Below are 144,179 nucleotides of genomic sequence, written 5' to 3' on the forward strand. Positions count from 1 at the left end.
CCAATCCGACCATTCCGTCAGAGCCAAGATGTTCGGCACACAGTTCAGCAGCCGACACAACTCGATAAATTCCAAAGCGTTGTCATGGACACGCCGCCGCCAATCCTCGAGTTCGCGCTTGCAAATTTTCGATAAAATTTTGTCCGTGGTTGAGGTTGACAACTTCAGAATATCCTTGTCACCTGTATCGGCTACTGCTGAAGGGTCGGTGACTAGAAGAATACCACTTTCTTCAAAAGTTTCACGTATTGCACATATACGGAATGCAACCTCATTCGGAATTTCTGAAGCCCCCGTCGTCTTCGAGAAAATCGGCGGTCTGGGCCCTCTGATGTTCGTGAATCTGGTCAGTGTCCTGTTACTTTTCGCAAAAAGTTCAGCCCACTGGCTGGCAAAGTCCGCTTCAGTCTCGATAACACCGCCGGGGAAGACGTAGTTGTCCGGCATGAACTTGCTTCGCTGGTGTCGTTGGAGCATGAGAAGCTGGTAGTCACAGGATCCTAGCTGAGGTTTGCGCATTCTTGCAGCCAGTACCAGGGTTGCCGCTTCGCGCCAGTGTTTCAAAAGAGTCGCCATTGACTCGACAAAATCATTAAATGCTGGAGGTTATGAACAGGAATATCATTCTGTCATGTTGTTTCGATGTGAAAGCGACGTGCTGACAAGGGCTTACATCAGCAGCATGGTTCACTGAATTGCATATTCAACACGGCACCGTGAAACCGTTCCATATCAACCTTTCACAGCCACTGCCTCTATCAGGTGACATTGGTGACCTTACGTAAGGAAGAGATTACGATGCGAAAGTTAGACTCAGTTTCAGATTCGGTTTCGGATTTGGTTTCGGCTTCGAGTGACTGAAGAAAGTTTTATATTTTCAGCTGATTTCTCAGAAAGTAGATTAGTGAAATCATTTAAGAAGTTCTACGGTAGATACGGAGATGTTGTATCAAAATATGACCTGTCTGTTTCTCAAATGATGAGTGACAGCATACCAAATTTTGACTCACAAAAGTAATTTGGTGAATTCACCAAATAACAATGAATTTGTCACTTTGGGTCAATCTTGACGGGTGCGGCTAGCTGGCAGGGTACGCTTACCCATTCCGGACACCTGGTACCACCACTATTTCGTGGTTCAAGATGGCCCCATTGCCTTTGTCATCATCTATATGTTCCTTGGACCTGGTAAATTTCACAGTTTACCTTGAATGATAACGATTATTGGACCTGATTTGATGTTTATTTTTACATACTGATGAATGCGAAGATAAATTCTTGTCTTCATTGTTTTTACTGGATTGCCTGTCTGCATATGTACTATGTTTTTACGATACGATAACTTTATTGCCATTATGTACATGGTGCATTAGGATATTGACTTGCCGTTGTCACATAATTTAAACAATACCGTTGAATATCAAATATAACTCAAAACACTTAAAAAAATATACGGACAAAATATCTCATGGTTACAAGTGGTCCAAAATAAAATACAGTGCAATAAAATAAAAAATATGTCTCAGCATACATTGTGTGCTTTATATTCACCATTAAAATGGTTAAAAAATAGCTTTTTCAAACCAATTAGAGGGCAGTATACAAATCGCAAGAGGACATAAGTTTTGTAAGTTTGTAAAACTTTTAGGTTTTTTTCTGTTGGAGAAACAGGTTTTTAGAAATACAATTTGACATAAGCTGCAAAATATGCAGGCACTCCTGATTTCAGGGTTTATGGTATCAGAGAAACTCTGAGGTAACAGTGTGTCAAGCTCTGAGAACTTTTCAAGTTGCTGCAGGTTTGTAACATTTTGACCCGCCAAATTGCATCTGTGACGAAGTTCATTTACGTGCACTTGAAGTCGAATGTGTAATGTATAGAAATAATAGAAAACTTCAAAGCACTTTAATTTGAAATTGAAAAGAAGCCTTGAGCAAGAATTCTGACATTTACAAAAATATTTATACCTTGATTTTGTTTATATGTCACGATGCTTGTCACGTGGTGTAATGCTAATATGTTGCATTATTATACACCTGCGTCTGTAACTTAAGGAGTTTCGTCGTACAGTAAGTTTCATTATACACCTACTGCCGTAACCTATGGGAGTTTGACCTTCCAATAACTTTCCGTATTTTGTATAGTACGCGGAGTCCCGAATATACGGGAGGCGCGCGACGCGCTGGGACGTTCTATTTTTAGGTGTAATATGCAAATTTCCAGGGGTTTGTAGCAATTTTCAAAGTTTATTTCAACAATCGCGCGCCTTCCACTCATATCGTGCGTGCCGCATCCCTCAAAATTTACCATAGAATTAGTTTATGCGGACGATTAATGGAGGGAGGTGTATAACAATAGGTTATTCACAAAATACGGCCCTGTATGGACGAGGGCTCAGTGAGTGACGTATTGCGAGTCCAATACGTCACTCACTAAGCCCTCGTCCATACAGGGCCGTATTTTGTGAATAACCCTATAGTATCAGATGACGCGGAGTCCAACAAATTTGACGCGGAGTACAATAACTTATAGGCCTAGTAGGTGTTATTGGACGGCGAGTCCCAAAACCCGGACCGAGACGAGTCGAGACGAGACCATAATGACCCCTCAGGCCAGGCGTTGTAAATACATCATAATACAATACTACAGAAAGCTTGCAGTTTGTTGAGAGTGTCAAAGATCGATGCACAAAGCAAGAGATAGCACAATCAACGATTGGAACAACTGAAAAAAAATTGTGGTGGTTTTTCAACTTGAGTTCAAGGCGAGCTCGAAACATGCGAACTGCGATGCGACGTCGGCATTTTGGCCTAAGCGATAAGCGCCAGATTCAGATTCTACTATAATATCTACTGTGAATTCAAAATAGGTAACCTTGTATTAGAAACATACATACAGGAGATTTAAGTAATCATTTTTTAGAAATTAGATTCACCATTTATAAACACATTATAGGAAAGTAAACTGAGAGCTCATATGTTTAATTTTATTACAGTGGCTCTGCACCATTTTTAGCTCACGTGTGTAAACACGTGGGCTATTGTCATAGCGATGTCTGTCTGTCTGTGTGTGTGTGTGTGTGTGTGTGTGTTAGTGTGTGTGTGTGTGTCTGTCTGTCTGTCTGTTTACACGATAACTCAAAAACACCTGAACGGATTCAAGTCAGATTTCGTAGACAGGTACCATATGCTACTTGCAAGAACTGATTAGATTTTGGTTAGTGTGGCTTGCATATTAATGAAGTTATGCAATATCGTTTTTTTCCGTACAATGGTTTCCCTATGGAGACGGTAATGACAGTGTAGACATATATCAAGAAATACTGCACAAAATTTCATGAAACTTTTCACAGATGACAATCTCAGAACAATATGATGATGCTGTGAGTGTCATGTCAATTATCTTCTCATTTGCATATTTAATGAACTTTTGTTATTAATGAGATAACTCTGAAATTCCTGCACCAAACTTGATGATACTTGCAACAAATATTGAACTGATATATATCTAATTATACTTAGAAGCATTAGGCAGCGTAAAGTTAGTAAATAGCTCATTTGCATATTTTATGAAGGTTTGTAATTAGTCATATAACTCCGATATAACTTCACCAAATGTGATGAAATCTGCTGCAGATACTGATCCGACTGATATCTAACTGTAGTGTAAAGCATTTAGTAGTGTGATTTTAATTAATGGTTGATTTGCATATTTAATGAACCTTGTAATTAGGTATATAACTCTGAAATTACAGCACCCAAGTCAGTGAAATTGGGTACAGATATTGTTTTGATAAATATCTAATTGTACTGAGAAGCATTTGGCAGTGTCAAGTTGACAAATAGGTCATTTGCATATTTTATGAAGTTTTGTAATTAGTGATATAACTCCAAAATAACTTCACCAAATGTGATGAAATCTGCTGCAGATACTGATCTGACAGATATCTAATTGTGTTGTAAAGCATTTAGTTGTGTGAAGTTAATTAAGGGTTCATTTGCATATTTATTTAATGAACTTTGTAATTAGTGATATTACTCCAAATTACAGGTTAAATTTGATGAAATTTGCTAGAGATGTTGATCTGATAAATATCCAATTGTACTGAGAAGCATTGAGCAGTGTCAAGTTAATAATTAGCTCATTTGCATATTTCATGAAGTCTTATAATTAGTCATATAACTCCGAAATAACTGCATCAAATGTGATGAAAACTGCTGCACATACTGATACGACAGATATCTAACAGTATTGTAAAGCATTTAGTAGTGTAAAGTTAATTAAGGGTTTATTTGCATATTTAATAAACTTTGTAATCAGGTATCGGCACCAAAATTTTGTGAAACGTGCTACAGATATTGATTTGATAAACATTTAATTGTGCTATGAATCATTGAACAGTGTCAAGTTAATTTAGGGTTTATTTGCATATTTAATGAACTTTGTAATTAGTGACATTACTCTAAAATTACAGCATTAAATTAAATAAAACGTGCTACAAATGTTGATCTGATGGATATCTAATTGTCCCATAAAGCATTGAGTAGTGTCAAGTTAATGAACAGCTCATTTGCATATTAAATAAAGTTTAGTAATTAGTGATTTAACTCTGAGAGTACTGTGCGAAGTTGAAAAAACCTGCTACATATAGTGATAACATATATCTCATTGTTCTGTGAAGCGCACTACTATTAACGAACCTGTTGTAAAACACGTGAGCATATTCAGTTCATATCTGGTTCTACATTACCTATACTACAGTACGTGTATGTTATGTGTGTGGAATCTGAGGCAGCCTCAGATTAAGATTCAGATTCGGAGAGCTATGTAACCACTGACTAGAATGTACGAAAATGAACAAGCATAAGTCGATGGTAGGAGTGGGATATCACTTCTTTGACTAACTAAGACAGAAGTGGAACAAAGTCCTTTTTTCCCCGTGGCATTGATACAGATGCTGCCTATGTGCAAAAAAACGTAACTTTTCTATCAGTAAGATAGGAGGTCTTTTGGTCTCGTCTCGACTCGTCTCGGTCCGGGTTTTGGGACTCGCCGTTATGGGCGGCTATTTGACTTTTGACCTCAAACACCTTCACATCAACACGGAATAAAGAAGAGAAAATTTCACATTTTTTACAAAATATACACTTCTTAGCATTCACTACTTCCCAAATCAAATTGTGGTCTGTCCAAAACCTGTGAATTTGAGTGAAATTATGCTGCTGACGTACAATTTCTACCGTGTGCACTGCGCAGCGCGGGTTGAAATTTCGTTCCCAACCACAGTCGCTCGAGAGCTATTCAGCGCTGGGACTATTCGCCCCATAGACGAGTGTAGAAAAGCTACACTAGTCTATGGGGCGTATAGTCCCAGCGCTGAATAGCTCTCGAGCGACTGTGTTCCCAACCCAGTCTGCTCGCGATCGCTCAGTACAGTGCGCGACGAGCATCCATAAGACGCCTTAATTTCGACTTTTTTCTTGTAAAGTTGGACTAAAAAGGTGTACAATAATAAGGTTATTCCCAAAATACCGGGATTTATGTCCTCGTACATCATACGCTTCGGGATTGTCGCGTCTCGGACAATATCTCCGCTGCACGATGTACTCGGACATAAATCCCGGTATTTTAGGAATAACCTTATATTACTTTGTGGTCTTGATTGATCTTGTTCTACATCATAAATTTCAGTTTGAATGTACCATACTAAAGTATTGGTAAATATGTTGTGTAATAAAGATTGAATTGAATGCATTTCTATGTATTCTTTGTAATACTGTACGTTGTGCGAAAACATTATGTCATGAAATACATGCTACATGTGCAGTCAGGTAATCTAATTAAAATATTTTCTCGTGTATCAGTAGTAATCATATCCTCAGAAAAAATTGTAAGATAAGCTGGAAATATTAAACTATTCTCAGTGAGTCGAATCCGAAACCTTATCAAACTTCAGCATCTTAAAGAGATTTACTTCTCCCCTCGAAAGAGGGCGCCTTCTGGACTGGCACTGGGCATTGGTAACCCACCCACCTCACAGGGCTACACGACGTTATTATTCATATCAACAGTGAGAACATTAATAAATTTATGATAATCTATGGAAGACCGGTCACGACATGCGACATGCGAGTTTTTAAAACTGCGATCTGCGGCTAGGGTTAGGGTTAGGGTTAGGGTAGGGGTTAGGGTTAGGGTTAGGGTTAGGTTTTCTCTGGTAAAAAGCCTTACTTCGCTCTCAACCCTGGAGGTTAGGCCAAGGGAGGGAAAAATTGTAACGGCATAACTTAGGGTTAGTTAGCGTTAGGGGTTAGGGTTAGGGTAGGGTTTGGGTTAGGTCGCAGATCACAGTTTAGGCCTAAAGATGAAGGTCGTATGTCGCAGGTCGTGACAGGTCTTCCCTACATGTCGGAGTCCTAACGTGGCCGCTATTTCTCCCAGGGTGTATCCATTGTAGAAGTATGCAGAAATAAGCTCGTCTCTACCTCTGTAATTCATCGTTAGGAGGAGAACGAAATGACATGTATGCAATCGCCAAATTAGTTTTGCAACTCGCATGTCGCAGTTTAAGAACTCCCAGGTCGCAGTTAAAAAAAACCCGCATGTCGCATGTCGTGACCGGTCTTTCATAATAATCAATACTTTTGAAAACATTTAATATATCTGTCATTATTGTATACTTTAAAATAGTGTCAATGGCACTTTCCTCACATTTGGTTACATGTTGCAAGCCAGAATAAGTGTATGCACGATATCTATGAGCTTCTATGAGCCTAAGCTTGTGATATTCATGGTCAATTTGAACAAATTTTGATGCATCGCCCATTGAATTATGAAATGATTGGCAACTGTTGCAACCATTATCACACACTTACGCAATACCGTGTGACCCAGTACATCATAATTAGTGATACAATCTGCCATACCAAAGTAAAGGTGTCCTCTTATATTATTGTTTTGTTTTTTTTTTTATTAGTTTTTTTATTGAGTTACAGTAATGCTTTTACAAAGTTATGTTTGATTAAGTCTGGAAATATCTGGAAAGTTATACAATCAAAACAATTAAATAAATACCATACATTGTTAATTGTTTGCATTGAATGTTTGGTCCTAAGTAACAAGTTTTAGGTATCCAGCCCATTTCTTTATGTGAAAGTCAAATTTGTTCTTTCTGTTTGCAATATTATACTCGATTTTTTGTATTGACTGTACATATTGTTTATAAGCTATAAATTCTATCTTAACCTTTTTACAACGACTAATGTATATAAACCTTTTACCAAGAAGAATAAGAAAGTTTACAAGACATGAGAGACTTGGATCTCCAAGAACAATTTGCCAACCTTTTAGTTTACTCTGCAACCCTAGTTTACAACCCCAAAGGAGAAAAAATTTATCCCAAAATAACATAACATATTCACATTCACATAACAAATGCAATAAAGTTTCCTCTTCCTGCTTGCAACATGTGCACAAAGCGTTTCCACTCTTGGGGGTTTCATTTTATACAGTTTAACATTTGTCATTAAAATATTGTGAAGAATCTTAAATTGAAACTCACGAAGTTTTGTATCAGTAGTAATTTTCTGTGGCAACTGATAAAATTCACCCCAGGAGTTAAAATGCAAATCAAATATGTGAGAAAAATAATGTTCTGCTCGAGGTCTAATAAAAATATTCTCAATGATTTTTTCAGTGATCATTTTTGTCGTACATTTACTTAAAGCTACCGAATCATTCCCCAACTGTACTCTGGCTTCCCCTTCGGGTTCATGGAAATCTACATTTTGGCCCATTCTATTAGGTATGGCCTTCATTAACCCAAACCACCTCAGAATTGAAGACTGTGGAGCTCCCTTATTTCGAATATTTTCCCAACTGATTTTATGGCCATTCTCTGTGTAGAGTTGATCAAGATAATAAATGCCAATATTTGCAAAATCCCGATAAAACACTGATTTACCCGCAATTAAAATATCTTTGTTATTCCAAATAATTTTTCTCTGTGGAGAGACTTGGTCTAAAGAGGGCTGTTCTGTTTGCAACTCTGACCAAGTCTTTAACATGCTATGGAAAAAACCAGTTACCTCTATGTTAAGTAAATCAATATTAAAATTACATTTCAACAATAAATCTATACCTCCTATTGGATATAAAATTCTCTTCAAAAACAATTTCCATGGATGCTTTAAAGAATCATCACAATATCTCTTTATCCAATTGACTCTCGCTGCTTTATATTTTGCATAAATATCTGGCATTTCCAGTCCCCCATTTGCCTTTTTACCTATAACAGTGTGTCTCGCTATTTTGTCTGGGCCACGCCACAGAAATTTGTACAACATACCATTAATTTCCTTAAGTTTTACATTGGGAATATCTGTTATTGACATTACATACTGAACTTTAGACAGTCCCATTGATTTAATTATTTGTATCTTTCCCAGCAGTGTAAGATCCCTACTCTTTCCAAAAATTGAGCGAAGTTTTTAATTTCTCGATTGGTCCTGCAATATTCATATTGGAAGCAGCTTCTTTGTCATATGAGATATAAATACCCACAATCTTGATTGGTTCTCTAGGCCATTTGACTTTAAGTGGCTTTTTCTTACACTTTTTCATTTTTCCAAGCCACAGTGCTTCTGACTTATCATAATTAATTTTCAAACCCGAAAAACTTTGAAATGCATTTAAGAGTGTAAACAGATTTTTCGCTGATCTCACATCCTTTAAAAAACATGTCAGGTCATCAGCAAAGGAGGCATTCTTAATTTCCTTACCACAAATTTGAATACCTTTAATACCTTCTTGACTACGTAACTCTATCAAAAAAATTTCTAAACTAAGTATAAATAGTGCTGGGGATATGCTATCACCTTGTCTCACACCCCTACTCAATGGAAAGTATCCTGTAGTCGTACCTTTGTTCATAACACAACTTTCAATGTTAGTATATAAAGACTTCACCCAATGAATGAATGAATGTCCAAAATTAAATGCCTGAAGTGCTTTTAATAGGAAATCCCACTCCAAACTATCAAAAGCCTTCTCAAAATCGATTGTCAAAAGTATACCTGGTAAATTCATTTCATGTGTATAAGACATAATATTCTCAATTAAACGTATAACATCCCCTATATATCTATTGCTAACAAATGCTGATTGAGTTTCATGAATAATTTTTGGAAGAACTTTTTCTAAACGCTTCGACAAACACTTTGTACAAATCTTGTAGTCCGTATTTAACAATGACACAGGTCTCCAGTTTTTGATATATCTACGATCCTTCCCCTTTTTTTCTAAAAGAGTAATTACACCCTGTCTTTGTGAGGGTGACATCTGCCCCTTTTCAAACCGTTATTTAGAGCTGCGACCAATTTTGTACCCAGAATATGCCAAAACTGTTTGTAAAACTCTGCTGTTATCCCATCATTACCAGGTGTTTTGTTATTGGTAAATCTCTCATTGCAACTGTGGCTTCCTCTAAGGTAATTAACCCCTCACAGAAATCTGAATCCTCCTGGGACAGCTTTGGAATATTACAGTTATTATAAAATAAATTCTGATCAGTACCGTTATTCACATTGACAGACGGTATTTTTGAAGAGTACAGGTCCTGATAGAACTCTTTAATTTCTTGGTTTATCTCCATAGGATTAACAAGAATTAAATTGTCCTTCATGGAAAGTAATTTATTAATCTGCAGCTTTTTGTAGTTTGCCTTTTCCAAACCTAAGAAATACTTGTTGTTCTTTTCCCCAAGTTCATACCAATTACACCTAGATCTAACAATACAACCCTCTGTAATATAGTCCATTTCAGTCTGTAAATCCTCTTTGACTAAGTTGTATTCCCGGGAAATTAGTTCATTCTCGGGGTCCGCTTCTAACCAATTTTCAATTTCTCTAATTCTTTGCTCAAGTTTTAAGATCTTAAGTCTTCTCTCTTTGGCCTTTCTTTTGCTATAGTTCATTGTACACTTCTTAATTTTAAACTTTACCCAGTCCCACTCTACAGCAGGATCAGTAATTTCAGGGTTACCTGTCCACTGAATAAGATTCTCTTCCATCAACTCTACATAGTTAGGATCCCTCAAAAACTGTTATTAAATTTCCAGTATGATGGTCCCCTTTTAGTCTGCTCCCACCTCATGGATAACACAATGGCAGAGTGGTCAGAGCAAACACATGGCACAATTGTTGCGTCTGTGATATCAGACTGTAAATTATCAGTTGTCAGAAAATAATCAATTCTACTCATAACTACATTTGGGTTGAATCGTTTCCATGTGAAGGATTTCTTGTTTGGGTTCAAAACTCTCCATACATCAATTAAGTCAAAAGTCTCCATTATTTCATTAAAACTCTTAATTGAATACTTCCAGGGGTCTGGGTTTCCACCATATCGGTCTAACACCGTGTTTAAAGCAACGTTGTGGTCGCCTCCCCAAATAATATAAGCAAATGGGTCTGAGACAATATTCTTTAGTTTAGAAAGCAAGTCATTTAAAAAACTGACATGACTGCCCTGATTATTAGGTGCATATGAATTGACTAAAATAAAATGTTTTTCTGCTAAGTAAGTATCTATAATGACAAATCTTCCTTGTGGGTCAGTGATGGTATTTCTGATCTCAAAATCGATATTTCTAAAAATAGTCACCACACCTCTACTGAGGTTTGTACCATGGGAAAATTCCATATGACCATTAAGTTGACTTGTCCAATATTTTACGGAATCAATTGTACTGTGAGTTTCTTGCAACATAATGATATTGGCTTTACTATCTTTCAGCCATTTGAACACCTGTTTACGTTTCTTGAAACTACTAAGACCTCTTACATTCAATGACAGAACTTTGATTTCAGACATAATTAGCAATCAATGCATAATTGTAAATAAAATGCTTTCCAGATTCTATAGTAACTCTATTTTTTGCAAGACGAACAAAGTGACACAAAACGAAAAAGAAATAAACAAACCCCCAGACAAAAACATTAACACTCAACGAAAAAAGAACCCCCAAAAAAGAACAAAAAAACGGAGAGACTCAAACCGCGCAACAGAAACGGAAAACAAAAAAGGCTCAAACCTCAAAAACGCTCCTACCCGAAAAATTCAGAAAATTGAAAAAACTGTATATATAAACAGTAACTTAAATGTGGTTTCAAAATTTAAATAAATTTTAAAAATATATATAAATACTCTAATAAACTTCCGCATATAAAGACTTCGAAAAAAAAAAACATACTAGAAATGTCAAATTTAAATGTCCATGCGGTTATATCATGATCAGATTTATAGCTTTTTCGTGGTGTTGCCAATATCTAATGTTCACAGTCATCATTACATTGGTGCAGTCTTCCATCAACATAAAGTCTTCCGTTGACAAACCTTGCCTTTTTCCTTCTTCATACGCCTTCTTCATGACACTGCTAAATTGACGTTTCTTTTTGTAGTCCGATGGACACAAGTCTTCGGTCACAAAAATACCAGAACCCTGTAAGGCTTGCTTTGCTTTCCTCATTACTTGCAATCTGTCGGGTCTTCTCATAAATTTCACAATAATATGACTCGGTGGCCCAGACTTCGAGTTTGGTTTGGCAGCTCTACTGACACGATGGGCATTTTCCAACATGGCCGCTCCGTTCTGATCTCCAGCTTGTTTTCGAAAAGTTCTGTAAGAATTTCCATACAGTTTTCACCTGGCTGTTCTCTAATCCCACCAACTCTGAGATTAAAGCTTCTTGAATAACGCTGAAGACGAAGGTTTTCTTCCCTCGTATCTTTGAGCTGAGTACCAAGACTACGAACTGTATTTTCGAGCTCGAAATTCGCTTTTCTGAAGCCACGTGCGTACTTTGCAGATTCATTATGTCCTCTGCTGAATGTTCTAAAGACCGTTCAAAGTCTACCTGCTTTTCCTCCACTAGCTTTACTCGCCTTTTCACTTCCTTCTGCTCTTCGGCCACTCGGTCCAACTTCTTTTCCATTCTTTCCAAGGTAGTCTTCATATAATGCTCGAAATCTCCTTTCTTGTGCATCGTTGTTGGAGGACTGTCACACTCGATACCACTCGCACTTTCTCCATCGGAATCTGACACCTGTTGCTCGCAATCACGTGTCGTACCAGTATGGCTGCTAAAGGTTAGCTGTCTCTGCGTCTGTTTTCGCTGAGATTTTGTTCCAGACTTTGCTCCCTTGTTTTTTGGTGCCATGATTCCAAACTTCTCCAGTCTGGAGAAACTATGTTTACACAACTGTAGAGTTAATGTTTACGGAGAATATCGCTACCGTTACTGTTGTCCAAGTGGGTAATTTGGAGCCGACTTGTCAGGGATCACGCTCATAGGACTGACCTCTGACCTCTTATATTATTCTTTTAATGTAGACAATATTGGTTGATGGTTGCGCAATCAAAGACTAACTTAACTAGTAATAATGGACATTCTTTAGAGCTTCCACTGTTAGCGATGGTGCCACACCTACATGATAATGGTATGTCTCATAATGCCACCCGGTTGTACAAGCATTGCAGTATCATAGATAAATGGGGGAACTTCCAAACACTAACCTGTCAAAATCACCGTATTTTCTACCCTGGGTTGAAAGCTCTGCTGGTGGAAGGAATTGTCCCCGGGGCTGTCTTTCGCCCAGTTTAAGCTATGTAGTCATTGCTTCGCTTCGATAAAGTTTGTGTGCGATGTGTGATAGTGAGCGTACGAGCTTGAGTGTTCCCACAGTCACTTGTGATCGGTCTATTCCGCTCGGCGTCTATGCCCCCATAGACGTTTGTACATATCAGTGTCTAAGAAAAAAAAAATTTTCTCAGGCATATGTACACACGTCTTTGGGAGCATTGACGCCGAGCGGAATAGACCGATCACAAGTGACTGTGGTGTCTCACGAACTCTACAGCGTGTGGAGGGGTCGCAGTCAGAAAAATTTCAACAACTTAGCTCGGTTATTGAACCAATCTTTTTTGAGATTGGGGATTTGGCTGAGCGGTTTTGTCTGTGGCTTAGTAGGTGACAGCACGGGCCTTGGTGACAGGTATCGTACGTTGTGAGTTCGAACCCGATGGAAACCACCGTATGTATACTAAGGAGCCTATGGCATCATATAAGTATCTGGGGCAACTTCCAAACACTAACCTATATTTAAATCACCGTATTTTCTACCCTGGGTTTTAAAACCCTTCTAATCACATTTTAAAGCATCAAACCGGGGATTTGTATTGAATTCTAGAAGCCATTACTTGATTTACACAGAAAACAATTCCATAAATATACAATCTGACAATGGAAAGAAATAAAAACCTTTCAAATCAAATTTCCACGCATGATTTTCATGCAAAATTGTCATACATACATAGATCCACATATTTAAGAGTTGGTGATTAATAACCTGACCTTGCTAGATTAAGAAACAAGTTTACTGTCTATGCAGACGACACTTTTTGTGAATATACCTATGTTATCCTGCATCTTGCAAATAAAAGGCTGGTTGTTCACAGGCTCTCTATAGCCTACTACTTCTTTTTAGATTCTCTCATGATGACCTCAATGCAACACTTTTTGTACAGTATGGTACGTTGACTGCCTTGCCGCCATAATCTGACCAATTGTTTACATTTGAGCATGTATCTACCACAAATACACAGGTAAAGTATGCAGCTATTGTGAATTTTTTGCAATTGGACCATGGACTTCAAGAATATCACATTTGGCATTTCTTTTAAATAAAACAGGCAAAACTTGGCCAAATTACTAGATCTGTGTCCCAAACCTTTTTATCACAACATACAGATATTTCCATGCTAATTTTTTGTAAAACAGTGTGTCAGCTGAACTGATTAAAATTAACAATAACAAACTTCTGTCTTCCAATTTGCTCATATTTACTTATCCAGATTTCATCAATATTTTGACATATAGTAGACAGATGATCCTTCAGAACTTAAATCAAAATTCGATACTCGGTATCTGACATGTATCTCTTTAACACAAATCATAATATCATAAAAGAAACTCAAAATTACACATCTAACAATTTTATGCTTTTTAATAACATCGCCTACATTTCCCTTCGAACATATATACCAAATGACAGCGCGTTATCGGTGCGTCCGTCGTTCAAATTACAATTCGAAAATGGTGTTGACCTTTTGTCACTCTTACAGTCTTACAATAGATAAAGAAAGCATCAAGAGATCTATATTACATGTAAGCGCAATGGTCTCAGTTGTTTTAACCTCATGATAGTCGAGAACATAACAGTATATATGGTTTAAGTTGAGCAATCTGTTTATTGTTCACGTCGATGCGGAATCCAAGGGCTAATTGTCTAAAGAAACTGTTCTTGATACAGAAAGATGGACATTACTCCCAAAAAATATAGCCAATATATGACATTACTGCTCAAAGACCTGCTCCCTATATAGTGTAAATACACTAACAATACGTCGTTCATCAAATGTGTGTATGGAAAAATGTTTACTGTCAGAGGAACCACACACACTGTACTGCAAATGTCGCATGTCAACTTGACGGCGTTTCACTCGAGTGCTTATAATATATTGGCTTGGTACACTTTGAGAGATTGTTGTAATGTTTGTGTTCGACACGTATATTTGCCGTCCAATACGATATCTCCTCTTGTGGTACTTATCCACGGTGATAAAACTGGTTGTAGTGGTGTTGTTGATAAGGGTAATATAGGCCAATATATGTATTTTCTTTACTTGCCTTCTTTGTCTTCATGTCATCATAAACGCAAAATACTGACATAACCCCCAATTTAGACAGTTCGTCTGGTTCCCCGCATCGCCACCTTTTTCAGCACAATTCACTGTAATGTAATCTTCATCACTGCAAAACAAAGACTGCACTTTCAGATACAGAATGCTGCCACCAGTAGAATAAAGCGTGCTTCTCTTTTACTGTCATAGACGACATTCAATAAAAATACATCTAGATTTATGTACAAATTCGCAAAGAAAACGAAGGCTTTGTTTTGTCTAAGTATGTCTGGCATACTTACATCCATTCGAAATTATCACCATAGTATTATTTGATAAGTATGATATTATGTCAAATATTGTAGATATTGCCAAAGGTTTGACAGAAATCACTGTATTTTGGGGCGGGTTTTTTGTGAATAATTTGTATGGCGTCATCTACGGCATGGAAAAGTTACACATTGTTCATAAAGATAGGTCCGCGAAGTGTTCATTTGGCTGGTGCATCAGTAAACGACATTGTGTACATTTACTTGCATTTCAAAGCCCCCTGTTCATATGAAAAGAGGGTTACAATATTATGAGATGAATTGCCTTGACGGTATACAAAATAACATTTGAAGTGTCAAATTCGAATCTGTTGAACGCAAAAGACTTGTAAACTTGCAAAAGTTGGGTTCATTATCTTATTACGCCCTTCGGTAAATCTTGTTTTCTTAGTCATAAAATGGACAAATTGACAGAAAGTGCTTCTCATCTTCTACGTCATCTTTATTATTAAATCTACATCAAGCACAACGATTAATGTAGACGATTTTGGCATGAGTGAAGGTTCAGTCCCGGGTTCAGTGCCAAGTAATGCGTTTCGCACCCGGTGGTGGCAGTCCCCGGGTTGGTGGGTACCCATGCGCGTTACCAAATTCACGGAAGAGGGGGTGTTTTTCTTCAGTCATCTCGGAGATTCTAGGTCCGTGAAATCGAGAAAAAGGGGTACTTTTTCAGAGTAACCTCCGAGATCAGGGGTAGTCCTTTCATAATCTCCCTAGGACACTAAATCTGGTCTAGTCTCACTCACAAAGAAAATGAAAATCAGGTGAGGACAAACATTTGTGATGTATGTACATGTATACAAAGTCAACCTCCAGGGTCAACCCTGGAAGTCAACATACTAACCTCCTAGATTTCGAAAATAAGGGTATGTTTTTTACAGCTAATTTCTCCCAGATTTGCCACAAATAGGGGTGTTTTTCTCAGAAATATTCTAGGAAAGGGGGTACTTTTCAAACTTGGGTAACAAGCATGGGTACCCACCAACCCGGGGACTGCCACCGCCGGGGTTTCGCATCATTTACTACGATAACCAAGTGCAAGAGGGACGTATGAAAACTCAAATTGTTCACATTTTAAGGACGTAACAGGGACGTAAAAGAAGTTATAGTTACTAATAGCCAGTAGATATTCCTTTTAAGGCACAGGTTATCGTGTAACTTTGACACTTACTATGTCCATTTGTTGCTTTTACAAGTTTTTGTCGAATCTTGCTTTTCAATCCTATTTCATTGTCTTTGGCTTGCACCAATCAAAATTTCAGACCAGCCTATCGTCTTCATCTGAGGTGTACTATACCAAACACACGTACTGTATATTTTTTCCCACGAAAATATTACCACCTCTGTGTAACCTCTGGTCGTTTGGACACACGTTGTCGCTCAGACCAGGCTTTATCTAATTGTACACGAATTGCAGTTATTAATCATCCTGAACTATGTAAATGTATAATTTATGAGGAGAAATCTCCTGGATCATGTCTCTTCGTTGTGAAAAATGTCATAAAAATGTCACACTGCAATGCGTAGTGGGCCGTTTCCGCACCTGCGCACATCTAAGCTTACACAATTGGGCTGCAGTCCGATTTGTGTCGACCGATTCTAGGTTGAAATTATTGACCTCGTTTTGGTCTTCGAGCTTTAGTTAAAAACGATTATATTTGCATCAGTTTAAAGTGAAGCAATCACTGCAATTTATCCATCCACTCATTTCGAGCGCCACGCTCCCCTTCCAAGAAAACAATCTGGACTACAGCAGTTGTCAACTCCTAGATCTTGAACCATAGATACCTACTTGAAGCAGCCTTGCCTTACTGTCTCCTATTTATCATGATGTGTTACTCGTACCATTCTAGTGACTTTGCGTAAATCGGAGGTCAACCGAGGTCACCGTTATCGTGGACTTATCATCTTAATTGTATGATCCGTGCTGCTTCACCAGTTAACCTATTCGATCTTGCTAAGATGAATCATTCATGGGGAACTGACGGCCACTAAACACAGCGTTCAATGTGTTTTATCGGTGATCTGAATGCATTTTCAACATGAGATATATACGTCGTGCCATATCATTTCGGGACTTTGAGTGACGCGCTATCTGGCAGCAAAATAACCCCGCCTCTTTGGACAGTCAATACTACAGATAGGTCGATGGTACACGCCAAAACAATTCAATTGTGTCGTCGTTTGTGCATGGCTGTTGGATTGCTTACTGGCAATTCTGGCGCAATTTTATGCACTGTGAATTGTTTGCGTCTACACCCGAGCCGTAAATAATGGAGCTAGATGACGTCCTGTTTGAAATCGGTGATTTTGGCTTGTACCAAAATCTCATCTTTTGGCTGGTCAGCATACCGGGAAATTTCTTCGTATCCTGGCATATCATGGCTACAGTGTTCACCGCAGCCTGGCCGAGCTCTTACCACTGCAGCCTGGCTGAGGGACAACACAAAAACCAGAGTATTCCGGTGGAGGAATATGACGAGAACGGTGAGCCAGTTTACGGCAGCTGTCACATGTACGTGAACTCATCGGTTGACAACACAACCACGCAGTGTACCGATGGCTGGGACTACCAAGCCGAGTTTCAGGAGTCCATCGTCACACAGGTAATGCTCATCATCTAAGATTGAAGTATATTTTTCGAGGGGCAGCAAAAGTATACAGGAGATTCATATACAGCGGCTGCACCACATCGGAGCTTACACAGGTCAAAAAAAGTCCTGTGAAACTTTTGTTCACCGGTCATAATGACCACAAACTGGCGTATAAAGTGGCAAAAGTCACCATGGATATCCATCGAAAGCGTCGACAAATATCGGCGTTATTAAAAACTCTCGCCTTTCTGTGAAAAACGCGGCCAAACTATCAGTTTAAAAGTCTGTTTTCTTGATAACTTTTGAGAATTTTGAAACGTTGTCAATGTCCAGCCTTACAACTGGATGCGCAGAGAAGGGAGGGGGGGGGGGGTGATTTCCAATTGTCTTGCGATAGTTGGGAACAGTTTAAGGAGTATGCTACCGAGCTCCTCTTTGAGAAAAGTAGACTTTTAATGTGTTGTTTTTGTGTTTCTGCTAATTGTCTGTCTTGGTATGGAGTGGAGTAGTGTAATGTAGTGTGGTATACCTGACGGTGGTTCAGTCAACTTGTATACTACTGGGATATGGATGTTCAAGTGAAGTAACAGTGGAGAGGGCGTGTCGTACAAAATGTCACCCCTCGCCTGATAGGGTTTGTCACCCCGACGCACTCATCAATACACACGCAGTGAGATATATCTCTAATTAATGTATATCCATCCCATATTTCTTGACCATCTTTCGTTCTGCTTGCCGTTTGCGAACAAACAGGAATGCATGTTCACACGTGCTCTGTTTATAGCCAACGCTAAAATCGTACACAACTTCGGAGATAACAAAGCCGAGGTGCACGTCTGACAAATTTTAGCATTTTATCTGTCAGATAGGATAGCGACGACGCCCCTTGAGTTGTTGGATTTGTATGTTCAGTTCCAAATATAGCAGAAATGAAGGTGGCAAGAGCTATTTCGGACAAGTTTAGAGGAACGGCGTTTCATTGGAACAAACTCTTCAGCTATGTAGGAATTCTTAGCGAATTGGATAAGGGGTGACTTATACTTCGTTGTCTTGATTTATGAGCATCGAAGTGAAAAAGCTGTTTCTATGATCGTGTGCCAAAGCAACCCATGCCTAGGCAGTGTCATATTAAAAGTTACGACCGGCTTAGTTGGGGTAGGTTAACCAACGAAACAAGCGTATTTGGTCAAAATACCGTTCTTACAAAATGATGATTTTCATCGAATTTGAGTTATCTGTGTTTCATCTTTTTTTCACGCCGTCTTTTTTTCTGTCACAGCGCTGCATGAAATAATATCATCCTGTTATCGTTTTTATCGATAAGTTGTAACAGGAGTTATCGCCCAATTGCCTCGTAATGGTTTCCATATAAGCAGACACCGGTGTATTTGTTTGGTGTTGTAGTATTACGTTGTGCTACGCGAGGCTGCGTGGGCTATTCTGATCCAGTGCACTTACCTCCTCTAAATTCACGAAGAAGGCACTTACCAAAGCCATATCGCATCCCTGGACCAGAGTGATGGGTGTCACTGAGAAATGTCTGGTTTAGAAAATGTCAGGGGCTAAGCACCGGGGGTACTTTCATAGAAAGGAGTACGGTTATACGCCGCCCGAATGTGGTAACTTTTTCACGAAAAAAATAGCTTGAGAAACAAAATACGTGGTCAGTTAAAAGGGAAATGTCCCCATACTTCAGGAAAACCTTCATATGCAGTAGAATAACTGTAAGAATTACCCCCAATGTGACAAGAAAATCCCCAACAATAGGTGATATTTTTGTAATATTCTTGGTAGATATTTTCAGCTTGGGCGGCACATCCCAGTATAAAAATACTGGGAGTAATCCCCGGGGGTAGGGGGTTCAGTGTACTCATATCACCTGTTTAAATTCCGCCGATGACAACGTATGAAATTCTAGATCCACTTTGACAAACCACCGAACCACACTGACCACAGTGCTTTGTGAGTCTAGATGTCGTTTACCAGTCCTGCTTTAAATGAGCAAAAAGTATTTGTACAGTTGAAGTTATCAAGTCCATCGATGGAGAGGCTTATACTAACATAGCGCCATAACGAAATGTGCCCAATACATTTTGTCTCTGTTACAACGGTTGGCCACAAGGTTAATTAGAGTACTGGAGGGACAATGGCTGTAACTTTTGACATTTTCATCGAGTGTTTGTTCTCGAAAATAAACACATTTCACATTCTTCTTTCTGAAGTACCTTAAACTTTAAACATTCATTAACCTCGCTAAAACAACGTATCGTGTACCACATGCAATATAATTCTTGACACAATGAATTCTATTCAGCACTAGGCCAAAATAGTGTTTAAATTTGCAGAAACAACATCGAAGCAGCGCTGACGAGTCGAACGGTGGACATTTCTTGATTTAAGTAGTAGAAGGAGAGAGACAGACAGAACACAGATACTAGAAAATATAAATCAAGAGTTACAGGTAACGGGACTTTTCCAGTTTCCGGACAGGCGTTTGGCATGTGGCTGCTTGACTTGCCATGGACGCTGGATTTGAGCGTGTGACGTCAAATGATGTGTGAGGGACGACTGGTTTCAGTATACTGGCAGAAAGCCAGAGAAAATTTAAGCGTGAAGTGAATGGTCCTCTCATCATTCTTCCAGTGTTGGACCATCACTGGCCTATGTTCCTGGAAAATTAACCTTGTGGTAAACATTTTTGATCAAAGAAGAGTTTTTAGTGTTATTCCAACCATAGACCCTTGAGTATCTTCCAACAGAGACCCAAAAGACAATGGCTTGTTTGTGTGTACAGCGGTGGGCAAATTGAGTTTTGTACTAAAGGTGTTGTTTAAACAAAGAGATAACCGGTCTTCAAAGTCCACACACATACGATTATGGACCATATATGAGAAACAAAACTCGTGGTTGTACAAACAAGAGGAACGAATGTCGAATTTGTCAAAAAGCACAACCAAGTAAATATCCGGCGGCTTATCATATCAACGAGCGATCATCATCACTGGGCAGTCATAATCACCAGTACTATCGACAGAGTCGAGGAAGAAGGGATATGTACTTTTCATCATGAAATGTGTTTTGATAAAATCATATTTCAGTACTAGTCTTTACCAGGTACATTCAATGGATCATTGAATATGATCATTCTGTCGATTGTCCATTTCATTGAAAGAGACAATATCTTTACCCGGCGATAATATTTTCGTTATTTTTGTCGCAACGTACATGTACATTTCTTCTTCTCCATGAAGTGTAAGCCTGGAAAACAAAATTGAATTTTTTACAATATGTAATAATTTTGCCCCTGGCCCAAAACTTTAATCTGGTCCTGGACTTAAATTCAATTTTCAACGATATCATCGAGGATTGCACAAATACCGGCTGTGTTTACAAGTTGAACATGGTCACTTTGGCATGGCTTCAGGAGTATAAAAGGAACTACAGTATGTTTTACTGGCAGAACATACTGGCAGAACATATTTAATGGAAATATATCAAAAGGTACAGCTATGGTCCAGGGGGCATATAAGCCGAATACGTATGGGTACGTGGCAATTTTATCTCGGTGATCAGTTACATAGTGCATAATCCGGGATACATGAATATGCACCATCGGTAATGAGTCGTTATTCATAGATTCTATATACTCATTTATACATTTGTTTTGGAAAAAACGAATACTATTGCAGCGTTCTTCACAGTCTTCAATTATAGGTGGGATCTCTGATTAATGCCGTCTGAAATGGTGGCTGATCGAAACATCCTTCAGCCCTTATTCAGCCCTGCTTGATCGAGAGTATATTGGGACTGACAACCCTTCTTTGATGGGCTCTTACTCGACGCGTCTCGGCAGCGTACGCAGTCATTTCGTGAAAAGTCGGAAAAAAAACCGTAGAATTGTATAAAAAATGAATTCTTCTTAAAGGGACATTAGCTGTAACTTTTGACAAATTTTTTACTACTCTGTTTCAATGTATCAACTACAGAATTTTACTATAATCCGATCATCATGACCAATGCCCGGGTCCTGCTTGCCAACACAGCCTGTATATGTGAAATGACCATTGTTATTGTTGATAAATGTATTCTAGTCCGGACCTGAGTACAAAATTTATACAATAACAATGCAGATTATACTCATATAGAGTATATTTATGAGCTAAATATTAGGAATTTCTCCATGGTTCAGGGATTCAAACCAGAAACTGCAGATGATACACAGAACAAACAAAATTAAAAAAATGACCAAAGTTACAGCTAATGGATCTTAATGAAATTGAAAATGTTCATAACCTTTATAACATACTCGTCGATTGAACATGTAGTTCCGTGCAAAAATACTCGACTTGTAAAATGCTTGCACTGCAAAACTGTTTACCATTCGCTTCTGCAACCTTGTTTTCCTTTAAAAATGTTTGTTCCACTGGTCAAACTTGCTGTTCTTTTGCACTCTGAAAGATACACCGATGCCTGGATCAAAGGTATATCCCAAACTCACCATATCTAAAATGGTCAGGCACCGTGGCGATAGATAGTAGAGTTCATGACCCGTGTACAGTTCATCAACTAAACCTGATCAAATCAGCGCCATGTCCCATCAGCCCACCGCATCTTCAAATCAACTTACACGCTTTCTTCAGTCAACCTTCCTAGCACTTTAAGCGAATTGTTTTTCAACAGAAATACACAGCCATAGGCCCTGTATAGACCCTGACACAACCCTGTGGTACAGGTCTGTGTCAGAAAAGACGTCCCCTTGCTGTGACAGGGGCTGATGTGCAGGTCTGTATCCAGGGCTGTGGGGACAGGATTGTGTACAGTGTTGTGGACACGGACCTGTGACAGGGTCTGAAATTTCTGCCTGTCTCAGTACATGTTTACAGGACTGTACATAGCAATGTGAATACATACCTGTAACAGGGTCAATAATTTTTTTAATATGCACACAATTAAGCCCGTGTATTCATTTTTGTCATCAAAATTAGCCCATTCTGAAAATATGCACCCCTGAATCTGACAAATTTTCAGACCCTGTAACAGGCCCTGCAAGTTTAACACTAACACACCACTGTTTGTACACCAGTATTTCAGTCATGTGGTCACTGCATGGATACACTCAGAAACTACATCACTGTATACGTTCCTCAAGGCCTGATACAGACCTGTTCATACACCCCTGATATCTGACCAATTTTAAAAGTCCTGTAACAGAGGTTATTTCTATAGGGACTGTTACAGGTACTGATCAGACCCTGTTACAGGCATGTACTGAAATCTGCCTGTAGTTTTCTTGATGTGTAAAATCTTATTTCATCATTCGTCAATAGGGCAGTATTAACTGTTGTGCGATTATTATTCCATTTGTGAATGCTGTGCTGACCAAAATGGACCAGTTTGAGCCACTGTCCTCTTAGGAAACCGCATGTGCTCCCCCTTCACTGTAAATTTTATAATGTTTATCCTGGGTACTGAAAAATCTTTGTTCTTGGTTTCACTTTTTAATACATGTCGTGTACACACTTAGATGCATTTCGAACTTGGTTTCGTCCGAGATAATCTTTTCTCTCATATTTGTCAAATTCTTGCACGCGACCTTGTGTTCTAGCGACGATTTCATCTGAATTGACCTCCACAGTGAAAAATGGCAAAGGGCCAACATATCAAGATACGTCTCTATGACCTTTCACTACAATCCATATCTTATGAATCGGTGACTGTGCATACCCGGGTGTTCATGGTTACAACCGACAAACTACACTGTCCGTTCAGTTGTTTTGTGCGAATTTATTGAGTGAAAGGTCAATGGTTTCCTCAAGGCCAAACGTATACCCTGGACCTGCAAACTGTAAATTATCAACCACCGGGGTCGAGATCGTAGTTCCTACTACAGCGATGGTTATGGTCATGACAGGTCACTGACTCTTCGGAGCATACCAACTAGTGTAATACATGGCTATGTCATACAAAGATACCAGTAGCCGTACCAAACTCATGTCAACCCTGTATATAGTAAAATGTAATCAGATAAACTTTAATCTTGTTGGTATATCGTTCTATAATTCAAAGGTGAATGTTTGTATTAAAACTGGGCATTCTCGGATTTCCTTCCTTTGTTTACATCGATGTTTTAGACTGAAGAGGTATTCCGTTTTCTGAATAATCTTAGCGGACGTTGGAACCGACATCTGAGACACTATGACATCCTGAAACGCTTTAATATTCTTCTTAGAAAAGTATTTCTCAAATGAAATGCTCTATTTTGCTTGAACTGTGGGAAATGTACGAATAAATGCCCATTGCAGTTCAAAACTTCATAATCATGTCAAGCTTAGATTCACGCAAATAATCAGATACGTTTTTCTATCATGACCTACAATCAGTAACTGTACTCGTTTATACATCAGAGACTTTTTTCCTGTGGCGAAATCTCTAAATTGGCAGTATATATTACCCTATAAATATCATAAATATAACTACAAAAATATCATTACCAAGTATAACTCAACGTCCTTGCCCGTTCCTTTCGCCACATTTTCTAAACACTTTGTATACTGTGTACTAATACATCTGCAATGTTTATGGCTGTCTATATTCTATGATTGTATCTGTCTACCTCTATCATCTTCTTCCATCTTTGCCCTTGTTCTGACTGCTCTGTCTGTCTGTCTGTCTGTCTGTCTGTGTCTGTCTGTCTGTCTGTCCGTCTGTCTGTCTGTCTGTCTGTCTGTCTGTCTTTGTCTCTATCTCTGTCTGTCTGTGTCTGTGTCTGTGTCTGTCTCTATCTCTGTCTGTCTGTCTGTCTGTTTGTCTCTCTCTGTCTCTCTGTCTCTGTCTGTCTGTCTCTCTCTCTCTCTCTCTCTCTCTCTCTCTCTCTCTCTCTCTCTCTCTCTCTCTCTCTCTCTCTCTCTCTCTCTCTCTCTCTCTCTCTCTCTCTCTCTCTCTCCCCCCATACAGTGGGATCTCGTATGTGATCAAACAGCGCTATCTCAGATTTCCCAGTCTATCTACATGGTTGGTGTCATGATCGGATCGCTTGTTGCTGGCTACCTCTCTGACAGGTTTGGTCGAAAAACTGTTTTCCTAGTTTGCCTCTGGTCATTGGGAATCTTCGGAACACTGACAGCCGTTACACAGACTTTCGTCGGGTATTGTATCTTAAAGTTCCTCGCTGGTCTTGTGCAACCGGTAAGAATCAATAGCAGGTATTTTTGTGTAAATTTCAATAAATTTACTCACAAATTATTATATTTTCAACTAAATTCTTGACTAATTAGACAGTGAAGACTTTGCTTAGTTAAAAAACTTGGCTGTTTCAACGGTCCATTCCCTTAATTTTAGCCAGACATTTGAAGATGTAAGCCTGTAGCCATATGGGCGACTAATTTCAGATGTAACGTACAGTCCAGGTTAGAAGTCATTATTTCATCAAAGCATGTAACTTTAGTGTACGATGCTGATTTCAACAACTAAATTCTAGTCCGGGCAACGATTGTCAGTCGTCAACAATCACAGCACTATGTAAACAAAAGCAGGTTTACAAGGCTTATATTTTCTATTTCAAAATATCGCAATGAAAAAAATAAGTAATTGTATTTGTCTTTATAGAACAAAAATGCATTAAAATGACTTCTGTCCCTTTAGGCTCTATACATAACCAAACGTATAGCTGACACTCACTCAACACATGTCCACGTCTGACGCAAATTTTCCTTTTCGATCGAACTATGATTTACAAGGGAGCTCTGGTAACCCAGTTTATTCTGTCAACTGAGCTGTACACTCCAAACAAACGCGTCTATGCAGGTTTTATCAGTTGTATCATTTGGGCGTTCGGCATGATGCTATTGGCTGTCATAGGATACCTATTTCAACACTGGAGGGCGTTCCAAATTATTATCTCTGCGCCTGCTCTGCTGACCTTCTATTATTATTGGTAAGACTTTATAATTATCAGAGAAATATTGCAAGCGTTTACAGGGTGAGTCTAAAGTATAGGCTAAATGTAAGGGGTGACGTATATATGTGGATAGATATGTATTTATGTTTGCATTTAGAGTGTTAATGCTTTGAAATGAAGAATTTATCGCTTATGGGGACAAAGTCGGCCATTTTTCATGAATTTCGTTTGATACGAGATACCACCTATATTGTTTGACATGTTGAAAGATACTGAATGAATGGGTGACCATGCATATATTCGACCCCGGTTTTAGATACGATACATGAAATCATCGCGAAAATAAATTCATGATCATGACCATTAATTTATTTTGGGGATGGTTTCATTTAATTTGTCTAAAACCGGGGTCGAATATATGCATGGTCACCCATTTATTCAGTATCGTTCAACATGTCAAACAATATGAGAAGTATCTTGCATCAAACAAACTTCATGAAAAATGGCAAACTTCGTCCCTTTATGTACTTCATATGATTTCACCCAGATTATAACAAGATCGACGTCAATATTCATTGTGTAAGAAGTTTTCCAAAAATTACCTGTCTGATCCTACAGTGAATTCCACCGCATTTCATTTTTTGCTTCCATAAATAAACTCAGAGGCGATCAAAAGTTATATTGAATTTTTAATAAACGTTTTATATTTCATAGATCTCAATGTATTATATAAATCGAAGCATACAGTGTCTTTTGCAAGGATCGCAGCAAATGCAGTTTCTAAATACGACTACGGCTGCTGTTGTAGATCTTACCTTTCCGACACGTGGCGCCAAATTTGCTTTCACAGGACGATACCCGAATCCATGCGATGGTTGCTATCAAAAGGACGCACTGCCGAAGTACGTAAGATTCTCCGTTTGGCAGCCAAAGTAAATCGAGTAAAACTCCCTGAGAAAGTACTCAGTCAAGAAATTTCAGTTGACGGACAGGGTAATATATTTATCATTTGCCTTTACTGATTAAGTAACTGAAACACAATTCACTATATTTAATTTCAGAGTTGACTGTGTATTACTTTAGTAGTACACTAAACCGAAAGTTTTTGGGAGTTCTCTTTTATTTTTGCTATTATTAGATGTTCGCCATACATTAAATATTTATATGGGATTTCAATAAAGGCATACTTTACTTTACTTTACTTAATTTAAATTTATATGAATCAAGTACAAGTATAGGTGAGAAGTCGTTGCGAATGCTCAGACGAGACATAAAGGTGTGAGAATACCATTGACGACAGGGCGGGATTGATTTGTTTTTACATCCCTGGTATATAGGCTTGGAGTGTGAGAGCACCATTGCAGTGTAGAATCGATTTGTTCTCATCGTTAGACGAATGCTCATTGGTCCTCTGCCGTCCCCGAGCCCAAACCGCGCGCATTCACTTGAGTGAAATATATTTTCGTTTGACGAATGCACATTGGTCACTATCTGTCATTGGGCCTAAGGCATGCGTATTATTTGACGAAATGGATGTCACGTAGTGCAAATACGGGATTATAGCGCGGACAGACGACGTGGTTCAAAGTGAACAGATTTTGCGTACTCTCAGCTCCCGTCGCTGACAAATACGTATTTGAAGATATACCATAGCACGATCTGATGTGGTTATTTTTAATTAATGCATTGCAAAAAGATATGATAAAATATAATAAAATAATAAATCATATGATAATTATTACATGATGCCAGTAGCACGTAGAGGTACAGTGGTGAGAAGAAAATTTCACCAGAATAAAAATGTTACGCAAAGCATTTTTATTTAGATGAATGTTGACTACATTTTTTGGAGGGGAATGATATGAAACAAATTAAGTCATTGGAGAGACATGGATTCTGTATTGTACTCAAAAATAATCCAAATGACTTGCGAAGGTGCCTTTTTACGAGTGCTAATATCAATATGTTGGCCATTTTGAAAAAAATCCTTACCACTGAGTTTTATATTCTGGAGAACTTTGCAACACTTTACGGTCTGATCCCTGTGTGTAACAATGTCAATCAGACTGCATTGAATATTTGACTTATTTTTGGGCAAGCTCAGCGAATTTTGCAAAAATTGTTGACTTTGACAACTTTGATATTCAGTCTGCTTATCCCTGTAAATTATTGCTTTTGTCGAAGTAGAATCGACTTCAAGGAAAGATGACTCAGAGACAACCGAGAATCATCTTGGAACATCTAACGGAGCCATTGAGATGAACAGTAAGAGTTCAGACGAAAGTAAAGTAACTGGCGTGACTCTCGTAAACGGAACGAAAGAAATAAATGTTCTGGAAAAGTCGGGAAAGACGGAGGATGAGGAAAAAGACCCGGAATACAACTGTCTACACTTGGTGCGTACACCGAAGATGGCACTGCATACAACAGTGATAGCATTTGCTTGGTAGGTCACATGTGAAATACAGCAATCTATAAGCTCAGGCTGTCGAAGTCGTCGTGGTCGTCGATATTATTGTTATCATCATCATCATCGTCATCATCATCATCATCATCATCATCACCGCCGCCGCCGTCATTATCGTCATCGTCGTCGTAATTGTCATTATTTCCATCATCACTAATATCATCATCATTGTCTTCGCTGTTGCCTTCTTCAGTTAAAATCACCCCCTCGTCATAGTTGACACAATTTCTTCAACATATACTGACAACATCGCCATATTGCTCAAAAGGTATTGTTATAAATAATGTAAGTACATATTTCATCTGAAATGGATAAATAAACTTTTGATAAACGCATTTGAGTTCCATATGTTCCCATAGCGTACAGCTGTCTTTCGAACCTGTCTCTGTATAGCTTTATACCCACTAAGGCGACTGAAGACTGGTGTACGCTATGAGTGTTTGCCAAAAAACAGCTGCAAACAAGATATTTCTAATTAACTTTGTTTAAGTTTAACTTATTGACCGATCTAGTACAGTAAAAAACAATGACATTCAAGCTAAATGAACAATGAAATTTATTGAACTTGTCTGTGAGTGTCGTCTCGATGTTTTAAAGACTTAGGCTTTGGCTCAAATTCTCCGCACAGAAACTTTAAACCATCCCCTTTCAAAATCAAGAATACAAGTAACGATAAGGGGGTCACCGTGCAAAGTTTGGTAATTGAGAGACAAATTATCAAGTGTTTACCAACACTTGAAATTAAAAATGGCAGCGATCCCTCGGAAAATTAAACTTTCGATTTTCACTGGTATAAGATAGTGAAAATTTAATTGCTCCGTGAGTTTCAAAATGAGACCCCGTACGTGGTAGACTGAAAAGATATTGCAAAAGTTTGACAGTCAGAATATCCGTCACCGAGGTGCATTCTACCTTAACTGTCATGTCGACTCCGTATCGTAACTGCTTTCCCTTGTTTTATGCTACCAGGTTTGTGAGCAGTTTAGTCTATTACGGACTATCTTATCATGCCATGTTTTTCGATGAAAATGTGTACGCCGTGTTTTTCCTGGCTGGCGCTGTGGAAATCCCGGCCTATGCGTTATTGATGCCACTGGTTGCTCGGTAAGTCGAGGCTTTTAAATTCCCTATCAAATGTTATTGGTTAGTGTTCCTTTGAGATTTAAGCTTACAGACGGGAATTAATAGTCACAAGGATACAAAAATCCAATGTTTTTTATTAACTTTATCTGGGAAAATTCGCGGAACACACATGCTCTAATAACTGTATTGCCTGATGTGCCACGGTACATTGAGTGCTGAATAAGTTAAAGAAGTATCACCTGACAGGTTGTGTTCGTCCTACCACTTTTGATTATAGTGTACGATTTAGGTCGATAGACAGTTCAGTTGAAAAATGAGAATTCGATTGACTTGCATACTTAAAAATCCCCATTACATGCATTAATTTTGCGTAAATAAATACATTTATCTGGGGAAATGAACATTGAGCAATGTGTTAGTTTCCCTTCAACATTATTCAAATTTGGTGATATATTCATTAATTGACCGTCCTTACATTTCCATCGAGTGACTTTGTGTGGACGGAAACAAACCAGGTTTTCTGTAGACCTTAACAGCTTAGTAATGAATTTCACGCTGCGTTTCCTATCGACATCGAGGGACGCTGCCATTCGCTGTTGATACAGTGCTATAACTTCAAAGGTTTTGCTTCCATGTAAATCGACAGCATAGTAACATATTCCACTTAATTCAGCCAGTCAGTCTGAATACAGTGCCGTTTTTAATCTTTGTTGTCTCTTGCGTTCAGCTAGTGACCATTGTTCAACTAACTTTCTCGCTGCAATCATACACCCAGGTGGGGGCGACGTTGGCCGTCTTGCATCTTTTTCATACTGAGTGGACTGACCTGTGGTGGCGTCGTCTTCATCCCAGAGGGAACAGGTGAGTACAATAGATGTGCAGTAAGTAAGAGTTTCCCACAGGTGCGTCTCCTTGACAAAACGTATATGGAGACACTTGTTCAATAAACTTATAATATGCATCACAGGTATGGAGACATCCGTGTGTCTCCATATTAAACTCACGAACTTACCATTTAGACTTAGTTTTGCTTTGCTCTCCGGCATACTACAAATGCTTTCTTCTCAAACAAGAAGATAAAAGCATCTATAGGGGCTAGTTTTTCGTAGGCTAAACTTTAAACCATTCTCTCTTAAAGAATAAAAACCACTAACCGTGGGTTACCGTGCAAATTTTAGCATTAGAGTAACAAATCCCCTCAAATTCAATTGAAATTCAAATTGGACGCTATTTATTTGCTACAGTCACATATCCATCACTTTTTATCTGTTCTGTCAGCGGATGGATCAAGCTTGTTCTGGATTAAGATGGTCCTTTTGCTGCTGGGTAAATTTGGCATAACTGCTGCCTATGGGATCATTTATGTGTGGGCGCCAGAACTGTATCCGACTTTGCTGAGGTGAGAGTGTGACAGCAGTCTTGAGATTCTTATGAACTGCGAGCAACGGTTTGACTCCTCGTGTGGATTCGATGTCTTTAAAGCTTTCACATCGCAACGTTTCTCTATATTGTTTGGTGAAAATTGTACTTTCCTAAATTTTGTATTTATTGTCAACTTCAGTTTAGTCTGTAAACGTGCAGGCTGCTCTGTTATTGTTGACAAATGAATTCTGGTCCGTACTAGAATTCAAATGCAAACAATAACAGTTGTATATTTCGTGTTTCAATATGCTTTGGGGAGTAGAGTAAGACCTTAAAATTGACATACATAGCAAAATTATCAGGGAAAAAAATGGCCAAAAGCTTACAGCCACTGGCACTTTAAATACACCCCCCTCCCCCGGAATGTGAATAGGTTACCATAAACAATGGGCAAACGTAGACGATATTGCCAGTCACCCGATTCACTTGGATGTGCAGTGTCGAGTATTCAATTCAGATTTTTAAAACTTCCTCGGGAGCCTTCGGACAGCGACCAAGAATTCTGGCTTCGAAGATGACGAAGGCAATGCTCGAATCTGCTATTTAAAGGGATACAGTCGTCGGAACTGCGCTGAGGTCATGTGGGATCCATACGACCAATGTAAACACTGTATCCAAGGTAGAATGGTGATTGTTGAATGTTAAAACACGTCTGTCATAATCTACATGTATGTTGCGGCTATTATGTATTATGAGGTGCGTCTAGATATCGTGCATGAAATACATTGTAAGTAAACAAGAAACTCGCACAGGCGCAATGCCGACCACTGTTTCCCTTTAATTGTACTATCAGCAGTCCGGGTCAGCTCCAAATTGGAGACTCATTATGATAATGTATTCCGGCATTCAGCCAATCATCGACCAGATTACATCATTAATAAAGTACAGGTCACGCTGGGTCACAAATTACCCACCAAGTGTGATCGGCAGTTTTGGGCCGCTTATTAAGCCCCTGTCTTGTGAATTTCGACGAATTTCGACAGTCAACATAATCCACGTGTTCTGCAGAAGGTCATGTCCAACAAGGAGTCCGATTAGTGAACAAATATTCGAAATATTGACGATTCATTTCTACCCCCAGTTTATCGATTTCGCTGAAGTACCGAGAATCATTTTGTGGATGTTCGTCATCTCTATTAGAAATACTGTTATAAAGGTTATTTGTGTAGGTACGCGTATAACATTTTGCAAGAAAGAAGAGCAATGTCAGAGCTTTAAAACGATACCTGTTTTGTAGTTGTCAAACGCAGACTAAAAATGGTACGCGATTTTGAAAATGTGTTGACAGAGTGGCCACACAACTGTTCCCCATACGGTAGAATTTGTATCGCTGCCATCTCCGATACAAATGGGGTATTCTGAACGATCTGTGTAGGTACACGATTTATATTTCGCAGGACTTCAAGCCAGAGTCTAGGAATCACAGCGATATATGGGGTTTGGTTGTCTTAGCCAGAATAAAACTGGTACGCGATTTTGAAATAGTGTTTTGACAGAGTGGCCACACAACTGTTCGACATTATACGGCGCGGGAGTTCGACACAGTATGGCGTACGTAACGAAGGACGCATGTGGAGGTTGCCAGGAAATACAATTTTTACTGATGGCGCGCTGGCCGCTGATTGGCTAATGAGAGGGGAAAATATTATGGTATAGCGTCTCCAATTTTGGAGCTGACCCGGACTGATCAGAGGAATGAAAACTGGGTATAAAATACGTTGTACTTTGACGAATGCTGTGTCATTGTTTACCTACGAATTCTCTCCTGCAATTTTCACAGAAACTTTGGATTCAGCGTGTGTGAATTCTCGGCCAGCTTAGCGGGCATTGTGGCGCCCTTGACCGTTATAGCGGTAAGTTCATTACTCTCTGATCTCCTGGTCTGGGCAGTGTTTGTTTTTCGAGTGCCCAAAGAAATTGCAGGGAGCTCTCATACGACTAATAGTACTTTTGGCTATGAAAACCGGATTTTAATAATGTGTACTATTAACAAAAATCCTGTGCATAAAATGACTCGCCATTCAATTTTTTTTTCAAACTATATACAATGATTTCATTAAAACTCTCGCTGTCATTCCGAGAACTTAGAAGAACCACCTTGCCAAATTATTCCGTCAACACATTAACTAATACCTGATTCACTTCGATGCGAGTTGTCACATTTATATCCTAATCCGACTTCAAAAGTCCACGTAACTTTGTTCAAGCACTTGTTTTCCGTGATGTTATAGTGTTTACAGAATGGGCGCTATGTCAGCAGAGCGGGCATCAAAATCGTTCATCTACTTTGCAGTTCATATGCATTTATATGATGATCTTTGTAGTTTAACTGACTGTTTTTTTGTTTTTTGGTGTTTTTTTGACAATTTGCATTGTAATTTTAACGCATTCACAGTTATGTAGATTTGTTTTATTTGCGATTTGTTTAAATAAATTTATCTTTTAAAACAAGCGACCTAACGGCCGATATAGCTCCGCTGTGTTTATGTAGAGAATAATTATTTTTAACACATGTTGATGAAGGTGGAAATCTTTGATAGCTCATTTCAGGGGCAGAAAAAAAGTGGCTAAAATAGCTGCAAAAATATACAATTGAAGATTTCATCATAATTTGAATATATCACATTGGATCATCCCTAAGAACATGTCAACCAAAGCTATCTGACGAGTAGTTTTTTGAGAATGAAATTTTCTGACCAAAAATGGCAAAAATTGCCCCCAAAAATAAAATTGCAGATTCACCATAATTTCAATATATCATATATTTAAATAATCCCTTGGAACCTTTATACCAAATATCAAAGCTATCAGACTTGTAGTTTTTGAGAAACAAATTTTTCGACCAAACATGGCAAAAATTGCCCCAAAAATAAAAATTGCAGATTCACCATAATTTCAATATATCATATATTAAAATAATCCCTTGGAACCTGTATACCAAATATCAAAGCTATCGACTTGCAGTTTTTGAGAAACAAATTTTTTGACCAAAAATGGCAAAAATTGCCCTAAAAATACAAAATTACAGATTTCATCATAATTTCAAAATATCACATTTAGTTCATCTATAGGAACCTGCATATCGAATTTCAAAGCTATCAGACCAGTACATTTTAAGAAACACATTTTTTGACCAAAAATGGAAAAAAATTGCCCAAAAAATACAAAATTGCAGATTTCATCATTGTGTCAATAAATATCATTAAGATCATCTGTAATAACCTGTATACCAAATTCCAAAGCTATATCAGATGAGTAGTTTTGGAAATACACATTTTTTGACCAAAAATGGCAAAAATTGCCCCCAAAATACAAAATTACAGATATCATCAGAAACTCAATATATCACTAAGTTCATCTGTAGAAACCTGTTTACCAAATTTCAAACCTATCAGACCATTACTTTTTGAGAAACACATTTTTTGACCAAAAATGGCAAAAATTGCCTTAAAAATGCAAATTTGCATATTTCTGCACAATTTGAAGAAATCGGAAATAGATCATCCCTAGGGACCTATGTACCAAATATCAAAGCTATCTGACTGGTAGCTTTGAAGAAGAAGATTTTTAAGATTTTTTTACCAAAAACGACTAAAATTGCCATAAAAATACAAATATGCAAATTTTATCACGATTTGAACAAATCTAACTGAAGCCACCCTAAATAAATTGCATGTCAAATTTCAAAGAAATCGGACAAGCGGTTTCAGAGAAGAATATTTTTTACCACAAACAGCAAAAAATGCCTCCAAAATAGAAATATGCAAATTTCACCACGATTTGAACAAACTTAAGTGAGGTCACCCGAAGTGAACTGCATATAAAATTTCAAAGCAATCAGACTTGCGGTTTCAGAGGAGAAGGCAATTGTTGACGGACGACGGACGACGACGGAAAATCAACCTGTTTGATAAGCTCCGCGTCGCTGACAGCGGAGCTAAAAAAATCGTTCATCTGCATAAGCTTGTCACCCATGTTTTCCCTACTCTTTTCAGGCGCACAATAATATCGTAATCCCGTTCACTATTTTCGGATCGCTGTCTCTGCTGGCGGGGCTGCTCACATTGCTTTTGCCCGAAACGAAGGACAAAGCTCTGCCGCGTACGATCAAGGAGGCTGAAAACTTGGCAAAGGCACCACGCATCACCAAATCGACGGGGAGTACAAGAAAGGACGTCGTCGACGAACCGGTCAGCTACGACAGCGTCTGTACTCAGACAGAATGAGAGGGTGATATCGATGGTATTCACGCATTTCAAAAAAAAAAAAAAAAAAAAAAAAACGAAAGAAAAGTTTGATATTATTAGAAAGTGGTGCTGTAAACTGAAATAGTGCAACGCTTAACGCAACCCTCGGGATTATTTGCAAGTTTACTTGATGTCCAGTATATTACAATCGAAAACTGTTACAGTATTGTTTCTAAGACATTACCGAAATGTTAACGTTCCTGTATATTGATGTTTATTACCGAAATGCCAATAAAGCATTTATAGGGCCTTTGTAATTATGAAATGGAACATCTACAACAATGCAAAGATTGCAAGTTAGTCAGAACATGACCTATAGGTATGGGAACTGTTTCATGATTGAACAGTATATGAAGACAATTTAACATTGTAATGTACTGCTGAATTGATTCTGCTTGAAAGACAATTAAAGTGCGTCTGTTTCTTGATTTTTTGCTGAGGTATGGCCATGACCCCTCTCCCTTAAATGTGATATCGATGAGGCAGTAAGGCCCATCGTGAGGAGGACGCGGTTCGAGTCAGAGCGCCCTCAACAGGGAAAAGAAAAAACAATGGCTAATTTGAACATACCAGTGTTGCAGGAAGACGCAGGAAATATAACTTTGGGTGATAAGCACTGTTTAAGTATACCCGGAACTATAAAAATAGACGTGGATATCATATCGTGGACTCATAGTGAAAAATACTCACAAATCAATGGGGAACATACCAACAAGGCTGTCAGTGTTCATTATTTTTTTTATTTTCAGGACTGTGTTTAGATAGGATGACCAGTGGGTTTGAATTCAATACACTTCGCCAGTGGCATTTTCTTTAACAGAACGTCTTACATATTTCTTGCTGTCATATATTGATACAGGGTTCGAATTATGTATGCTCAGGGCAATGAAATTGCAATTTTCTGTCAATAATTAATATTGCATTTAACATAATGAATTTCCTTTTCTACTTGCAAAAAATGTATTAAGATTAACATTCTGTAGAGCTTAATGGCTGATTTTCCAAATAACATCGTGTTAAGGTAAAATGCGCCTCGGGGACCAATATTTTGACAATACCTTGCTAACACGCTGCTTGTGTGGACTTATTTTGCAGCTCATAAAGTAAATCACCATTTTGTTTTTGTGAAAATCGAAAATTTAAATTTTCCCCATATAGATAACTCGAGACAACGGCTTTTTTTTAACTTAAACATCAGTAAATGTCAGGTAATTGTTTTCTTTCCTCGATAACTGTTTTGGCAAAGTTTAATTCTTCCAGTTTAGAGGCGCGTGCTACCTTACTGATGTATTATACTTATAGATGCTTAAAGGTATACAGTCACCTGTAATCTAAATATGCCCATATATGGTCAAAGTGGCGTTCCTTGGTATTCAAAATGCCCATGTGATGGCGCTGTTTTTAATAAGCGACCACCCGCTTAAAATCTGTGATTGGGTTAGATTTTCTCTTTCTATGGTATCTGTGGCAAAATTGGAACAGGTGACTGTATACCTTTAACCGTGCCTCATATATATGGCTGTTTTTTTAAAGAACTTTATTTTATCATTGACCACTATATTAAATACCGACTATCTTTTGTACCCACAGTTTACATAAATAAGAATAAACATACGCTTTAATAACAGCAATGGTTTGTATTTCATTATTGCCCAACAGAATCCCTGCTCTTAAAATTAATCTTCACATTCGGACAGTCATCAAAACCTACGTACCTGGCTCTGTCGTTCAATTCAGCCTGTTTGCTATCCTCAAAATAAAGTGGATTGGCGCGCATTGGCACTTGATGCTTGCGACACTTTCTCTGTTACGTTGATTCATCTGAACACCAAGTTTAAAGAGTATCGCCAAAAGCGACGTTAGCGCTTCATTTTAACAGGTGTTTCCAAACCACCTATCATGCTAAGCCCTTATATGTTACGGACAATTGTCTAATTTTGACTCCGTTCGTCTTGAGATCAAAAACAACGTTTGTCGCTTTCGATACCTCCACATATTTATATAACCAAACTATCAGTAGCAACTTCTTCTAATTTGACGCATACTTTCAGGTTTATTGGACGGGCTCCACCCATGACATGGTCTACGTACCTGCACCACTGGCAAGGCTGGACGAGGTAAAGGACGCCCCATGTGAGGAACTCCAAATTTGAAGACACCCTCGGCATTGCATAAACGCAATGTTTCTCCACCTGTTGATTTCACGCACAGATAGTCTACCATGGCGGGGAGAGATGTGCAATCAAAATACTCTATTTGACTCTATATCTGTACTGTACCAGGGTTTCTATTATAGCTATATATACACTTTACATTAGCCATTGGATGAAATATTTCATAGCTATTATTTTATACTAGCCCTTGGATGAAATATTTCAGCCGTGTACAGCACAATGAAATTTCAGGCTTTGTTTGACTGTGATAGTGTCCCCCCCCCCCCCCCAAAAAAAAAATAATAAATAAATAAATAAATAAATAAACAATAGATATATAAATAAATAAATAAATAAATCAAATACATCAAAGTAAAAATATTTGGTACTGTGATTTAAAATAGAATTAATGCATGTCTGGCACTGGCTGCAGATAGACGCCTCATTCACAGTGACTACTCTGTCAGGCTTTGTTTCTGTCGAAAACAAAATAACTCACTTGGCAATCCACACACCACAGTCCAAGTCCCTCCATCACGTGGGAATGCGACACACACAACCACCTGTCACTTTAATTAAATATTACTCACATTGTGACAGAATTCAGTTACACACCCAGCCATCTGTCACTTTAATTGAACATTACACTCTTGTGACATAATTCAGTTACATGTACCACACGCAATTGGCAAAAATGCACATTCCCTGGGGCTTCAGCCATGTTTAAAGGCTCAGCAATGTAGCATTGGCTTCACACTAGTATTTGTCCATGAAACAGGTAACATACTTTAGGTATGGTCCAGATGGTCTCAATCATTCAGCAGTGTACATAACACCCTTGCTCAAGGGAGCTCAAATGATTATTCCTGCACTTTCAATATGCAACATTGCAGCTAGCATAATGCGCGTGCCATCTTTTCTTTGGATTAAATTTGATAGTTTGAATAAAATGTATGTAATTATTAAACCCTAATGTTGGAAATTAAATGCTTACATTCGAAAAGTTAGAAATGGGCTGTTTGCATTTATTAATCCTATACTCAAGAGCATACTGCTGTTTTCTATCCCATTCTGTAAACACTCTTTACCAACAAAGGCAATTAATGTCAGGTAGAATGCACTTTGGGGCAAAATATTCAGATTCTCAAATTTTACATTACTTTTCTTGTCTACCACCTGTTTGGGCTCATTTTGAAATTTTCGGAGTGAAAAAAATTTCCCACCATCATGAAAATTCAATTTTTTTCCCCATAGAGTTGTCCCTGGGATGGCAGCCATTTTGAATTTCAAATATTGGTAAAGGGAAGACAGTTTGTTTCTATGGTACCAGTATTTGCATGGGTACCACTGATTTTTATTGAAATTCAATAATAATGTTTGAAAGTTTTCCCAACGAAAGTTGGAGCAAAAGTTTAAGTCTTTCACTCTCAAGGTGCTTACTACCCTATTTAACCCTTATCCTTGAAAGTTCACATTCCATTACAAGGTCAAGTTTATTAAAACTAGTGAAATATAACAAGTCCAATACGTTGCTTTTTTCACAAAGAATTTAACAGTTGAAGTCCCCTGAAAACATGGATATAATACTGTAACATGATTTTTAGTCTAAATCTGCTATAACATACCAAGCAGAGTGGATTAAAATACATATGTTTTTGGCTCAATACAGCTTTTTACTGATTGGCAGATAGGGAAGTGATACTGTCTTGTAGGAAAAGGGCTAAGACTGATGTACGCTAAGAGGGTATACATGTAGCAATAGGCAGTTGCAAACAGGATATTTTCACCAAACTCCTAACACTTTGACAAATCAGTTCCAGGTAAAGCCGATGACATTCAAACCGATGGCCAAAGTAATGTGATAAACATCATTCTGTCTTTGTGAGTCATAACTTTGTTCTGATAGTCATTTTCTCAGGAAAAGAGGGCAATAATGTATTTGGTCAGAGGATATTTTATATATATATATATAATATATATATATATATATATATATATATATATATATATTATATATATATATATATATATATATATATATATACATATATATATATATATATATATATATATATATATATATATATATATATATATATATATATATATATATATATATATATATATATATATATATATATATATATGATCTGATAAGTTCTGTGACAAGTTCTGCACGCATAAAAATATATTTTGAAATACTACACTATCCTGAGCATGTAAGTTGATTGTTTGCAAATGAACTGTTGGGCCTATTTCCTTTCAGCCAATCAAAACGTGACATCAGTGAAGACATTTGGATACAATGGTGTTAGGGTGTACTATTTATGAGCACTTTCATTCGAGGACATATACATGCATTGTGTGCAGGAATGTACAGCTGTCCAAAGTGACACTTGAACAAGGACATATTACATATATTGAGTGTGGGAGTGACAGCCGTCCCAAGTGACACTGCAACAATGTGATCTGCAGGAAAGGCTACGTGAGAAATGCAAATTTTTCTTTTGATATCTCATTACAAAACGGGCATGATTAAAGCCAATCAGATAACTCTTTGCAAAGTAAAAGTTGTGAGAAAGCCAATCAGGTAGCACCTTACAAATATATTAGGGGGAAAGGCACTTACAATTGCGTGTTGTAAAATGTACAAGAGTCAACTGCCTATCAAGAGTACAATGATTGTGCTCTTTATATGGACGTTTACACTTCATATATTTTTATGAACAGTAAAACTTGAACAATACAACAAAACACGATCTAAAAATTACAACTGCAACATGTAAGGAATGTTTCCTAACCTTGGAAATGATCCTGCTTTAAAACTTCCTGCACAAGTTTGTGGAAATATTGCTGTTCAGTTACACTATGGAAAAAAAACTGACAACAATTTCTTTGGTCTAGTAAAAATCAAGAATTGAGTTGGAAAGCGACATTATATTTTCAATATATTTCAAATCAGACTCTTGAAATTGGAAAGGGCATAAAATTGTGAAAAGCAACAATGTTTAATTGGACAATAAATAATATATAATATGTCACTTTCTTAATTGCATCAACTAAATGCATTGCATTCAAAAAATGTATTATCAGTACAAAATGCACTACGTTTTGAACAGACAATTATATAAATCTCCCGAAAGCAAATTAAGTTGAAATCAAAAAGTTTTAAGATGACTTACTTGTGAATGGAATGATATTATGAATATTTCCTATTGAAGAACTTCTTGCCTCTAGTCTGAGGATTCAAATTCAAACTTTAATAATCTCTTAATCTTTTTTATTTACTTTTAATGCGTTTATAAATTCCATACCAGTAATCTGAAATTGTTGTAAGTAATACTGGATGTAGGAAAATAATAGTACTGGTACGAAATCAGATTACAATTTAAAATGAAAAAAGAGAATATAGCCACAGTGACACTAACACAATTAGCTACTTGAGAGGTACGATTCTATCATGTCTCATTCTTTTACACTTTTCTCATATTCAACTGAAGAAGCTTGTTTTTGCACTGCTTGATGGGCACTGAGTAAACTATCACCTATTTCTGAATCTGATCAATTTGGTTACAAGGTTGATATGTCTCGGAGACTTGACTATACATTGACTTAAAAATTTGGCCTGCAAAAGTAATCAGCACAGTGGATGACATCTAGGAACAGTTCAACTTTGACGACAGATGATCATGTTCTAAATTTGTCTGACAATGATATCATAGTTGTTTTGTCCTGTTTACACTCCAGCAGCTGCTAACTTTTTAAGTTCAAGGGAGATCGAGGAATCTTCACGACATGACAATGCCACGGTAAAAACCATAACTGGGTAGGCAGAAGGGCATTTCACTGCCAAGCCGTCCATTTGAATTGCAAAGACATAAATTCGGAAGCTGTGGATGACACTTAACATGGGCAGAGAGCCATTCTAAATGCTGTGGACACACTGAATTGAATATGGCAGTGTGGCAGTGAACAAAGACTGGGCGTTATTACAACAATGTCAGAAAGCATATTTTGAATTTACAAATTCCACACCCAGAAAACACGGGTTGATTGGATTAAATTGTGACCTGGGCTATGAAGTCTCCTTCAACACACTGTTACCTGTAACACCCTGACCTCTCAGAAAGTTTCCTCCCCTTGAACGTCCTGCTCATGGGGGTCATGACCTTACTCCAAGTCTCAGTTAAACGAAAGTACAGTACTTTATACAGGCTTATCAATGCAGAGCAACGACAACTTTTCAAGGAAGACACAAAAGCACCGGGAAGCACATGGAAAGTGCAGATAGCAGTTACCATCGTCCACCTTCTTACTCTAAATTCCACTGGATCCAATCGTCATCGATGAAGGTTTTCGAATCCATGATATCGATGTAGAGTTGACCCTTCAAGTGATCCATTTCATGCTGTACAATCCTGGCAGGGAATCCCTTGGCTTGCCACTGTTCAACCTGTCCTTTACGGTTGAAACCTTGAACAACAAAGAGTCAACCAAATATCAGTTAAAAGAATTGATTTTAAGGTAGAATACGCCTCGGAGACAGATATTCGGTCTCAAATTTCTACAATTCTTTTCTGATCTACCTCTTGTGGGGGGCTCATTTTAAAGTTCTTGGAGAAAGAAAAACTTTCACCATCTTAGTTTTCTTCGGAAATCTAAAATTTTATTTTTACCCCATGGAGTTAACACAGGTATGGTGGCCATTTTGAATTTCTAATATTGCAAAATGTTGAGTAATTTGTATCGCTAGTTCCAAACTTTGCACAGTGACCCCTGATTTTTATTGTTGATTTTGGTAAGAGAATGATTGAAAGTTTCATGTAGGAAAGTTTGAGGAAAAGTTTAAGTCTTTCACTTTCGAGGCACATACTACCTTACAGGATTTGAAGACTACTTACTCTCAAGAAGGTGAAGTCAGCTACTGTATTCATCTTTTGGAGCCAGATGCTGTTTATATGTTAAGTGGAGGTGCTTTACTGAAAATAGTCAAGTGGTGAGAAAGTTTTGTCCTTGCCTACGAATAGTAAAAGTGTCTACTTGTCCTTGCCTACGAATAGTAAAAGTGTCTACATTTTTTATAGCCATGTTGGACATATGACACAATTTAAGGGACGGACCGTTTCAACTTGGGGGCTTGGAAGATTGACTAATATGAAAATGTAATGGTCAAAAGCCTGTTCAAATAAACGATAAAACATCAACAGCAAAATCTGTGGATAGACGGTATCGTGTGGAAACTTGCGTATTGCAGAAAAGGTCAATTCAGGACAATTCAGTTTTAAGATTCTCACCTGTGATTTCAACAGCGTGATACCTCGGAACAAAGGCAGAGAATCCTTTTATGCTCTGACAGCCTTCCGAGAAAGTCACTTTGTCATAGTCCACAACCTTCATGCGAGGATTGATAAATATTTTCAGGGGAAACTCCTCTATTTCCCTTTGCGTGATGATTTCGTGAGGGTACCAACTCATGTGTGCTTTGGTGTACTCCATGGCAATGACTTGAAAGCCAACTCCGATTTGCGGGGCGCTCAAGCCCACTGCCCCTTCTCGCCTCATGATAGAAACCAGGGTGTCCAGAAGTTTTTGAAACTCTCGTGTTCCGATGTTCGCGGGATCGACAGGGGCCGCTCTTCCCCGCAGAACCGGATCTCCTACTTGGCAGACGTGACTGTAGGGTGGGTTTTGCATCTTGGGTTTCCACAGTTTGCTTCGAAGCTTGAGCGACCGCACAACTCGTCGCTTCAGCGGTTGTTGGACTATCTCGCGACTGGTCAAGTATTTCACTTGTTTGTTCGCTGTGGCCGACAGAGAGAAGGGAAGGTTACAGAACTTTGACAATTCATAAGTGGATGACAGAAGTCTCCTGGCCAGCCGAAAATTGATTAATCGTGAAATTGCTGACATGGTAGTGCCGAACGTTTGACACTTTCGAAGAAGCTGTGTCTGTCACAAGATCGAACGACGACACCGTAAAACACTGAAACAGCTGATTGCACCCGACCGAGAATGAGATACGAATGCACCTCTCAACTCAAAACTGGATCCGAACGAGGTCCTGATAACTGGCAATAAAGAACGCACCGTGAAGGCAGGAATTATCTCGCCAATCGCAGGTGATTCTGTAACCAACTTCTCTGTCGAAAATGCCTTTTCCACGGCACGACTTGCAGAAGCGACGGAGACGTTTCCGCAGCACAGCGTACTGCCGTATTCCACAGGCGTACGGAATGTTTCCTAGATCGTCGTCGGATGGGAAATGACTGACACTGTACTGTGAGGCCGAAGGCCGAACCTCGGGTACTGTATTCTATACAGTACCGAGGTTCGGCCTTCGGCCTCACAGTACAGTGTCAGTCATTTCCCATCCGATGACGATCTAGGAAACATTCCGTACGCCTAGTGCCGTATTTCATCCAGCGGAAAAGTACAAATCCACCAAGCATGCGTCCTGGCTTCTAGTAGATCAGCTGTTGTTGATAGGGTATCCCCTGCTGGGGTCAAAGGTCACCATAACAAGAAACCTGCGCAGCAGCAGCATCCGAACCGAAGTTCATCGAATGAATGTACGCTCCCTGTTTACGTAGTATGTTCGAACCGTACTTTCTTGAGTGAACATGCAACTAATCGTGGACCCAATCGTAGCTTTGGCGATTTTCGTCGCATTTATACTCGTTATTTATGTCTTTTCCCCGCTCATAACGCCAAGGACGCTGAAAATCGACCGAGGACACGTGATAGTGAGTAAACCTGCATGATATTACATGACATTGATGGGGATTAATTAATCCTCTCGAAGTTGTTTCTTGCCTCGCAGTCGTACCGAGTGATTGCATGGACGGCATGTCTTGTAACGGGAGTGATTGCGGATAATACTACTCTCAATCCTGTACACCAAGCGATCTTTCTTGCCATAACACATAATTTCCTCACATAGCTTTCTCAATTACACTACAGGTCACAATCTGACAAAGTCGGGGGCAAGTGCAGGTGGTCGGTCGTCAAGTTCGCGTCTATGCCCTAGATAGCCGCGATCGCATAAATGGTTTGCCTGCATGGCTTTGCATTACTCTATGCTCTCTGGTATTTATTGGGGGGGGGGGGGGGGGGTCAAACGGGGGCCATGGGTCGACAAACTTTCCAATGCGGCCGTGGCCTATTTATGCTGAGATGGGTCATCAACTTTACATCTGGCATGCTTTTTAGTCGTCCGCGGGGACTTATAGATTGGGTCCCGTCTGTGCGTCCGTCCGTCCGTCCGTCATCAACAGTTTCTCAGACACTGCAGAACAAATTTCGTTCAAACTTGGCACAAAGGCATAGCATAGCTGCAAAATTGTAGCTCTACGGTGAGGCGGTCGGTGAGTTTTGGTTTTTGCGACCTCGCTCACCAGTAGAGCTACAATGCCGAAGGCCCTGAAGCATACAAAATAAGGACGCTGCACATGGCATGGCATTTTATGTAAAATCCCATATATTTACTGCATTTGGTCATACTGATTTATCACTACTGAAGATTAAACACTATACTACACTAACCTTGTCGTGTATGGGTTTGGTATTTGTTCAAATACGTTGATCGCGTTCAAAAACATTTCTTGGAGCCGCCATTTACCAACTTCCGGTAATGGCGGCTCCCAGAAACACGCTCAATGTTATCGAAGTGTCTGTGCTGATACCAAACCCCATAAACGACAAGGTTAGTGTAGTATAGTGTATAGTCTTCAGTGGTGACAAATCGGTACGACCAAATGCAGTAAATATGTGGGATTTGACATGAAAATGCCGCACCATGTCAGGCGCGCTTATTTTGTATGCTACAGGGCCTTCGGCATTGTAGCTCTACTGGTGAGCGAGGTCGCAAAAACCAAAACTCACCGACCGCCTCACCGCAGAGCTACAATTTGCAGCTAAGGCATAGCACTATGACCTACAGATAGACGTCGATTTATTTTGTGATACGATCGAATTTGGCCGCGAGGCGGCCATTTTGTTGCGATTTTTCATGTCTTTGGACCATAACTCAGACATCGTTGTGCAGATTCTGTTCAAACTTGGCACAAAGGCATAACACTATCGCTTTCATATCAATGTCAAATAATTTTGCGATACGATCCAATATGGGCGCGAGGCGGCCATTTTGTTGCAATTTTTCATGTCTTTGGACCATAACTCAGACATCCTTGAACAGATTCTGTTCAAACTTGGCACAAAGGCATAACACTATGGCCTACATGTGCATGTCAAATTATATTGCGATACGATCCAATATGGCCGCAAGGCGGCCATTTTGTTTGCAATTTTTCTTGTCTTTGGACCATAACTCAGACATCCTTGAACAGATTCTGTTCAAATTTGGCACAAAGGCATAACACTATGGCCTACATGTGCATGTCAAATTATTTTGCGATATGATCCAATTTGGCCGCAAGGCGGCCATTTTGTTTGCAGTTTTTCGTGTCTTTGAACCGTAACTCAAACATCCTTGAACCGATTTTGTTCAAACTTGGCACAAAGGCAAAGCACGTACTATGGCATGCATATGCATGTATCAATTAACCTTGCGATAGGATCCAATATGGCTGCAGAACTGCCATTTTGTTGGAATTTTGCATGTCTTTGAAGCGTAATTCAAAGGTCATTACACCCATTTTGTCCAAACTTGGCACAAAGATCAAGCACTATGGCATACATGTCAATGTACTTCGTGACATGTTCCAATATGGCTGCCAGATTGTCATTTTTTTCCAATATTGCTGCCCGATGGTCATTTTTGGATTTTTTCATGTCTTTGAGGCTTAATCATATGCAAATATTCCTTAACCAATGTTGTTGAGACTTGGTACAAAGATAAAGTACTATGGCATACATATGCATGTCTACTAATTTTCTGCTATGATTCATATGGTCAATATAGACAGCCATTTGATTTCAATTTTGGTGTGATTTTTTTATGTCCTTGAAACATAAACATAGGTCACTGTCCCTCGATGGACAGATTTTGTTCAAAAGTGATACGAAGATAAAATACTATGGCCGCATTCTTGTGCACATTAATTTGTTTCATTATATGATCCGAAATGGCTGATGGCTGATTACAACAACATACCCGATCCCATAGCATTTCGAAAATTCCACCAAACCATGTGTATAGTATGTGCCGTCATGACACTAGAGGCAGTGAGGGCATCGTTATGTGTGATGTAATCAAAAGTTCCTTTAGTGGTCATTACCGGCAGAGATGAGTCATTTATTGAACGTTCCTCAGATTACTTTATTATGCAAGTCACAGGCCTGATGCACCCGTTGCATCAATGTCATTCCACAGCGACCTAGACCACAGCTACCGAGACACAAAAGATTATAACAAAATGGATAAGCAGGGACTGTGTCATCAACGATGACTTGTTCGATGTGTATATTCAACAACTGCAATTGAAAGATAAACACAAAACGCTCAAAACAAGGATTTTACGTGTAAAAACTCCTCAAATTTACGATAAGAAATGTTGGATAATCCGATAGTATAGTATTTTTACTGGAATGACTGAAGCAGAAACAAATGCCTTGCGCCAAACGACACATTTGGAAAACCTATTCTGATAGTTGGTGGTGGTATTTCAGTTCTTGGTTGTACCATGGAGGTATGGTTGTACCATGGAGAGGCAGAACGACATATTTACATGTAACACAACACTGCAACATACTAAGATGATCATAAACTGTACATGTAAATTTGTAGTGAAGAAGTATAAGGCTTGACCCTAATTAACAAAGATCTGACGTTCACATGGCACTCTAAAAATCATATGCCTTGAAAGTTGAATGGTGATTCAGGTGATTGGTTAAATTATATTTCAAGCTGTATTCTGTCGCACTCTTCTCCAGGCAACAAATAGGTGGATATCTGTACACACTCAAATTTTGAAATCGAAGTATTGTTTTGGAGGTTTTGTTTATCAGTGGGTTGGCTGTGAAGCATGACTGTATTCCCTCATACATCCATGCATTACACAAATCAGAGTATCTACCCAATTCACCCTCCCTCCCCATGCAACACTGGTTCCCAGACACTTCGCACCAAAACCACTTCGCATCATACCATCTCGTCCCATACCATTTCGCACAAACAACCTCGTACCAAAACCACTTCGCCCAAAAGTCATGTCCCCCAAACCACTTTGCCCGAAGCTTACCGCTAACTGGTAAAGCTGAAAATAACCACCTTCCTGTCATCCTGGGACTGAAATCTTGAAAGTGTACGCATTTCGCGAAATTGACATTGTGCAATTCCGCGCACGGCACCTGAGTTGTAGCATTTACGTGTTTCTTTTCTTATTCTATCGTTTATGGTTTCATGCAACAATAAATGGTTCGTGGTTGCCAAAATGTCCCATACATTAATGCTTCCAAGTTGTAGGTAAAAACAACCTTATGATACGTCGTAACATCGTTGTTTCAGGACGAGTTGACGGTACTATACTTTGGGCGAAGTGGTTTTAGTATGATGTGGTACTTGGGGCGAAGTGGGGTTGGGCGAAGTAGTACTTGGGACGAGGTGGTTTTGGTACGAAATGGTTTTGGGACGAAGTTGTGTGGGCGAAGGTTTTGGTGCGAAGTGTCTGGACCCCCACATAGCACCCAGGGTGTTGAACCCTCAGTTAAATTGCACAAATATGGCATGGATATTAAATGTTCACTAATGCATTTTGTTCTCAATCTTCTTAGTTCTACAGCTTATTTCAACTGGCAGGATGACCAAAATAAAAGCTGTTTGGAGCTCAAAGATGCTTAATTGACCTTTGAGGACGAGGAAATGTTTTATGGGACATCAATCATAATGGCTGGTCAAATTAGTGAATAGCAGGTCAATGTGTGCAGCTAAATATGAATGCAATCACCGTGACTGACCGACAGGCAAATTTAGTTAGGCTATTTTAGTTATGCCATAGACCCTTGAGAAAATTCTCGAGGGTCTATGGTTATGCTATATTTTATATCCAAAAGAGGCGTTCAGATAATTTGATATATCATGCAGTCAGTGGACTATGTATTGAAAAAAATTTACATTTTTTTTTCTGCTTTTGTCGCATGTATTTGGTTTTGACTGTAGATAACTGGTGGATCAAGTGGTATTGGGAAGGCATTTGCTATTGAGGCTGTGAAAAGAGGTGCTAATGTCACAGTGCTAGCAAGGAACAAAGTAAGTACAAATAATGGAAGACAGCTGTTATGGTGTTGTATAAAATGAGTATATTGCACACATAATGCATCTTGTACAATGTGAAGTGACATATGGACCCTAGTACACATGTCAAATCAGTTATCAACAATAACTTTGAACATTATAGAGGCCACATGGACTAGTTGAGCAGCATTTATTTGTTTGTTTCTTATTTATTAATTTTGTTTGTCTGTTTGTTTGCTTATGTATTTCAGGAACGACTAAAACAATGCAAAGTGGAGATTGAAAAACATTTGAAGTATCCTGACACTCAGGTCAGTTGTATAGCTGCAAATCTGGCTGTCTTTGATTGACTTCTTGTACTCACATTAGTTCATAAAGAGCTAGACTGTCAGCAGATAACAGACTCTGTAACTGAAACTGTTATTGCCACCATATAAAGTGGTTTGTGTTCAAACAGCGACAATGGCGGAAACCAGACATTATAATTGAGGAGTTGCCAACACCGTCAGGTGTAACCCTCAGGTAAACGGTATTATCAACCCTGCAAAAGTTGAAATATTATCTGGAAGGAGATCACAGATGTAAGCAAAATAACAACACCAGATCCGCACAAACAACGCTTGTAAATGATGCATTCTCGACAGCTAGCAGGATGTGTGTGGATGTGTAGTGTTGTTTTAACTATAATGCGCATGGCCTCCTCCTAGATAATGTTTCAACTTTTGAAGAGGTGATTTCTTTGTGATCGACTGATATAACGTTCTTGTATCGCCAACTTTTCAACCCAAACCATTGTAAAGCTGATTTAAGTATTTACCAGCACCAAATTAAATAGTTCAACCCCCAAATCCCTATAAACAGGTGCACACTTACCATTGATAACAACAGTTTGGGGGACAGAACCATTGTGGCAAAAGGGTAAAATATTATCATAATGTTGCATTGATTGAGCGCTCTGTAGGATTTGAGGATTTCATGCAAAGCTGAAGTCAGGTCATAAAGTTGTGAACTTTTTGTTTTCCACAAATCAAAATGAACACAATTAGTGATAGATTTTATAAATTATAATATTAACTTAAAAGAAAATAGTGAAACTAAAACTTTTAAAGAACACATATTATATTTACTGATATTGCTTAAAAACATCTTCTTTCAGAAAGTTCTGACATTCTCAGTAGACGTGGCGAAGGATTATGACACACTGGCTCAAGCTGTGAAAGAGGTCAGTGATAATACTGTCTCATAGGTTTGTATTGTATCGAAATGAAAAGTTTTACAACAGTTTTTTGACCATGTGTGCTATAGCTGTCTCCCTTGATGATGACATGCACTTGTTAGTTCAGAAACAGAGAGTGAAAAAAGATGAGAAATGCAGCAAATACAATTTGAATAGGTCAAAGGTCAAGAAATGTACAGCTTCAACTTTGACTCTGTCACCCCATTTTGCTGTGTAGAGATCCAATTAATAATAACAGGGTTGAACCACATAGAATTTGCTAGTGGGCTAGTGCTGTTCAGTGAAGGTCATTGTTTTTTTTATAGTTATTCTTTATAACTGCTTTCAAAATTTTGTTTAAGTTCCACTAGATGTAACTTATGATGTGTTTTCTGGTATTTTTGTTCTGTCAGCAAGAAAGTCTCCGTGTTCTTATTGTCTCATTTCTATGTTGACATTGAACTGAATACTGGTCCAGACCTAGAAATCACTTGTAAACAATTACATTACATGCTATAAGCAAGGCATTGTGTTGGCAAGGCTTATATTTTGTATTTCAATGTACATACCGAAAATGAATAAATGCATAGACTTGTTTGTAAGAAGTTACAGCTGTTGTGCCATGAACATGACATTGAACAGTAACTTGTGACCTAACATGCAAATTATGAATGAAACGGTTTGTAGAAATCACTGTTTGTAAATCACAAAATGTGTTGATTTATGCGAAAAGAAATGTCAACATAATCATTAAATTCAAAACAAGGCTTTTAGAGTCGGCCTTGGGACCACCTAGGTGTGTTCCAATTATACCTGATGGCAAATATAGCTATGCTATTTTTGTGTCTCGATCAAAAATATCACTATATTGTTTGTACCAGCAATGAAATTAAATGTTATGATACTGGTATATTTCCATATGGGGTCAGATGATATCAATCACGATGTTTTACTTGCAAAACTTGAATTCTATGGTATAAGGGGTTTACCTCTTAGCTGGATTCAAAGTTATTTATCGTCAAGAAGTCAGTTCGTTGGTGTACACGGTGTGAATTCTCACGCAAAAACAATCACATGTGGAGTCCCCCAAGGATCAATTTTAGGCCCTACCCTTTTCCTAATCTATATAAATGATATTCCTATGTCATCAGACGCGTTTAACTTTCGACTTTATGCTGATGACTCGAATTTATTCCACACATTTTGTAACAGTTCAAATTGTATTAATCTGCATACTATTAATGACGATTTTAGGCATGTGAGTAACTGGTGTGACGCCAACAAACTGACAATCAATTCCACAAAACAAATTACATGATCATGAAAAGTTGTAGAAAAATATTGAGTGTCGCGGTTCACTTCAATTGAAGAACAATGACATTCGTAAAGTGAAATGTGCTTCTTTTGTTGGAGTAATTATCGACAGTAACCTCTCTTGGAAACAACACATTGATGAGGTATGTGTGAAAATTAGCAAATTAACTGGTGTTTTTACAAATTACGTCACATAATGCCACGATCGATCTTAGTCCTGTTGTATAACGCCTTTGTTCTTCCCCATCTACTTATTGTCTTGAAGGGAGCCACATATCCAACATACCTTAATGAAATATTTGTACTTCAAAAAAAGATGATTCGCACAATGACCTGTAGTAATTGGACAGAACACACAGCACCACTTTTTAAAAAACTAGATATACTTGATATTTACAAACAGCATAAATTACAGCTTGCAGTCTTTGTTCATGATGCCTTCATGCTAGACTTCCATGTACTTTTCATGACTTTTTTACTCCAATTTCACATTCATATTGTACAAGACAAAGGAACGAAATGATCTGGAAATACCCAAAGCTAAACACAGAGTAGGTCAGTTACAGTAAAATATACAGCAACAAAAACTTGGAACAGCATACCTGATATCATACGGAACATAACAAATAGAAATAATTTAAAACGTGAATATAGAAAACATCTCCAATCTCTTGTCTAAAGAAATGTATCACTGTAATATATTTCTGATTTCTTTATATTTTTTTCTTTTCTGAGTAGTTTTCTGTAATGTAATTACGTGTGTTTCAGAGGAACAGCTTGCCCACATTCTTTTGCCAAAATATGTTAATGAGGCTGAAGGCGGACTCGATTAGTTGCTGGACAACTATTTCCGTACTCCTTTTCCCTCCTTCTGTGTAATCGATTTATTGTAAATTTACATTTTGATCTTCACTTTTTTTTTTTTTGGGAATAAACATTATTATTATATATAAAATATTGTTCATTAAATTTTCTTTATAAAACATCGGAGTTGAATAGAAATCCATCTTTTTTCTCGATAAACCAGTTTCTGCTCGTTGCATGTAACAGATACGGAATTTCTTTAATTCAAAATATGCGACTGGTTTGTAATGAGAGAACATAATCACGATCTCTGATTAAGTACAGGAAAACAGTTTCAAAAGTATTTGAGGCTGATTTTATAGCATTTTTCAAAACAAGAGTATAAAAGGTACTACATCATCACTTCATGATGTTAATGTGGATTAAATGAGATTTGAGTTCAACCACACTGTTTATAGCAGCATTTAACTGGGCTAATGTGCAGCATTTCCGCAGCTTTAAACCATTTGGTTGGCTGAAACATTGATCTTATTATTTCAAACTAGCCAATGAGTTAGTTGCTGTTACTAATGGCAATCTACAATCTTCTGAGCTGCTGCACATTGCCTTTTTGTGCACAAGTTGACGTAAGATAAAATGTTTCGAAAGGTACACTTCACAGATATACTTTAGTGTATTACAAAATATGCGGTATTTCAACAGCCTACACAAGTTCTTGAAGAAATAAATAGTTGATGCATTGAATAAAATGCTCAAAAGATTTTCAAAAGTTACAGTTACTGGTCTTTTTGTCAGTGTGATGTTAATGTGTCCAGAAAACATCTTACAAAGTCATGTCTTAGTATGCATAGCATGTTTTCATCAGAAGAACTGTAATCAACACAATGGTGATAATTCTTAGAGATAAAAACAGCCAGCTTGCAAAGGTTACAGTTTTTTCCCAGCATAGCTTCACGCACAACCAGTAATTGGCCATTTACGATGATGTCACTGACCACGAACATTTCATGAACGTATCACGAATGTGTTTTCACTGCCCTGCAGAGCAAACACTGCCTCTGTGACCGACCATAGTAGTTTCTGGGAATATTGACAATTAATACTATCTGATTAGCAAGCTATAAACTTAGGCAGTAATTTTACATTTCAAGTGCCCAGAACCAGTGTACCGTACAAGCTAAATTGATGCACAACAGACTCAAAGTTCCTCTGATTCAGTTAAAATCTTCCCCAGTAACACACACTGGTGTAGGGCTGAGTTGAAGAAATTTCACAAAATTCCAAAAGTGACTCAACGAGTTCATGAATCAATGGATTGCTGTTCAGAAATTTGCATAGTCGTACCCACTATATTGTAAAATATGATAAATGTAAATATAGACTTGTTGAATGTAAATATAGACTAGGTTGAGCAGAGTTTGATGGACAGATTTATGTGTTTATTTTCATGGTAAACGCTACAGTAAACATAATGCTATCAGTTCATCATGTCTACGTGTCCATAGTGTGCCTGTGTCTGTCAGAGAGAGGACTGTAAAGAGTGATATGTGGCTGGATGAAAATTTTGAATACTCCATGGAACCAACGACCTTTTGAATACTCAGTGGAACCAACGACCGTGTCAAATGTTTTTAATTACTGTTGCATGAAAGAGTCTCCAAGTTTGTGGTATGACTCAGTATCTATCATAAGAACACTGTGAAAATCTACAGCCAGATACCTGAATTAATATTAACACTTGTATAAAGGTCAATTTTGTGGTGACTCTTATTAATTTCTGCAGCCTACTGACAGGTCTGAGACCAGTTTTCCCTGGCATTCACAAAACTAAAAGGCAATTTGGGAAAACCTTGAAATTCCTACACATCAGTTCTACACAGGTACATGTAATAGAAACATTTTCCTGCATCCAAGATAACTTCCCTCACTCAGCAGCACATTAATTTAGCTCAGAGGGCACGTAGCCTTTAATACTGCATATAATAGAGATAAGTGAACAAAAAGCACACTGCAGGGAGACCAGGGAGTTGACGTTTTTATTCCACAAGACGTTTAACGTTTGCTTATAATATTTCAAGTGACAGTGTTCATATTCTCATCCCATCACAGCAGTGCGACAGATTAAATTAGACATCTGTTGGCTGGATCCGTGCTTACAATTTTTAAGATAGGATATCTAAATTGATAACAGCCGTAGCGTTTGATAAATTTTCATCTTGTTTGAGTCATAATGTAAGAACACGTTCTTGTTCTTTGACGTAAAGTATGTTGAAATACCATAGCATTTGCCTCACCAAACACGATATTTTGTACAATACTCGTTGTTGTTGTCAATAAATGAATGATAACCTGGATTGATATCAGCTCTCAAGGTCAAATGCACCTCGGGGACAGATATTTGGACTCCCAAACTGTTACAGTTGTTTCTGATTCACCATTTGTGGGGGCTCATGGGGCACGTAGAGCTGTAATGGATTAAGTCTATATTCCATTTTAGTCAGTTTTGTTTTATCGGAGAAGTCAGTCATGAAACATGCTGGATGAGTGGTTGACAAAACATGTTATACCCTCTATCCTGCTCACGGACAAAAATAATTTTTTACACACAAATTTTTGTGAATTTTTTGGTGTCTACAAGAAATATATGCCAATTTCCAGACCAGTCAATGCAAACCAGGTACAATACAATGATTGCACAAGACAATGGATAATCTCTCACCATTCGTTCATTTATTTGAGTTGATCACGGTTGATCTTCAGAAGTTGTTGTATTCTCTTGACATGGAACATTAGAAGAGAGCAACTTCATTCTTGTTGAAACCAGCTTTATCCTACTTCCCAGTTTCTTAAGCCATTTTTTTCCTCACCTGCAGGCTATAGAAGAGGCAGGTCCCTGTGACCTGCTACTCAACTCTGCAGGGTTTGCCATCGCCAAGGCATTCGAAGATACGGATCTTGAAGAATTCAAGGTAAGAAAACTACCATTTTGTTGTTTCAGGAAATTATATATTGTCAGATTGCAAGTTCAAATCAAATGGTTGAATGAGACATATTACTGTTGAGAATATACAGAAAGAAAATTGTTTAGTCTGATTTGAAATTGAATGGAAAACAAAGGTTTGTGAGGTGTGAGTTAGATAGGTACACACATAGAACAGGTGTACAAAGTCAAAAAAATCTGTACCTTTAAGGAACTCTACAACATACTTGTACATGTACTGTACTTGCTCAGTATCTTGTATGTACGTTACAGTAATATAGTTTATGATTTTATAATTTTCATAAAGACAGTTAATCTTTTTTCTGTATTGAATGGTACTAGGGCAAATTCTCTTCCAATTTCACTTTCTGTCTCTTGACAATATACCTGGAGAATATAAATGATGTGTTAATTGTGTAATAAGAACTAGTGATCTTCACCACAAAGAAACCAGTATTGCATAATTCTCTTACCCTGACAAGACTGTTTTATCTTTACTGCAGAGATTGTTAGATATAAACTACCTCGGCGCCGTCGCTACGACCAAAGCGGTGTTGCCGTACATGAAGGAGAGAAAGCAAGGAAGGCTGGTGTTTGTGTCGTCCCAGGCTGGACAGCTGGGTGTCTATGGTTACACGGGGTACTGTGCCTCCAAATTTGCACTCAGGGGATTCGCAGAGGCCTTGCAGATGGAGGTATGTCCAAAGAGTCAATGCAAGCTTCCAGAGATTTCCCCAGGCTCTCTCCATATCTGTTAAGACCAAAAGGTTGTATTTGTGTGTGAACAGTTGTGAAATTTGTGATTTTCAAATTGCTGATTGTTGTCATATTTATGATGTATTTCCAGGTGAAACCATACAATGTTTACATCACTCTAAGCTTTCCTCCGGACACTGACACTCCAGGATTTCAAACAGAAAATATTTCAAAGGTGAGTCCTTGATATGGAAAGGACAGTACTATCAAAGTTTTTTGTAATCCACATTTCAATATAAAATCTATCCTTCAGGCTAATGCAATAAAAACAAACAAATGTTTTAAAGTGCAAAACATTACAAACAAGCTACAGTGTAATTTGTAGATATTTGTACTGATCCTGTTAGAGGTAGTTGACTGTTTTGTTTAAACACTGACTCAGCTGTCATGCTGTCTCCATACAATTTTTGTGGAGTGTAAAACAGCACTGTATAAATATACGCTCTGTGTTTTGATCAGCCATACTGTAAGTTCTGTACTATCAGCAGTATACATGTGCCATTGCAATCCTGCCACCAGAGGGCAGTCATGCATGTAACCCGTGTCTTGAAATATCATTTTCATTTTCAGCCTAGAGAGACGCATTTGATATCGGAGTCATCGGGATTATTCCAGCCTGAATATGTTGCAAATGCTATCTTCAATGATGCATTGGTCAGTATTAGCCATACATACCTCATGTGGATTTCTTCTTGAAAATTTCCTCCTGTATTCTTGTATTTGTAGTTTTGTATAATCCCAATGTAGATATATCATACTTTGTTTCTCTGTTGTGTTAAAGCCCTGTTTGGCTGTGTCTTTTTGCATTTACATAACACAAATTACCACCAAACCTTCCAAGAGATGCTTTAGAATCCCACTATTCGCTACAATATTGTCTTTGAAAATGTCAACATTTCAATTTTGGTGATGGACTAGGTCAATTGAATTCAGACGCTTATGAGTATATTTGCAGCTGCCATTTTGAGTTTCAACTCGAAAATTATTTAGTTGTTAAAATTTTAAGTTGTGTGTTCCTAGCCAATGTGTGAAAAACGTTTGTTGTGACACTTCAGTAAGTATTTTTAAATAATTTTGTATTTAAGGTAGTATGCGCCTCAAAAGTGAAGGACAAAAATTTTTGCTCAAATTTTCCTGAATGAAGCTGTCAACCATTCTCTTACCAAATCAACAAAAATCAGGAGTCGCCATTCAAAGTTTGGAACTAGCGAAACTACCCAACATTTTGCGATGTTTGAAATTCAAAATGGCCACCATCCCAGTGTTAACTCTATTGATGGAAAATAGAATTTTCGATTTTCAAAAAACTACGACTGTGAAAGTGTTTCTTTCTCCAAGTGCTTTAAAATGAGCCCCCACATGTGGTAAATCAGAAAAAATTTTAGAAATTTCAGAGTCTGACTGTCCATCCCAGAGGCACGTTCTACCTTAATTTCAAACAATCTGTTTGGAACAAAAACAAAAATAAGATTTTATTGTTCTCACTCTAGGCCACCGGCCCTTTGTGTTACAGAAAAATAAATACATAGTATATGTTTGGTCATAGGTACATGTTCACTGATATACAAATCAAACTGTGTTTATACAAATCTGCCTTCTTCGTTCCTTTCTTGAAGCATAAAATAAAAATTACAGATATTACGAATGATTTCTACGTTTTCACTTCGTATAAGACAAACAAATTTCTCAATATTTGGGTAAGACGGTAATATTCTGGTATATATTCATTCTTAGATCAGTATAATGTGGGCAGACTAGTAGAAAATGAAATTCGTTTTCAATAGAAATGTTGTTGCATGTACAGACTCTTTGGTCTTCATTCACACTGTCATATCTGCCCCTTTCAATATTCAGAGAATGTGAAGAAATACGAAATGAAGTTAGATACATTTTGAAAATAAACAAAAACAAAAAAGATACAGCTAATTGGGCTGTAAATGAACTAATAACCATTGTTGACCGAGACAGTGTCAGATACACTTTTCAGTTTTCCCTTGTTTTTCCCACATGCATGAGCCAATTCATCTAATGTCATCAGATAAACCAACCATTTGTGCATGGTGATTCTGTCACCTATGATATGGGTCGAATGGAAGCTATCTTCAAGTTGGCAGAAAATTGTCAACAAAATGATAATAAAAATGTCAATTATAAAACAGTTAGATATTTTGCTAAAGATGCAATCACATGACTTGTATGGAATCAAAGAAAGAAGGAATTACAATGTCACATGAGAAGTTGATAATTGCATTGGTGATATTTTAAATATAGAATCATCATTTGCCACAATTCATTGCCTTGCTCACTGTACGTATCTTTCTCCTTCCTGGGCATTTTAGCTTGGTCGTTTTCTCAGCTACATTGGTGTTGATGGCATGATGTTGGCCAACCTGACGTGTGGATTCTCACCTGTCACGTCAATGATGGAAGGCGTCAAGCAGGTAAGATTACTATACTGAACAGTGCCTTAATGTAGTGCCAACAATCAACCAGAACTGCTCCTCATGGTTGATGTGGAGAGAACTGCTCCCTCATTGGTTGATGTGGAGAATGGTTAATTATACATATCACAGGGCAACTGTTTCGATATTTCTTGTTCCAAACTTATTCCCCAGATGTTGTAGATACTGGTATATTCTTTTATACGTTAGCTGGACATATTGACATTGTGCTTGTCTGTTAAATGTCATTCAAGTACATCATGATTTTCATTCACTTCTCATCACAAAACCAAACATGTGCTCATCTTAGTAAGCAGATCTCAAGCAAAAATTAAGCAGCATGCATACCAGAATGCTCACCCTTTGACTGCCATGGTTTGGGCCAAACCCATTTTTAGCTCCATAGCCATATGTATATATGGCAATGGAAGCTATTCTTATAGGCTAGGAAAATGTCTGTATGTATGTATGTCTGTATGTCTGTATGTCTGTATGTCTGTGTGTCTGTATGTCTGTATGTCTGTCCGTCAACATCAAAAACTCCAAAACCGCTGTACATTTCATCTTGATATTTGGTGTGTACATGGATGATGGGTGTAGATGAGATTTTGTTCAAATGAAGTTGTCATTGCCAAAAATATGCAAATTAAGTGAAAAATGTAAAAACAGTCAAAATTGAAAAAACTCAATAACCACTGAGCAGATTACATGAAAAATTAGCATGTAAGTACTTTGGGCTGACATGAAATGATTGTGCGCATCTTGGGTCAGTATCTTGGACTTGCTATTTTTCATGAATTTTTTGTAATTTTCTCCCATTTTTGGTCAAAAAATCTCCTGCTCTGAAACCACCAGTCCGATTGATTTGAAACTTGGTATGGAAGTGCATAGGAGTGACCTTTCCCAATTTGGGCAAATTGTGGTGAAATTTGTATATTTTTAGTTTACACGTCCATAGACTCCCATGTATAAGGCAGATCTCCATAGACTCCCGTGTATAAGGCCACAAAAAATAAAAATTTAGTTTCTCACGTATTCATATTGCAAAAAGGATGCAGTGACACAATTTTTAGTCCCCAAGGATGAAGTCCAGTGAGCTTATAGATTGGGTCATGTCCGTCTGTTCGTCCATCTGTGAGTCCATCTGTTCACGCAGATATCTTGGATATTTTGACAAAATGTCATGTGACCTTGATGACCTTTGATCTCAAATATACATGTTTGTCCATAACTCAGTAACCACAAGTGCTACAGCCTTCATGTATGGTATGATGGGACACCTTATGACGCCACATATTGTACCTCATTAATTATGCGCATATCTAATTTTGAGCGAGCCAATAGAGCTAGAGGTCTGATTTTTGGTATATAGGGATAACTTAGCAAAACAATTTTTTTGACAAAATGTCACGTGACCTCGGTGACCTTTGACCTCAAAATACATATTTGTCCATAACTCAGTACCCACAAGTGCTACAGCCTCATGTATGGTATGATGGGACAGCTTATGACGCCACATATTGTACCTCATTACTTATGCGCATATCTAATTTTGAGCGAGCCAATAGAGCTAGAGGTCTGATTTTTGGTATATAGGGATAACTTAGCAATACAATTTTTTTGACAAAATGTCACGTGACCTCTGTGACCTTTGACCTCAAATATACATATTTGTCCATAACTCAGTAACCACAAGTGCTACAGCCTTCATGTATGGTATGATGGGACAGCTTATGACGCCACATATTGTACCTCATTAATTATGCACATATCTAATTTTGAGCGAGCCAATAGAGCTAGAGGTCTGATTTTTGGTATATAGGATAACTTAGCAAAACAATTTTTTGACAAAATGTCACGTGACCTCGGTGACCTTTGACCTCAAATATACATACTTTTCCATAACTCGGTAACCACAAGTGCTACACCCTTCATGTTTGGTATGATTGGACACCTTATGACGCCACATACTGTACCTCAATAATTATGCGCATATCTCATTCTGAGCGAGCCAATAGAGCTGGATGTCTGATTTTTGGTATATAGGGATAACTATAGGAGAGAAATTTTTGACCAAATGTCATGTGACCTCGATGACCTTTTACCTAAAATATATGTTTATGTCAATAAATAAGTAACCACAAGTGCTATGTCCTTTGTATTTAGTAGGATGGGAGACCTTATGACAACACACGCTTACCTCATTAATTATGTACACATCTAATTCTGGGCAAGCGAATAGAGCTAGAGATCTGATTTTTTGGCATATAGGGATTAATTAGCAATATAATTTTTTTTTTCAAAATGTCATGTGACCTCGATGACCTTTGACCTTGATTATACATATATATGCATATTTCAGTAACCACAAGTTCTATACCCCCAATTTTGATAGGATATTAGACCTTAAGATGTCACATCTTGTACCTCATTTATAATGCGCATATGTATTCTTGGCTGGCCAATACTGCTAGAGGTCTGATCTTTTTTCCCGATTTAGAACCATAACTTAGACATGCCTCATGTGTTTCAAATTGGGAACAACGACATACGGTAGACCTATGTGCCCATAGATCTCAACATATACACTCCAGTGATACTTCTTAATGACCACATTTTCCTGCCCCATCAAGACTAATACTCCTATTACAAGTGGGGACTATGTCATTGTAAATGACTTGTTGATTTAATGGTTGTATCACAGTATTCGATATATCTAATTGTGTATTTTTTCCATTTTATATTCTGAATAATTACATTAAACATATTTCACTGTCTCCAGTACATTTCATTAAGTATTTTCACTTCATGCACTTTATCCCTTTCACACATGTTCAAATATCTGACCAGAGAACAAACACTAAATAGTCCAGTATGGCGCGTAATGCATGCCAAAATTAACATCCGTTTTCTTACACCATGACCGAATTTTCCACTAGTCATCCACATTCGGCTTGCCAATTTCTGAACCCACTCACTGAATTATTCAAGTGGTTAGCGATTCTGAACCCACTTACTGCATCCTTCACGTGGTCAGCGATTTCTGAACCCACTCACTTACATTCAAGTGGTTAGCGATTTCTGAACCCACTCACTGAATTCTTCATGTGGTCAGCGTTTTCTGAACCCACTCACTTACATTCAAGTGGTTAGCGATTTCTGAACCCACTCGCTGAATTCTTCATGTGGTCAGCGATTTCTGAACCCACTCACTGAATTCTTCATGTGGTCAGCGATTCTGAACCCACTCACTGAATCCTTCAAGTGGTTAGCGATTTCTGAACCAAGTCACTGAATTCTTCAAGTACTGAACTCCCTAAGCTCAACTTCATTAGTTTCTACTTATGACACGAAACAGACCCCTACGTCACACAGCGTCATGCCTACGTCAAATGTCGTCACAAAAATTGTGGTGTCAATTTTTATTAGAATGCTAAGGGGTCGAAATTTACTTTGACCTCTGAGTTTTACGTCGACAACAAGTGCGTTTACGTCAATAACACACTCTGTCAGTGGAATTTTTTAGGCCAGAGAAAAAAAAATCTTGTTCATCGGATTTTTGGACCAAGTTCCAGGAGCGGCGAGCGAAAATTTTTTATTTTATTTTTTTTAGGCCGAAGGTAAACGCGGTTCTCTGGCATTTTTGCACAGATGCTGACAAGGCAAGATAATTGTTTCCCTTTTTACCAGAAATATCTCAGACAAGAAACACTGATATACTGGTAACTGAATTCAAGACTATATTCCCATCAATAACATAGGCCATTACATTCACAGTTAGTGTTTGCACAACATATTCTGAGTATTTCAACATTCTCTCAGAATAAAACTGAAATGTACAGCAAATCACTGAAATCCAACAATTCAGTATTGTCCTTTAATATTGTCCTGGTGGGACCTAGCATCTGAGTTTTTTCATTTTATTTGGCCCCATGTTTTGGCCTCTTTACCACTGTCTCTACACATTTTAATGGTCTAACAACACTGTACTGTGATGGGAGTGAAGTTATATAGTCATCATTCAGATCGTACTTTAACATCGACGCAACCATGTGTTTTGTCATTGCCGTAATTTTTTATACTTTCGATGCAATTTTCATTCAATCGGATGCACCGTCCATCTGCTGTCACGATCTTGTTGAACAAATCGCCGAACGTAATATCAGGACAAACACTGAATGCTATAGTCTCGTTCTGGAACTAACTGTTGGCCATCACGTCGAATGTGGCGATCAAATTAATACTCATGTGACATGTACTAACCTTTCACAAAACGAGACATGTACTAACCTAACCAAATCGACCCACTTTGCGTCGTGATTCGCCAAATTCAGACGTCACAACAACGTGTTGGCGGTCAACTAAAGTCCATACAAACACGTAGGAAGTCTCATTCAAAAATCCCATGCCCGCGAAAACCCGACAAAGTGTAGGGCGCCACCAGCGGCAGTACTAAACATATTTGTAATGTGAAAGTAAGAATTTGCCGCGATCAAAAAAAAAAAAAAATTCCAAATATGCCAAAGTAGAAGCGGCGATTCCGATGAACAATTATTTTTTCTCCTGGCCTTATTTTATTTTTCTTCCAGGCCTTAAAGCCCCATTATTTTTTAACTTTTAACCTTTTTGTTCGAAATTACATGTTATTCCCTTTCATCCATCTTGAAATGTTGTTCAGTGAAGAAATAAGCCAAATTTGTGCTTCTGTATATAGTGACATACAAACGCTAAATACTGCCCGATCGAGTTAGATTGCCGCGCGGGTTTGTTGACAACGCACATGTATACGTCTTGCAGCATGCCTTGCACGAGTGATCGCTCGCATGGAAGTACAGCTCTCGTCATCGTACGGTTCAGAAAAACGACAATATGGTAATTGAATATCGTAATTTAACTGCCTGTAGCTAGATTTAACTTTACCAAAGGCGATTGAAACCTCTACATTCAGTGTTGATAACTGACTTTGAAATCTTAAATTTCAGCTTCGAATGATCGTGATGACAATAACCTTAACACAGAAGTGATATTTGCAATCAATACCGTTATTTCACGGTGACCTGTAATTGATTTTGAGACGTACAGTCGTGCAAAATTAATTCAGTCCGGTGATTCTTTTAAAGTGTCTTTACTCTTTACTTGATGGTGAAATAAATTTCTTCTGGTATAATGTCTCGCATTTGTTTTTTTTAACTCGTCGCCACGTGACTTTCTTTTGTTGAAAAAGTGTCCATTTCACAAGTTCTTTTGTTTAAAAGTGTCCGATTTACTAGTAAACCGGACAGTTTTTAACAAAAGAACTGTCCGATTTACTAGTAAATCGGACACTTTTAAACAAAAGAACTTGTAAATCGGACACTTTTTAAACAAAAGAAAGCCAGGTGGTATACAGTAAAATATTCGGTTATGGAAATAAGAGAGCATGGTTAGAACAATGGGCACGAGGCGGAGAGTGGTATAACTAAGTTAAAACAAGGAACATTCCTAGGAAACGATAAAAGGAAATGTTCTTAACGTATTTTAAGACCTTAGAATAGTTAAGTGTCGTATAATAAGAGGCTCTCATCAGCCAACAGTCCCAAAAAATTCCTGGGCCATGCCGCACCCTGCCCGGGCAAATGTCCACGGTCGCTGGCTGAATGACCTGCGAATGATTTTATTTTGTTCTCCTCTGTTTAAAAACGTACTGTTACTGTGTTTCAGAGGATACAGAACTTTGGGCAAGTAAATTTACTTTAATGTGTATCCGCGCACTTGTCTTCCTTATAGCTAAAGGCATGATACTTTGTAAATTTAAAGTTCTGAATCTCCATCAAAGATCAGCGGACATTGTCAATATGCAATGATTGTAACGAGAAAAGAGAACAAATCGGAAAAAAGAGGGTGAGAGAAGAGAAAAATTACAAAATAACGGAAAGAATGAAAGAGAAAAAAGAAAAAAATTGTTCATCCTGAGTGGGATTCGAACACACTTGCTGGGGGGGGGGGGGGGAAGCATTAATCCACACACCTCATGTTGTTGTATGTTTGAAGCTGCAATTTTGTTTGTATATGTTCTCGAATTCATTTTAGGGGGGCAGTTTGAGTCTCGAAAACGTGAAAATTGAGATCGCGAACACGATTTCATGGTTGTTTATTATGAAACAGCGATAGGATTTAGCAAGCGATGTCAGCAATTCAATTGTCAATTGAACACGTGGGTCTAAGGCTAATTATTGAGAACACACTTTTTGTCACACGAGGAAACTCTTTCAACACGAAAGCCATACATTTGAGACCATCTGATACAGCAAAATGGTGACATAAGTGTACAATTTGCATTTAATGGCAAGTTATCATGATTGTGTCGATAAGGTGCTTTTTCTTGCTTACCAACACGATCATCGTGTCGATAGCCAGAACGTTATTTGGGGCCTGCCTTACGCATGGACCGAATATTAGGCTACGTCCATGCTTAGCGGTACGCCATAGCTCACTCCGAACGTCTCTAGACTACAGCCTAAGCAAATTGTGCAGATATATGTGTCATGAATTCTTTAAAAAATAAGTAAACAACAGAATCAAACCAAGAGGTTAGTTTGTGTTGGGCCGGGTGTGCACGGGGACGACTTTGCAGTGAGGCCGGCCGGGATCTCTCTTGTGTTCGAACTTCTAACATGCCTGGGGCGCCATTAATGTTGTGCTCGCATCTAGCCGGTTATTGTACTACGGTAGTCCTTATGAGGATTAAGATACCCGTTACGTTTGATATTATTTGGAAATACTTTTAAATTTACTAAGTAAGACTTTTATACTGTATTCAAGATATAATTTGTTCCTTTCTATGCATTTTCAATTACGGCAACGATATGCGAAGTTGATGGGCTGTACATGTATTGCCTATCCTGTACATACGGCGTAGCCCGCCGCCGTACACCAAACTTCGTTTGAGTAGACAGAGCAGAAGCAGTCCCGTCATTTATTTTCAACGACATTTTCATAATACTGCATAATGGAAGAAACGACTAGTTCAATGATTACGATGGTGAAATATTGAATTTTTATTTATATATGTTTTTTCTCTCTCAATTCATTCAGCAAACTTGATCTCCGTACCGTCGGTCACAACGTGCAATGCCTTGCATGAAGCTTTAACATCGACTGCCTCCATCCATCGTTACTTTAGCTGTTCAAGACGTTTGTTTGCACGGCTCATTATAGTCGGAAAATCTGTAAACACCTACATATTTATATCTTTCCAGTATTTCGCCGAACTTTTGCGCGTCTTTGGCTGAGTCTCCAGTTTCGATTGACCAGACCTTTTCGAAGAGCATAGGTTTCTATGGACGCCACAGTAAAACAAAACTTGCGTCACAGTCCCTCTATCTATAGAGGGACTGTGCTTGGGTAGATTGACGGTGGTGTCATTACGTTTCGTCTTGTGTGTCAAGAAAGCCTGACTTCTGGTCCGGACAAGAAGTCATTTTTCACTCCTTTTACTGTTCATTGTACACGTTTTGTGAGGCGGGCTGGGCATGCGAACCATGCGATTCAGTATCTATTAGATTCATTTCCGGGTCACATCTTACAAGCTTTGATAAAGACCCCCTAGCGTAATGGTCAGCCACCTTAAGAATCCGTGAGTGAATTTGACGGGTCTCTTTTTGAGTGACCGGATTATGATAGAAAAAAATATCAAGTCTGCTGAGGTGCCTAGCGGAATGTAGGCAAGTAGTCAAAGGATTCGGTGAGTTGGTTCAGCAATCGCTGACCACTTGAAGGATTCGGTCAGTGGGTTCAGAAATCGCTAACCACTTGAATGTAAGTGAGTGGGTTCAGAAAACGCTGACCACATGAAGAATTCAGTGAGTGGGTTCAGAAATCGCTGACCACATGAAGAATTCAGTGAGTGGGTTCAGAAAACGCTGACCACATGAAGAATTCAGTGAGTGGGTTCAGAAATCGCTGACCACATGAAGAATTCAGCGAGTGGGTTCAGAAATCGCTAACCACTTGAATGTCAGTGAGTGGGTTCAGAAAACGCTGACCACATGAAGAATTCAGTGAGTGGGTTCAGAAATCGCTGACCACATGAAGAATTCAGCGAGTGGGTTCAGAAATCGCTAACCACTTGAATGTAAGTGAGTGGGTTCAGAAATCGCTGACCACGTGAAGGATGCAGTAAGTGGGTTCAGAAATCGCTAACCACTTGAATAATTCAGTGAGTGGGTTCGAAATCGGCAAGCCGAATGTGGATGACTAGTGGAAAAATTCGGTCAGTGGTGTAAGAAAACGGATGTTAATTTTGGCATGCATTACGCGCCATAAGTCCAGGATGGGAGCTACAGTGTCATTGACGCTATTTTTATCAGTGGTTGTTGGGGACCTGTTTACAGGGAATTAGGTATGGACAGGTTAAGCTGGAACAACAAGCATTAATTGTTAACCTTTATTCATCATGATGGAGCACGGTACACCAATAGCATATTCCTTCTTTTTCGGCCATGCCTTGTGATATGCAAGATGGAGACTGAGATCACATATTTGTGCATGTGCGTGTCATCTATTTCAAACCTTCTCTCAAGGCTGATAACTTCTTTCAAAGCTGACACAAAAACAAGACAATTAGCCGTAATTTTACATGTCAATTTAGGGTGTAATCCCAGTATACTTCAACATGGCAGCTGGTCTGTTGTGATCAAGACTTGCTTCGACCAATAATTCCCTTCACTCGAGTGTTTCTCCCACGTCAGGCTCAGCATGATGATGTTCTTGGAAACTGTCAATACTGATTCCACATCGTGCCAAATCCCAAATGTTTGTTAGGGTTGATTATTACACCACAGTAGAGATTCAAAACCATATGTCACTAAAACACTCATACTGAGTAGCGTTTTCTTTTCATCCGATGTTAACTTCCCAGTGGGGAAAGACAAAATCAGAGAAATGCTTTGACAAGGCACAACTTTGACACAGAATCTAAAAGTTCTTTTTCGTCATTTTGTTTTAAATTGATCATTTGTATTGGCAGAAGGAGTTACCATTTCATTGGTAACGCTAGTGTAATATTATCATTCAAACCAAAAAATGAGATTTAAAAATGTTCATGTCAACAGAAGGTAAGACAGAAACTTGATGAGATGATCATTGTTGGAACCGAGCATGCATTGAACAAAGCTCTTAATCCTGAACTTTCTATATTTTTCATTCCAGGTTGCGTCGATGGGACTGTTCCGTGTAATCTCTTTCTTTTACCTCGGAAGCTTTGACAGAATTATTAAAAAGTGTATGGAGGAAAAGAACTCCACTGGCACTGAGAGACAGTGAGCAGAACTGGCACACTGCACAGTCATGTTTACCTTTATGCAATAATGACATATTACATGTATCTTACAGACAGAGACTGAGGGTTTGAAAATGAGTGTTTATTGCTCAGCTAGGTACATATTAGCATATTCAGTGGATATCACAATTTCCAACTTTCTTCCCAAAGAGGACATTATTTCACTCTGACAAATGTTCAGAAACTCAGAAGTGGGTGTATCCACTGTCTCAAATCAGGACCAAGCTGTATGTTTCTTAGACTTTGTCATGCTATAGTGTTCGTCAAAGCCATGGTGAACGCAAGTTTGCCAATACTAGTATCCTGAGAATCACGATGGGTGGCAAGTCTGGGAACCAACAGATTTTAGAACAGATATGCACACCCCTCTTAGACTTGAACCCTTGCTATGAACCTACGCACAACTATACTACCTTTTATAGTGTGATTAAACTTTTTGATGATAGAGTGTGGCAGAAAAGTAAAGTACCGTAAATAACAATGTTCCCATACCAATTTTCTGTTACTTTTATTTCAAAATAAATGAAGGCTGACTTACATATTGCCAATACAGAGAGTTAGTGCGCGCCTTGAAATTGAAAGACTTATGTTAGCTTAAAGTTTCCATAAGGAAAGTTTCAATCCTTGCCATTCAAAATCAAGAATCAAAATTAGGGGCCCACATGCAAAATCTGGTACTGGAGAAACAAATTATCTTATGTATACTGAAACTTGAAATTCAAAATGGTCGATATCAATGTGTTAGCTCTTCAGTGAGAAATGAAACTTTTGATTTTGAAAAAAAGAGCTGGTTAAAACTGTTTTTACTCCTTGAGCTTCAAAATGAACCTCCACAAATGGTAGAATAAACAAATGTGGTAAAAGTTTGAGAGTCTAAATATCTTTCCTCAAGGCGCGTTCTACCTTACCACTTTTGAGTGCTTCATGTCAGAACTTCTTTTGAGATTTTGATATGTATTTGTATTCGCTCGGACAAGTTCATAAGCATTTGATGGAAACTGAAACAAAATGTTCGAAAGTTTTATCCAGAAAAATTGACTTAAACTTTGATTGTTTCGTGGCTGTGATATTTACTCTCATGCATAGTGTAAGATTATTTAGCCTTTACAGGATAAAATGGAAGTCGCTATTGAAAAATGAATTCCTTTGTAGATAGGAAGACATAGTTTGTTTATGCTTGTATATTTTAATATCTCTGTGTATTTTAGTGTTAAGATGTTGGCTGTCTTTAAAGTGAGATGTGATATTTTTTTAATACACTTTGTCTTTCATCAGTTTCTTCTGAATCAGAAGGGGTCAATAATATAACTTTTTTTGTGTGGATCTGTACACTGTCATGTGTTATTCACAGAGCTTCTTTCAAGAGAATGATAGAGCTAGATGATTTTTGATGTCAGTGTTCTTTGTTATCTTTTCAAAGTCATTGTCAAGTTAGGGTGTAATGCTCACTACCACTGGTAAGGTCAGATCTCGTGTAAGTTATTTACGTTAAAATTTTCTTTAGAAAATGCATTTTACTCATCGGTAGTGCCATATTGCAGTAATGTGCAAAAGCATTTTCTCAGAAATCTTTGTATGATTACAAAAGTGGTGTTGAAGTTTTTGTTTCAGTAGGACAGGAGGCCAGCTCATCCGTTCAGACAGCCTTTGCTAGATACCGAGTAGTTGACTTTAAAATGTTCAGCACTTGTAAGAAATTCCATGGTAACAACTTGTTCAGCACAAAACAGTTTTGATGTTTCTATTTTAATCAATGAGTATTCTGTTGTTCAGTTGGTGCAGTACGTTTATTTCCAGTTGCCTCACACATCTTCCTTGGTGCAAATGATGAATATGAGCGTTAGGAGGAACAGCAGATGTAATATTTCATGTAGACTTTTACGCTGAAATTTTATTTGACAGTAAAAACATTTTGATGTTGTCAAATTTCTTAACGGATATGGATAGTCCATAGTTTGTGTTGCTTGTTAGCATCAAATAGAGTTACTGTTATCAAAACATCAAATAAAGAATATGTATTTCGATAGTAATAAATTACACTGTGTAATATTTCTACATTGCTCTGCACAAAGTGATTTTATGTGCTTTAGGTTACCGGTAATAGATAATCAATATTTACTCGCTTGGACTTTTGCAATCCAAGCAATCCAATCGGAGTACGTGGTCATAGGTAGGCTTTGGTAAATTTTTAATTCAGGTATTACTCTACAATCTCTAGCAGAATTCCACACAAGTGAATCGGAACTGAAAGTTTGTGTCCCAAAGTAAAGATGTTCGAGATGATCTCCAAAGGGTCAATTAAAGCCATTGGATATGACCTCAGGCTTGGGTAAAGTCTACAATATGACAGAAAATGAATATTGTTTGTTAATATTTGTGTTCGTGCGCCGCCCTTCATACTCAGCGATCAGACTGCTTTGTATAAACGGGCGCATATTATCTGTACGTCGTTGAGTGCGCTGCATATTTCAGCAGAATTTTTTACTGGACACGCGAAGTCAGGCGACCCCACTCTTTACTACGGTAAATAGAACCGCGTTCCAACTTACTGATTCGCCGACATAAACATGGTAAATTGTAATGCGTGAAACATCGTGACAAAAACTAAAGTAGAAATCTAGAATTGATTAGGTGCATGGTACAGAGATGCAGCTAAGGAACAGCGAATGGGCAGTTTATTACAATTTACCATAGACCCTGAAAAAGAGTCCCTCTTTTTTGATGAAGGTACGTACAGACCATGATCTAAGCATGGAGCTGAAAGAAAGACTACCTCCATGATCTAAGAAAATTTGATACTGAATCAATTTATAATTATCGATACAAGAAGAGTTCATGATCTTGTAAGATGTTGTATGGAACACACAGAAAGAGATACACGCCATCAAAATCGTTAAGATTTGATATTGCTGAAGAAAAATAAACTAAAAATTTCTGTTCGAATCGAATTATCACTAATATTATGTTAAAATATGCATCCAATATACATCACACTATTCTGTGTAAAAACGTCTCATTCTCAACAAAGCGAAAGTTCGCATTACCATAACCCTCGAGAAATTCTCGAGGGTCTATGGTATTGCCGACTGTATATGAACACGTAGAAATACGTTATTTGGTTCTAACGTTCATATAAACTTGACCAGTCAAACTATAAAAATAAAGTACAAACATGCCAAAGAAAAAGAGATACGGCCAATTACTAGAACAGAGGTAAACCTATCTTTAAAATTTAAAATGTTGTTAATAGCAGAAGCATAAAGCGAAGTCTGACGCTCATAATGCGGCAGTGAAAAGAGTTGAAATCACACTCCTATGATCACTACGACGGACAGATTGGCGCGGCGCAAAAGTGTCATGCCGCGCCGGTGAGGTGTTCCATTCACGGATAAAGGCGCGCCCGAATAACGCGATACGAAAGAGAACTTTTCTATCCCTGTGTCCATTGCGGTTGCTCAAAGTAGGTCGAAGTTCACGCACCATTGATGACGTCACTCCTTTGGCACAATGCTTGTATTGGCCATATATATGCTTTCAACTACACTACCACAGATCTATGACGAAGTACTTTCCAGCCAGACTCTGTTTCTTTATACAAATGTATCATGCTTTCCGACGCAGACGCCGAAGTTTTAGTCGAGTTTGGCGTAACGTTGGACGATGACGACGTGATCGGTGAAGGGGCCTACGCTAAAGTGAAAGGCGGAGTTTATCGGGAATCGGGAAAACCTGTTGCTGTGAAGATAGTCACAAAAAAGAAATCAGGTCGGGCTTTTCAGAAACAGAAGAAATTTCTACCAAGGGAACTGGAAATAATTACCAACGTGGACCACAAAAATATAGTTCGCACCTATGATGTCATAGAAACAAAACAAAAAGTTTATATAATTATGGAGAGGGCAGCGAATGGTGACTTACTAAGTTTCGTTCAGAAAAGCGGCACATTGATACCGGAAAAGATTTCTAAGAAAATTTTCCGCGAGTTAGCCGAGGCAGTAAAATACTGCCACGAAAACAGCATCGTTCATCGTGACCTGAAGTGCGAAAACATACTCCTGGATGAGAAACTTCACGTGAAATTAAGCGACTTCGGTTTCTCCCGTCGGTGCCCGGTCAACATTCTCAGTGACACGTTTTGCGGTTCGACGGCGTACTGCTCGCCGGAGATCATTCAAGGCAAGCCCTACTTGCCTCGGACTGCCGACGTCTGGAGCCTTGGAGTGGTCTTGTATATTTTACTCACCGGCATGATGCCGTACGACGACGCAAATCCAAGATCGCAATTGAAGGAACAACAGAGCGGACAACTTCCTTTCTGCGAAAATTTGGGAAAACTATCGCAATCGGCGAGAAATCTTCTCGAGGCGATGCTGAACCCGAACGAAGACAAGCGAGCTACTATTGATGACGTTTTGAACAGCGAATATTTGAAGACTTGGGCGTCATTGTTTAACTCTAAAATGTGGCGAGGATGAAGTCAGTAAGGACAGATCCGATCAAATTGTTTTATGACTTAATGTGTACTCGTACTTTGAAGGGCGAAAGGTTATTTAATGTATCATACCGTGGTATTTTGAATAATTTAAAATAAACCAATCTTCCCTCATTACTTTTTCCATCCTTGGTCTGTTGCTTAGACTTGCACCAAGAACAACTCAGACATTACACATAATACATTCAATTTAGTATAGAATGTGTGTGGACAGTGGGAAGAGAGGACGAGTGGTCAACGTCACTGAGCGCAGTGCTCTCTCCAACTTCAGTGACTCAAAACGTACTAATACGTAATTTTACATGCGTATGGTCATGGCTCGACATACGCCCAAATAGTTTTTGACCCCCTAGTTTCAAAATTGGAGGTTCAATGATGACCACCTTCAAAATGTAGATGACATGTATCTAACCTGTTGTTCGGAAAATTACTCTAAAGTACTTTCATTTTTGTTGTCGGCCATATCTGTCATCTCATGATGCGAACTGAGTTGTATTTCACGGTTTTAAAGGTATAAGTCGTAAGAATGCATAAAATTGATCCACGATGTGATGAATTTAGAAAGTTTTGTCACTGACGGGGGTGGGGGAGGGGTTTAATCTATCTTCCCGCCATCCCATCCCCACCCCCAACCAGCAAGCTTGTCTCATTTGTCTCTCTTTACCTATACACAAAACTGACAGAACCCAACATTTCAATAAGCTTACCATCCTTAATGTATATTTTTGACGACAGGTAAGGGAAAGTCGCCCACATTGCACTTTTTCAAATCCAGTGATCAGATTTGCTTTGTTGAGGGGAGGTACTTCAATTTTTTGTCTTAGTTGTTAGGAGTACTTGAAAAAATCACAGAATAATTTCACGATTCCCACTCCAGAGGTGTTTGTTAACGCTGTCACATCCAATGACATGCGCAGTAAACCGCCGTGTTCGGGTCAATCTGGTCCAGGTGATATACCCCTGAAGTGAAACTCCAATTCAGGTGAGAGGTCAAGCTTTGACCAGGGGCAAGAAGGCGGAAATACTACTTGCAGCGAAGAAGCCATGACACCCTTTATGCAAGTAACCTTCATTTTATCTCTTGTAATAGGTATGTATTTCAAATATTGTAATGTTGTGTTTCATTGTTAAAAAGCACTGACCATTGTTCAACGTGCTGTCTTCCCATGGGTTCATTGAAAATGATACTCAAAGTAATCCAAGAAACGAGGCAAGTGACAGTTGTAGTTCACACAACGTACACGAGGCAGGGCAATTATTTAGCCGTGGGTCCATAGCTGCGGTGTTTTCGGACGGGACTTTTACTTTAGTAACGCCGTTAATTTTTTAATTTCGTTAATTTAACTTTTACGTGCTGGTTTTGACTTTTACGTTATTAACGCTGTTAATAACGTAAAAGTTAAAACCAGCACGTAAAAGTCAGAAATCCCGTCCGAAAACACCACAGCTACGGACCCACAGCTAGGCAATCATTTTGATAGTGCGGTAAATGTGAATCACTTGACAGTCCTATAAATCTCCTTGTTTGAGAAATGCATGGAGCGTGTTGAAGAAAGGATTCACGGGTGGCCGACATCTATTCATATTGCATGCCCTCGACCATGTTTTAGTTATTTGTCCCTGTCATATTAATGAGTGAAAACACACTCTCCCATTTCTTCTGTAACTCCAATATATCATATGCCTTTCACTGGAATTAGATGAGATAAGTGACATGTAGGTAAGATACAATGGACGTTTGTTTACTCCTCTGTAGTCTTTTTACGTGTGATTTTCATAAAAGAGGTCAATGTTTGACCCTTTACTCGCGCCAATCATGGTGAGCTACCGTAACGTTAGCTCGCTAGATAATACACGAGAATGGACGAATTTATCTGCGGTCACTTTTCATGATTTTTACTTCCGTGTCATTTGGTGACGAATCTTATCAACATAGACTATTCAGTTCATGGGAACCTAGGAATCAAATAATATTGTTGACATTTTTTTCTTTCCACTTTATCAAGGTCAAAGTCAAGGTAATTTGTTTACAGGGCGAATTCCGTCGATCGATTCAGCATTGTAGTACCAGAAAATTGACAATTATTCTTAACCATACAACTTCGTTAATCGAATTTTAATGGCGTTAGACGATACCAAAGACGGTTTTCTGTTAATAATACTTCTAAAATTTTGTAGGAGCATTAGGCGAAAAAAAAAAAAAAAAAGAATGTTTCTGGTCAGGTCTTTCTTTAAAAAATGGTGCGGTGACGCGCATTTTAATTTTTTTTTATTTTTATTTTTTTTTGCCTCAAGGGAGGGAGGAGGGTCAGTTTTATAGTTTTATCAATATAGTCACATATATACTGTTCATTGCAGTCACTGATCATGCCCCCAAAGAATTTTGTCTTTCTCTTCAGCCATTTTGGTTTGGTGTCAGCATGGTGTCAGCCACGGCCACCGGCCACAAACAGAAAAAAAAGGGTGACGCGCTGTTGTTCAAGTGGCGCGCGCGCTGACCAGACATTTCTTTTTTTGGGGGCCTTACTGTTTGTTTTCCCACCTACCCGTCTGTATTGATTTGTATACAATTGCACCGGTTCATATGTCTTGCTTTTATTTGGTTGGACATATGCTTTATGAAATACTGGGACGGACGGTTGTAACTTGCGCTACACTTGGCACCTATATTGAGAAGACATTGTATTCCATGCATACAAGTGAATACCATCCGTAGTGTCACTGTTACCATTTTATCATTCACGTCATGGTAGAGCTCCGGATGACGTTAAGAATGTTGTAAAATCCAGACTTCCATAAATTTTTATCAGTCTAGACTTAATCGCTATGGAGACAGCAGTATGTTATGTAGTTGTTCTGGGCGGAAATCAGTTTTCCTCGTGTTTCTCTTACACTCCTTCAAAATATTTTGGACATTTCAATTGCAATTCCTAGGATTAGAGACTCGATGTAAAGGTAGCTCTTTTATAGGCTAATATTAACATTGAAAAATAGATGTATATTCAGAGGAATACAGACCTTCTTTAAGCTTCAAAATACCAGTCGACTGTTACACTTTACTAAACTAACCTAGTTTCAAAACGATTGATACGTAAGAACATTGTTCTCATCAACAAGTGCTCGTCATCGCATAAACCTCTTTGCTCCCAGGCAACCCTGCCTTCAGAAATGTTCGAAAGTGATTTACATGTCTGTAATTAAGCCCCAAATAATTTACGTCAATGTGGCGTTCAAAATGATCGAAGGTGGTATGCCGAGATCGATTAAATATGCGATGTTGCGGCCGACTGACAAACTACTGTCTTTGACGATGTCTTCTCAGAATCGTATTTCGATGCGATATCACCAGAACGATGTGGTGATGTGATAGTAGTAATGCGGTACTAGTGAATATGAAGGCAGCGGATGGCTATGCCCATTAACAAAGGGTAACTATCTCTAATGAGAGGTTCATAAGAGTTAGAAAAGTGTTATGAATCGTTATAGTTGGTAAAAACACGATTGGAACTAATTTGGGATAATTGGAGGGTGAAGTAATGCAGATTTAATCTACAAATATAATCTCATCTGCTGTTCTTTTTATATTACACACTTGTTTTTATGAGTAATTTGCGATATTGAAACATTCAGCTATACGGCTCCCAACGCTTTTGAGAAATTTGAAAAATATGAAAATCCAATATCCCAAATTAGTTCCAATCATGTTTAAACTGCTTTTCAGACCAGAGAAATTAGTGAAAGACGTGAAACTGACGGCACTTTGAAGTTTGCATTGAGTCACTTCATGGATGACATAAAAGTTAAGATCACTTCCGCATTTTTTCTCTCAAGTAAGTTTTAATTCTTAATTTAATCATTTGCCTGTTGATAGAGGTGTATTAGTTATCTTTTGATGTTTTCATTTATTTTCGAAGAGAAATTAAAGTAAATCCTTGTCTTCTCCATCCAAAACCGTGTTAAAATGCAAATTATTGGCCTAAATAAAAGTATTATGTTCAATGTGTGCGGAATGCATTAGTCAACAATAGCACTGGATATGACCAGGTTGTTGACCAGTGAAATTTCATCGATTTGACGGTCAAAATTTCTGCTTTATTTGATAGGTTATTGCCATTGTGCTTTTGAGCTGAAAACAGATGATGAACATAGCGGTGTTGAAGGAGGATCGGTGGAATTGAAATGTACTTATAGAAATCCACCACAAAGTTACAATGGTCCAACAATTATCGTTTGGAATAGACCAAGGGATGACTTTGATGTGCTGGTAATGTCTTGGTACAGTGGCACTGGTACTCCCACCATTGGTGATCTGTACGCAGATAGAGTTAGTCTCCAAGGAAATGATGCATCAATAGATATAAACGACTTGACAGTGAGTGACAGCGATACATACAGATGTTCGGTTGATTTTATATTTGCTCTCCAATCAGCAATGGTTGAAACTCGGCTATCAGTACTGGGTAAGTCACTGATTTTATCAACTGAGTTTGACCACACTGGCATTTGAAATTCTTACAGATGGTTTATTTATTTATTTATTTATTTATTTGTTTGTTTTGCGCAACACAATGCACAATAATAACAAACAGCATTGATTACACAAATAATTCCGAAGATTCATTTCAGCTGTGGTCTAAATTTACAAAAGCCTGACAGAGAAAAGAAAATACAATAAATATACAGATATTGGAACAACAACCAGTAAAGCGATGAAACAACACTCCAAAACAAACAGTAAAAAGAGAAAAGCCTTCGAAAAATCAAAACATCAAGATGTAAATAAAATACTTCTCGTAACTATTCATAAAAGAATCTTGTAAGTGCCTTTTAATCTTTTGTATAAAATTGTAATTAGAAACCTGATATTATATGAAAGACTATTCCACAACTGCGAAGCTGAATACTGAAAATTTGATTGCAATAATTTAGCTCCTCCTGGGATAAAACAGAATGATTGCCAAGCCTTGTGTTATGGTTTTTTACATTTTGTCTCGTAACAACATTAGATAGATAAAAGGGAACTTGATTCCTTACTATTTTATGCATCAGATTCAGTTCTACTTGTACATAAATAGGAGAACGGATGCAAATTCTAACAAGATTAATATTACTTCAACCTAAAAGTTTGCGTACCATTACAATGAAAATGTTGATTAACAAATTTAATTTAGGAAGAAGTCATATAGACTTGTAATTTGAAAAATTGTTGAGCCCTTGGTATGTCATCTGTAACATCTGTTCGCTGTGGTACGCGCCTCGACATTTAAAGACCTTTGACTTTTGCTCAAACTTTCCTCAAGGAAACTTCCAGCTATTCTCTTTCAAATTAAGAATAAAATCACGCGCCATTGAAGAAATTTGGTGCAATGGAACCTATTTACCTCACATATACAGATATTTTTTTATTAATATTTTTTTTCTGTTCAGTACCAGTTAAATCAAAACCGACGATCAATGGCATGATCCACGGTGGAACCATTACCCTAACGAATGGCAAGGAAGCAACCTTGAATTGTGAAGTGTTTGGTACATTTCCATCGGCTACATTTCAATGGATAGTGGGAGGTATACCACAAACTCCGGGTTACGAAACATCAACAGAAAACTATGGTTTATTTGATACAACAAGTACCATAACTTACACTCCACGCTGGAAAAATGACCAAGGACAGAACATTACCTGTATAGTAACAAACGTCGCAACCATGTTACCATACGCGTCTTCTTTATTCATGGACCTTTTAGGTAAGTCGGAGATTTCATATTTCTTTGGATCTTTAACTATTAAGCTACGGTATTATCAACCATCATTAAAAGCACGGCGTGTTTACAAATCTGTAGCTGCTGAAAGTTTATGCAAAACACAAATTTGGTTTTGACTAACGTTGACACGGTGCAACCGAACGTCTGTGGAAGGACAAAGAGAGAGTCAGGCATAAACATTTTACACGTCGTACATTTATTGCATTTAAAGGGACATGAGCTGTAACTTGTGGCAAGGTTTTCAGTATTCTGCTTCTGTCTATCAACTACGTGTCTGACCCTAATGTCATGCTGAAATTTCGAGTATTCTTATGTCAACACAGCTTGCTTGTGTATGGTGATCATTGTTTATTGATTACAAATGAATTCTTGTCCGGACTTGAATACAATTTCAACAGTAACAATGGAGATTATACTCATATAGGTCGTGTTGATATGCTAAATACTTGGCATTAAATTACAGTTTAGGGATTCAATGCAGAAAATGTAGGGAAACCATAAAACAAAAGTTCTGTAAAAATAGCCAAAAGATACAGCTTATGAAGCTTTAATAGCAGACAATTAACTTTAGACTGTCGAAAGTCCCATGTGCTTTTCTTTGCTATTATTGGTTTAGTCTCTGGCACATACGGGGGAGGGGGGAGTCCGCAAGCATACCGCCGAAGGCCTAAGAGGGGACGCTTCGGCAATCGTGGTCATGCTATGCTTACGAACCCCCACCCCGTGGGTGAGATAATATACTAACAATAGAAAAGAAAAGGCACAAGGGACTGTCGACAGCCTACAAAAACGTGAGTTGTTGTTTATATTTCCATTCACATACCCAATTGTCAAGCATTAAAGAAGAGAAGTCCTTTTACACACCGTTACTGAGGGAGTGTTTTCCCTTTAATCAAAACTTTATTTCAATACCTCGATTTATATCGAGAAAGTAACAAACAGACATTACTTAATCTTCAAGCTTATTCTTTTCGACCTAATATCATTGGGTTAAATTCCTACAATATTACTTCAACCTAAAAGTTTGCGTACCATTATAATGAAAATGTTGATTAACAAATTTAATTTAGGAAGTAGTCATATAAGACTTGTAATTTGAAAAATTGTTGAGCCCTTTGTATGTCATCTGTATAACATCTGTTCGCTGTGGTACGCGCCTCGACATTTAAAGACCTTTGACTTTTGCTCAAACTTTCCTCAAGGAGATTTCCAGCTATTCTCTTTCAAAATTAAGAAAAAAAATCATTGGCCACTTCGCAAAATGTGGTGCAATGGAACCTATTTACCTAAACTCTATAAGGAAAATAAAATGCTCGATTCTCGTAAACACAAGACGCTTAAGGTTAACTTTCTCCAAGAGCTCCAAAATGAGCCCCAACAGGCGGTAGATCAGAAGAAAATTCAGATTCCGAATATCTGCCCTGGGGTTCTTTCTACTTTAAAGGGCATTTTGCGACAGGACCATTGCAGCCGTACACTTACGTACTGTTTTCATTAATATTTTCTTTCTGTTTAGTACCAGTTACATCGAGACCGTCGATCAATGGCATGAACCATTCTGAAACCATTACCCTGACAAGAGATGAGCAAGCAACCTTGAATTCTGAAGTGTTTGGTACACGTCCGCCGGCTTCATTTCAATGGATAGTGGGAGGTATACCACAAACTCCGGGTGACGAAACATCAACAGAAAACGATGGTCTATTTGATACAACAAGTACCATAACTTACACTCCACATTGGAAAATTGACCAAGGACAGAACATTACCTGTATAGCTACAAACCTCGCAACCATATCACCATACGCGTCTTCTTTATTCATGGATCTTTTAGGTGAGTCAGAGATTTCATATTTTCTTCAGTCTTTAATTACCCAACTACAATGTTATCAACTATCATTAAAAGCACGGTGTGTTTACAAATCTGTAGCTGCTGAAAGTTTATGCAAAACACAAATTGGTTTTGACTAACGTTTACACGGTGCAACCGAACGTCTGTGGAAGGACAAAGAGAGAGCCAGGCATAAACTTTTTACACGTCGTACATTTATTGCATTTAAAGGGACATAAGCTGTAACTTGTGGCAAGGTTTTCAGTATTCTGCTTCTGTCCATCAACTACGTGTCTGACCCTAATGTCATGCTGAAATTTCGAGTATTCTTATGTCGACACAGCTTGCTTGTGTATGGTGATCATTGTTTATTGTTTACAAATGAATTCTTGTCCGGACTTGAATACAATTTTCAACAATAACAATGGAGATTATACTCATATAGGTTGTGTTGATATGCTAAATACTTGGCATTAAATTATAGTTTAGGGATTCAAAGCAGAAAATGTGGGGAAACCACAAAACAAAAGTTCTGAAAAAAAGATACAGCTTATGAAGCTTTAATAGCAGAGCATTACCTTTAGACTGTCGAAAGTCCCATGTGCTTTTCTTCGCTATTATTGGTATAGTCTCTGGCACATACGGGAGGGGGGAGGGGGTCCTCAAGCATAGCGCCGGAGGCCTAAGCTGGGAATGCCGCGGACATGGGCGCTTCGGCAATCGTGGTCGGGGTGGTGGTTCGTAAGCATAGTCATTTTTTTGCTGATACTCATCCATGCATCTATATTGCTGTAGATGTGATTGGTGTTGTTGATGTGTGTGCGAGAGACTATACCAACAATAGAAAAGAAAAGGCACAAGGGACTGTCGAAAGCCTATATTAACTTGAGTATATTGTTTATATTTCCATTCACATTCTCAATTGTCAAGCATTAAAGAAGAGAAGTCCTCTTACACACAGTTACTCAGGGAGTGTTTTCCCTTTAATCAAAACTTTATTTCATCACCTCGAACTATATAGAGAAAGTAACAAACAGACATTACTTAATCTTCAAGCTTATTCCTTTCGACTTAATATCATGGGGTTAAATTCCTACAATACTTAATTTGTTTGACATAATACTTCTGAGTTCATGAAAAGACCATTTGGCAACAAAAATAATTGAGTTTACATAGCCATTCTGATTTGCGTTAATATCAATTCGTAATATAATAATTTGAAAGATAAAGTTACTCATGTTCCAGACATTCATGATAATACCTTATTCGAATTTCCAAACTTTCTTCGCTCCTTTTACATTCAAAGTAACATTGTTTAGATGTGTCTGTACTAATACAGGTGTTATTGTCCAATGGTGGAGCTTTAAAAGTACACACAAATTTAATGTAGGAATCTCAAATTTTATGCTTTTAATTTATTTTGATCTGTAAATATATATGTCAAGACCAAACACTTTTTCAAGTTCACCACCTGTTCAAAATCATTATTCCAGCTTAACATTCTTGCTGATGTACGGCTGATGTGATAAGCTCATAAGCAAGAACTTTTAAACTTGTTTCATTTGAAGGTTCTGTAGTTTTACAACGTTACCTATATTAAACTGTGCCTAGCATTCCACATTGTGCTTTCACAAAAACTATGGTCACTTTGTGATGGAATACAATTGTATGCTTCGAGAATACCCTGATAGAATTCCGGCATTTTTCCTGCAAACATTTCAGAATACAGTATTTTCCTTGACAAAACCCCCCAGAACAAAATGTTGTGTTGTTTGTTCAAACAAAAATACTGGACAGTTTTTTTCCAGCAGGCTTCTGTTTTACAGACAATTCTCTTCACCCACATAAGCTGAAGTGCTCTAAATAAACACAAATTATAGCAACTGTCTTAAGGATAAGGCTATCATAAACAGCACTAAAATAGTAAAAACGACAACGACTAAAAGTCATGGAAGAAGAGATAATGGCAGTGTTAGTGAGCGTATAAGTGGCATAGAAAGCAGCCAGGCAGCTGCAATTAAGATCCAGCAGATTTACGATAAATAAATGTGATGATTTTGAAATGAAAGGCGTGCTTCAATCGCTTAACAGAGTTTGCAAATAAACTTGGTTTGTGAACTTCCCTTCATGTGTCGTAAAAACAAAATGCACGGTTTTTTACATATCAATTTATTGTAATTTGCTCCGTAATTTCATACAAATAATTCCGTTGCCTGGACATCAAGGGCAAAGTCACGGCAAAAATTCCTGTTGGATAATTATCTGGAGCAGTCTCTTGGGCCAGATTTCAGTATACCTCTATGAATTTATTGAGTAAAATCTGTGCAAATATACTGCAAAAAATTAAATTAGTTTAATGCAAACAAATTAAGAGTAACTTTATTTTTATAAGTCAATGTGTGGTCAATGTAATGCGAAATACTACCTGTTATTTTTAGTTCCTCCAGCATACGTCACTATCAAAGATTACAATGATGGAGATTACTTCAGTGTGAACGAGGGTCAACTCACGTCATTGACGTGCTCGTCCACTGCAAAACCCGCGCCTTCTCTGGCATGGTTCATTGATAATGTGCAACATAATGTACAAAGTACAACTCCAGAACCAAACCCAGAGGATTCTGAACTGTTTGACAGATCAAGTACATTTTCATTCACACCACGATGGATGAATCACCTTAACTGGGTTAAATGTGTCGCAAATGGAAATGTGTTCAGCCAAGTAAAACTAGACGTACTTGGTAAGACATTTGACTTTAATTACTTTTAAATTGAAAAATACTTTCTATTTGGGGCAGACGTATTAGTGAGCTATTACCTGTGAATCAAATAGTTGTACACACAGATCTCAGATTCACATTATGTACAAGTTGACAGAGTACGAAAATATGTTGTTGCATTATTCAAACAATTCATTTTTGCCACACTTCCATAATGATAATAATCTGTTAACCTTTTCCAGTTCCTGCAAAGCATGTTCTGATATCTGATGAAAATAAAAATGATGGATATGCTACCAATGACAGCGTTATAGTCGTAGACAATCTTCAGCACACATTGACATGTGAGACGGCAGGAACAAAACCAAATGCTACTATTGACTGGAAGTTTTTCGGAATACCTGTACACACAGGAGGAACAACATCTTCAATCAATAGTACTGACTCAAGACTATTTGATACGACACGTACAATAACATTAACTCCAAGTTGGTCTTATCATGGTAAAAATGTATCTTGTGAAGGCAAAAATTCAGCTAACTCCGAAGAAGTCAGTACATATATTAACTTGGATGTCCAAGGTAAGAATGGGCATGCAGGTGTAGATTGGTAATCGGTGTGATATTGTGTTTATATCAGGTTCATTCTCAACCTTCCAAGGAAAGTAAAATGATTATTTTACCAAGATGCGATTGAAATCAACAATGCAAGGCTGTCTTCTCGCAACAAAATTCTGGCAGTAAAGAAAATAGCAGTAAGGCCAGGAAGAAAAAATAAATTGTTCATCGGAATCGCCGCTTCTACTTTGGCATATTTGGAATTTTTTTTTTGATCGCGGCAAATTCTTACTTCCGCATTACAAATATGTTTAGTACTGCCGCTGGTGGCGCCCTACACTTTGTCGGGTTTTCGCGGGCACGGGATTTTAATGAGACTTCCTACGTGTTTGTACGGACTTAGTTGACCGCCAACACGTTGTTGTGACGTCTGAATTTGGCGAATCACGACGCAAAGTGGGTCGATTTGGTTAGGTTAGTACATGTCACATCATGAGTATTAATTTGATCGCCAACATTCGACGTGATGGCCAACAGTTAGTTCTAAAGACGCTATTCAGTGTTTGTCCTGATATTACGTTCGGCGATTTGTTCAACAAGATCGTGACAGCAGATGGACGGTGCATCCGATTGAATGAAAATTGCATCGAAAGTATAAAAAATTACGGCAATGACAAAACACATGGTTGCGTCGATGTTAAAGTACGATCTGAATGATGACTATATAACTTCACTCCGATCACAGTACAGTGTTGTTAGACCATTGAGTAAACTGTATAGAGACAGTGCAGACAGTGGTAAAGAGGTCAAAACATGGGCCAAAGTAAAATGAAAAAACTCAGATGCTAGGTCTCACCAGGACAATATTAAAGAGACAATACTGATTGTTGGATTTCAGTGATTTGCTGTTTATTCTGAGAGAATGTTGAAATATTCAGAATATGTTGTGCAAACACTAACTGTGAATGTAATGGCCTATGTTATTGTTGGGAAATATAGTCTTGAATTCAGTTACCAGTATCAGTGTTTCTTGTCTGAGATATTTCTGGTAAAAAGGGAAACAATTATCTTGCCTTTTCTGCATCTGTGCAAAAATGCCAGAGAACCGCGTTTACCTTCGGCCTAAAAAAAAAATAAAAAAAAAAATTTTCGCTCGCCGCTCCTGGACCTTGGTCCAAAAAATCCGATGAACAAGATTTTTTTTTTCTCTGGCCTATCTGTTTCTTTCTACCAAGCTGTTTGTTTGTCCGATCAGAGTGATTATCCTCACAAGTTTTAATAAATATTGGAGGAAAAATCTAGATGAATATTTTTCGTGTGATGCAAGGATACACAGGAAAATATTTTACTGTATTAAAGGTAAATGAGGTACATAGAAAAATATGTGATGCTTTGTTTTTGAAGAAAATGTTCACATCTTTCGAACCCGCATCCTCCTATTTATTGACGCTCTTCTCCCACACGCAGTTTCTCCGAGTACAATTATATTACAGAAATCCCAAACTGGAGATTTACAAGTAATTGATGGTAAGCAAATCACTGTGAAGTGCAATGCTTTCAGAGCGAGACCAGCATCATTTATTCAGTGGACCCTCGATGGTCGGTACATCAACGGTGCAGAGGATGTAACAGAAAATGAGCAAGATAGACGACTTCAAGACACGAAAGGTATACTCTTATTGACCCCCGTTTATGAACTAGATCAAAGACTTTGACGTGTGAAGCCTCAAACTATGCCACAGATAAGAAGTCAGAAACAATTACTGACCAAGCTAATCTGGATATTGCTGGTAAGTATTGCTTAGCTGTAAAATGCAAAGTACAGTTGACGTAAGAAATAATTTTGCTTTGTCCAAACAAAGATTTTGTGCAGAAAATAATTTACCAGAGAAAATAGGCGTTGCTGGTTATCAGATCTCTGGACAAGATGAACTGATGGATAAAGACGAGTAAATACACTGCCATGACGCATATCCCATCATTCAGGCAGTTTTGGCTAATATCCATACGTCAGCACTATTGAAGATATAAATGCATTAACTTAAATTGTATCCATTTATGTATAGTTAATTGTATGTATGTATGTATGTATGTATGTATGTATGTATGTATGTATGTATGTATATGTATGTATGTGTGTGTGTGTGTGTGTGTGTGTGTGGTGTTGTGTTGTGTTTCTTGCTGCTTCTTGCAAAACGTATTGAGTCAAATCTTGCAAGTATTAAAGTTTTAGTTCACCTGCATTTTTCCTGCAGTTTCTTATGAACACTTAACGTTTGAAGCCTTTAACGATGGTGACAATATAACTATAAAAGCTGGAATGGCTACGACAGTTATCTGTAAAGCGCACAAATCTCACCCAGCAACCAGCATCAAGTGGTACATGGCAGAGGAAGATGTTACCAATAATGCAACTGATGTCATCAGGTGGAACGAGGATGGTCGAAAAACTACGATAAGTAGCCTTGTTCTGACACCAAACAAGGACCTCTTGGGAAAAAGTGTTTACTGTGAAGGCATTCATGCTGCACAGATAACACCAGTGAAAATATCATTACTTGTACTGGTACTGTGTAAGTAATTTACTTTTAAGCACATATACCAGAAATGCGTCTTATCCATCGACCTCTAGTGCACCACTATGCAAAGAAACAAAAAACAAGGTTTTCTGATCAGCTGATAACTGTGCATCACAGGACGAAAGGGCGTAGAAAACCTTGCATTATGATTGATTAATATGCAACTCTGTCCCATACGTTTTATGCAAAACTGTTAAAATAAACACTAAAGAAGAATGTCATATGTCAATGATACAGTTTGTGTTTTTCTCTGATGTACAACAATATACAATTGATTGCTGGCCTAACAGGATGCTTCGATGCTCCGTTCATGAATTCTTTCTGCTCAATTTTGATAATGATACGAGAAGATCTGCAGACATTTATTCTTACACTGTACTTTTGTTGCATATTTTCACATTAGATTCGGAAATCCTTAATCGTCATCAAGATATCGGCACTGCAAACGAAGGTCAAACCGCGATATTAACATGCGTGGCAAGTGGTTTCCCGATTCCACAAGTCAGGTGGTATACGCACATCGATGGAGTTGTCGTGGAACTAGTTAATGGCATCGACAGAACAACGGTGGTGGAGGAGAAAACCAACAATAGTACATATATCAAAAGTTTACTCTTAATATCAAATGTACAACCGAAAGAAGACTATAAAGTTTACATATGTCTGGCTGAAAATAGCGTAGGGAGTTCAACTCATAACATTACCCTGGTAGGGAAAGGTAAATGTCTGTATGGTTTTTTAGTCCCCTCGGACGCAGTCCGGGGGACTTATAGATTGGGTCATGTCCGTGCGTGCGTCCGTGCGTCCGTGCGTGCGTCCGTTCACGCAGATATCTCAGACATGCCCTGGTCAATTTCTTTCAAACTTTGCACAAGGATAGTACCTTACCCCATACAGATGCACGTCAAATTGTTTCACAATACCATAAATTTGGCCGTGTTAGAGGACTTTTTAGTTTACACCTCCATAGACTCCCATATATAAGGCAGTTCTCCATAGACTCCTATGTATAAGGCACTTCTCCATAGACTCCCATGTATAAGGCCAAGAAAAATAAAAATTTAGTTTCTCATCATATTCATATTGCAAAAAGTATGCAATGACGAAGTTTTTAGTTTCCAAGGATGAAGTCCAAGGGGCTTATAGATTGGGTCATGTCCGTCCGTTCGTCCATCCGTTCGTCCATCTTTCACACAGATATCTCAGACATTTTGACAAAATATCACGTGACCTTGGTGACCTTTGACCTCAAATATACATATTTGTCCATAACTCAGTAACCACAAGTGCTACACCCTTCATATATGGCATGATGGGACACCTTATAACATCACATATTATATATCATTAATTATGTGCATATCTAATTTTGAGCGAACCAATAGAGCTAGAGGTCTGATTTTTGGTATATAGGGATAACTTAGCAATACAATTTTTTTGACAAAATATCACGTGACCTCAATGACCTTTGACCTCAAATATACATATTTGTCCATAACTCAGTCACCACAAGTGCTACACCCTTAATATTTGGTATAATGGGAGACTTTATGACACCACATACTGTACCTCATTCATTATGCACATATCTAATTCCGAGAAAGCCAATAGAACTGGATGTCTGATTTTTGGTATATAATGATAACTATAGGATAGAAATTTTTTGACAAAATGTCATGTGACCTTGATGACCTTTTACCTAAAATATACATTTATTTCAATATAAGAAACCACAAGTGCTATGTCCTTTCTATTTAGTAGGATGGGAGACCTTATGACAACACATGCTTTACCTCATTAATTATGCACATATCTAATTCTGGGCAAGCGAATAGAGCTAGAGGTCTGATTTTTGGCATATAGGGATTAATTAGCAATACAATTTTTTCCCAAAAATGTCACGTGACCTCGATGACCTTTGATCTTGATTATACATATATATGCATAACTCAGTAACCACAAGTTCTATACCCTTCAATTTTGATAGGATATTATACCTTAAGATGTCACATCTTCTACCTCATTTATTATGCCCATATGTATTTCTTGGCTGGCCAATACAGCTACAGGCCTGATCTTTTTCCCGATTTAGAACCATAACTTAGACATGCCTCATGTGTTTCAAATTGGGAACAACGACATAGACCTATGTGCCCATAGATCTCAACATATACACTCCAGTGATACTTCTGAATGACCACATTTCCCTGCCCCATCAAGACTAATATTCCTATTACAAGTGGGGACTATGTCATTGTCAATGACTTGATAAACGTAAGATTTTCAGATCTTGAGGAATGTGATTTAACAGGTGGCTAGTGTCACTTGTCGATGTTTTGTAGAAAATCATTAAAGGGTCACGGCGAATTTTAACATGATTGAACCGAGATTATATTGCGATCCGTGAAGTTCAGATCCAGACACTCTCTCTCTCTCTCTCTCTCTCTCTCTCTCTCTCTCTCTCTCTCCTCCTCTCTCTCTCTCTCTATCTCTCTCTCTCTCTCTCTCTCTCTCTCTCTCTCTCTCTCTCTCTCTCCCCCTAAAGTTTTTATTCAGTGTTATTTTCAAACTGCCTGTCTTGCAAATGTCTGTTGCATGTTATATTTGAAGGTCTCTCCTTCCCGAATATGCAGCTTTAATTCACAACTATTGTCACAGCGTATATTATTCATATCTCTGCAGTTTTAGCAATTATTTGTAAAAAGTACACATCTTTCTTACTTTGGCAGTTATTTCATGAATAGATCAATCTAATTCATCCAAATTTCTTAATTTTGTATACCGCAGCAGGAAAGAAAAACAGTAGCATAGGTGTAATAGTAGGTTCAACTGCGGCAGTTCTCTTGGTGGCTGTCTTTGTCATCATGCTGCTAATACTATCGAGAAAGGGTATACTCCGAAGAATAATACACAAAGAAGGCGAGACTGAACTGGATTATGTCAATGCAGGTTGTGTCCAAGGTAATGCAAACTTCATAAGAAGAAAATTGAACGGGGCACAACTAATTTTTATTTGCATGCAGCATAATGCTAAAATTCGCATTCAAAATTAAACTTGTTGCTCGGACCGCTTATGTTTTAGGGGACCCAGACCGAGAGACGGACAGACAGGCAAACAAGGATAGGGCAGATCTCTGCTTCCTATGTTCACACAAACTCTCATGATTTTACTTTATAGAAGCGGACAATTCACAACAAGCTATATATGAAGAAATTCCCCATGACACTCTCAAGGAGAAGCCACCATCTGTAGATCAACGGGACGAACAGGTAACCCATTTATGTCTCAAAATTGTTTTATTCGTATCAAAACACAGGTTAAAGTCACCAAAGGTAATCCCAAAATTTGTGAACAAATTAAGGCCCTGCACTGGTCCATGTCTTACGGAAAACGGCCCTGTCTCCCTATATATTTGTTAGCCTTAAATTGGGTATGGACATAATGAGTGGAGTATGTTAATTTTATAAAAGACAACAGGGCTTATGCCACATAATACCAAGCACTACTCGTTGCACTTGCTGGGGTCTGCGCAAATAGGTCAGAGGTCGCAAACGGTCATCAAAAAATTCTGGAATAAAATTTATATAACTTAGTAATATGAAGCACTTACTAAATCTCTTACCCATATGGTTGTCGAGATACATGAAAGCATGCCAAAGGTCGTCCGAGGTCATATGAAAAATCAGGAAAGAGGAAGAAGAGTTTATTGTTCTACTGACTGTGTAATACTGAAATCAATCTGTACAGAAAAAATACATGTCAAATAAATTTGATTGACGCATTCTCGTACCTACGCGAGAGTTCAAAATGATTTTGAGATAATTTTATTCAATCTGATATTTTAAATGAGCATTGGGTTTTCTTTAGGACACAAGAAATGATGCATATATGGATCTTGTTCCGCGGAATCGAACTGAAGATATTTACACGAAACCTGATAATGTAGCCTTTCATGTGAGTACAATGTCGTATATATACCTGTTGCGAATATTGCCGTGTGTTCCAGAATTTTATGCCAGTGTGTTTTCAGTTTCGGATATAAGCTTAGCGCTGGAAGGACATTATGGAAGCAATATTTCAAAGCTGTGACTTAAATCTTGAACTACAAGTAAACGATTAATCCAACCAAGAACATCTATAAGCTCTTGAAGTGATCGAGCGAGATAGTTACTGAAACAATTACTTTGTCTGAACAGACAGGTTAACAACCTATCACATGGTAATATCATAGGTGCAAACCGGTCCACACATATCTGCATATTAATTTCCAAATCAGCAAATAATAATGTGGTTAACGTTGTACCGCTGGTAATACGGGAACTTGCATTGTTGACATATCGTCAAAAGTGAGGAGTTACTAACACTGTCAGGTGTATCTATCATGTAGCGGCACTTTCAGTCCATCACAATGAAATAAATTCTGCGAAAGTTGAAACATTGTCTGGACTAGCTCATCATCGAGATTTATGAAACTATGTCAAAGGTCGTCCAGGGTCATATGAAAAATCGGGGAACAGGTTTGGTCCAATAATAGTCAACGTATTACCATAACAAAACTTCTAGCCTTTGATACGTTTAAGTTGGTCAAATGTCATCCAAGGCCGTCGTAAAAATTCGGGGCATAAGTAGACTAATGATGATATGACCAAAATGTAAGCAAAGTTTGTTTGATTAAGAATTCATGTACATTAAATTGCTATTTTCAAAAAATCACATGGTCTGCGAAAGTCACTTGAACGCTCGCAATTTAAAGTGCTAACACCTAAGAGCACAGAGCCTGTATGACACATACCAAATTTCGACCATATGAGCCCTGTTGGTCTTGAGAAGGAGCCATTGCATTTTAAGGTTTGCGGGAAATCGAATATGGCGGATAGGTTAAATGACCAGCCACAATGTAAAAGCTGGGGACACGAGTTTCCCTACGCCATGAGGTCTGTGCCAAAGTTCAGAAGCTTACATGTACCAGTTTTATGGACGCAGGTTGATATAGGAATGGATGGACGAAGAAGAAGAGCTAATTGTTTTAATGAACGTGTAGTACTAAAATCAATCTTCTTGTACAGAAAAAATACATGTCAAATAAATTTAATTTGACGCATTCTCGTACCTACGCGAGAGTTCATCCCTTTGAAAATGTATTTGAGATATATTTTTCACTCTGTTATATTAACTTTGGAGGCATCATGGGCCAGTGGCTAGAGCAGTGGACTCACGATCAAAGGATGGTGAGTTCGAGCCCCGGCATGGCTGTGGTGTTGTGTCCTTGGGCAAGGCACTTTATTCCTCATTGCTTCTCCCCACCCAGGAGTGATGGGTACCTGGTAGGACAGAGGTTGTTATGTGTGCGTTTAGCTCTGCTGCGCTTATTGGCTGCACATGTGAGCTGTTGTCTGCTCCCCAGGGAGTTGAGTGGTATAATATTAGGTCCAGTGACCAGGGGTAATAATAATTGTAAAGCGCCTTGATCACATCTACTTGTGGATATGTGCGCTATATAAGAACCAAATATTATTATTATTATTAACTGATCATTGGCTTTTCTTTAGGACACAGAAATGAAGCATATGGATCTTGTTCCGCGGAATCGAACTGAAGATATTTACACGAAACCTGATAATGTAGCCTGTCATGTGAGTAAAATGTCACATATATACCTGTTGCGAATATTGCTGTGTGTTCCGGAATTTTATGCCAGTGCGTTTTCAGTTTTAGGATGTAGCGCTAGAACGACATTGTGGAAGCAATATTTCAAAGCTGTGACTTAAATCTTGAACTACGCGTAAACGATTAATCCAATCATAACCATCTATAGAGCTCTTGAAGTGATCGAGCAAGCTACTTACTAAAGCAATTGTTTTGTGTGAACAGACAGGTGAAATTGATTCATTCACGTCCGTATATTAATTTCCAAATCAGCAAAATAATGATGTGGTTTGCGTTGTACCTGTGGCAATACGGGAACTTGTTGACATATCGTCTAAATTGAGGAATTACAACACTGTCAGGTGTATCTATCATCTAGCGGCAATATCAGTCAATCACGATGAAATAAACTCACTGACAGCGAAATTTGAAACATTGTCTGGACGGAGCTCATCAGACATAGCCAGAACAATATCAGCAGACCCACGACAAATAACCCTGGCAAATGATGCGTTTTGAGCGGGATGTGTGTGGATGTGTGGTGTTGTTTGGACTACTCGTTACCTCCTTCCAGACAATGTTTCAACTTTCCCAGAGTTTGCTGCTTTGTAATTCACCGATATTAGTGCCTAGACGATATTCACACCTGACAGTGTTGAAAACTCCTCAGTTCCTGTATTGCTCAAGTTAAGGTGAAATACTATGAATTACGTCAAAATTAGGTTGTGGTGTCATTTTTTTGAAACTTTGCACAAATATTTTGGAGGTTGTGCAAGTGCAAAAATGAAATAAAAAATGGGGGTCACCATGATCGTTTCCATGGAAACGGACGTTAAAAATGGCGTCGTTAGAAATAAATAAAAATGATATAATTCACTTAAACTAAAGAAGGCAATTATAAAACGCTTAGCAAATGAGTTAATTTTAATAAATACCAAGACTTAAGATCCATATCTATCGAATGTATAGTTTTCATGATGTTTGTAAAGAAATTTTAACATAAGTATCGATTACAAAATGACGATATCGAAATTATATCACTACATAATTTTCGAACTTTCTTCCTGTCGCTTTGAATGGTGTCATTTTGACCAAACTTGGCGAATAAAATCCTGATATAATACCATTTAGTTTACACTTTTAATAAAAGGTGTCACCATGCTACCTTTTACAATATCTCCAGGTGAATGGGTAATATGCGCCATGTAAATGGGAGAGAAATGTTAATTTTTCGCTCATATTGAATAAAAACCAGCTTCCTAGGGGTCAAAATATGACAAGGTTATAGGTCACATGTATTTCTAAGAGACTGGTTCAAAAAATTAGGTAAAAGCGCTATTTCAACAATGACAGGTGATGTTAAATACATGCGCTACAAAATAACCATTTGCGGCAGGCTGGAGTTAAATCTGCGCAGAAACGTTCTAAGCGCGTGCGCATCCGAATTCGTCGCCCTTTACCTTAAGCTTAAGTAAGGATTAGGATTAGGGTTAGACTTACGTCACTCCCTCTATATTACCAGGGAGTGACTTAAGTCTAACCCTGACCCTAACCCTAATTTAAGCCTAAGTCTAACCCTAACCCTAACTTAAGCCTAAGCCTAACCCTAACCCTAACTTAAGCCCAAATAGGTCAAAGGTCGCTAACGGTCATTAAAAATTCTTGAAAAACATTTGTAGCTAACTTAGTAATATTCAACACTTACTTAACCTCTTACCCATGTGGTTGTCTAGATTTATGAAAGTATATCAAAGGTCGTCCAGGGTCATATGAAAAATCGGGGAACAGGTTTGGTCCAATAATAGTCAACGTATTACCATAACAAAACTTCTAGCCTTTGATACGTTTAAGTTGGTCAAATGTCATCCAAGGCCGTCGTAAAAATTCGGGGCATAAGTAGACTAATGATGATATGACCAAAATGTAAGTTGATATTTTCAAAAAATCACATGGTCTGCGAAAGTCACTTGAACGCTCGCAATTTAAAGTGCTAACACCTAAGAGCACAGAGCCTGTATGACACATACCAAATTTCGACCATATGAGCCCTGTGGTTCTTGAGAAGGAGCCATTGCATTTTAAGGTTTGCGGGAAATCGAATATGGCGGATAGGTTAAATGACCAGCCATAATGTCAAAGCTGGGGACACGAGTTTCCCTACGCCATGAGGTCTGTGCCAAAGTTCAGAAGCTTACATGTACCAGTTTTATGGACGCAGGTTGATATAGGAATGGATGGACGAAGAAGAAGAGCTAATTGTTTTAATGAATGTGTATTACTAAAATCTATCTTCTGTACAGAAAAAAATACATGTCAAATAAGTTTAATTTGACGCATTCTCGTACCTACGCGAGAGTACATCCCTTTGAAAATGTATTTGAGATATATTTTTCACTCTGTTATATTAACTGATCATTGGTTTTTCTTTAGGATACAGGAAATGAAGCATACATGGATCTTGTTCCGCAGAATCGAACTGAAGATATTTACACGAAACCTGATAATGTAGCCTTTCATGTGAGTACAATGTCATACATATACCTGTTGCGAATATTGTCGTTTGTTCCGGAATTTTATGCCAGTGCGTTTTCAGTTTTAGGATGTAGCGCTAGAACGACATTATGAAAGCAATATTTCAAAGCTGTGACTTAAATCTTGAACTACACGTAAACGATTAATCCAATCATAACCATCTATAGGGCTCTTGAAGTGATCGAGCAAGCTACTTACTAAAACAATTATTTTGTCTGAACAGACAGGTGAAATCGATTCACACACGTCCGTATATTAATTTCCAAATCAGCAAAATAATAATATGGTTTGCGTTGTACCGATGGCAATACGGGAACTTGTTGACATATCGTCTAAACTGAGGAGTTACCAACACTGTCAGGTGTATCTATCGTCTAGCGGCAATATCAGTCAATCACGATGAAATAAACTCTGCGAAATTTGAAACATTGTCTGGAAGAAGCTCATCAGACATAGCCAAAACAATATCAGCAGACCCGAACAAATAACCCTTGCAAATGATGCGTTCTGAGCGGGATGTGTGTGGATGTGTGGTGTTGTTTGGACTACTCGTTACCTCCTTCCAGACAATGTTTCAACTTTCCCAGAGTTCGCTGCTTTGTAATTGACCGATATTACTGCCTAGACGATAATCACACCTGACAGTGTTGGAAACTCCTCAGTTCCTGTATTGCTTAAGTTAAGCTTAAGTTAGGGTAAGGATTAGGGTTAGACTTACGTCACTCCCTCTATATTACCAGGGAGTGACTTAAGTCTAACCCTAACCCTATCCCTAACTTAACCCTCAGCCTAACCCTAACCCTAACTTAAGTCTAAGCCTAACCCTAACCATTGGAAATGCATATAAACAAACAAACAAACAAACAAACAAATAAATAAATAAACTGCTCTTTATTGACAAATATAAACAAAACAGCTTTTCGCTGTTATTTTATTAAAACTAACAAATAAAAAACACAGACAATTACATACAAACAAACAAACAAACACAGACACACATAAACAAGGAGGAAGAGCTCCCTGTGATGTAATTGTTCCTCATTAACTTCTTTGTCGGTGTTCTAAAATGAGTTGATCATCTGCTATTGGTCGGTGTCTTTCAATAATTAAGTTACAATTAACTGTCTGTCTGGCATATTGTAGCTGTCTGGCGTTTTATGATGCACTCAGTAATGACAGATGTAATCAGTAACGGCACCAGTTCATTGATTCCAGAATGACAGAAGTACCTATGCTGACTTGACTCCTGACAAAGAAAGCGAGGGTCTTTACATGAAGATAGGACAAACTGCGTTTGAATTCCCACGGCATATGTTAACAATACGCAATGTAATATGGAGTGGGAAAAACCATCAAATAGCTGTTGCCGAGGCACAAAATATCGATGGCCAGGACGGAGTTACCGAAGTTGCCATCAAAATGGCAAAATGTCAGTATTGAATATCTATTTTGTCGACATAAATATAAAATTGTCATCAGTGATGCTATTTGGCACTACACTATTCTCACATCCATTTAAATGTTGCTTTTGGAATGTTGACCTTGTTTAAAAACTTAGTAAACGCTCAACACAGTACAAGCATTAAGGTGGCACTCAACGAAACTTTAAAACATTCTCTTTCAAAGGAAAGAATGAAATTCCGGAGTCACCACGCAAATTTTGGTACTATGAAAAAATAACTTGTATTTTTTAATATTTGAAATTCAAAATGGCCGCCATCCCTGTGTACAATCAATGGAGAAAAATCAAGATTTTCACAAAACTAGGCCGATGGAAAGTAAACTCAATGAATTTCAAAATCAACTGCCACATGCGGTGCTTGAGCAAAACGGCATTATAAAAGACTAAAGCTTTTGAGTCTGAATATCTGTCCCCGGGCGCATTCGACCTTGTGTTTATGTTTCCCATCACATCAAACAAGGCGTCATACATATTTTTTGATTTTCAGTTGTCATTCATGTTCAATAACTGAAAGTACCGTGGGAAAACGAGAAATGAATGTTACTGATTGAAACTTTACCTATCTTTCGTCACTCACCTACTCACTCATTCGTCACTCATTTATTCAATCTTTCATCCATACTATTTCAGCCGCAAGCGATTCTGATCAAGAAAGTGAGATCGTCAAAGAAAGTAAATTGATGAAAGCCATGTCACGCCATCCTAACATCATAAGGTTGCTTGGAGTATGCACCGATTCAGGTATGTGGTATGAGCTGAAAAGAAGGGATGTCTTTATTTAAAGTATCGCACTTACTCTTAAAGTTCTAGCAAACATACAAGCAATCATTATGTTTCTCATATATAAATGTGAAGCTATTGTTTTGATTAGTGATCTGCAGAGATAGACATTTCATTTCCTCATGTATTCTTTTCTTATCCTAAAATGTTAGCCCCAACATTTATTGTACTGGAGTATTTAGTTCAAGGCAGTCTTGCTTCCACCATGAAGGAAATTCATTCCACATTTACCACAAGCAAGAAATCCGGCATTACCGAGAAACAGATGCTATCATTCGCCCTCGATATCGCAGAAGGAATGAAACATCTTGAAAAATTAAAGGTAAGATATAAACGTTTAGTTTTTGCCATTTCTGCTTGCATGCATGCGTAGATTTAGTTACCCAAACACCCACCCTCCCTAGCATGTAGGTAGGCAGGTAGGTAGGTAGGTAGGTAGGTAGGTAGGTAGGTAGGTAGGTAGGTAGGTAGGTAGGTAGGTAGGTAGGTAGGTAGGTAGGTAGGTAGGTAGGTAGGTAGACAGGTAGGTAGGTAGGTAGGTAGGTAGGTAGGTAGGTAGGTAGGTAGGTAGATAGGTAGGTAGGTAGGTAGGTAGGTAGGTAGGTAGGCGGGCGGGCGGGCGGACAGATAGACAGGTAGGCAGGCAGACAGAAAGACAGGTAGGTAGGTAGGTCCGTTGGTCGGTCAGCCGGTCGGTTGATTAATAGGTCGATAGGTAGGTAGGTAGGTAGGTAGGTAGGTAGGTAGGTAGGTAGGTAGGTGGTTCGTACATACATACATACATACATACATACATACATACATACATACATGCATACATGCACGTACGACCCTCGTTAACTATTTTCTGCAAATTTTCTCTTATGCCACTCGACAGAATATGAGACACATTCTCATCCTGGCAATTACATTACAGAGTAATGCAGTTCTATCATTATTGTTTTCAGATCGTGCACAGATACCTCTCTCCAAATCACGTTCTGGTTGACCGTTCCTTACACTGCAAAATATCAAACTTTGGATATGCCTCTGACGTCATTGATAGTTCATCCTTCTTTACAAAAGCTGAGGTACGTAAGTTTTTGTACACATGGGACCATCCGAATCTTATCAGATGGACTTCACAATATTCTTTACCAGCAATCATCTGGAGAACACGCTCAGATTGCTGGCACATTATATCCTCTTTATCTTCCTTTCAGGGAAGTGTGCCTCAGAGATGGATGGCGATTGAATCCCTTGCTGACCTGAAGTTCTCATCCAAATCGGATGTCTGGGCCTTCGGTGTCGTCTTATGGCATATACTTACCATAGGTAACTTTTATCAGCACTATTTTTTTACATTGGTTACGTCAAATATATTTTGGTTGTTTTTTCGTTTTCAAATGTTTTGTCGAATATCATTATACACTTTTCAATGCTTCAAATTATGTTGAAAGTATACCGATTTTGAGAGTCAGCGACGTATGAATATGGTCCCTGTAAAATTTAGTGGACAGACCGTGGTATGATTTGTGTATTTTTCTTCACAAATAGCCTACTACTGTAATATTTGATATCGAAATTACACATATTATATCATTCTTTGTTGGAAATGGCATGAAATATCTTAATCGTGTTAGAATTTCTCCCATGCGTCCGATAAACTTCACAGGAAATGGAACATTTGAACATACTGGTGAAAGAAAGAAAATAGTTTGCGCAGAAGAAAATAGTTTCATTTGAATTATCTATTCCCCCATCAATCCACGTATTTCCCCCGTTCACTCCATGCAGGGAAGATCCAAGCAAACGCCTTTCCATTTCAAAGAATCATGAAAATATCGTCCCTTCATTAGTTGTGCAATATACATGTGACTGATAGAAATTGAAAATCGAAAATGTTCATAAACTTAGACTCAACTCCGGCTATTTATGGCATAAGAAATTTAATAGTGCCATTTTTGACCAGATAATATTTGCCGGAAAACAATCGGGATCCTCTGTGCATCCACGCGGAGTACCAGTATATTTATTTTATTTATTTATTTATTTGTTTATTTATTTATTTGTTTGTTTGTTGGAACCCTTTTAAGGCAGGGGCTCAGTAAAACTGGTATAATAGTGCTAAGTCATAATATAAATCTTCTTTGCAATAGGCATCAAATCAGGTCCAATAATCGTTATCATTCAAGGTAACTAAGAAATTTACCAGGTCCAAGGAACATATTGAAAATGACAAAGGCAATGGGGTCATCTTGAACCACAAAATAGTGGTGGTACCAGGTGTCCGGAATGGGTAAGCGTACCCTGCAAGCTAGCCGCACCCGTCAAAATATACACTACTCGCTGAATCTTACATTTCAATCGCCGAATGAGGAGAACGTGTCGTGCTTATCTTACAAAACGTTTATTTAAGAACTCCCAATGCCTTCCATTTCCTCCATCAAGGCGAAACTCCTTATGAATCAATAGAAGTGAATCGCATTGTACAGAGGTTAAATGGAGGTTATGAACTACCAAAGCCGGCTGTATGTGGACAGAAATTGTAAGCCTGCCATTGTCTTGTTAATTTAACTGCAAAAACATGCAAATACCTTTATCATAATATATCATCTGTTACGGAAAAGAATATGACGGGGCTTCAGGCTTTCTCTGCTTCAAAGGAACATATTAAAATCTAATTCAAAAGGACTTAACTTTAATTCTATAGAAACATTTTTATGCAAGAATCTTAAAATCTTGTACCGAAGGACTTGACTTCCAGGAACTAAGGGAATCCAGTCTGACGTTCAATGCATTAAACATTTTTATGCAATATATTTAGATCCAGTGGCTATATACTACAGTATGGTCCAAGGTTTTGTTTTCTGTCCCGTAGACACGATATGATGAAGCAGTGTTGGCGCAGAATTCCGCTTAAGAGACCAAAGTTTAGAGAATTAGCTTCAAAATTGAATACGTGTATCGATGACGCAAAGGTAAGCTGTGACAGGTATTTGATACAGTTAATCAGACGCACATATTTATATACGTCAACATAAACACATATGTACGTATTCGAAGGAACATTCAAACATATGCAAAATCAAACTAATCACTTAATTCCCCACGATTTACGTTCCCCTAAAAAAATCCACTCTATTTTTCATTCTCCCTCTAGGCACACTTGGACTTCAACAACCATCAAAAGAATATTGCTGTCAATTAGAAGCATCTGGTTGATATTTGATAAACGTGTCAAGATCTGCCCCCCCTCTCTCTCTCTCTCTCTCTCTCTCTCTCTCTCTCTCTCTCTCTCTCTCTCTCTGTTATCTTATATGTTACTTAAATTTCATGCATCTAGCGATCGTCAGACTAGTTTTTACCTCAGGATGTTTTTGTCATGTATATGGTTCGGACGTACCATTGCACTATAGCTCAAGATAGTGTTGAAATTCCATAAATAATATTTGTGACGACATTTTAAACCACTCACATCTTTGTTTAAAGGCGTAGATTTGTCAGCATATATATATATATATATATATATATATATATATATATATAATATATATATATATATATATATATATATAATTAAATAAATAAATAAACAGATTACTTCAAGTACAAAGTAATGACATCTATTACTTAAGTTTCATGCATCTTGCAATCCTCAGATAGAGTGAAAGGATTACTAGCTCGACACTCTTACATATATGATTCGGACAAACCATTCTATTTGTAGGTGGTGTTAAAATTCGATAAATAATAATAATTATTTTTTTATTATTATTTATTTAGTTCAGGAATCTATACATCCCATATCAAAAATACATATCTTAACTATAATATATATATATATATATATATATATATATATATATATATATATATATATATATATAATATATATATCGCAATAACCATCCTTTTGTTTCGTATATAAAATAATTAGAGGTTCATCGTTTTGTGATCGAAAAATTAATCTGTTATAAAATTGTGATTATATTGAACTGAGCAGTATATCGTTTACTCCGTTAGGTAATCGTATTCTTAATTTTTAATGCATTCCATGGCATTTACAGTCATTGATTATGAATGTACTTATTCATATAATTTTAGTTCCTACCTTTATGCTAAAGCATTTCGTAGACACCATTGCTCGCTTGACTTTTTTCACAAAGAGGAATAACATTTTCTCATATTAAGTGGTTGATCATTCAGAAATGTGCCATAATAATTGCTTTGAGTCTCCTTTGATTAGTTTTATCGACTAAATTACTCATAGGGAGGTAACACAGTAAGATCAGCTACCTCACAGAAACTATAAAATGTATACCAAATTATACCCGAGATGTAATATGCGTGTAGGCCTACCCGGCACGTAATTTTCATACCCAAAACCAAGTTTTTCCAGATATGGGCACCTTATTCAATACATCTTAACGAGATTTAACCGATGTTTGACGTAATTACAAAGGCAGAAATAAGGAACGTGACTTACCATGAATTGTTTCAAGAAAAACATACCGTTTTAGGTGAGTCAAAGACAATAAACGTCATACTTCGAAGAAATTATTTCTTGTGTTTGATATATTTGTGCTTCTGATACTTGCTGGATAATTATCGCTGTAATTTATCGCACTACATGTTTTTGATCTTTGTGATTTCATTCAGATATATCATGGAAAGTTTGGATTGTGTCATATTCTTATCGACTGTATAAATATGTTTACAATATCTTTCATAGGATCTGCGAGAATTCCAGAGCCATAGGCTAATAACAACAACAAAAATCAAAATTTGAAAATAGGCGTTGGCAAAATGGATGTACATTTTTATTCTGAAACATGCCGTCAGTCGACCTTTATGTTTTTTATTACAAATGCTGCTCTTGCTTTGCGTAGCAATATGATATGCACGCGCAGAGGCATCATCATATTACGAAATAAAATGGTGATACCAATCAACTTGGCACACGACTACTTCTTAAAAAAGTTATAGGGACCAGAGCTTTAATTTTTCAAGGCTTTACGAATAATAAGGTTGTTTTACAATGTTGTCGGAAGGACAAATTTATTACACAAAGGTAACAAAATATTTTACGATTGATTAATTTGTTTGCATATGCATCTTTGCTATACAAAGCAGAGCATTTTTCCCTGTGATGATAATCCTCTTAGAGACAAATGGAATTTTATGTTCTCATACATAAACTAATTTTTGTGGGTTAAACATTAATCACTTTTTCGCAGACATGTGGACAAATTTATACACAGAACAACGTCAGTTGGTATGGATTCTTTCGATCTAAAGTTGTTTTAAGAAAGTAATGACACGTATAGTTTTTCATTGTGCCAACATGTACATGCATGCATGGTTTGCCCATACAGAATTGAGTAGAAATATGTAAAAATGTGTTCAGAAAATCATTCACACATTAATAAATATTTGATATGTTAATCACTCGTGCCGTACAATGTTTAAATTTTAGTTATACTACTTCCTCAGAATTAGTTTCATACAGGGCGGAAGTATATCGAGAACAATCTGTTTTTTTAATCAATGGAGAACTATTTTATAGGCATATCGTTGCCGAATTTTTCTATTTATGAGATTAAAAAAGAGAAGCAGAAGTTTTAATATCTTATGACGTGTCATAGGCATTTACTGGCACATTCCCGATGTGTAAAGTAATTTGTTGTTTTTTTGACTTATCAGTTTCAGACATTATTGAAATCAGAACGCCTTCAGCAATTGCGAATGTTAATGTTTTTAAAGCCAATTAACGCAAGGCATAATAAGATTTGCTTGTTCATAAGACAAGGTGATTACGTGTTTTGCTATCATGAGAAACAAAAAATGAAATATGCAACCTGTCACCGCCTCTACGGGTTGAAGGTATGTCATAGTTCGGAGGGTTCGACTTTGAAGGAATTCACTAGCTTTACGGGAGGTACTTGTACTTGAATTTTCTTTCATAGTAGTTGTTAGGGGTACTTGAAAAAATCACAGAACAATTTCAAGATTCCCACTCCAGAGGTGTTTGTTGAAGCTGCCTAATCCAATGACATGCGCAGTAAACCGCATTGGCCACGTCTACCTGGTCTAGGCGATATACCTGTGAAGCAAAGCTCCACTTCACGAGAATTCAAGCTTTGATCGATGGCGAGAAAGAGAAAATAGAATATGCAGAACAGCAGCCATGATCACCTTTATTCAAGTGACATTTATTTTATCGGTCGCAGTAGGTATGTACTTTAAGCATGGTATTGTTGTGTTTTACTGTTAAGTTTTAAGTAAAGTTTAAAGCACTGAGCATTTTTCAACGTAGTGTGTTCCCATGGAGTCATTACAAGTCATACTCTAAGTAATCGATGAAACGAGACGAGTGATAGTTCTTGTTCACATAACGCACACGAGGCAGGGCAAATATTATAATACTGCAGTGAATGTGAATCACTTGTCACTCAAATAAATCTCGTTGTTTGAGAAATGCATGGAGCACGTTAAAGAGTGGAATTACGAGTGAATTGCATGTATTCTGAGGGAATGACCTCGACCATATTTCTTTGTCCCAGTCATAATAATAAGTGAAACATAAGTGAAAGTACCATGCAGCATCTAGGATAAGCTACAATAAGACTGCTGATGGAAGCCAGTGGTGTCGTAACGAAAGTTGACAGTCCAACTGGATGGTTCAGCAGTCTTGTAGTCGTTGAAAAGAAAGACGGATCTCTGAGAGTTTGTCTAGACCCTAGAGACCTGAACAAGGCCATCAAGAGACATTATTTCCCCATTCCAATCCAAGAGGAGATTTCAACCAAGCTAAACTGAATGACAATCTTCTCCATACTTGACATGAAAGATGGCTACTGGCACATCAAGCTTGACGAAGACAGTTCATACCTCTGTACATTTAACGCACCATTTGGCCGATACCGTTTTAAGATTGCATAGATTATTAAGAAAAATTATCAATATACACAGCTTCTGCCCCGTTACAAGTCCTTCTTGTTGTTTATCTTAAGAAAATTTAAACATGAAATGCGACAAAATGGTTCTAAATTTTGTTTAATATGTTACTTACATTAGAACCATTGGATGAGATAGAGATGTTATTCATTTTTAATTGAATTACCTACCAAACTATGGAACATGAAAATGTCAAAATAATTGGTAACCAAAATATTTTGACATCCCCATTAGAAACAGAACATAACTTTCAAGTCGCCCCTCAGCCCCAGAATTTTCGAACTCCCTGAATTACCCGAGCCCCCTCACCAGTATTTGTGAATGCAGCCTAACTCCTAGTAACATACGATTATGATATGAAGAATGCAGCCTAACTCCTAGTATCTCATATGATTTTCACTAAAATTGGATGAGATAACTGATATACAGGGCAGATAATTAACGTTTGTATAATCCTCTGTAGTCCTCTAATGTGTGATTTTCATAAAAGAGGTCAATATGTTGACCTTGCGATAGCGCGGATTATATTGATATCAGGCTAAGCTAAACTATAATAAACGAATTAGTCCAGAGTCACTGGTCTTGTCATGATGACTTCTGTGTGATTTTCGTGAAGAATCTTATCAACATATATCATTTTTCCGAAAATTTCCTTGTTCACTTTTTTCATTCCACTTTGTCAGGGTCAAATTCAACGTCATATGATTACTATTAATTTAGCATTGTAGTACCATAAATTCAAAAGGATCATTGACTAAACTCTTATATATGAATTGTTAAGGTGTTAGACAATATCAGAGATGGCTTACAATTAATGATACTTTTAAACTTTGCGGGGGGTATTATTGTATGTGTATTTCCCACCAAACCGTTGGTACCTATTTGTATACACCTACACGGGTTACTATGTATTACATTTATATTATATAGGTGCACGTATGCTTTATGTAATACTGGAACGGATGGTTTGTAACCCGCACTTCACTTGGCACCTATATAAGGGAGAAATTGTATTTTTCTCATTTCCTGCATTTCAATGTGAACCACCCATAGTGTTACTCTTACTATGCAGATTATCGTAAAGCTCTGGGTGACGTTATGTAGATTGAAAAATACAGACTTTCGCAATATTTTATCAGTCTGGACTGAATTGCTACGCAGCCAACAGTGTGTTCTGTGATTTCATTTAGTCACTGTTTTCATCGTTTTTCTCTTTACACCTCTTCAAAATAAATATATTGGATTAGAGACTTGATGTAAAATCAGATCTTTTAGAGGCTAATATTTTCACTGAAAAACAGTTCTCTATTCTGAGAAATACGTACCTTCTTTAAACTTCAAAATACCATTCGTAATACTTGACTAACTAACTAATTAGGTTAGTGCTCGTCAAAAACCGTAGTTGTCCTGACATAAAGGTAACTCCCTCCCCTTGATCTAGTACAATGTCCTTCCTACCTATGAAATTTTCGAAAGTTGTGTACATCTGTGTTCACCTGATTTACGTAATTCAAAATCGACGGTAGCATGGATCGAATGGATATGTGAAGTTGTCTTCTCAGTATCGTATCTCGATGCGATATCACCAGAAATATTCATGTACTTATATTAATGCATGAATTCTTTTCCTTTAAAATTTTCAAAAAAACCCCCATTATTATCACATTTATCACATTACGATTCGGCGATGAAAATTTGTAGTATGTTCAATTATATAGAGAGGATTATTTGTTGCTGACCAGTTTATGAATTAACACGATGATATATTTATCAAAAGCACTGACAAAAACTTCTGAGTCAGCATTGTTGCCTGTTTGTAAAGAGAGTAATACTTTTGGCATTCTACCTTGTAACCTGGCCTTATGACACCACTTTTTGATTATGATTTTCAAATAAACTTCTCATTCCAAGTATTTTATTGAAATTCCATGTAAATGACAATATTGCAAGCTTGTATTCTTGGATTTCTCCACGCAAACCAAAGGAATTTATAGCTAATACTGCACTCTCCATGGGTAAATAGGGCATATAGCACTGTGAACCCATCAATCGGAATTATGAAATTAAAGAAAATTATTAGTGGTCTGATAAGAATGTGGAATTTACTAAGGGGTGGACCATTTGATATCCAGGGGGGGGGGGGGCTTGGAAGATTGTGGAGAGCCATTATTTTTTTTCCCACGTGCTTCACCATGAATTATTTTTTTTCTACAGGGCATATGCTGGCAACTTTTTTTTCACTTTCCTTCTTCGAGATATATTTTTTGTACCAAATTTCGGTGCAATGTTTGTTTGCTTGGTTTTTCCCACCCAGTAACAAGATGCTGTTCTATTGCACACAGACTATATTCAAGAAACTAAATAAAGATATGTAAATACATGTACATTTTTGATTCACTTTACAAAAACATATTTGTAAAATCATGTACATTTATGGCATTTAGTTGTCAGTGTTGTCTTTACATTGAAAGTAGCCGGGTAATTTAAGAAAGTAGACGAGTGGACTGCGAGGGAGCGAAGCGACTGAGCGGCGGCGAGTGAGTGTAGCGAATGAGGGGGGAGAGCGCGAGAGGGGGGTGTCCCCCCCTCTCGCAAGGCGAAAAATGAAATTTTGGAGTGGAAATGGTGTTCTCTGGTGGCACCTGAGGTGACATTTAGCTGAGACTGAAACAGTACTTTTGTTGTGTGTCTTAGACGTGGCTCACATACAACAAAACAAATAAACATGATTTTGTTTTGTTTGTATTATTTATGACACACTTATGGTTTTATTTGCAGTGAAGATGTAACATTTAATCTTAAATCACCCGCTGTCTGCTCATTTCATGCCCATTTCCCATTCTTCATTACCACATAGTAGTTTACCCAAAACCATCAAACTCATTCGCTTTTGTTAAGAAAAAACATTGGTAAGATAATTCACTGTAACAGTGTTCGCATTACGAATAAAACATGCGTATATAGAAAACTCATAACAATGAAAAAATGTGTAGAGAGTCGATACAATGCGTAATAATATTACGCATTGGATTGAGTCTCTACGCATTTTGTCATTGTTATGAGTTTTCTATACGCAAACGATAATAGTAAAATGTTTGCAGGCTGTCTCTCTTCTTGTGGTATTTTGACAAAATCCATACATTCAGATTTACACATTTCTGGAAAACACTGGTGAGCAATTTCAATTTCAGCATACTTCCTCTAATCAGAAGGTCATGTATACTGTACAATTGTTCATATTCAGTTATTGTTCCTCAAGCTTGAAATGGTTTATGCTTTATAAAACTCCAGAGCTACTGCTTGATTTTTTTTTATTGATGCTGCAGTGTGCATCGAACAATTGCCAAGATTTTTTTTTCCGAGTCGCAATGGTCCATAATTGTTTTTCCATCAGCCACTTATAGCCAGATTTTTTTTTTCGAGCAACTCCACCTGTCATCTTTTTTTCCCCCAAATCTTCCAAGCCCCCCAGGATATCAAATGGTCCACCCCTAAAATCTGCCTGTCACAATGAACCAGAATCGGTTTTCCTTATTGCCACTAAAGATGCAGTACTACAGATAGTTGTTGAGGAAAAGGAAAATGTAAGAATATTGTTTAAAGCCTTCAACATTATTTGGAAAGCATGAGGCTCACTTTTGTTTTTGGTTGGTTCCAGTGGGTCCACCAATTTCAAAAGATTACAAATGCCTTATGGACAATTTGAACATCAAACAATAGAGGTTGGGATCGGGAAAAATTGGAAATGAAATTTTTATAAAGAAAAAGAATTCAAATATTTGACTGTGTTAGGTAAATTTTAAATTTGTGGTGCGGTCATTTTTCAAATATTTAATTGTTATTGATTTGACTGTTGAAATTTGTGCTTCATTTAATAGGTTATTGCCATTGTGTTTTCGAGTTGGAAACAGATGGTGAACATATCGGCGTAGAAGGTGGATTTGTGACTTTAGAATGTACTTACGGAAACCGAACACAAAGTTACATCGATCCAATAGCAATCATTTGGTATAGACAAGGCGAGGGCAGTCTCTCTAACGTGCAAGTACTAATTTCAAGCAGAGGCCATGGTACTACGATTATTGATGATCTGTATAGAGGAAGAGTTCGTTTGAAAGGAAATGATGCATCAATATATATAAAAAACTTGAGAATAAGTGACAGCGGCACGTACAGATGTATTGTTCATTTCCTACCTCCTCTCCCATCTGCAATGGTTGAAACTCAACTGTCTGTACTGGGTAAGTCACTGACTTTATCAATTGGGTTTGACAACACTGGCATTTAGAATTATTCTATATGATTAAATGACTTATTTATTGCACAGCATAAGACAACCAATAACAAAAAACAGCAATATCGTGTATGGATTACACAGAAATTGTCGAAGGTTTAATTTCCACCGAGGTCAAAATTTACAAAAGACCGGCAGGTGAAAGGAAAATACAATCACCATACAGATAATGAAACAACAACCAGTAAAGAGATATAATAATACTCAGAAACAAACATTAAAAAGACAGAAGAGAACTAGGAAGAGTCATGACATTAACATTTAAATAAAATCCCTCTCGTAACTATGCGCAAAGGGATCTTGCAAGTACCTTTTAGTCTTTTGTTCAACATCACATTTAAACTACATTGCTGATGTTACGTGGAAGACTGTTCCACAACTGTGAAGCTTAATACTGAGAATTTCATTGCAATAATTTAGCTGCTCCTGGGGTTAAAACAGAATTATTGCCAAGCCTTATGTTATGATTGTGTACATTTTCTTGTAACAGCATAAGATATGATGGAGCTTGATCCCTTATTGTTTTATGCATTGGATTCAGCGCTGCTTGTACATAAATAAAAAAACGAATGAAAATTCTGACCAAATTAATTTTAATTAATTTTCACCCTTAAACGTTTGCGTACTATTGCAATGAAAAGTTTGATCTTATAAATGTAATTCAGTGAAAAGTTGTGTAAGACTTGCTATCTGAAACATGTTTAGCCCTTCGTACGTCATCTAGATCTGCATAACATCTATCTGCTGTACGACTAAGGAGGTGCGCGCCTCGAAGTTAAAAGATCTTGGCCAAACTTTCCCCAAGGAAATTTTAAATCACTATCTTTCAAATCAAGAATAACAATCGGAGGTAATTGTGTAAAATATGGTGCCATTGAACCACTTGACCTTATTACTCTATGAAGAAAAATTACATTTTCGACTCTCACAAAAATAAGAAGGGAAACGTTTACTCATTCCAACTGCTTAAAAAAAGCCTACAAAAGCGGTAGATCGAAAAATATTAGAAGATTTTCAGATTCCGAATATCAGTCTAATTTAATCTTAAAGGGTATTTTGCTATATGAGCGTCGCAGCAATGTCATGTACCTTTGTTGTGGTAATGTTTTTCTTTTTAGTACCAGTGAAATCAAGACCAACGATCAGTGGCACAAACCACGGTGGAACCATTACCCTAACGAATGATAAGCAAGCAACCTTGAATTGTGAAGTGTTTGGTACACTTCCATCAGCTACATTTCAATGGACAATGAGGGGTATACCACAAACTCAGAGTGACGAAATATCAACAGAAAACGATGGTCTATTTGATACAACAAGTACCATAACCTACACTCCACATTGGAAAAATGACCAAGGACAGAACATTACCTGTATAGCTTCAAACCCCGCAACAATTGCACCATATGCGTCTTCTTTATTCATGGATCTTTTAGGTGAGTCAGAGATTTCATATTTTTGTTGGATCTTGAGTTATCCAACTAGTGTTATCAACTAATATAAAAAGCATGGTGTTTTAACAAATCTAGAGCTACGGAAAGTTTATGCATCACATGAGTTAACTTTGGCTTTAAAGGTATACTGTCACCTGTTCCAACTTTGCCACAGTTACCATGGAAAGAGAAAATCTAACCAATCACAGATTTTAAGTGGGTGTCCGCTTTTTAAAAACAGCGCCCCCACATGGGCATTTTGAATACCAAGGAATGCCCCTTGACCATATATGGGCATATTTAGATTACAGGTGACTGTATACCTTTAACATACTTTGACATGGTGCGACCAAACGTCTGAGGAAAGACGCACCGAGAGTCACGCTTAAACGTGCTACGCGTACATTGCATTTAGTTGCATGGCATTAACTTGACAATTGAAGTTTGTATATCCATCCACACAACCAATAATTCCTCTTACACAAATTTATTTTGGAGTTTATTTTTTCTCTTTGATCAAAACTTTATTTTTAAATTACTACCTTGAAGAAAATCAAAAAAGAAACAAAAGCCATTACGTTACTCAATCGTCAAGCTTAATTTCCCTAAACTTACGTTCATGGGATAAAATCCCTATTATACTTAAAATAAATTTGTTTGACATGATACATCCAAGTTCATAAATATACTCTTTTGCAATCGGAATAATTAAGTTTACATAATTCATCACATTTGCGATAACATCAATTACCAAAACACAATACTTTGGTAGATAAAGTTACTTGAATGAGTTCTACACATATTCATGATAATACCTTCCATGAATTTCAAAAACTTTCTTTACATTCAAAGTAAAGATGTTAAGTTGTAACTTTACTCATGCAAGCATGAACGTTAGACAAAACATTTCCTCTTTTTCCATTAGTAAAGTTTCAAATTATTTACACATATTATGCACGAATCTCAAATATTGTATGCTTTAAACTTATTTTCATCTGTACGTGTATATGCCAAGACCAAACACTTTTTCCAGTTTACCACTAGCTATATTTTGAAATCTTATTCAAGCTTAACGTTCTTGATGAACATGATAATCTGATAACTAAGAACTTATGGAAGTGTTTAGTTTGAAGATTCTCTACTTTTACAACTTTATCTATACGTGTACATAGGATTCCAAAATATTCTTTCAGATGAAAAAACTATGATCATTTTGTAATTAATCAAATTCAAGTTAAAAGAATACCCTGATAGATTTCAGGCATTTTGTCTCTAGAAATCTCAGAATACAGTATTTTTGAACAAAATATTGCGTTGTTGGTTTAAACAACAGCAGTTTTTCCAACATATTGTTTTTTACTGACAATTCTCTTCATCCACATAATCTGAAGACCTCTAAATGAAATACAATCGGTAGTTTTAGTCTAAAGGAGAAAGCTTTCATGAACAGTACAATGTGAAACAATTGCAAGCGACAAAGACTAAGAAGTGGTCGAAAACAAGAAACAGGGCCATGTCAGTGAGCATATACACGGCATAGAAAGCTGCCAAGCCCCAGGGATTAAGATCCGGCAGACCTATAATTAATAATTGTGAGCTTTAATCGCGAAACACATTTTGCAAATAAGCTTGGTTTGAATACCCCTTCATTATTTTTGTGGAAAAGCAGTGCAAGGTTTCTTACATATCACTGAATTGGCTCCGTATTTTCGCACAAATAATTATGTTACCTGGACATCAAGGGTAAAGTTATAGCAAATTTTCCTATGGGATAAATACCTGGAGCAGTGTCTTGGGCCAGATTTCAACAGACCACTATGAATTTATTGAGTCAAATAAATCTGTGTTAGTTCAATGCAAACAAATTCAAGGAGTAATAATTTCATAAGTCAATGCTTGGTCAATGTAATGCGAAATACTACCTGTTTTTCAGTTCCTCCAACATACGTCACCATCAAGGAATACAATAATGGAGATTACTTTAGCGTAAACGAGGGTAAACTCACGTCTTTGGCGTGTACGTCCACTGCAAAACCTGCGCCTTCTCTGGCATGGTTCATTGATAATGTCCAACATAATGCTCCAAGTACAACTCCAGAACCAAACTCAGAGGATGCTGAATTGTTTGACGTATCAAGTACCTTGTCTTTTACACCACAATGGAGTAATCACCTTAACTGGCTTAAGTGTATCGCAAATGGAAATGTGTTCAGCCAAGTAACACAAGACGTACTGGGTAAGATATTGACTTCAATTATTTAAAAATTAAAAGTACTTTCTGTTTGGTGCAGACGTATTACTGAGCTATTACCGGAGAATCAAAAAGTTTTAAACACAAATGTCTGATTTTCATTGTGTAAAGCTGACGGAGTGCGAAAATGTGTAGCTGCAATATTCAAACAATTCATTTGTGCCGCTCTTCAGTGATGGTTTTTATTTATTAACCTTTTCCAGTTCCTGCAAAGTATGTTCTGATATCCGATGAAAATAAAAATGACGGATATGCCACCAATGACAACGTCATCGTCGTAGACAATCTTCAGCATACATTGACATGTGGGACGGCAGGAACAAAACCAATTGCTACCATTGACTGGAAGTCTGTAGGAATACCAGTACAGATAGGAGAAACCACATCTTCAGTGAATAGTACTGACCAAAGACTATATGATACGACACGTACAATACGATTAACTCCCAGCTGGTCTCACCATGGGAAAACTGTATCTTGTGGAGGTGAAAACGCAGCTAATACCGAAGAAGTCAGTACATACATTAGGTTGGATGTCCAAGGTTAGTGAATGGCCATGCTAGAATGGGAATGTTGCACATTGGTAATTGGTGTGATATTACTTTCGAATATATTTTATCAACTTCATCATCTATCTTCCATGGAAAACTAATAGTTATTTCATTATAAGGTAAATAAAACCAACAGTTCAAAGCTGTCTAAAAATTCATGTAGCACTGAAAATAATAGTAATCTGTTTATTTCTACCAAGCTTGTTGTTTGTCTAATCACAGTGATTATCCACACAACTGTTCAGAAATCTTTGAGGGAAACCTAGATGCATATGTTTGAACGTGATGCATGAATTAGACATCAAATCAGGTCCAATATCGTTATCATTCAAGGTAACTAAGAAATTTACCAGGTCCAAGGAACATATTGAAAATGACAAAGGCAATGGGGTCATCTTGAACCACAAAATAGTGGTGGTACCAGGTGTCCGGAATGGGTAAGTGTACCCTGCCAGCCAGCGGCACCCGTCAAGATGCAAGGATGGAAAGCAAAACATTATATTTCATTAAAGATACATGGACAAGTATGTGAAACTTTGTTCTTGAACAACATGTTCACATCTTATGAAAGTCACGTCTCCCTATTTATGGACGCATTTCTCCTACACACAGTTTCTCCGAGTGCAAGCATATTACAGAAGCCCCCAACAGGAGCTTTACAAGTCACTGATGGTAGGCAAATCATAGTGATGTGCAAAGCTGTTGGAGCGAGACCAGCATCATCTATTCAGTGGACCCTCGATGGTCGGTCTCTTAGCAGTGCAAAGAGTGTGACAGAGAATATAGAAGACAGACGACTTCAAGACACAAAAAGTATAATCTTTTTGACCCCCTTTTATAAACTAGATCAAAATAAGACTTTGACATGTGAAGCGTCAAACTATGCCACAGATAAGAAGTCAGAAACAATTACTGACAAAGCTAATCTGGATATTTCTGGTAAGTATGGCTGGGCTGTAAAATGTAAAGTACATTTGACTTAAGAAATAATTTTGGTTTGTGCAAAATGAATATCGATCAATCTCAGACTAACAAGCGATTAAACAACGTCAACGCTAGGAAATTAAGGAAGACACTTAGTTCCATTGTTTTTCTCGAAGGTTAAATGTTTCAATTGTTCAAAAAAATGGAAGACGAGGACCAGGAACAAAACTGTTAAAAGTTTCGATGTCTGTATAGCAAATGATTATGGATTTCGAAAGCACATCAGTGTCCTATCGCCTTTGAAATCCGTGGTTTAACTGTCGAACAGTTTTTTTCTTATTATAAACCCATTAAGATGGAATATTCATGTTGCCTCACTTCTCAAAAAAATGATGCCTCCTTCAAATGAAAAACATTATTATTGGTCGAAGTGCTCTAAACCGCTAACTAAAGAGCGTCCTCACTTTTTCTAGAACTATTTAGTATGGTAACACTACATGGCAGGAAAAATACAGCCTTCAAAATAATCCACAGTACTTCCAATCTGATTGGATGCGACATTATATCGAATAATTAACTTCATAAAATTTATGCAAGTCGCCTAAAAGGCAGAGATTACAGAAAAATAGCAAGCTTTTCTCATCCAGCACGAACACAAAAAATATAGAGCAGTTAAAAACTGCAGCATTTCTCGGTACAACTGTCTTTGAAAGCTTTATCTTTCTTGTCTTGTAGTTTGTCTAGCTTTGTTTATTTTAAGTGTTTGTGATTTGATTTTTAGACGTGTATCGGTTTTTGTATGTACATTTCCAGCAATATCCAGACATATTCCTCTCGATTTGCATTTTTATTGTTCCTTGTTTCATTACAGAAGTTCTATTACTAAATATATGTAGGAAAAACCAAGAGATAATGATATTCAATGATTCTCTGCATCTTCCAATCCACCAAACCCTTGATCGAACTGACAACAGTCATTAACTGAGTTAAACTTTTGTCATCAGATCATTTTCCGAAGTTCAGGGTTACATCATAGAAATTAGAAAAGGGGTCACAGCCAAAACAAAGCCAGGGTTAAGCGTGCAGCATCCCAATATCTCTCAATACCGAAGGTTTCTTAGACAAACAATAGTAGCTTGCAACACCTTAATCCACTGTAAATGTTAACAACACTGTAATTCAACTTGTGTTGAAAAGTGACCCGATGTTTCCCTCGCCAAGGTTGTTTAATGACCATTGCGCTATATTATTTTCAATCATACCACTCTTTTCTTAAGTGACACTACTTCCACACATTTCCATTTTTTAATAAGTTAGTAAACATCCATTTCAAAAATATATTATTGTATCTCTTTGCAATATAAAGTAAAAACTACATATTGATGGCCACAATTTTGTGTTTCTTTGCTGTTTCTAGCAAAACGTACGAAGTCAAATCTTGCAAGTATGAAAGTTTTATTCCACCTACATTTTTCCTGCAGTTCCGTATGAACACTTAACGTTTGAAGCCTTTAACGATGGTGACAATATAACTATAAAAGCTGGAATTGCTACGACAGTTATCTGTAAAGCGCACAAATCTCACCCTGCAACCAGCATCAAGTGGTACATGGCAGAGGAAGATATTACCAATAATGCAACTGATGTCATCAGGTGGAACGGGGATGGTCGAAAAACAACGATAAGTAGCCTTGTTCTGACACCAAACAAAGACCTCTTGGGAAAAAGAGTTTACTGTGAAGGCATTCATGCTGCACAGATAACACCGGTGAAAATATCATTACTTGTATTTATACAGTGTAAGTAATTCTATTTGTCAGCACATTTAGCAGAAATACGCCTTATCAATCGACCTGTAGTGCACCTGCATGCAACAAAGGAGTTTTTGATCAGCTGACAACAGTGCATACAGGACGAAAGGGCGTAGAAAACCTTGCATTATGTTTGATTAAAATACGACTCAGTCTCTGATAGAGGTAGGTGTCTGTATGTTTTTAAATGTAAGATATACCGACCTTATGGAATGTGACTAGGTCACTAAGTCGATGTTTTGTTGCAAATCACTAAAGGGTCACGGCGAATTTTAACATGGATGAATCAGGAGCATATTGCGATCCGTTACCTTCAGAACGAGACCCTACCCGGATATATGTAACGTTGTCGTTTTTACCTCTATCAGGGTAATTATGTTACCAAAATTCCACTCCTGTATGTATATTTACTGTAACATCTCATCATTATTCTTTCTCAAATATGGAGCATGAGTTAACAACTATTATCACGGCGTATGTCATTCCTGTATCTTTGCAGTTTTCGCGATATTATTATTGAAATGCATGTCCTTCTCACTTTTCCTTCCATTTCTAGTGTAGATCAAGGTAATTTATAAAAACTTCTTCATTTCGTCTACTGCAGCAGGAAAACAAAACAGTAATGTTGGTGTGATAGCGGGTTCAACGTCGACAGCTCTTTTGGTGGCTGTCTTTGTCATCATGTTGCTAATACTATCGAGGAAAGGTATGCTCCGAAGAATAATACACAGAGAAAGCGAGACTGAATTAGATTATGCGGATAGTGCCCAAGGTAATACAGACTTCATAAAGACGAAATCGTAATGGCGTGCAACAAATTCATTTTGTCATGCAGCATTTTGCGTGAAATTCTCATGCAAAATTAGAACTTGTTTCTCAGACCGGGAGACAGACGGACAGGCAAACAAAGACAGGACTCCTCTCTGATTCCGCTTGTTTATACAAACTCTTAAAAATGTCCTTACAGAAACGGGCCACCCAGTTCAAGCTACGCATGAAGAAACCTTCAATGAGACTCTTAAGGCGAAACAAACAACAACAGGTCATCGGGACAAACAGGTAACCCATTTATGACTGCTTTCACTTTTTGATTAGTGACAAGCTGTCATTTTATTCGAAAGCGATTCATTCTTTTCGTAATAAAACATATGTTTAAGTCATCAACGGACATCCAAAAAAATTGAAACCAGTTACAGCCTTACACTGGTCCGTGTCCAACGGAAAACGGTACTTTCTCCCTATTGGCTAGCCTTAAATTTGGTATGGACAAAATTAATGAAATATGTCAATCTTAAACAAAACATGCCCTTTAATGCCAAAGCAGCTTATTGCACTTGCTTAGTTCAGCGTAAATAGGTCAAAGGTCGGAAAAGGTCATTAAAAAATTCTTGGGAAAATTTTGTACCCAACTTCTTAATATTGAACACATATTAAACCTCTGACATGTGTGGTTGTCAGGTTACATGAAGGTCAAAGATCATCCGAGGTCATCTGAAAAATTGGGCAACAGGTTTGGTCCCATAATGGTCAATGTCTTATCCAAACAAATTTTCGAGCCTTTGCAGTTACTGTTATGAGTATAAGTAGGTTAAAGATCATCCAGGGCCGTCTAAAATCTTTGGGGTAAAAGTGTAGTCACATACGTATCAGTATCCTACAAAAAACAAAACTGTAGCGCATGTGGTTGCCGAGATAAGTTAGAGTCGGTCAAACGTTATCATTAGTGAAATTTGTTGAAATGTTTGATATCATACTAGTCAAGTAAAGGTCGAATCGTGTGTTCAAGTTGCATTTGGAGATTGTTTTCAAATGTTATTTCATGATTATCATATGTATTTTTCTCTAACACCAATATCGCTGTCACGCCGCATAATTGACTGAAATGCCTTTTGCATTATTGCATGTGATGGAGCATGCCAATTATAAAAGAGACATGCCTTTTAATGCCAAAGCAGCTTGTTGTAGTTGCTGAGTTCCGCGCAAATAGGTCAAAGGTCGCAATGATGATATGACAAATATTTCGGCTAAGTTTGTGAGATATAGAATTCATGTAGATTAAATTGATGTTTTCCATAATTCCAATAGTCTGCTAAAGTCACTTGAACGCTCTCAATTTTATATGCAAACATCTAAGAGCACAGGGCCTGTATCGCACACACCAAATTTCGACCATATGGGCCCTGTTGTTCTTAAAAGGAAGCCATTTTAAGATTTTCGGGAAAATCTAACCTAAGTCATGACGAATATTTTGACAGTAGTAAATTAGGCCCTGATGTACATTTTCACATACACATTCATATACGTACGCATACATATTCTAACAAACATTTAAGTACATGCGAAATCGAAATAATCACTTAATTCCCCTCCATTTACGTTCTACACAATAAAGTCCTCTCGGCTTCATTCTCTCTCTAGGCGCACTTGGACTTCAGCAATCACCAAAAGAATCTTGCCGTAAATTAGAAGCACCTAGTATATATTTGATTCACGTATCAAGATGTCTCGGAATATATCTCTTCAATTGATTCTAAAGGGTAATACACAATAAGTTTATAGGGACACGAATATATAAGATAATTCAGATGTATATATGTAATTGCAATTTAATATTGAAAGTTTCACAGAACAATGTCATGTTTCGTTATAACTATCCTTTTGTTTGATCACACCTTTGGCATTTTTACTCATATAAAATAATTATGAGCTCATCGTTTCATGATCAAATAGATTGGGATGTGTTCAACTGAGCAGTGTAGTATTTGCTGAGTCAGATCAGCACATAAGTTCACCCTATTCTTGATTTTTAATGCATTTTGTAGTATTTAGATTCATTCACTGTGAACGTACTTGAGCATTGCACACCAATTCTATGCTTGCATTGTTGGAAGCCTTAGTTTAGTTCACATACTTACACGTCAAATACACTTCGTATACGCAAGAAAGACGCAATTGACCGTTAGATAGATTTTTCCTTATTAAATGGTTGATTAGTTATAAATTTGACATAATAACTGTTTGAAGCTCCTTTTATTGGTTTCATCGAGTAAATTACTCAGAAGAGGTGACATACTCAAATCAGCTACCTCACAGTAACTTAAAATGTATGCTTAATGTGTACCCAAGATGTAATATACATTCACCAGACATGTAATATACATGTATCGAAATATCAAATTTGTTCCAGTAACGTGCATTTTTCCAATGTGTCATAACGGAATACAACCAATGTGCCATGTAATGATAAATATAGATATAAAGAATGTGGCTTCGCTAAAAATGTAATATAGAAATGAACATTCATTTGAAGGTGAGATAAAAGTTATCTGGATGTTACCAGGCAAACTCTTGCATAATATGAGGTTATTGCTCAATATCACATGTGAGTAGAGCTGCGTTACTACCAGTGACGTCATGGGCAGCATCACACACGAGCAGCAGACGAGTGTATAACGCGGACCATGACGGTACGAGTCGTAAAGCAGCTGTGCGAACAATTGATATCGAGCGATATTTTTTTATCATATGACAAACTAAGACTTGATTTTAGAAAGCTGATCAATTTTAACACACAGCTGGGAGATGTACAATGTGCACTTTTTTTGCCGATATCTCCTTCCGTACACGTTCGGTTGACCGCGATGATCAAGTGCTTTTTTAAAAGACTAGGGAATGGTTACTGGCAGAATCTTGGATTATTCCGTACTTCTTGCGTTCGTACGGATATTAATGACATTTATATTTAAACATAGCATATTTCTAATTCATCCGTCATGAAATTCAAGAACACGGGGTGATTTTCATCGATGATCTTTGCCTTTTTGTAGCACTTCAAAAAATTGAGAACATTATAAAGAAACAACATTGTCATTGTGCATGCCTAGCACATCGCGCCGTGTGTGTGCATAGAAACTAAGAACGTAATTTCTCAACGAAATAAACGTTGTAAACATATCGGTGACTTATTCATAATTGTTGTGTAAAGTTCAAGTTACTTCATATTAATATATTGGCCACTGCAAATTCAAAATTGTCCGGGTCTTTTATTGCGTGTGTGTTCGAGCGTGGGAAAACCTGCCATAAAATTGCAACAAATTAATGAACGTGAGAACTGGCCTGAAACAACTAAACTCTGCCCGTGATGAACAAAGTACAAATGACAACATTTACAGTCTTGTAAACTCCATGAGCTGGACGACTCAAAGATTATTCTGCGCCGCTTTCTGATAGGACTCGGCGCTGAAACTTTCTGAGTTGGTGCAACCACATTCGCACGACGTTTTAAAAATCACTTGTCTGTAATTTTAATGTTGAAACATGCATTTTAATTATAACTGTGCCAACGGAAATCGTGCGGGCAGCTATTGAGACATACAGTGAACAGTGCCCATGCACAGCTGCGGGTGCTCAGCGTACTTTTAACGTTACTAACTTATACAATCGGCGAATTTTCAAATCACTTGTCTATAATTTTAATGTTGAAAAATGCATTTATTGATAACTGTGCAAACTGAAATCATGCAGGTAGCTTTTGAGACATACTATGGTGTCCAATCCATGCCAAAATTACTACTTTGATTTTACAACTTGACATGCAACTCTGTTTTCTTTTCCACTACTCAACATGCTATTCTACTACTCCGTACCCTATTCAACAACTCTGTATGCTATTCCGTTTTCTATTCCACAACTCTATGCTATTCCGTTTTCTATTCAACAACTCTGTATGCTATTCCGTTTTCTATTCCACAACTCTATGCTATTCCGTTTTCTATTTAGCAACTCTGTATGCTATTCTGAATTCCACTTGACAAGTCAACATTCGATTCTGAATTTCATTTAACAACTCAACATTCTATTCCGAAGTCCATTTCACAACACATCCCATTCTAGACCTAGCTTTGCGGAGCAGGGCAATGTTACTGGCTATCGAATGAGATTCACAATGGCGGACGTGAAATGGTCCCCTCGCACAGAGAGAGAAATGCAAGCTTTGCGTAAGTCTAAAAACGCAGCTTAGCACAATGTGTATGTAAACAAGATGAGCGTGCTCGAAAACTGAGATCGATCACGATTTTGAATTAAAAATCGGCTGTTTTCGGAAAAGTAACTGCGCTACAATAAGCGGTTTTGTCTATGGTGCACGATGGGAGGCTTATCGTGTGCGAGGCTCATGGGAAAGACCAAGATTCACAATGGCGTCTGATACGGATATGGTCCCATTAAGCGTGCTCAAAATAGGAGATCGATCACGATTTTGGATGAAAAATCGATTGTTTTCGGGGGAGAAACTGCGCGTTGCAACCAGTGGTTTTGCCTATGGCAGTCAGCAGGGCTGTGGTGGGAGGCCTTTAGCCCGTAAGGGGTGGACCATTTGATATCCTTGGGGAGTGGAAAATTTTCGAAAAAAAAAGAAACCCCACAAATGTCAATAAAAACCAGATATGAACTGAAAATGCTCACGTGTTTCATTATATATTGCATTTATGTGCAAGTTTGGACCTTTGCTACATGCTTTGCTACATTTAAAGTGTTATGATCAACACAATGAATTTCACCACAGATCAATTCTAAAGGTCATTAAGTATTCAAATATGTAATTAGCTGAAATAGAAATAATTAATTTCTTTGAGTACTGTCATTGTATCACAATATAGCATGTGTAATTACCTTTGGTCAAGTCCTCAAGCTCTATATGCCAAACCGTGAAAGCTTGTTAGCTATTTATGCAAATTATGAATTAGCTGACATGAAAATGCAAAATGACTTTCAATACTGTTATAACCTGGTATAATGATCGATGTACACAGCATGTTTCGCCAAATTTTATCAAGTAAATGCCAGTATATATCCCTAATTTGGAAGGTTCATTAAATATGCATATTGGGAATTGGCTGAAAAAAATGTCAAATGACTTTCAATAATCTTGTATCATAGTATCTTTATGTACATAGCAAGTTTGCCAACTTTGGTCAAGTCAAAACAGATAAATATCGCTAATAAATGCGGGATATCGGACCGCAGGCGGGCGAAGATTGCATTATAAGCGCGCCAACCCAAACTCACTGCATGGACATCACATTTACGAAATCGAAGTCCAAAGTCAACTACGTCATTGTTAGAATAAGAGAGGTTTTCCATCACACGGGAGCATACCACCACAAATTTTGCACAGATGGCGTTGCACTGGCATTGAAAAAGGGTGCATGGGAGCATGGGAACGCGGGCAGTTTCCCTCGCTATGGGTAGGAAATGCATTGAGCAAGACACACTTCCGGGTTCGCAAAAAAACGAGGATCCCATTTACGGGGCGCTCAAATATAACTATTTCTGTGATACATAGCAGAGGCGTATATGTTTGTGATGCTGAGAATAACATCAGTAAATAAATGACGGGTTTTAAAGTTGACGTTTTTTGCGATGAAACAGACTTCTGAAGGTAGCTCGCTTGGGGAACACGTCATCCCGGCCGCTGTCCGCTTTGACCCCAGTAATTCACATGGTTTTTGTCGGCCCCAGGTACCCAAGTCACTTCGACCCCGTCACACTTTTGCCTACATGTCCACGGAGACGATTCAACATGTTCCACAACAAAGCCAAGACAAAAATTGAAAATATCAATAAAATGGCTTCACAAAGGCTGAAATACACGATACTCGATGAAGTATGAAGTTTATGAAATGAAATCAAAATTGACAACACAAGTGTTTGTCTCGGGTAATACCACTTGAAGTAGCTCTGCATGGCAGGGCTGTGTGTTACCGGCGTTACACGGCCTCCCACCACAAGCATGGTACGCTACATGCATAGCCCTACGAGTATGGCGACAGTGTCCGGCTTTGGCTACGCCGGGGGCTACGCCGCCTACCGGAGGTGGGAGGCGGCGTAGCCAAAGCCGGACACTCTCGCCATACTCGTAGGGCTAGCTACATGCACTGCCGCGATGCCGATCGTATGCATTCCAAGGCCTATCCCGGAATTTGTTTCACAAACAACCTCAAAGGAGAGCAAACATACTTCTATGGACAATGACGAACACGTTTCTTGGCGAAGCAAAATCAAAACAGTGCAGAAGTACATGAAGTAGGTCATGGCCTTGGACTCTGTGCACGAACCTGATGGACACTTCAATACCTTTGACCCAAAGTTATTATTCATCAGCACTTCCATGCCATGAGGCTAGGTAGAGAACGTATGTACTCATTTCTGGCGATCGAGCAGCGAGGGAAACAATCAATTACCAAGGATAAAGCTAATTTGCTAAACGATATTTATCTTGAATAGTGAGTTGAATGAGTAATAAATATCATATTTTTAATGTTCAATACGAGGTTGAAACACGGAGGGACCGTGGTTGAAACCAGAGCTATCCAGCTGTAGCCAACCTGGACAAGCACATTTCACAGCGCCCTCAAACAGTCGATTGTTTTCACTTGTCATACGCGGCGTAACAGAAAAATTAAAACTTTCATAACTTCATTAATATCCAAGCCACGCCCACCAAAACCTTTTCAGTTCTAGCCATTTGAATTCTGAAGATGTCTACCAAATTTGACTGAAATACGTTCAGCCGTTTTTGAGAAAATGGACCAACAGACAGACAGACAGACAGACAGACAGACAGACAGACAGACACACAGACAGACAGACAGACAGACATCGCTGCGACATATGCTCACGTGTTCACACGTGAGCAAAAAATCAGCCAAAGAAACTTGACAAAAACAGATGACGCACTTAGGTCAAAAAAAAATTCCATCAAAAGTTATTTTCTGAAACACATTTTTATTTTAGTCTGCACCAGATATACTATGATTTTTGGGCCAAGAGGGAAGGGAAGACATATATTAAAGTACAATGTGTCCTTCCTATAGCTGCATCTGAAGGGTATAATCGTGGCCAGTTTTTGTGTTTCAAGAACACATTCGATCGATTTAGTACCACACATGCGACAACACAGAGAAGTCTGAATCTCCAGGGTTGCTAACGTTGTATGCCCCCGTGCACGGCTGTGGGTGCTCAGCGTACGTTTAACGTTACTAACTTATACAATCAGCGAATTTTCAAATCACTTGTCTATAATTTCAATGTTGAAAAATGCATTTATTGATAACTGTGCAAACTGAAATCGTGCAGGTAGCTTTTGAGACATACTATGGTGTCTAATCCATGCCAAAATTACTACTTTGATTTTACAACTTGACATGCAACTCTGTTTTCTTTTCCACTACTCCACATGCTATTCTACTACTCCGTATCCTATTCAACAACTCTGTATGCTATTCCGTTTTCTCTTCCACAACTCTGTATGCTATTCCGTTTTCTATTCCACAACTCTGTATGCTATTCCGTTTTCTATTCCACAACTCTGTATGCTATTCCGTTTTCTATTCCACAACTCTGTATGCTATTCCGTTTTCTATTCAAAAACTCTGTATGCTATTCCGTTTTCTATTCCACAACTCTGTATGCTATTCTGAATTTCATTTGACAAGTCAACATTCGATTCTGAATTTCATTTAACAACTCCACATTTTATTCCAAAGTCCATTTCACAACTCCATATCCCATTCTAGACCTAGTACCGCGGAGCAGGGCAGTGTTACTGGCTATCGAACGAGATTCACAATGGCGGACGCGAAATGGTCCCCTCGCACAGAGAGAGAAATGCGAGCTTTGCGTAAGTCTAAAAATGCAGCTTAGCACAATGTGTATGTAAACAAGATGAGTGTGCTCGAAAACTGGGATCGATCACGATTTTGAATTAAAAAATCAGCTGTTTTCGGAAAAGTAACTGCGCGCTGCAATAAGCGGTTTTGTCTATGGTACACGGTGGTAGGCTTATCGTGTGCGAGGCTCATGGGAAAGACCAAGATTCACAATGGCGTCTTATACGGATATGGTCCCGTTGAGCGTGCTCAAAATAGGAGACTGATCACGATTTTGGATGAAAAATCGATTGTTTTCGGTGGAGAAACTGCGTGTTGCAACCAGTGGTTTTGCCTATGGCAGTCAGCAGAGCTGCGGTTGGAGGCCTTTAGCCGGTAAGGGGTGGACCATTTGATATCCTTGGGGAGTGGAAAATTTTCGAAAAAAAAGATTCCCCACAAATGTGAATAAAAAAATCAGCCAAAGAAACTTGACAAAAACAGATGACGCACTTAGGTAAAAAATTCCATCAAAAGTTACTTTCTGAAACACATTTTTATTTTAGTCTGCATCAGATATACTATGATTCTTTGGCCAAGAGGGGAGGGAAGACATATAGTAAAGTACAATGTGTCCTTCCTATAGCTGCATCTGAAGGGTATAATCGTGGCCAGTTTTTGTGTTTCAAGAACACATTCGATCGATTTAGTACCACACATGCGACAACACAGAGAAGTCTGAATCTCCAGGGTTGCCAACGTTGTATTTTAAGGATTGTATTTAAACTATTTTCCCAATACTTTCGTACCTTGAGTGTCATGTGTGCAAGCCAGCCGAGCGGCCACAGCCGTGCTCTGGGTGCTGCTCACTGTATGTCTCAAAAGCTGTCTGCATGATTTCTGTTTGCACAGTTATTAATAAAATGCATGTTTCATCATTCAATTACAGACAAATTTTTTTTTAATTTGCCGAGTGCATGAGTAACAGCAGAGCTGAGCGGCCACAGCCGTGCACTGCACTGATGGGCGCTGTTCACTGGATGAATCAAAAGCTGTCCGCACTATTTCCGTTTCCACAGTTATTAATAAAATACATGTTTCAACTTTAAAAATACAGACAAGTGATTTTAAAAGTCGCCTATGGGTGCAACCATGTTTACCTTGAAAGTGCACTGCTCAACAGGCCTGCTGTTGATCGGTAGTTACTTGCTGATTATTGACTGTCGGTGAGTGCACGGTGGTCGACGTGAATGGGGTCACAGATGCTTATGCTTCGATACACAGCGGTGGCCGCTGTGGTATGCGTTAGAAATATAGGAAGTTGGGAAACAGAATGGCCGCTATACTCACGTATGGCTGAGTTTGAAGACAGATTTCCCTCACAAAAAGCCACACTTATTTTCAATAAACAAGGGTCGGTGGCTTTCAATATATCCCCCTTGCATCCTGAACGATCTTCTGTGCATACTCGGAAACGATCACTTTCTAACAACAGCAGAGGGTGATTTGAATGTAGCGGCGCTGTGATACTGGCTATTCCCTTCCACACCCTTAATTTAAATGTTTCAAACGATCACGGACAGACAGTGGATAGCCAAATCACAGCCCCGCTACATATGACATCATTCGCTGTTTGTGACGTACCAGTTTTCTTGCATAACTGAAATAAGAACGTCTTCAGAAATTACAAATGTTCATTTTATAAGCAACTAACGCAAAGAACCACAAGTAGCTTCCGATGACGGTGATACCAACAGAAACATTTCATTCAGATAAAGTTAAAGAAGATTAAAAATATTTTGCCGTATTGAAGCTTTAAGAAACTGCACTTTTTTCATTAATTTACACGACAACCAAATATGAACTGGAGTAGTTCGCTAACTAATGTGGACCGCTCTTCTGGCACAGCATACTGCATGTCTACTCTGGACTGCACGTTTTGTTTTGTCTTGTTGTTTTTTAGAAATACACGAATATTGTCAATAGAGGTCGATCGCTCTTACAGCACACCCAGTATGTTATAACCTTGTCCTTGTCCCATACATATCAAACGGAAACAGTCCGGAAAAAGGAAAATGTGGAATGTTGTCGAGGGGGGTATAATTCAGGTCAAAAAGGTCGGCCTTTTTGTAATTTGACGTTTAGAATAAGTTAATTAGGCAGGTAGAAACCTTTTCAAAATTTGTTAGGGAACCTTCGAAATCAGGAAGACTGTAACTTAAAAAAATGCAAAAATTGTCTTATTCCTGAGGAACTTCATACATGTGCAAATTGGTCTTGGCAATGAGGTTTTCAACGTTTGAAGAAGGATAAAATTGGTTCAGACAGTGTGAGCTGCCTAAGGTAAGTAAGTTTCGACGAGTACATCATGGAACTGTGGACATTTTAAACATACGCCTTCTATGAACGCCACGCGAAAAGCATACCTATTTGTCACAATTACCTGTCACTAGCTCTCTGAGTGCTGCGCGTACGTAAATTGTGTGGTTCTGCTGTGGTGGTACCCCTGTTAATCTACATTTTGTTTCCAAATAAAAAATGTGCTGTTTCCAAGCAATTGGTTGTCAATTGCGAACCAACAAAAGGAGTACAATCAACTTCATTTAGGTAATATACTTCAAGTTAAACGAACTTTTGATTTTCCTAAGACTTCTTTTCCTTCTTTTCCCACTTGCTTCCCGTTAACTTATAAACTGTCTTATCAGCATTTATGGTTAATTTGTCACAGTCACACAAATATACAACTTTCTGAAATAATAATTTACATCAGCAAGAGGAATGGTATTTGAACTGCTGTGGATATAAAGGAACAGATTCTATCCCTGCGTCCATTGCGATTACTAAAAGTAGGTCGACGTTCACACACCATGAATGAAGTCGCTCCGTTGGCACAATGTTAATGTTGACTCCCTACATGTTTTCAACTACATCACCACTTATCTATGCCGAGTACATTCCCGTTTGATTCTGATTTTTGTTGCACAATGTATGATGCTTTCCGACACAGACGTCGAATTTTCAGTCGAGTTTGGTGTAACATTTGATGATGACGACGTGATCGGTGAAGGGGCCTACGCCAACGTGAGTTTATCGGCAATTGGTAAAAACCAGTTACTGTGAAGATAGTCACAAAGAGAGATCAGTTCGGGCTTTTCAGAAACACACGTCGACCACAAAAATATAGTTCGCGCCTATGATGTCATAGAAACAAAACACAAAGTTTACATAGTTATGGAGGGGGCAGCGAATGGTGACATACTAAGTTTCGTTCAGAAAAGCGGCATATTGATATCTGAAAAGATTTATAAGAAAATTTCCCGCGAGTTAGCCGAGGCTGTTAGCTACTGCCACGAAAACAGCATCGTTCGTCCTGACCTGAAGTGCGAAAACATACTCTTGGATGAGAAACTTCACGCAAAGTTTCTCCCGTCTGTGCCCTGTCAACGTTCTCAGTGACACATTTTGGGGTTCGACGGCATACTACAGAGATCATCCAAGGCAAGCCGTACTTGCCTCGAACTGCCAACGTCTCAGCCTAGGAGTGATCTTGTATGTTTTGCTCACCTGCATGATGCCGTACGACGACGCAAATCCAAGATCGCAATTGAAGGAACAACAGAGCGGACAACTTCCTTTCTGCGAAAATTTGGGAAAATATCGCAATCGGCGAGAAGACTTCTCGAGGCGATGCTGAACCCGAACGAAGACAAGCGAGCTACTATTGATGACGTTTTGAACAGCTAATATTTGAAGACTTGGGCGTCATATTTTGACACTAAAATGTGGCGAGGATGAAGTCAGTAAGGACCGATCCGATCAAACGGTTTTATGACGTAAGGTGTACTTGTTGTACTTTGAAGGGTGAAAGGTTATTTAATGTATCATATCATGGTATTTTAAATAATTTAAAATAAATTCATCTTCCTCATGCATCTCCAGTCTGTTACTTAGACTTGCACCAAGAACAGCTCACACAGTTCCGTGATAAGCTTATATATTTTCGGTCGGTGGGGGGGGGGGAATTTATCGGAAACTCCGAAATTTCGAGTTATCCCCATCTGCCAACTATAATGAATTAGAGTAACCCCTCTGTAACACAGAACTTTTGACTGACCTCACCCCCTACTTAGAAAAGTTCCATATCAATACAGTAATTTGTAAAATTTACACAAATACAGCAATAGTAAAGAACTTTCGAGTCATAGTGTAGTCAAAATATCCATATAAAAAAACAACGCTACAACCAGTATATTTTGGATGGGTATCATAACAGAGTTTTCACTAGGATATCTGACTGGTTAGAATTTGAAAGTACAGGGGGAGAACACACGAGAGGCCAAGGGCAAAAGCGTCAGTGAGGGTGTCCACGACTTTGCGTGGAAAATTTTGAGGAATTGATGTGTGCAATGGTGCAGTCTTGTGCAATGTGAGAGGTGTTTTAATTTGCAGTTTTACAAAGTAAAACTGTTAGAACACCCCTTGGGGAAAGAGCACGAGAGAGGGTCTAAACAATGACAACAAATTTTGTGAAAAAAACAGTTCTAAGTTTGCAGAGATTGAAGACCAAAGAATATGCAGGAATGGAAAATGCGCGACCTTCTTGAGTCATTTGCAAAAGAGAGTGTCTCCAATATGTTGTTTTACTAACATTTCTTTAAACGATATCAGTGGACCATCAGTCAGAGTCAGTAATTTTTATCCATTAATCATTTTGTTTCCAACCTCGCCAGCCATGCAATTTCTCCAGCTGCCAGCTTCTTAAGAAAAGCCTACATATGGTATGGTTAAAAGTCAAAGTGGTAATTGAACTGAAGTTAATTAAAATTTTCTGTGATAACAGGCCTAAAGGATTAATTCACAACAGTTCAGTTTTCTCATAGATTCTGTAAATAAAATGAGAGATTTATGTGTGCAATGCTGCAATCTGGTGCAATCTGAGAGTGTCTTCAATTTGTTGTTTTACTAGTAAAACTGTTAGAACACCCCAGGGGGGAGCACGAGAGGGGGTAGTCCCCTCTGGCGTCGAAATTTTGAGAAGTTGATATATGCAATGGTGCAATTAGAGAGGTGTTTTAATTATTTTGCACCAAAAATTGAGAGACCCCCTTCTTTCTGTCCACATTTTGAGCAACCCCCTGGTAGCTTTCAATTTTTTGAGCGACCCCCTCTGATTCCTCCGACTCCAGGCCGTAAATAATGACGGCTTCCTTGGTATGATAGTTAACAGTGGGAAGATAAGGCGAGTGGTCGACGTTAGGGCAGTGTCGCTCTTCAACCTCAGTGACTCAAAACGTACTCATACGTAATTTTACATGCGTATGGCCATGGCTCGAAATTAGCTCTAATCTTACGCCCGAATAGTTTTGGACCACCTAATTTCGAAAGTGGAGGTTAAGTTTTGATAACCTTAGGCTACATGATTGTAACTAATTTTGGATAATTGGATAATGCAGTAATACTGGTTGAATCTGCAGATGTAAACTCATCTACTTTTTCTTTCTTTTTTTTGCAGTACACTTTTTTATTATTTTTTAATATTGCAAATTTAAGCTACAGGGCGCCTGACACTTTTGATAAATTTGAACAATTAAAAGATCCAGTTCTCAAAAATTAGTTCCACCCATGGAGATGACGTGTGACGGCCCAGTTGTTCGGAGACTCTTTTGAACTTCTTGTACCTCTACGGTCATGCCTGTCATTACATGATGCGAACTTAGTTTTCTTTCCCAGTTTTAAATGTGTAAGTCCTAACAATGCATGATCCAAAATGTGTTAAATTCAAAAAGTATTCATTTGTCACTTAGGATAGAGTTAATCTCTCTCCTTGCCGCCCTATCCTAACCTCAACCATCAAGGTTGCCTCTTTTGTCACTCTTTGCAAGTTAAACCTTTACACACAATTTAGAGAAACCAAAATTTATATAGAATGCTCAATGTAAACTTTTGCACATATTCGTCATGCCTGTTTTTGACGTCAGGTGAGGGAAAGTCACCTAATGCCTGTTTTCAAGTCAAGTGATCAGATTTGCTTTGTTTATGAGAAAAGGTGATTACGTGATTTTTGCTATCATGAGAAAAAAAATGAAATGTGCAGCCTGTCAACGCCTCTGCAGGTTGAAGATATATCATAGTTAGCAGGGTTCGACTTTGAAATAATTTACTAGATTGAAGTAGGTACTTGTATTTTCTTTCACAATTGTTGAGGGTACTTGAAAAAATCACAGAATAATTGCACGATTTTCCACTTCAGAGGTGTTTGTTAACACTGTCTCATCCAATGACATGCGTAGTAAACCGCCGTATCCAGGTCTGTTTGGTCTAGGTGATATGCCTGTGAAACAGAGCTCCACTTCACGAGAGATCAAGTTTGATAGAATATGCAGAGCAGCAGCGATGACAACCTTTATGCAAGTAACATTTATTTTATCAGTTGCAATAGGTATGTACTTTAAGCATTGTATTGTTGTGTTTTTACTGTTAAGATTTGAATTAAGCTTAAACCACTGACCATTATTTAACGTGGCGTGTTCTCATGGGTTCATTACAATTTATACTTAAAGTCATCCAAGAAACGAGACGAAGTTGTAGTTCACATAAAGTACCCGAGACAAGACAAATATCATAATAGTGCAGTAAATATGAATCATTTGACGGTCCTATAAATCACCTTGTTTAAGCAGTGCACGGAGCGTGTTGAGGAATGGAACTACGAGTGACCGACATGTGTTCTGAAGGCAAGACCTCGAACATATTTTTGTTATTTGTCCAAGTCATATTAATCAGTGAACACGTTATCGAGAATATCCATGAAGGCACACCCCATTTCTACTGCAAGGCTGCATTCACAAATAATGGCGGTGGGGGTATGGAGGAATCGCGATTGAATCTTGTTTTGTTCAGATATCCCTCAATACCCTCAAAAATTCCAAACCCCGTTCTACAAAATTTAACTTTTTCAAGCCCCTCAACTAGCATATAGACTATGTATTAGGGATGTACGCGCAGAAAAAATAAACATGATGGTAATGCGCAGTTTTGCTCGCTGATGTTCGACTCTACCTTTTTTTGCCGCACACATGAATATTCTTTTGTGGATACAGAAATGTCAGCAGTTAGTAGCGTTATATTCCCTAGGCAAGTCCTTGGATTGTTTCATATTAAATGCATCAGTGGACTTTTTGAATTTATAAGTCTAAGCCGACTCGCCTTAATCTAAATCTGGCTGGGTCAATGGAAGCCGCTGAAGAGCACCAAAAATAGCGTTGAAATAGTCAGCATTCAGCCTATCAACAATCTACATATGTGTTATGTACACTTATATTGATGTCAGTTTCATTTCATATACATTCAAATGCCAATATTCCATTAGACTGCTGCATATACTTAGGCTTGTGAATCATTTTTAAGTATTTCAACATGATTTTATCAAAAACTAACTACACATAAAAATGATGTTGATACACATTTCAATGTTGAAAAAATACCAAGTTTAACATACCTACTAATCATTCACATCTTTGTTACACTCTATGGGCAATGTACCGATCGCAAAATGACACATACAGGTAGCCATATAGGAGACGACTTAAACTATACCATTCGAAGAGATGCACTCTTTTCGTGTACCATTGTCAACACTTTTTGTGAACAATGACACACCTATTGTCCCCTTTGGCCATCAAGTTGTTTATTGATAAATGTCAAGTCTCCTGGTCTTCCTTGTGTCGCTCTCTGGTCTGATCTTGTGTACAAATATGTTTCACTGTCATGAGCGTCAACTGACCCAAACTCATCTACAACTACATCAGAGCTATCTCCGTCACTGTCATTGCCGGTATGCAGTGACAGTGACACTACAAGTAGGCATAGCAGGGCATTGCCTGTATTAACTTTTTATAAATTTGACAATATTTTTGTTCAGTTTATACAACTGCGTTCTTGTCCTACTCCCTACATCATGTTGAACTGTCCAGTATTCAGCTTGCCAATGTAGCTTGTGTATACTGTGTATTTCTATAATTGACAAATTGAGAGTTTCTGCGCCTGCTTCGTTACGAGGTCTACCAAAAATTGATAATTATCCTTGACCAATTTACTGTATATGAATTTTAATGGTGTTAGACAACATCAAAGACGATTTATTGCGCATAAAGCGTTTAAAACTTTGTAGGATCATATTGTTTGAGTTTTTTCTACCAACGCGTCTGTATAGATTTGTATACAATTGCACAGGTTTAAACGTATTGCATGTATACATATGCTTTATGTAATACTGGAAGGGACGGTTTGTAACCTGCACTACACTTGGCTACCTTGAGAAGAAATCGTACTTCACTCATTTCCCTGCGTTTAAATGTGAACCACCTGTAGGGTTACACTTACCATGCTCGCATTTTCAAACGTCGTGAGTGCGGATCCAGTGGTATTGTTTTGACAACGTTTGTGTTTCAACTGTCGCAAAGTTGCTTTCCTTGTGTTCGACTGACATTAACCACTAGACAATGGTTACACCTGACAGTGTAGGATACTCGTCGGTTTAGACATCATGGCTACTTCCCGTATTGACAACCGTCCATAGCAAAGCATTGTACACCTCCTTGCCCAAGTATAATCCGCTTCCTACTTTCAGAAATTTACGAAAGTAGTGTACATCTGCGCACACCTAATTTACGCCTATTCAAAATTCAAAAAACCGGATCGATTAGATATGTGGATTGTCTTCTCAGTATCGTATTTCTATGCGATGTCACCAGAACGATTCATGCTCTTTCATGTAAACTAATGCATGAATACTTGTTTATTTAAATTTTCGGTTATTAAAAATTGTTATCACATTTATCACGTCACGATTCGACGATGATAGGTGAGGTACTGGTGAGTTGGAAAGCTTGGAGAGCTATGCCTGTCCAGGATTATATTACAAATGATGGGTTAGTGATGCCTATAGGAGAGGGATATAAATCATTACAGTTGGTAAATGACTTTTCAGACAAGGAAAACTGATGAAAGATGCAACATTGAAGTTTTGTTTGTTCTGTTCAATATTATCAATAAAGGAGACTGTGTGGCAATGAGCATGTATCATGTACATGGTCATCAGCATGCATACATGTACTAGAGCACTGAAGCAGGAATGATGGAAATTTTAAGTTTTCGCTAATGATGTTTTTTCACTTTCGCATACCTGGATGGCTTTAAATTAGGTTTTGCGGGCCAACAATAGGTATTTGTAGGGAAAGTGAAACCACACGACTTTATTCTTTAGAACTGGAGCAGAAATGTTGAAAACATGTATTTTTCGCTCTTTTTTATTTTTTCACTTCCACGTTAACGGAAAATTTTAGGATTGGTCGGTAAAACTTATGATAGGTCAGGTAACTGGAACCACACTACTTTTTAACCTTGGTCTAAATCACGTGGACGACCCTCTACACCCTCTATGCCCCATCTATGGTAGAAAACGCCGCTTCACCTACACATGCAGTTGCCTTCATGATATTGTTATCAAGTACCTATGACAAAATTATTAGCGACTTTTACACTAAACCGAGGCAAATCAGACATATTTCATATCGCATCCAAGGGTGAGAGAGCTGTTGATATCAAATATCACAATTGGTGTTGGAACAACAATGCGGAAACTTTTTAAGAAAAAACACCTGTAGACTTGCAATCGCCTGAGACTATGGCTACAATTACTCATAAAGCTATGATTATTGCAGATATATACTTGCTTTCCTTGTTGAAATATGTATTAGCTTAAGGGAGGGGGGTCTACTCAAAAATATAAGTATAACTGCAAATAGCTAACGTGTTCACACACGTGAACTTACGTAGTAGCGATATCTGTCTAGATGTGCGTGTGAATGTGTGCGTGTCTGTCTGTCTGTCTGTCAGTCAGTCTGTCTGTCTGTCTGTCTACACCACAACTCAAGAATGCCTCAAGGGATTCAAGTTAGGTTTGAGGTAGACAGGTACAATATGCCAATAGCAAGAACTGATTAGCAATTGGTTAGTGTAGCTTGTGTATTGTTATGAAACATTATTTTTTCATACAATAATTTCCTATGGAGACAGTAATTACAGTGTCGACATATATTAAGAAATACTTCACAAAAGTTCATGAAACTTTTCAATGTTGACAATCTCAAAATATTATGATAATACTGTGAGTGTCATGTCAATTATCTGCTCATTTGCATATTCAATGAACTTTTGTAATTAATGATATAACCGTGATTCTTACATTAAATTTGATGATACCTTCCACAAATATTGACCTGATAAATATCTAATTGTACTGAGAAGCAATGAGCAGTGTCAAGTTGTAATTAGTCATATTACTCCGAAATAACTGCACAAAATTTGATGAAATCTGCTGCCGATACTGATCCTAGAAACTATGATGACCATAAGTCAGTTTAGATTTTTGAGAACATCTAATTATTAATTTTAATATTCAATGAAGTTTCCTAATTTGAGATATATATCTGGATTAGCTTAAGGTGAAGGGCGACGAATTCGGACGCGCACACGCTTTAGAACGTTTCTGCGCACATTTTAACTCCAGCCTGCCGCAAATGGGTTATTTTGTAGCGCATGTATTTAACATCACCTGTCATTGTTGAAATTGCGCTTTTATCTAATTTTTGACCCAGTGTCTTAGTAATACATGTGACCTATAACCTTGTCATATTTTGACCCCCTAGGAAGCTGGTTTTTATTCAATATGAGTGAAAAATTAACATTTCTCTCCCATTTATATGGCGCAAATTACCCATTCACCTGGAGATATTGTAAAAAGTAGCGTGGTGACACCCTTTTATTAAAAGTGTAAACTAAATGGTATTATGTCAGGAGTTTTTTCGCCAAGTTTAGTCAAAATGACACCATTCAAAGCGACAGGAAGAAAGTTCGAAAATTATGTAGTGATATAATTTTGATATCGTCATTTTGTAATCGATACTAATGTTAAAATTTCTTCACAAACATCATGAAAACTATACATTCGATAGATATGAATCTTAAGTCTTGGTATTTATTAAAATTAACTCATTTGCTAAGCGTTTTATAATTGCTTTCTTTAGTTTAAGAGAATTATATCATTTTTATTTATTTCTAACGACGCCATTTTAATGTCCGTTTCCATGGAAACGAGCGTGGTGACCCCCATTTTTTATTTCATTTTTGCACTTGCACAACTTCCAAGGATATTTGTGCAAAGTTTCAAGAAAATGACACCACAACTTAATTTTGACGTAATTCGTAGTACTTCACCTTAATCAACGTTGACAAAACGTGCTATGTATATTGAAGATACTACAATATAGCATTATTTAAGTCATATAGCGTTTTTATTAAGCTAATTAGTAACTGGCACATTTTACGGACTTTCTTAATTAGTGATGCATATTTTGATTGACTTTACCAAAGTTGACGAAATTTGCTATGTATATCGTAGATACTGTGATATAATATCACCAAAAGTCAGTTCTGATTTTGTAAAACGTCTTATGACATATTTGCATATGTAACACATTTTTATAGTTAGGGACATATCTTGATTGACTTCATTTATGTCGACGAAAGCAGCTACGTACTTCGAAGAAACACAGTGAAATATAAATGAAAGTTGTTTAAGCATTTTTACATTAGCAAGTTACCAATTTGCATATGTGACTAACTTTCCCATTCAGGGATATAAGACTGGGAGGACTCTAAAATATTGATGAAACTTGCTATGTGTATTGATGAGACGTATATGTTATATAAGTGAAATATATTTTGCAGTTTCAAGTCAGCTACTTTATAATTTGTATCTCTAATGACCTACACAGTTTGGCATATATAGCTTGAAGGATTTGACCGAAGGCAATTATACTTGCTGTATAAAGTGGTGATACAATGACACGAGTCAAAGAAATTTGGTATTTTTATTTCAGCTAATTACATATTTATATACTTAATGACCTTTGGATTTAATCTGTTGTGAATATTGTTCTAGATGTTGATCATAACACTTTTAATGAATTTGCAAACGTGTGGCAAAAGTCAAAAGTTTAAATACTAGTACACAGGGGAGTGCAATAAATACTGAAACACGTGAGCACTTTCAGTTCATATCTGGTTGAGTATGAATCCCAGAGTACCCCTATCGCAAGTGTTACATATTGCCAGGTGTTGTCCCTTCCCCTTCTATCTACTGCCTACCTTCTCTCCTCTACCTTCTGTGCTTGTGCCTGTAAAGACTCTCCCTATACAATCTGTACTGTGCTTATTTGCATACAATTGAAATGTAAACTTGTCATATCATCCACTTTACATGTGGATATCGTGCATGATCAAAACCTTTTTACACTGCTAAGCAAATATTATGTCCATTTTATGGCCTTGTTTACAAGTTCCAGATTGATTGGTCATTAGGTGACAGGTAGGTATATTACACAATATTGTGGCAAAGTTAACATAACACAAGCGTTTTCAACTGCAATGTGGCCTTGTTTGTCATTTTTTGATGGCATCAGTGAAAAACAAGCGGAAAATATGTTAGGGAATGTTATCATTTTTTTCTGATTTTTGCGTTTGTTGTGCTCTGATTAATCGTACCAACAAAATCAAATAGAAAAGGGGGGTTTCAGTCTTGCATTTTTAGTTAGGAGGTCCTGCAGTACCCTCACCCGACACTTTTTCAACTGAAGACAGGCCTCAATGATTTATCCAAAGAGTATGCCTAATATATGTAAGTGAATATTTTCATTTTTCTGAGTTTTGCATATTTTGTGCTTTGATTTATTCTAATAACAAAAATGGTGACCAAGGGGTCTGTAGTAAGGGGCTCCTGAAGTACCTCTATCCCAACACTTTTCTGTATAAGCATACTCCTTTTTTGTAATATTTTACTGTGATGTGTTGTAAGGGTGGGGGATTTGTATAGGTACTTGAATGTGTTACTATAAGGCCGATGAAAGGCCGAATCATACATCCATCCATCTATCTATGATCGTTTAATCCAAAGCACTTTATGATTAATATTATTGTAAAAATCCTCTTTATTCTCATCGAGGGTTTAAAATTGCATTTCCATTCCCGGAAATAGAGACTCATGTATGATCAGGCTGAAAAAAGCTGCCCTAAAAGTGAAATTTAGCAACATGCTTGATCTTTCCAAATGAACTTGATAACCTGTCACAGAAATGGATGTTATAAAAGTAACATCACTTTCCCATTTTCCTGTCAAGTCAATTTCAATTCTTTATTCAAACATTTTCTTACTTATCGGGGGCATTAGTTATCTTTTGATAATGCTCTCATATACTTTCAAAAGGAAAGTAAATTCTCGCATTCCTCCTAAATCTTGTAAAGACTAATTATTAACCTAAATTAATGTATTACGTTCAATGTGTTACTAGAATGCATTGGTCAACAATAGTATCGGATATGATCAGCTTTATTGACTACTTGAATATCAAACAATAGAGATGGTTTTTGGATTGGAACAATTTGGAAATTAATTTTAGTAAAAAAAGTGAAATTAGTCAGACTTTCAAATACAAGCAAATATTAAACTGTGTGAGGTAAATTTTTAATTTGTGGTGCAGTCATTTTTCAAATATTTAATTGTTATTGATTTGACCGTCGAGATTTCTGTTTCATTTGATAGGTTATTGCCATTGTGCTATCGAGTTGGAAACAGATGGTGAACATATCGGTGTAGAAGGAGGATTGGTGAATTTACAGTGTACTTACAGAAATCAAGCACAAAGTTACATCAGTCAAAAACTAATCACTTGGACAAGACAAGGCGAGGATGGTCTCTTTAATGTGCCAGTACTAAATGCACACAGAGGCCATATTACTAGTACGATTGTTGGCAATCCATACATAGGAAGAGTTGGTTTAAAAGGAAATGATGCATCAATCTATATGAAAAACTTGAAATTACGTGACAGCGGTACGTACAGATGTTTCATATATTTTCTACGTGCTGCCCAATCAGCAAGGGTTGAAACTCAACTGTCAGTACTGGGTAAGTCACTAATTTTATCAATTGAGTTTGAAAACACTGGCATTTGTAATTCTTACATATGATTGATTGTTTGAATTGTTTTGCACAGCATAATACACATGACCAAAAACCAGAAATATCGTAAATGAATTACACAGAAAAGTCCGAAGATTTAATTTCCACCGTGTTCAAAATTTACAAAAGACCAGCAGGCGAAAGGAAAATATTATTACTATACAGACAATGATATAACAACCAGTAAAGAGATAAAATAATACTCAGAAAAAAAAACATTTAAAAGACAGAGGGGAACTCCGAAAAGCCACATTAACATTTAAATAAAATCCCTCTCGTAACTATGCACAAAGGAATCTTGCAAGTGCCTTTCAGCCTTTTGTTCAACATTGTATTTAAGAAACTGCATTCCTGATGTTACATTTCAAAACTGCGAAACTAATACTGAGAATTTCATGGCAATAATTTAGCTCCTCCTGGGGTAAACAGAGAATTATTGCCAAGCCTTGTGTTATGGTTGTGTACATTTTCTCGTACTAACAACATTACATGTAAAATAAGATAGAGCTTGACCCCTTACTATTTTATACATTAGATTCAGTGCTACTTGTACATAAATTATTCGGACCAGATGAACATTACGTTACCCTTAAAGTTTGTGTATCATTACAACGAAAATTACAAGTTCAGTTTAGTGAAAAGCTATGTAAGACTTTTCATTTGAAAAATTATTTAGTATAACATCTGTTTAGACCTTCGTATGTCATCTGTATAACATCTGATTGCTGTGCGATTAAGGTAGTGCGCTCCTCAAAGTTAAAAGATTTTGCCTCAACTTTCCCCAAGAAAACTTTAAACCATTATCTTTAGAATAAAAATCAGGGGTCATTGTGTAAAATGTGATGCCATTCAACCACTTTACCTTAAATTAATCGATAATTGAACTTCGAATAAGAAGGTGAAAAGTTTACTCAGTCCAACTGCTTAAAAATGAGCCTCCAAAAGCGGTAGATCAGAAAAGTATTAGACAATTTTTAGATTCCGAATATCTGTCTCTAAGGCTCATTCTCCTTTAAAGGGCATTTTGCTACATGACCGTTGCAGCAATGACATGTACCTATTTTTGATGATGTTTTTCTGTTTAGTGCCGGTGAAATCAAGACCGACGATCAATGGCACAAACCACGGTGGAACCATTACGCTAACGAATGACAAGGAAGAAACCTTGAATTGTGAAGTGTTTGGTACACTTCCATCGGCTACATTTCAATGGATAGTGGGAGGTATACCACAAACTCAGAGTTACGAAACATCAACAGAAAACAATAGTATATTTGATACAACAAGTACCATAACCTACACTCCACATTGGAAAATTGACCAAGGAAAGAACATTACCTGTATAGCTACAAACCGCGCAACCATATCACCATATGCGTCTTCTTTATTCATGGATCTTGTAGGTGAGTCAGAGATTTCATATTTTCTTCTTGTATCTTCAATTATCCAACTACAGTGTTATCAACTATTAGGAAAAGCATGGTGTTTAATAAATCTGGAGCTGCAGAAGGTTTATGCATCACATGAGTTGATTTTGGCTTTATCATATGTTGACATGGTGCGACCGATCGACCGTCTGAGGAAAGAAAAACCGAGAGTCACTCTTAAACTTGCTACACGTACATTTATTGCATTTAGTTGCTGGGCATTAACTTGTCTAAAACCATATTTTATAGAATTACCTCCGAAGATAACTCCTCTTACACAAAGTTACTGAGGGATTATTTTTCTCTTATATCAAAATTGTATTTCACTACCTTTAACTATATCAAAAAAGAAACAAAACGTCATTACTTTACTCAATCGTCAAGCATAATTCCCCTTAACTTACGTTCATGGGATAAAATCCCACTAGACTTAAAAAATTAATTTGTTTGACTTATACACCAAAGTGCATTATACTGTTTTGCAATCGGAATAATTAAGTTTACATAGTTTACTCATGCGATAAATGACAATTCCCAATACACAATAATTTGGAAGATAAAGTTACTTGTGTTCCACAGATATTCATGATAATACATTCCACGAATTTCAAAAACTTTCTTTACATTCAAAGTAAAGATGTTTAGTTGTATTTTTTCTTATACAAACATGAACGTCCGATAAAACATTTCCTCTTATTTTTCACTAATAAAGGTTCAAATTATTTACACATGTTACGTAGGAATCTCAAATTGTATGCTTTAAACTTACTTTCATCTGTAGGTATATATGCCAAGACAAAACACGTTTTACCAGTTTACCACTAGTTCGAAATCGTATTCAAGCTTAACATTCTTGCTGAACGTGATAAGCTGAAAATTAAGAACTTATAAACGTGTTTAGTTTGAAGATTCTCTACTTTAACAATTTTACCCACATCTGTACATAGCATTCCACAGTATTCTTTAAAAAAAATATGATCACTTTGTAATGAATCAAATTCCGCGTTTAAAAAATACCCTGGTAGATTTCAGGCATTTTTTCTCTAAAAATCTCAGAATACAGTATTTTTTGACCAAACATGCCTTAGAATAAACTGTTGCATTGTTGGTTTAAACAATAGCAGTTTTTATAACATGCTTTTATTACTGACAATGCTCTTCATCTTCATCATCTGAAGAGCTCTATGAAATACAATCGGTAGCTTTTGTCTAAAGGAGAACGCTTTCATGAACAGTACAATGTGGAACAAATGCAAGCAACAAAGACTAAGACGTGGTCGAAAACAAGATACAAAGTCATGTCAGTGAGCATTTACATGGCATTGAAAGCTGCAAAGCTCCAGGGATTAAGATTCGGCAGACCTATGATTGATAAATGTGACAACTTTGAAATGAAGGGTGTGCTTTAATCGCGTAACACATTTTGCAAATAAGCTTGATTTGTATACCTCTTTCATTTTTTTGTAAAAACACGGTTTACATATCACTGAATTATGTTCCCTTGACATCAAGGGTAAAGTTAAAAGAAATTTACCTATGGGATATTCGTCTGGAGCAGTGTCTTGGGCCAGATTTCAACAGACCACTTCTAAATTTATTCAGTCAAATAAATCTGTGTTAGTGCAATGCAAACAAATTCAAGAAGTAAAAATTCTATAAGTCAATGCGTGGTCAATGTAGTGCGAAATTTTACCTGTTTTTCAGTTCCTCCAACATACGTCACCATCAAGGATTACAATAATGGAGATTACTTCAGTGTGAACGAGGGTCAACTCACGTCATTGGTGTGTACGTCCACTGCAAAACCTGCGCCTTCTCTGGCATGGTTCATTGATAATGTCCAACATAATACTCCAAGTACAACTCCAGAACCAAACTCAGAGGATTCTGAATTGTTTGACGTATCAAGTATATTGTCTTTTACGCCAAAATGGAGTAATCACCTTAACTGGATTAAGTGTACCGCAAATGGAAATGTGTTCAGCCAAGTAAAACTAGACGTACTCGGTAAGATATTTGACTTCAATCACTTTTAAATTAAAAATAATTTGTATTTGGTGCAGACGTATAAGTGAGCTATTACCGTCGAATCAAATAGTTGTACAGACAGATGTCAGATTCTCATTGTTTTCAAGCTGACAGAGTATGAAACTGTGTTGTTGGTATATTCAAACAATTCATTTATGCTGCTCTATAGTGATGATTTTAATCTGTTAACCTTTTCCAGTTCCTGCAAGGTATGTTCTGATATCTGATGAAAATAAAAACGGTGGATATGCTAAAAATGACAACGTTATAGTTGTAGACAATCTTCAGCACACATTGACATGTGAGACGACAGGAACGAAACCAATTGCTACCATTAACTGGAAGTCTGTAGGAATACCAGTACAGATCGGAGAAACAACATCTTCAGTAAATAGTACTGACCGAAGACTATATGATACGACACGTACAATACAATTAACTCCCAGTTGGTCTCACCATGGTAAAACTGTATCTTGTGGAGGTAAAAACGCAGCCAATACCGAAGAAGTCAGTACATACATTAGGTTGGATGTCCAAGGTAAGTGAATGGCCATGCTAGAATGGGCATGCATGTTGCACGTTGGTAATCGGTTTGAATATATTTTATCGGCTTCATCATCTATCTTCCATGGAAAATTAATGATTATTTCATCAAAAGGTAAATAAAAGCAACAGTTCAAAGCTGTCTACAAATTCACGTAGTACTGAAAATAATAGTAATCTATTTATTTCTACCAAGCTTGTTGTTTGTCTAACTTTGTCTAATCACAGTGGTTATCCACACAACTGTTCATAAATCTTTGAGGGAAACAGAGATGCATATGTTTGAACGTGATGCATGCAAGGATGGAAAGGAAAACATTATACTTCATTAAAGATACATGGACAAGTATGTTAAACTTTGTTCTTGAACAACATGTTCACATCTTATGAAAGTCACGTCTTCCTATTTATATACATTTTCCTACACACAGTTTCTGCGAGTGCAAGCATATTACAGAAATCCCCAACAGGGGATTTACAAGTCACTGATGGTAGGCAAATCATAGTGATGTGCAAAGCTGTTGGAGCGAGACCAGCATCATCTATTCAGTGGATCCTCCATGGTCGGTCCCTTAGTAGTGCAAAGAGTGTGACAGAGAATATAGAAGACAGACGACTTCAAGACACAAAAAGTATAATCTTTTTGACTCCCTCTTATGAACGAGATCAAAATAAGACTTTAACATGTGAAGCGTCAAACTATGCCACAGATAAGAAGTCAGAAACTATTACTGACCAAGCTAATCTGGATATTTCTGGTAAGTATTGCTGGGCTGTAAAATGTAAAGTACAGTTGACTTAAGAAACAATTTTGGTTTATGCAAAATGAAGGTGTTAGGCAGAAAATAATTTACCAGAGAAAATGTTCTGTGCTAGTTATCAGGTCTTTGACAAGATGAGCTGATGCATAAAGATAATACCATAACGCATATCTTAAAACTCAGGCAGTTTTTGTCTGTTAGCTTTTTATCGCCGGGATTACAGTTATAAATGCATTGTTTTGCATTGTTGCTATTCATGAACATTAATTTTATGTAGGCTATGTACATATCACATTGAAACGCATAGCTATAATGAAACGAGATTGCATATTAGCATGATCAGTGTAAGTGTACTAACATTCACATGAAAACGTAGTTTGGAATATGGACCAATCTTAGACTAACAGAGACGATTAAACAACGTCAACGCTAGGAAATTAAGAAAGACACTTAGTTCCCTTGTTTTTCTCGAAAGTTAAACATTATGTTTCAATTGCACAAATTCATGGAAGACGAGAACCAGAAACTATACCGTTAAAAGTTTCGGTGTCTGTGTAGCAAATGATCATGGATTTCGAAAGCCCATCAATGTCCTAGCGCCCTTGTAATATATGATTAGACTGTCAAACAGTGTTTTCTTATAATGACGCCTCCTTCAAATGAAAAAAATTATTGTTGGTCGAAGTGCTTTAAACCGCTAACTAGAGTAGTCTTTAGGAGCGTCCATGCTTTTTCTAGAACTATTTCGTATGGTAACACTACATGGCAGGAAAAATACAGCCTTAAAAGAAAAAGCCATGATACTTCCAATCTGATTGGATGTGACATTATATCGAATAACTAAGTTTATAAAGTTTATGCGATTCGCCTAAAAGGCAGATATTACAAAATAATGACAAGCGTCTCTCATCAAGAATGAATTCAAAAATATAGAGCAATTGAAAACTGCAGCATTTCCCGGTACATTTGTGCTTTGAAAGCTTTCACCTTTCTTGTCTTGTAGTTTATCTAGCTTTGTTTATTTGAAGTGTTTGTGCTTTGATTTTTAGACGTGTATCGTGTTTGTATTTACATTTGCAACAATGCCAGGGCATATTCCACTCGATTTGCATTTTTATTGTTCTTTTCATGACAGATGATGCGTTACTGAATATATGTAGAAAAATAACAAACAAGATATAATGATATGCAAGGATTCTCTGCATCTTTCAATCAACCAAATCCTCGATTGAACTGACAACAGTCATTAAACTGAGTCAAAACTTTGTCGTTCAGATCATTTTCCGAAGTTGAGGGTCATATCATAGAACTTAAAAAAGGGGTCACGTTCCAAAGAAAGCCGGAGTTAAGCGTGCAGCATTCCAATATTCCTCAACACCGAAGGCTTCGTAGACAAACAGTAGTAGCTTGCAAGACTGTGTGCTAGACTTTTAGCCATTGTAAATGTTAACAACACTGTAATTAAACTTGTGTTGAACAGCGTCCAGATGTTTCCCTCGCCAAGGTTGTTTAATGACCTTTGCTCTATATTATTTTCAATCATACGACTCTTTTCTTAAATGACATTACTTACAGATTTGTATTAGAAAGTAACCAGATGTGAACTGAATGTGCTCACGCGTTTTACAACAGGTTCATTAATAGTAGTACGCTTCACAGAACTATCAGATATCTGATATGCCATTATATGTAGCAGGTTTCATCAACTTTCGCACAGTACTCTCAGAGTTTAATCACTAATTACAAAACTTTTCTTCATATGCAAGTGAGCTGTTTATTAACTTGACACTGCTCAATGCTTTATAAGATTAACATATGTAGCACGTTTTATCAAATTGAATGTTGTAATTTTGGTGTAATATCACTAATTACAGAGTTCATTAAATATGCAAATGAACTCTTAATTAACTTGACTCTGCTCAATGTTTCATAGCACAATGATATATTTATCTGATCAATATCTGTAGCAGGCTTCACCAAATTTGATGCCGTAATTTTAGAGTTATATATCTAATTACAAAGTTCATTAAATATGTAAATGAACCCTTAATTAACTGGACATGACTAAGTGCTCTAAAACACAGTCAGATATCTGTTGGATCAGTATCTGCACCAGATTTTATAAAATTTGGTGCAATTATTTCGGAGTTATATGACTAATTGCAAAACTTCATAAAATATGCAAATGAGCTATTTATTAACTTGGCACTGCCCTATGCTTCTCAGTACAATAAGGTATTTATCAGATCAATATCTGTAGCAGGTTTCAACGAATGGAGTGCCGTAATTTTTGAGTTTTATACCTAATTACAAAGTTCATTAAATATGCAAATAAACCCTTAATTAACTACACACTACTAAGTGCGTTACATCACGGTTAGATATCTGTCGGATCAGCATCTGCAGCAGAATTCATCAAATTTGGTGTAGTTATCTCGAAGTTATATGACTAATTACAAAACTTCATTAAATATGCAAATAAGCTAGTTATTAACTTGATACTGCCCAATGCATCTAAGTACAATTAGATATATCAGATCAATATTTGTTGCATGTATCATCAAATTTGGTGCAGGAATTTCAGAATTATGTCCCTAATCACAAAAATTCATTAAATATGCAAATGAGCAGATAATTGACATGACACAAACACTATCATCATAATATGTTCTGAGATTGTCATCATTGAAAAGTTTCATGAAATTTTGTGCAGTATTTCTTGATATATGTCCACACTGTCATTTCTGTCTCTATAGGGAAACCATTGTATGAAAAAATGATTTGTCATAACTTCATTAATATGAAAGTCACACTAACCAAAATCTAATCGGTACTTGCAAGAAGCATATGGTACCTGTCTACCAAATCTGACTCGAATCCGTTCAGGCGTTTTTTGAGTTATCGTGTAAACAGAAAGACCGACAGACACACAGACACACAGACACACACTCACACACCCACACACGGACAGACAGACATCGGTATGACATTAGCTCACTTGTGTGAACACGTGAGCTAAAACCTACATATTTGGGGCCTCAATTTTGTGTTTCTTTGTGGATTCCTGCAATATGTATAAAGTCAAATCTTGCAAGTATTAAAGTTTAAGTCCACCTGCATTTTTCCTGCAGTTTCTTATGAACACTTAGTGTTTGAAGCCTTTAACGATGGT

General features: G+C 37.6%; 7 protein-coding genes across 7 annotated transcripts in view; 5 read left to right on the forward strand and 2 right to left on the reverse strand.

Annotated features, from left to right (window-relative positions):
- LOC139147557 (acyl-coenzyme A diphosphatase NUDT19-like) overlaps positions 1–809 on the reverse strand; it is a 3,905-nt gene extending 3,096 nt beyond the window's left edge. The window contains exon 1 of the mRNA XM_070718683.1: positions 1–809. This exon is cut by the window's left edge and continues 111 nt beyond it. Within this exon, the coding sequence (XP_070574784.1) occupies positions 1–576 (576 nt within the window). The 5' untranslated portion in view covers positions 577–809.
- Positions 810–17,203: 16,394 nt separating this feature from the next.
- On the forward strand, positions 17,204–34,825 carry LOC139147558 (organic cation transporter protein-like). Its single transcript, XM_070718684.1, has 10 exons — positions 17,204–17,676; positions 24,619–24,849; positions 25,401–25,597; positions 26,412–26,554; positions 27,749–28,007; positions 28,998–29,132; positions 29,887–29,972; positions 30,390–30,510; positions 32,314–32,386; positions 34,529–34,825. Exons 1-10 carry the CDS (start codon positions 17,344–17,346, stop codon positions 34,757–34,759), a joined length of 1,809 nt encoding a protein of 602 aa, XP_070574785.1. The 5' UTR covers positions 17,204–17,343; the 3' UTR covers positions 34,760–34,825.
- A 4,782-nt stretch (positions 34,826–39,607) lies between these two features.
- Positions 39,608–43,152, reverse strand: LOC139147559 (peptide deformylase, mitochondrial-like). The gene is made up of 2 exons (XM_070718685.1): positions 42,228–43,152; positions 39,608–41,406 (listed from the first exon to the last, which is right to left on the reverse strand). Exons 1-2 carry the CDS (start codon positions 42,841–42,843, stop codon positions 41,246–41,248), a joined length of 777 nt encoding a protein of 258 aa, XP_070574786.1. The 5' UTR covers positions 42,844–43,152; the 3' UTR covers positions 39,608–41,245.
- Positions 43,153–43,443: 291 nt separating this feature from the next.
- On the forward strand, positions 43,444–68,746 carry LOC139147560 (3-ketodihydrosphingosine reductase-like). Its single transcript, XM_070718686.1, has 10 exons — positions 43,444–43,676; positions 48,050–48,139; positions 48,376–48,435; positions 49,281–49,346; positions 54,332–54,427; positions 54,942–55,133; positions 55,286–55,369; positions 55,765–55,848; positions 57,534–57,635; positions 66,825–68,746. Exons 1-10 carry the CDS (start codon positions 43,554–43,556, stop codon positions 66,936–66,938), a joined length of 1,011 nt encoding a protein of 336 aa, XP_070574787.1. The 5' UTR covers positions 43,444–43,553; the 3' UTR covers positions 66,939–68,746.
- Positions 68,747–70,559: 1,813 nt separating this feature from the next.
- On the forward strand, positions 70,560–71,429 carry LOC139147022 (testis-specific serine/threonine-protein kinase 1-like). The gene has a single exon (XM_070717873.1). It carries the CDS (start codon positions 70,560–70,562, stop codon positions 71,427–71,429), a length of 870 nt encoding a protein of 289 aa, XP_070573974.1.
- A 1,042-nt stretch (positions 71,430–72,471) lies between these two features.
- On the forward strand, positions 72,472–84,101 carry LOC139147561 (nephrin-like). The gene is made up of 7 exons (XM_070718687.1): positions 72,472–72,536; positions 75,550–75,906; positions 76,874–77,191; positions 78,726–79,043; positions 81,479–81,781; positions 82,003–82,341; positions 83,785–84,101. The coding sequence occupies exons 1-7, from the start codon at positions 72,491–72,493 to the stop codon at positions 84,030–84,032; spliced, it is 1,929 nt and encodes a 642-aa protein (XP_070574788.1). The 5' UTR covers positions 72,472–72,490; the 3' UTR covers positions 84,033–84,101.
- Positions 84,029–98,786, forward strand: LOC139147562 (fibroblast growth factor receptor 2-like). Its single transcript, XM_070718688.1, has 14 exons — positions 84,029–84,107; positions 84,573–84,890; positions 85,300–85,614; positions 87,684–87,857; positions 88,075–88,166; positions 88,765–88,851; positions 94,291–94,504; positions 95,168–95,278; positions 95,470–95,639; positions 96,265–96,387; positions 96,520–96,631; positions 97,748–97,844; positions 98,178–98,277; positions 98,460–98,786. Exons 2-14 carry the CDS (start codon positions 84,638–84,640, stop codon positions 98,505–98,507), a joined length of 1,896 nt encoding a protein of 631 aa, XP_070574789.1. The 5' UTR covers positions 84,029–84,107; positions 84,573–84,637; the 3' UTR covers positions 98,508–98,786.
- The last annotated feature ends 45,393 nt before the right edge of the window (positions 98,787–144,179 follow it).

The sequence above is a fragment of the Ptychodera flava genome, chromosome 13 (genome assembly GCF_041260155.1).
Source record: "Ptychodera flava strain L36383 chromosome 13, AS_Pfla_20210202, whole genome shotgun sequence".
Taxonomy (NCBI): domain Eukaryota; kingdom Metazoa; phylum Hemichordata; class Enteropneusta; family Ptychoderidae; genus Ptychodera; species Ptychodera flava.

Coding starts and splice junctions, on each gene's coding strand:
- LOC139147558 (XM_070718684.1), top strand. CDS start 17,344: ATGGAGCTAGATGACGTCCTGTTTGAAATCGGTGATTTTGGCTTGTAC. Junction 25,598..26,411: donor CTGACCTTCTATTATTATTG/GTAAGACTTTAT, acceptor TTGCTTTCACAG/GACGATACCCGAATCCATGC. Junction 30,511..32,313: donor CTGTATCCGACTTTGCTGAG/GTGAGAGTGTGA, acceptor CAATTTTCACAG/AAACTTTGGATTCAGCGTGT.
- LOC139147559 (XM_070718685.1), bottom strand. CDS start 42,843: ATGTCAGCAATTTCACGATTAATCAATTTTCGGCTGGCCAGGAGACTT. Junction 41,407..42,227: donor TCACGCTGTTGAAATCACAG/GTGAGAATCTTA, acceptor TTGTTGTTCAAG/GTTTCAACCGTAAAGGACAG.
- LOC139147560 (XM_070718686.1), top strand. CDS start 43,554: ATGCAACTAATCGTGGACCCAATCGTAGCTTTGGCGATTTTCGTCGCA. Junction 43,677..48,049: donor TCGACCGAGGACACGTGATA/GTGAGTAAACCT, acceptor TTTTGACTGTAG/ATAACTGGTGGATCAAGTGG. Junction 55,849..57,533: donor CTATCTTCAATGATGCATTG/GTCAGTATTAGC, acceptor TGGGCATTTTAG/CTTGGTCGTTTTCTCAGCTA.
- LOC139147022 (XM_070717873.1), top strand. CDS start 70,560: ATGCTTTCCGACGCAGACGCCGAAGTTTTAGTCGAGTTTGGCGTAACG.
- LOC139147561 (XM_070718687.1), top strand. CDS start 72,491: ATGACACCCTTTATGCAAGTAACCTTCATTTTATCTCTTGTAATAG. Junction 72,537..75,549: donor CATTTTATCTCTTGTAATAG/GTATGTATTTCA, acceptor TTTATTTGATAG/GTTATTGCCATTGTGCTTTT. Junction 75,907..76,873: donor AACTCGGCTATCAGTACTGG/GTAAGTCACTGA, acceptor TTTTCTGTTCAG/TACCAGTTAAATCAAAACCG.
- LOC139147562 (XM_070718688.1), top strand. CDS start 84,638: ATGGCTACGACAGTTATCTGTAAAGCGCACAAATCTCACCCAGCAACC. Junction 88,167..88,764: donor TAGATCAACGGGACGAACAG/GTAACCCATTTA, acceptor GGTTTTCTTTAG/GACACAAGAAATGATGCATA. Junction 96,632..97,747: donor ATGGCATATACTTACCATAG/GTAACTTTTATC, acceptor TCCTCCATCAAG/GCGAAACTCCTTATGAATCA.